This window comes from Miniopterus schreibersii (assembly GCF_964146895.1).
Source record: "Miniopterus schreibersii genome assembly, chromosome: 1".
Taxonomy (NCBI): Eukaryota; Metazoa; Chordata; class Mammalia; order Chiroptera; family Miniopteridae; genus Miniopterus; species Miniopterus schreibersii.
This window is the reverse complement of record NC_138101.1, coordinates 162590869-162705510: the sequence shown is the minus strand read 5'-3', so window position 1 is coordinate 162705510 and position 114642 is coordinate 162590869. Positions and strand designations below refer to the sequence as shown.

General features: G+C 48.7%; 1 protein-coding gene across 3 annotated transcripts; it reads right to left on the bottom strand.

Annotated features, from left to right (window-relative positions):
• Positions 1-37164: 37164 nt before the first annotated feature.
• On the bottom strand, positions 37165-113315 carry SMAD6 (SMAD family member 6). Of its 3 annotated transcripts, XM_081144332.1 has the most exons (4): positions 110612-113312; positions 103125-103181; positions 99361-99438; positions 37165-38139 (listed from the first exon to the last, which is right to left on the bottom strand). In XM_081144332.1, exons 1-4 carry the CDS (start codon positions 111435-111437, stop codon positions 37598-37600), a joined length of 1503 nt encoding a protein of 500 aa, XP_081000458.1. In that variant the 5' UTR covers positions 111438-113312; the 3' UTR covers positions 37165-37597. The 3 variants fall into 3 exon arrangements, with proteins under 3 accessions (XP_081000458.1, XP_081000459.1, XP_081000460.1); XM_081144333.1 differs by lacking the exon at positions 103125-103181 and having other exon boundaries at positions 110612-113313; XM_081144334.1 differs by lacking the exons at positions 99361-99438; positions 103125-103181 and having other exon boundaries at positions 110612-113315.
• Between the last annotated feature and the right edge of the window lie 1327 nt (positions 113316-114642).

Below are 114642 nucleotides of genomic sequence, written 5' to 3'. Positions count from 1 at the left end.
TGGTTAAAACAAACAAGCAAAACAGACACACATCCATGCGGTGATACACAGTGGGGAAACCACTGCGGGGCGCAGAGGAATCTCCAGGACTATGCTTGCCCGGAGGGGCTGGGGGCAGTAGTTAGGGAAGGCTTCCTCGAGGAAGCGGCACCTGCGCTGAGGCCTGAAAACGAATGAGGATTGGCCAGGCCACGTGGAGGGGGAGGTGGGAAGTGCATGGGGTATGGAAGGAGCAGCCTGTGCAAAGGTTTACAGGTAAGAGGACAGGGCATATTATAAGAACTGAAAGTACCATAGAGAAGCAGCATATTAATTTTTAATTCTGAATATGAATCCACTGATTAAAGACATATTTTTGATCCCATGAGGCCCCTATACACAAGCCAGCTACTTTATCTAGTGGTCAGCTGAAGAGATAGCCACCTGTTTCTACATTGGAGAAAAACTATTTTGGACTTACTAAGAGGTCCTAGGTCTGGAGACTGTACCTATGGACAGTTGAAGGGATTTTCAATGGCCATTTGGACTTAGCACATTTCTCACCTTCCACTCTGGCCTTAAGACAATTCCCTGGGAAGGATGGGAAGCTGGAGCAACTCTATGTGGCTGTATTGCTCAAAGTATGAGCTATAAGACTAGGGATGTGGGCAGGATTGGAACATAAAGGATCTTATGGGTCGCGGTAGGGAGTTTAGAACTTTATCTTAAGGGAAATAGGGAGCAATGGTTTAGAGCTCCTACTATGTGCCAGCACAGGGCAAAGGGTTTTATATACATCTCACTAAGCTTGATGACAATCTAGTGAGAATGTTTCACAGTCCTATTTTATAGAAGAGGAAAAGGCCAGGCAGTTTATTTGCCCCAGGTCACCTGTTAATAAGGAACAGAACCAGAACTGAACAACACTAGGCCCTGTTTTGGGAGCTGTAGTGAGAAAGAGGGAGGCTCTGTACCTACTCTCAAGGAGCTTATTGTCTGCTGGGGACATGTGTGTGTGATGTATTGGTCAGAGTTTACTTCACTCCCCTCTGATGACCCAGGGGTAGGTTGCTCAGGACTGGATGGTGATCCCGTTCCACGAGGTTGTCCAGGCACCCAGGCCCCTTCCACCTTGTTGCTCTGCCATCTTTATATGTCCAAGTTGGCTCCCCTCCACATCCACATTCTGTGCAGAGGAAAAGGAAGGGAGGGAGTATGTTCATTCTCCTTTGGGAACATCACTTCTACATCTTTGTTGATATCTGTATCTGCAGCCGTACCTGTACCCGAATCCACATCCACAAGTGAATCTATGCCTATATCGATAGATCCACCAGTTACCCAGTAGTTAAAACATCAGCTATAAGAATAGAAGCTTTAGTGCCAAAAACGTAAAATACAATGAATGATGAAACCAGACCCTAGTGGTGAAGCCTGGAAACAAAAAACATTACATCAGAGATAATCATTTCACTTCCTGTCACCCTATTGGTAGTCTTCTTAACAAAAATATTCTACTTTTAGAATGGTTATGATAAGAAATTAATTTTTTTCAAAAGCATTTCCTTATAAAATTGAGGTGTGTCATTTATATTTGTGGGTTTTATGGGTCAGCAAATATGGGAACTGCTGGGCAAATAGTTGCAAAGATGAACAAGACAGGGCACTGCCCTTCATGGTTCTTTCAACCACGCCCCACTCCCTCAAAGGAGACAGTGCCTACACAGGCACTGGGGACACTGCAAATTGCCCTCAGTCCATGCTTTGGAAACCATCAGGAGAGTGATTTAGGAGACAGATAGTCTAGAGCACTGATTCTCAAATTGTGGTCCTCCCCCAGCTGCATCAGCATCACCTGGAAATTATCAGAAATGCAAATTCTTAGACCCCACCCAGGCCTACAGAATCAGAAACTCCAGAAGGTGGAGCCCAGCTACCTGGGTTTTCACAAGCCCTCCAGATGATTCTGATACAAGCTGCAGTTTAAGAAATCCTGGCCTAGAGCCCTACACACGGCTGAGAGTCAGAAAACCCTGGTTCTAATCCTGGACCTGGCAATCCCAGGCTTTGTGACCTTGGGCAAGTCAGGCACCCTCCCTGGGTTTTTAGGTAGAAACTGGTGGGGCTGGCCCTGGGAGATTGAGGTGAGTCTCCCTGACTCAGACAGTCCGTGATCTCCCAACCTGACACCTAGGAGTGGGGCCTAGGCCTTAAGACAGGAAATGGTGCCTTCTTTGGAGGGAGATGCTCTCACTCCAAAGGACTCTGGTGACAGGAATGTGGAAAGTGGGATCACATCAGAGTCCCTTGAGTGTCCTGACCTAGGATAATGCCCCAGCAGTCCTGCCCATACGTGGCCTCTCAGTAGTCTGAGGATAAGGATTTTCAGTGCACTTCTGAACTAGCCACACATCTGAATCTAGATCTGATGAGTGCTCTGTGAAGTTGTTCATGTTACCCATCTTTCTGCTGGGCCCAAGCCCCAAAAACTGTTAGTCCCAGGTCCTAGCTAGAGGTGGAGACTTCTTAACCTCTGAGCTCAACTGGGCATGGACCTGTGTCCAAACTTACTCCCACGCTTGTTGGCAGGATTCAGTGCCTCGTGGGTGCTGGACCACAGACCTTAGTACCTCACTAGCCTTGCTGGGCTCTCTGGCTGTTGGTCTGAGGCCTCCCTCAGCTCCTTGCCACATGGGCCTCTCCACTGGACAGCTTACAACACGGCAACTTGGCTTCACTCAGAGAGAGCAGAAGGGCACCCAAGATGAAATCCATGTTTTTTTGTAACCTAATTTCAGAAACAACATTCCATCTTTTTTGCTGTATTCTATCTGTTAGAAGCAGTCATTAAGTCTAGCCCATACTGAAGGGGAGGGAATTACACAAAGGCTTTAATAGCGGGAGGGAGGGATAACGGGGTCATCTTAGAAGCTCCCTACCACACCTGCAAAGCCTAGTTCCAAGCAAAGTCCAAGGTGGAAGGAGTTCTAAATGGAGGGAGATCCTGAGAGAGGTCAGAACACTATGTTGTCTTATGGGGGAGCTCCTAGGATAGGGTCCCTAGTGCCTGCCCACCCTGATTTTTATCTTTACTGCAGGGCCTGTCTGATGATGGGGGTTATTTGCAGCCAGCAGGAGCCGCATTCCAGGGCTAAGTACTTAACATTCCAGAGTAGTTCTCAGCTAATTATTGCCTTGCCCAGCCCAGGCATAGACCACCCGGCTCCCCTGAGCTCCATGGCTTTGTTCCTGGGTCATATTGAAAGGCCCAGGTCACACAGCAAAGAGTCAGTGGCAACCTAGGGGCTGGAGCCCAGGTCTGTTTACCCAAACCTGTGGGCAAGGGGCAAATGTAGCAGGAACCTTGGGGCTGAGCCTCCTCGGGGCAAGGTGGACTAAAGCAGACCTCAAGCAAATAACTACTTCTCTGAGTCTCCATTTCCTCACCTGTAAAGAGGGGAACTTTCCCAACATCCCATAACATGTGACAAAGACTCTCTCCTTGACAAACTTCACACGAGCTCCTCTTTGTCCAGTTTTTGATAAGGCCTAGTCCTTAGGCCTTGTCTTGGGCCTATCTGGCCCAATTTTAGCAAGAATCCTGTGTCAGTTTAGTGAGAATCCCCCACACCTGGCCTGTCTTCAGCAAGAATCCTATTAAGTTGGTTTAATTAGAACCCCCCCTACCCTTGATGTCACCTCTTAGTAATTTTTCATCCACTAACCCTCTCATTCTGCTTTTTGGCTATAACTCCCCAATTTGAATCCAGGGCCCAGTCTCTACCCCTATTGTGACAGTCTTGGCATCTATTGGCAATAGTCCTGAATAAAGTCTTCCTTATTTACTGTTAGGATAATTTTAGGATAAGTGTTAGGATAATTTTTTCTTTAACACATGCATCCTATTATAGATGTTCCAGTTCCTTCCCCAAGCAAAGGAGAAGAGTTGAAAGGAAAAGGGGTCCTCTAGGGAGGAGGTAGGGCAGAGGCAGCTCTAGGCTGGATGAAGTAGTGGCTCGTGATTATTGAGGTCTGCCCTATGCTAGGTATTTCATTTTTTTGTTACATTTACTTTATCTCGGAACCATTGGAGAGTTAGTTGCAGACATCATGGTATTTTCCCCTGTGTATTTCAGCAATTCTCTCTTAAGAATGAGGACATTTTCCTACACAATCACTATACAGTGATGACACTCAGCAAATTTAACATGGCCATACTATTATCTCATGTACTGACTATATGCAAATTTGCCTGATTGTCTCAATAATGTCCTTTATAGCTCCCCCATCCTGCCCAGGATCCAGTCAGGGATCACCCTTTGCATCTTCTTTAATCTAGAATAGTTTTCCAAACTTGTTCTTTTTTTATTGCTTTCATGCTATTGGCATTTTAAGAAAGTCCAGGCCAGCCTGTCCAGGCACAGCTCAGCAGTTGAGCACTGACCTAGTGATCTAGGAGATCGAGGGTAGATTCCCGGTTGGGGCACATCCCCAGGTGGCAGGCTTGTCCCCAGTAGGGGGCGTGCAGGAGGCAGCTGATCAATGACTCTCTCCTTCTCCCTTCCTCTCTCTGAAATCAATAAAGACATATTTTTAAATTAAAAATAAATAAATAAATAAATAAATAAATAAATAAATAAATAATCAAGTCCAGGCTAGGTTCTTTGCACGATGTCCTCTGTTTGATTGGTTTCCTCATGACTAGATTCAGGTTCAGTGTTTTCAGCAGGAACCTTCAGGCTTTGTGCTTCTCAGGTGGGTTTTTCCCACTATTAGTGACTATTAAATTGGGGGTGGAGTCCACCAAGTTTTTCCATTGTAATACATTAGGCTTTTAATGTTCACCTCCACTTCATTTTGCAGATGTATAGTAAGGTCTCCTGCTATTTTCCCTGGAACCCCATGGCTTCCCATGGCTCAACCAGTGTTGGGTCTTCTCTCTCCAAGGGACCCTCCAAGGACAATCACTCACCCCTTGGGGATGAAGGCCAAGCTTATCCCAGGTCTTAGCTTTGTCCTTCATAGTTATTCAGAAGGAGAACCCAGCAAGGGCTCCAAAATGAGTTTTAGGGAGAACAGAAGAAATGTCACAGTCACCTGGGCCCTAAAAGTCTCCTGGGAGGGATGGCATAAGCTTAGGGTCTAAGAGAGAACCATTTCTGCCCCACGCTGTCTGGACCCATGACTCACAGGCAGGCCTCAAAGCTGTGGCAGGACATGGGGGCTTGGCCAGGCCCTGGCTAGGCTCCCCAAGGAGCCACCTCCAGCCCAGTACTAAAAACATAAAGCCCAACCAGCTTGGCTCTCTCTCAAGATGTACAAATCTATTTAATAGAACAGAGCCAAATAAGCCCAGAAAATCATGGGCTCTTTACGAGGCCCAACAGAACCCCCAGCTCAGTGACTTCCAATACAGTCCCTACAGCAAGGCGGGGAAGTACACAGGAAGATTGCTACCCGGCCTCCAGAATCAACCAGTTTAGGATCGATTTCCTGTCAGCTGTGTGACTCTAGGCAAGTCGCCTATCCTCTCTGGGCCTCAGTTTTCTCATCTCTCAAATGGAAATAATAACAATACCTACATCACAGAGTCATCATAAGGATTTAATGAAATACTGCAGGTGAAGCTGCTGACTCAGAGAGCAGCAGTCACACAAAACTAGATCTCACTGGGCCTTTCTTTATATCAGGTGACACTGTTTTAGTTACAACAGAAACTCACCTAAACTAGCTATAGCAAATAAAAGAAAATGTTGGAGATAGGGAGCTAGGAAGTTATTGAGAGGAGCCTGGGGCATCTCTTGGAATCCCAGACCAGGACTTGGTCGGCCTCAGGAACGGTGCAGTTGGGGCTGGCAGCTCTCAGCTTGCTGCTCTCTGCACTCTCTTCCTCCCCCTCTCACAGCTCCGGCTCTGTCCACTCCTCTAGTCAGCGGTGGAAAGCGTGGCTGTCATCAGCGCCTGGGCTGGCGTGGCCTATAGATGGGAAGACAGCCAGCCTTAGCTGAAGTCTTTTGGTCCCAAGTTCAAATTCTCTGCAGAAGACACTGATTGGCTCAGCTTGGGTCAGGTGCTCACCACCTGGGGCGAATAAATAAGGTAAATCTTACTGGAAGCCTGTGGCTGTTGGTGGGGAGCAGTTCCCACAAAAGGGGTGATGCTCGGCAAAGAAAACAATAGGTGTCTCTGGCATGCTTTGGGTTCTACCCACCCAATCACTCCTTGGACACCCCACCCCACCCCACCCCACCTTCCATCAAAGAAGCAAAGTAGATGGGCACTTCTTTCTTCCAGGCTGGCTGATTTTGTCTGTTTGTAGAAAAACATTTTCTGCCCCCTCCCAACACACCCAGAGCAGACATTTGTGGTCGGGAAACCAAATCACAAAGCCTCCAAATTGCTGTCCTGTTTCTCAGAATGGGTGCTCTGAGTACAGTATGTAAAAACTCTTCATCTGAATTGGGCTGGCACAGTCACCCACTCTGTCAAATGGAAATAATAACAATACCTACCTCACACTGCCATCCCCTTAGCCACACTCCACACTGGCTGCTTGCATGGTCCCTGTGGGCGTGTGAGCAGTGGGTTCTACCCAGGTGAGTATTTGCTCTAGTACCTGGGCTTTCTAGCCATCCAGGCCACCTCAGCCCAAGTGTCCAGGCTCATAGGGTGCTGGTCTGGTCGCAGGAGCCAGGCTGCTGGCTACAGTCTGCATTGAGAGCTCTGACCAGGGGGCTGGTACTACTGGAGCCAGAGGATATGAAAGGCTGGGAGGTTAGGGAAAGGGTTCACCTGTGGTTAAGAGCAGCTCCTTGAGAAGCCAAGACTATGTGACCCTGGGAAGGTGGCTGCTCTGCCCTTGAGCCTCTAAGGCTCAGGGATACTGACTGGCCTCACAAGGGATTCAAGGGAGTAAGTATGGGACAGCTCTGAGAAGGGAATTGGCTCCGCAATTCATACCCTCAGTACATGGTGACATGGTTTTGGAACCTGGGTAGTCAGGTCCCAAAGGTCATGACCCCCAGCTGCTAAGGCCTGTCCTAGAGGGCCTTTAGAAATGGGTTCCTTGGAATGGCTCTGGTGACACACAAGTGCTAATTATCATTATTCTAGGGGAAAACCATTAAGGTAGGTCTGGGATGCCACAGTGGAGGAAGAGCAGAAGCCCCACCGAGGTCAGAATGAGGGCAGGGAGGTGGGGTGGAGCACAAAGGATGGACCAAACATGCAGGACTTGGCACCTGGTTAGACAGGCAAGATAAAAGAACAAAGTCAGCCCTCCCTGTCTGAGTTGGTCTGAGCTGCTATAACAGGGAGATTTAAAAACAACAGAAATTTATTTCTCACAGATTTGGAGGCTGAAAGTCCGAGATCAGGGCACCAGCATGTCCTGGCTCTGGTGAGGGACTTCTTTGGGCTGCAGACTCTCAACTTCTTGCTGTATCCCCATATGGCAGAAAGAGAGCAAGATAGCTCTCTGGAGCCTCTTTTCTAAGAGCACTAATCCCATTCATAAGGTCTCCACCACCATGACCCAATTACCTCCCAAAGGCTCCACCTCCTACTACTATCACAGTGGGCAGGGAGCAGCGTAGGATTTCAAAATATGAATTTTGAGGGGACATGAATGTTCAATCCATTGCACTCCATCTCAGCTTATCAACCTTCAACGGTTCCCTATTGCCCACTTAGCAGCCCCAAGCTCTTTGGCCTGGCATTCCGGGTTTGCCACCATCAGGCTCTTTTCTCACATTGCCCTCCTTGTACTGGCCATATTGGGTGACAGTCCCCAAACATACCTTGTGGTAGTTCACCTCTGTGTCTGCGCCTGCTTCATCTGCCTGCAACACCTCTTACAGTTCCTTCAAGATCAGCTCTGTATGACTATCCTGTGACTCAGTCCCTGATCTCTCAGCTCAGGATTCACTGTTCCTTTGTGCAGACCTCCTGCGGAGCCCTTATCACCTGCAACCTACAGCCAAATTGGCTACGTGCATGCCTACCATCGATTGCCATAATAACGCCACAGAGCAACCCAACCCCAGTGGCAAACATTGACTCAGCTTACAAATTTGTGGGGTTCAGCTGATTAGGGTTGTGGCCTCTCGCTGGGATGACAGGGGTGACTTGGCTCAGGGCCACATGTCTAGTCATTCAGCAAGTTGGCTCTCCTCATGACAGTGGCAGAAGAGAAAGAGCAAAAAGGGAAATGTGTAAGTGCTTCGTTAAGCCTCTGCTTGCACAAAGTCTGCTAATATCCTATCAGCCAAAGCAAATCGTGGAGCTGAGCCCAGAGCCAAGGACTGGGCAGAACATTCTACGCCAGGTGGGAGGGAATCGCAGAGGTCCTGGGAGAGGATGTGCATACCAGGAGGGTGAAGAATCGTGGGGCATGATGCAGCTGATCTTCCATAGTGATCTTCTCCACTAGATCATGTGTTCATTCCTCAAGGGCTAATTTATCTTCTCTGGGCTAAAAGTTCTGTCCCAGGCTGGTTGGATTTTGGTAGGAGAAGGGCCAGGGAACTCAGCCATTCCTATCTTTGTGACCTTGAGAAAAACATTAACTTCCGTTCAAAGTCCCATTTTCCTAATTTGTGATAAAAGAAAGAGGGAATCCTGCCCTCCTGTGACACAGAATTAGGGGGAATAACTGAGAGCTGAGCTTCACCCAGTTTCCTCATCTGTCAAATGGAGATACAATGGGCCCTCCCTATAGGTCCCACAGGGACTTGGCAAGGATCCAGTGAGTCAAGATCAAGGCCTTAAGGACACTGCCAGACACGTAGCAAGTACTGACCTTCAGGAGGAGTTGGCCCTTGTTCTGCACTCTCGCAATACCTCATTCTTTTCCTTCTTAGCATTTGTTAAATGTTGTAATTTTGTATTGATGTGTGTGGCTATTTGTTTAAGGTCTTTCTCCCCCATGTGAAGAGAAAGCTCCAGGAGGGCAGGCACCATGCCCAGCACCATATCCCCAGAGCTGGACACAAAGGGGGTGCTCATGAAGTATTTGTGAGGTCATTCTGCATGAATGAACTGATGGATGAAAGGAAGGAGGAGGGAGGGCACAGACGGAGACCAGTGGAGTTTGGGCAGGGGTAAAAGAGGCTTCATCATCTTTGGCCAGAGTGGCCGAACTATGTCAAGGTCCACCACTAAGTCCAGTTTCTTTCCATCCACAAATCTTAAATTTACAGGGAACCTGCTCCAGCCACTCCCAGATTCCGTGCCAGGGGACGTACCCTTCTCCTCGGAATTGATCGTGGAGGGCAGCAGCTTGCTCTGCATTTCTATTTCTTTGAGCCCTGAAGCCTAAGGTCTCCCTGAGTGGGAGTTCATCACATAACCAAACCCACTGAACGCTCCCCCTACCCCTCACAGCACCTTCCAGGGAGCTAACATGGCAGCTATTCCCATTTCATAGAGGAGATACGGAGGTTGCTAAGTGACTAAGCAAATCAGTTCACCCCACAGAAATAGGCCAAGTAGCCAGCTTAACACCCCAGGTGAACGGATGTGAGCAGAACCAAAGGGTGGGGATCCATTGCCCTTACTGAGCCTTCATTTCACACTAGAAGGGCCAACAGAAATGGTCTCAGCCCGGGTTTCTGCCCTTAAGAGTCATGTCAGCTACACAAAAATTAACTCAGAATGGATTACAGACTTGAACATAATACCAGAAACCATAAAATACATAGGCAGCAAGCTCTTTGACATTGATCTTAACAATGTTTTTGTGGATTTGACTCCGACGACAGTGGAAACAAAAGCAAAAATAAACAAATGGGACTACATCAAACTAAGAAGATTCTGCATAGCAAAGGAACCCATCAACAAAACGAAAAGGTGCCCTGCCCGGGTGGTTCAGTTGATTGGAGTGTAATCCCATACACCAAAAGGTTTTGGGTTCGATTCCTGGACAGGGCGCATGAGGGAGGCAGCCAATTGATGTTTCTCTCGCACATCAATGTTCTTCTCTCTCTCTCTCCCTTCCTTTCTCTCTAAAATCAATAAACATCCTTGGGTGATGATTAAGTAAGTAAGTAAGTAAATAAATAAATACATACATACATACATACATAAATAAATAAATAAATAAATAAATAAATAAATAAATAAATAGCAACCCACTGAATGAGAAAAGATATTTGCAAATTATATATCTAATAAGAGGTTAATATCCAAAACTTATAAAGAATTCATGCAACTCAACAACAAAAACATATCTACTGGATTAAAAAATGGGCAGAGAATCTAAATAGACATTTTTCTAAAGCAGACATACCTATAGGCAACAGACACATGAAAAGATGCTCAACATCACTAATCATCAGGAAAATGAAAACCACAGTCACAGTGAGTTGTCACCTCACACCTGTTAAAATGGCAATTATAGAACAAACAAACAAACATGAAATAACAAGTGTTGAACAGGATGTGGAGAAAAGGGAAACTTTATTGGTGGGAATTTAAATTGGTATAGTCATTATAGAAAGTAACATGGAGTTTCCTCAAAAAATTAAGAATTGAACTATTATATGATCCAGTAATTTCTGGGTATTTATCTGAAGAAAATGAAAACACTTGAAAAGATATATGCGCCCTTATGTTCACTGCAACATTATTTACAATAGCCAAGATATGGAAACAACCTACGTGTTCATTGATATGGACAAAGAAGATGTGGTATATATATATGCAAGGGAATACTACTGTGACCTTGAGGGTATTGTGCTAAGTGAAATAAGTCAGACAGAGAAAGACAAATACCACTGATCTTACTCATATGTGAAATCTAAAAACAAAAACAAACTCACAGATGTAAACAACAGATTTGGTTGTTACCAGAAAAGGAGGAGAGTGGAGAGAGGGCAAAATGGGTAAAGGGGGTCAATTATATGGTGATGAATGGAAGCTAGACTTTTGGTGGTGAACCCAATGTCGTATATATGGATGTGAAATTATAATGCTGTATACCTGAAACATATAATGTTATAAGCCAATGTTACCTCAATTAAAAAAAAAAATCATGTCAGCAGCATTCAAAGTACCCACTCTAGGCCATCACTCAAGCCCAAATGTGCTATATTCACAAAGCTGGCCAATTAAGCACCCTCAGGGGTATCTCAGGGATTTTTTTGCCAACCACAGTGCTGAGGGCAGTTCTTACTTAGGTCTTGGATAATTCAGAAATGGAAACGAGGGTTTAATCAATTTCATTTGGGAGTAACAGTGACTTGCCTCTGAGCCTTGGCCTGGCTCTTCCATGCATATCTTTAGAAGCCCCACCCACCCACCTCCCAGTTGAGGCTCCTTATTTCCATTAGACGAGTGGAAATCTAAGGCTGGAGATATTAAATTATTGGCCCAAAGTTACCCAACTAGGCAGTGATAGAAGCTGGGGTATCTTAACTGGCAGTAACTTTGGGATCATTTCTCACTCATTTGTGCAAACTTAGTTGTTTGGTCTGCCTGAGGAAGGGGGAAGAGCAGGTGGTTGTTCCCGTTCAATGGAATTTTTCTTCAAGGATTTGTCTGGCAGACATAAAGCTTTCAAAACATGTGGTCACATTAGGAGAAAGGTAGAATGGCTCCTTGGTGGAAGTCTAGCTCTCATAGGGGGCTCAGGTCTCCTCTCTAAAGGCCCTGGCCTTTGCTCCCATCCTCTGGCATTAGAGAGCCCACGGCCTCCGAGGTCACTCCTCTGTCCTGGCAGAGCACACTGGACTTGCCTTCCCTGGGGCTCCCAGGCACTGTCCTAAGCAGGGAGGCAAACGTGTTCTCCACGCAGCAGCGGCCTCCAACTTACCTCTTTTTTTTTCTAAGGCCAGTTGCCTTTCCTCCCAGGGAGATCATATGTGCTCACGTAATAGAGCTGTGGTTTCCACACGGGCTCTGAAGCCAAACTCCATGGAGTTTCAAATATTCCCGAGGCCTCCGAGGAGGAAGGCCACTGAGCATGTCTGGGGAAAGGGCTGCATCTGGTCTGCGTTAACCGGTAGCTGCCACTGCCTGGAACTACGTCGGGAAGCGGGGCTGATCGGGGGACCTCAAGGGAGGACCCTGTAGGAGAGGACTCAGCTCCCTGATAGCCTTTCCCCACTGGTCCCAGCCCTTGCCTTAGGACCACAAGGTTGAGAATGCCCTTCGAAAGATTCAGGCCCCTGTTTCTTAGGGTGGATGCTGAAGTGAGGTGGCACAGGCCATGAGGCATTCGGGGCTTCCGACACTAACCAAGAATCCTTTCCCCTGCCCCGCGGCAGATGCTTCAGACCTGGCAAGTCCAGGGCAGGGCCTTCTCCCAGGAGGGGGATACTGCCCACAGCCTCCTGTCTGTCCCTCATGCTGCCTTAAGACAGCACAGAAGGCGGCTGCTGGCGGCCGGCCCAGGAGGAAGCAGAAACTGGCACTAGGGGTTCACATGACTTGGAGATGAAGCGGGGAAAACACCAACACTGCAAGAAGAAATGATTCACAGAAGGCATGAATCCCTTCATAGAAGGGATTTCTCAAAACACATGCTTTTGACCTGCAAAAGCTTCTTCCTACCTCAGGCCCATCTTCCCACGTTGAGTTCAGCCCACACTGAATGAGCCCCTGGCCCCAACCTGGCCCTCCTCCCACCAGGCCCATGTGTCATCCCAGTGGGCTGTCTTAACAGTGCCACTTCATAGAGGAGGGCACTGGGCCTCCCCTCTTTGAGCATGGACCCTATGCTGGGTCGAGGGGAATCTGGATTCTTTTCTCCTCTTCTGAGCCTGAGCGAGGGCAAATGGGGGGCCCTCCTGGGGTGTGCTGGCCCTGCTTCCTAATGACCCCCCAGATCTCTGTCCTGAGGCTCCACCCGGGGTCCAGCTTGGTGAGGGCCAGAGAGCAGAATGGTTATGATCTGATTTTGTTTCTGTGCTTGTTCTTTGGCCCCATAGAAGCCTTCACAGCAAAGTATTATATAAATAAGAAAAAAGGGGGGTATATTTTAAGAACCAGGTCTACTCCCACTTCCCCAATGCACCTCAAAAAGAAAGAAAGGAGTGAGAAAGAGAGAAAAAGAGAATGAGAAAGGAAGAAAGGAAGAAAGGGAGGAAGGAAGGGAGGGAGGGAAGGAAGGGGAGGGAGGGAGGGAGGGAGGGAGGGAGGGAGGGAGGGAGGGAGGGAGGGAGGGAGGGAGGGAGGAAGGAAGGAAGGAAGGAAGGAAGGAAAGTGAAAATGTCCCCAAAATCATGAAAGCACAGACTAGAGACCAAAGGGATCAGGAAATGTTGCCATTATGAAGTTTGCATATCAGGAGTACAGAATGATGTGGGCTCCCTGCTCCACCGCGAGAAAGTTCTCAGGGCAGGGGACCCAGCCTAACATTAATTCTCTAAACCTTTGGCTATATATTTTTTACTTTTTCCCATTACGCTTCTGAACAAAATTAGAAATTTTGAGAAAATCGGGAAAGTAAATTGCCAATACTCCCACCATCATATTGCAATCAAACATGCACACACATCCATACACACACGCATGCCTACACACACAATCACATATATGTGTGTGTATATATACACACACAATTCAGTGTAATTCTTTTTTTACTTTGCACTAGACCAACAGAGCTACTATATTTCTGTTACTGATTTCTGGTTTCATTGTTTTGTGATCTGAGAGCATACTTTGTATGACCCCTTTTCCTTCCAATTTGTTAAGCAGGTTTCTATGGCCCAGAATGTGGTCTATCTTGGTGAATGTTCCATGTGAACTTGAGAAGAAATGTGCATTCTGCTGTTATTGGATGACGTATTCTATCAATTAAACCCAGTTGATTGATGGTGCTATTTAGTTCAACTATGTTCTTACTGATTTTCTGCCTGATGGTTCTGTCAATTACTGGTAGAAGGGTATTGAAGTCTCCAAATAGTGGTTTTGTCCATTGCTCCTTGCAGTTCTATCAGTGTTTGGCCTCATGTGCTTTGCTGCTCTTGTCAGGTGCATACACGTTAGGATTGTTATAACTTCTTGGAGACTTCGTCCCTTTATCATTATGTAATACTGCACTTCATCCCTGATAATTTTCATTGTTTTGAAGTCTGCTTTTTCTGAAATTAGTGTAGCCACTCCAGCTTTTTGATTAGTGTGAACATAGTTTATCTTTCTCCATCCCTTTAATCTGTCTGTGTCTTCATTTTTAAAGTGGGCTTCTTACAGACAACATAGTTGAGTCTTGTTTTTTTATCTCTCTGATAGTCTGTTTTTTAATTGGTATATGTACACCATTCACATTTAAGGTGATTACTAATATAGTTTGATTAATATCTACCATATTTGCAACTGTTTTTTGTATGTTGCTCTTTTTCTGCCTTATCTGGTTTTATATGACTTCGTTTTCTCCCCTCTTTTAGTATATCAATTAAATTTCTATTAAAAACTTTTAGTTGTTGCCCTGAAGTTTGCAGTATATATTTACAACTAATCTAAGTCCACTTTCAATAACACTATATCATTTGTGGTATTGTATAGAAAGTATTCCCAATTCCTCCTTCCTATCCCTTACAACATTGCTGGTATTCATTTCACTTACCCACATGCTAGAATCACCCAATACTTTTTTGCTATATTTTTGCTATTATTACTTTGAACAGTTGTCTATTAGATCAATTAAGAATATAAAATAAAGTATTTTATTTTATCTTTATTATTCCTTCTCTGATATTCATCCTTCCTTTATGTACATCCAAGTTTCTGACCTACATCATTTTCTTTCACTCCAAAGAACTTTTAACATTTCTTGGAAAGCAGGCCTACTGGTGACAAATTCTCTCAATTTTTGTTTGTCTGAGAAAGTCTTTATTTCTCTTTCACTTTCAAGTATAATTTTGCTGGACACAGAATTCTAGGTTGGCGGGTACTTTAATTTCAATACTTTAAAATTTTCACTCCATTCTCTTCTTTGCATGGTTTCCAGTAAGAAGTCTGATATAATTCTTATCCTTGTTGCTCTGTGGGTAAAATGTATTTTTCCTCTGGCTTCTTTCAAAATTTTCTTTGTCTGCTTTTCTGCAGTTTGAACATGATGTGCTTAAGTGTAGGTATTTTTGTATTTATCCTACTCAGTATTTTATGAGTTTTCTAGATCTATGGTTTGGTGTCCATCATTGATTTTGGAAAACTCCCAGCCATTATTTCTTCTGCTTCTTTCTCTCTTTCTTCTTCCTCTGGTATTCCCATTACACATGTGTTATATTTTTGTAATTGTTCCACACTTCTTGGACATTTTGTTTCTTTTTCTTTTATTCTTTTTTTTCTCTTTGCATTTTAGTTTTGGAAGTTCCTATTGATATATCTTTATGCTCACTGATTCTTTCCTTGGCCATGTCCAGTCTACTGATGAGGCCATCAAAGGTGTTCATTATTATTACAGTGTTTTTGATTTCTCACATTTCCTCTTGATTTTTTCTTAGAGTTTCCATTTCTCTGCTTATATGACCCATGTGTTTTTGCATGTTATCTACTTTATTCCATTGGAATATTGATCATAGTTATTTTAAATTGCTTGTTTAATTCCAAAAAAAAAAAAAAAATCTTTGTGATATCTGAGCCTGATTCTAATGATTGCTTTCTCTCTTCAGACTGCTTTTCTTGCCTTTTAATTTCCTGTTGAAAGGCAGACATAATATATTAGATTATGAGAACAAAGGTAATTAAGCTTTTAGTGTGAGATTTTATATTAATTTGACTAGGAGCTGGGCGGTGTTAAAGGTTTGCTATAGCTATAGGTGCCAGAGGCTTCAGTTTCCTAGAATTTCCCTGTTTGTTTGTTTTCCTCCCCTGTTATCTTTGAGTTTTCCTAAAAATTCCTTCATTAGAAAACTTGCAGCTCTTTTAGTTGTAATCCACTATTATTATACTGAAGATCTGCTATTGGTGGTGAGACGTGGGGGAGGGGAAGCGTTCCACACTTATCGTTACATCTCAGAATTTTAGTTAGCCTGAGTCCCTGGGCTATGACCTTCAGAAGCATATCTAAGCCCTTTTTTCCTTTCCTTAAATGAGACAGGAAGGCTAGAGAGCTCTGGAATTGCCTAACTGCTCTTTCTCAGGTCAGACTAGGCTCAGGTAAAGTAGTTTCTCCTGAAGTGTGTAGGCCTGTGTTATGGAGAAAGCTCTGACATATTTCAAAATGTTTATTTTTTCTTTCTTCCTACCTATAACAGAGGGGGTTTTCCTCTGATCTTTACCACTTGAACCTGCTGGAGTTCCTGGGGATAAAACCCAAGAAAGCATGGGGGGCTTGAGACTGGGCCCCCAGAAGCTTTTAACTTTCAAACTAGTCTACAATCAGCTTCCAGAAGTTCATCAAAATTGCCATTTTGATGAACATGTTTATGGCATAGATTGTAATGATGGTTTCACGGGTGTCTACTTACATGCAACCTCATTAAGTTGTAAACATTAAATATTTACAGCTTTTTGGTATGTCAACGATACATCAATGACGTAGTTTTTAAAATTACCATCTAGGTGTTCCTAACAGTTACTGGTTCTGCAGACTTCTGTTTCAGGTAAGCTGATCTTGGCTATGACTCTCTGTATTCACTCATTTCTCCAGATTTCAGAGTGGAACTTTACCCTGTGACATTAATCCTCTGATGGATCTAAGAAAAGGCATTGACTTTCAGTTTGTTCAGTTTTTTATTGTTGTTAGTGTGGAATAACAACTTCCAAGACCTTTATGCACCAGAGCTGAAACCAGAGTCCCCCCTCACTGGGTTTTAAAGCATCTGCCAAAGGCCTTCCTGCCTTCCAGTCATGGGACAGAGGGATGGGCAAACTTTGTTGGAGGAGCAAGGCCAGGAGTAGCTAAACCCACTATAGGTCCACTCAGCAGACCTGCCCTGCAACCTGTAAGAAGGAAGCATCACCAAAGGAAACTGAAGCCCTAGGGAAAGAGCCGTGAGCCATGTCTTTAGGAGCTTCCCCACTCCTCTGCCAGCTCTGGCCTTCTAGATCCCCCTATTGCCTTGGGGACAGGGTGAGCTGTAGTGGAGGCAAATACATGGAGTCATGTGAAATGGGTGTGGGACTGAGGTGAGGCTGGCCAGGCAGACTCACGAAACACTAGCTCTACCCTTAAATAATTGTGTCCTTGGGCTGGTCACTGTACTTCTGGAACCTCAATCTTCATCTATAAGCTCAGAAAATAACACTACTTTCCTGGTACAGCTGTGGAGAGGAGAAAAATGCCTGGCACTGAGCCTGGCATATCACAGGTATCATACAGGTATCATTTCTTCTTTCCCCTACAGGAGCCCCTGTCACCTTTGGAATCCAATTCAGTAGCCTCACCTTGGCACTAACTCTTCACAGGTCAGGACTACCTTTTCTCTACCCTGCCCCAGCCCAAGGGCCACCCAGAGGAGGGAAGGAAGGAAGGCCGAAAGCAGGTAGCTAATGTTAATGGTGTTTTAAGTACTATATGTGTATTTGCTGATTTAATCAGCACCTCCCAAAATGTATGATCTAGGAAATATTGTTACCCTATTTTACAGAAAAGGAAAATTGAAGCACCAAGAAGTTTACAGCAAGATTCTGTCAATAAATGGCAGAGCATGAATTTGAGCCCAGAGCCCACGTTCTAGGAAAAGGGTCTAAGAAATAAAGATCTTTGACCATGGGGAGAGGGGACCTGGCAAAAGGAGAGTCCCTCCCACTACATTAGTTTGACTGTGGATTTTAAGGGCTAGAGACTCCCTTCAGTGTCCTCTTCTTTTTTCTCTGATTCCACCTGCCTGAATGCCTCTGTACTCCTCACTTTTGGAGTGAGAGTTTCCCTACCACCAGCTCTCAAGGGGCAGGGCAGCCTCCGAAGAGCATTTAAGAAAAGTTACTCAGGGAAAGGTCAGCTACAAAACCAGTTAACCAGCATAGGCCAAATCTGTGAGTTGGATCCAGCATCTCCCATCACCTCCACAGTCCCAGAACTCCAGCTTCTAACCAAAAACAGCACTTATTGTCACCTGTAAAATGGAGAAATGATCACAGAACCTGACTTCAGGGTGGACATGAGGATTAAGTGACTCGGCATTTGTAAAGCAGATAGTCCAGTACCTGGCACACAGAAAGTTCTCCTTAAGCATTACCTCCTAGTTTTTTGAATGTATAACCAGCAGACGTGAGTTTGAAGCTGACTTACAGATCTTTAAGTACAGTGGCCCTCTAACCTGAGTGTGCATCAAAATGGCCTGGAGGCCTTGTTAAAACACAGAATCTCTGGACTCTACCTCAAGAGTTTCTGGTTTAGTAGGTCTGGGGTTGGGACCTGAGAATCTGCATTTCTGACCAGTTCCCAGCTGATGTTGATGCTGCTCGTCCGATGACTGATTCTGAGAACCTTTGATCTAGGGAACTCCTACCTCTGCCTCACAAGGAGGGACCTAGAGGCCAAGCCAGAACTGGCAGTGCTAGGCCCGGTCACACCGAGAGGTTGGAGCCTTCCCAGCAGCCCAGGTTCCAAGGACACCAGAGAGGGGCCTGTCAGGCCCGAGGCCCCTCTGCAGGCCTCTCCTCCAGGCTTGCTCCCTCCTGCCTGGCCCAGCGCCCCAGCCCTCAGAAGGCCCCTCCACCCAGCTTTGTTTGCATTCCTGGAGCCTGCGTCAGCCTGGGCAGCAGGCATGTCTATGCGGGCAGGCCTGGCGCAGTCCTGCTGGCGGGCCCTGGGCTCCAGGCCTCCTGGGCTCGGGGCCACAGTGGCCACGCAGAGCTCACTTAGCAAGCTGGTGACTCACACTTCCTCCCGGATTCCGGGAAATGCTTTCCTGCTGCTGTAGCTGCTGCTTTTTTCTTGTTTAATGAGAAGTTCTCTGCAGACTTCCATGGCAACCTCAGGATGGGGAGGCAGGAGGAGAAGGTGGACAAACCCATTCCCAAGAGGGGCCCCCAAAATTCTCATCTCACGCACACTCTCTCACACACACACTTGCACACATACTTCCAACCTCTTACCAGCCTCAGCCTGAGCCCCCAACCCACCACGGAGCTTTGGTCCAGGAGGGCCAGCCCCAGAAATGCTTGCTTTTATTAAAAAGGAATGGCCTCACAAAGGCACGACTGTAGGAAAGGTTGTAATTTGCCCAAATAAAACTTAATTTGATCCATGAAATAGCTGTGGTTTATTGTGTAATAGATGTGCTATGTGTTTCAATTTAATAGAAGCCAATATAATAGGGGGCCAGCTGGGACCTCCAGAGGCCGGCCTCTTTCCCACCACGCATAGTAGGGCCACACAACCTGCCCTGATGGTGGGACCCTCTACCAGGAAAGGACAGAGAAGGGCTGACCACAGACTCCTGGCCCAGACCACGGAGGCCCTTGGGAGAAACAGCCCAGGGGCAGACAAGTAAGAGTGCTTGAAGAAAAAAAAAGGAAAGAAATGAAAACCACCCTTTTTCCAAAGCATGGCTGTGAGTGTGTGAGTCTGAGGAGGGGGTTGTGGGGGCTGAGTCACTTTCCAGTCCCCTGCTGGAGTGGGAGGGCCCCTACCAGGGGCTATAGGAGAAAGAAAGATGGGTTTGTCACCTGAAATGTGTTGCGGAGGGACCCTCTGGAGAAGCCTTCAGGGACAGTGCCTGGGGCAGTGGGCAGCGACCTTAGCCCCCGGAGCCTTTGTGGGCCGGCTCACGAGGAAGGTGGCGCAGGCTCAAAGAGAGAGAGCTGGGGGCAGGGAGCTCACTTGGGTATGGTGAAGCCCCCAGAGATTGTCCAAGTGGCACCCTCTGCTCCCAGACCATTCAGGCAGTCCAGACTGCCACTCTGGGGGCCCAGAGAGGGTAAGTGAGCTACACAAGGTCACATAGCCAGGGAGCAGCTCAGTTGGCTCTCATTCCATAAACTCTTATGACACACTGGTGCTGGGTGAGGGAGGGACAGGGAGGGCAAGGGTAGAAAGCCAGGCTGGTTCTACAAACGCCCCAGAGTGCTGACTGACTAACAGAGACCAGTAGGAAAGGAAAAGTGGGTAGGGGGAGCAGGACCTTTCTGTTGTCAGGCATCTCCTGTGAGCTTGGTATTGCTCTGAGACTGTCATGCTCACCATCCCAGTCAGTCCTCATGACAACCCTGCACAGTAGGTATTGGTGCCCCCATTTTTCAGATGAGGAAATTGAGGTTGGGTTGGTGGCTTGTCCAAAATCACAGTTACCCCTGACTCTCTGCTGCCCCCTATGGGTGAAGATAGTATTCGCCCAGTTGCCCCACCGTTTCCCTAGTCCTTTCTGGTTCTGGGGATTGATCCTGGGGCCAGGTTACTCCAGATTCATTCTCCCCATTAGTGCTTCCCTAAAAAGGTCTCTATTTGGCTCAGTGTGACCTTGGGCAAATCTCTGAGCCTCCATTTTTCTCATTTGTAAAATGAGAATAATTATACATGCCCCACAAAGGCTGTTCTGAAAATTAAATGAGATACCATATACAGATCACCAAAGCCAGGCCTTGGCATTCAGTAGGTACTCATTAAACCCATCCATTTTAAATACCTCTCACTGAGAATATCATATGCTGGGTAAGTTCTGGATATTAATTTGGGAGGGAGAACCATCTCTCCCACTTGAATTCCAACTCTGCCATTTACTTGCCAAGTATCTGGACAAGTTATTTCAGTTCTCTGAGTCTGTTTCAAAATCTGTAAAATGGACATAACATTAGCTACTTCACAGAGATGATGGGATAATTAAATAAGAGATAACACATAATAGGTGCTCAATAAATGATAGCTGTTATTTTATTATTGTCGCTCTTATTCTCTTTCTAAACTCTCCTATGGCCGGCCTCCAGTGTGTATGACCAGCATGCCCAGTGCAGTGCTGCCCCATAATCTTGCTTATGCTGTCTCTGCGTCCCCCCAAGGATTTCCTAGTCTACCTGTGAGCTCAGAGAACCCTCTATATCCTGAGCACTCCAGAAACAAAGCACAATTAAATCAATGACTGAGAGAACAGAAAGCAGTTAGCCTCGAAGCATCTGCAGGACATGTTTTCTCTTTTGTTCTTCCAAGTAAAGGTCCCCTCTTTGCCAAGTCCACTTTTGGGATGAGAAGGGCCGGTCTGTGGGCATCAGTGGCAGGGGCCTCATTAGTCAGTGTGGGGTCTTGCAGGGACAGCAACCAGGAGGCCTTCTCTGAAAGCCAAATGAGAGATGAGATGCACCCCAGCACCTCTTGAAGACTAAGGGGGTGCTCCTCTCCTCTCCCCCTGCCCTGCCACCTCCCACCTGGGCTTAGCAGACCTTGGAGAGGCCAGGAAGCCCAGTTAGAAAGCTGGGCTGTGTCCTGGTCATCTAAATATGAGATTGAAGCCCTCTAGGATTGTGACTTGGCCAAGGTCATAGCACGTGTGTGCGTTGGACGTGTGTGTGTGTGTGTGTACACATTTTCCATTGTGTCTTGTTGAGTTCCCTTATCGCAGTACCTCGCAGGGGTGCTATAGGGGTCAAGGGAGGCAGCGAAATGTGGAAGTGCACTGTTCAATGATACAATGTGAGGATTCACCTATTGTCATTTACCGCAGTCAAACTTCAATTAACCAGTTACAAATGTTTAATTGAGCTTTAACACGAAATCCCTTTGGTTCAACATTTATTGTGGAAAATCTGGTTTTTTAACTATAATTTATAATAAAGTTAATATAATAAAGATATTACACACTCATTGCAGAAAATTTGAAAAAGGTGGGAAAGTTTTTTTTAAAAGTGAAAATCATCACGGATTCTACAACCCAGATCTATTCACTGGTTATATTTTACACACATATATATGCATTACTATCATAATATAAATATTTACATATATATTCAGCACTTTCTATGTGCCGGGGACTGAACACAGTGCTTACTCATGATCTGTAGCCATGTAAATGAAGTATTAGAGTGAGTATATGGAGGTTTATTACCTGCCTTTCTTCCACCCAGCATTATATCATGGTAACTTTTCCATATGCAGGTATCCTCCTGCTTTTCAAAAGTTCTCTTTACTCCACTTTTATGAAAGACATTACTACCTGTTTTTGCTAACCAAAAGAAATCCGAAGAGGATTTCCACTTTCACCAAAAAAAAAGGAAAACTAGTGATCAGGGTTTGCTTGGCAGTGGGCATCACCGGAGCCGTGGCGTCCAGAGCAGCGAGCGTGGCCCCGCCAGCCTCCCTCCCCGGACCACGCTCAGCTTCTCAGCACCAAGCTGAGCAGCCTGCAACCTGCGCTTTATCTCAATTGACGGGGCGCCTCCGTTAGCAAGATGTGTCCTAAGGTATCAGAAAAGCCTGAAAGAGCTCGGAAGGGTGTCACGCTTAGAGTAAAGCTGGATGCAATGAAGTGTTTTGATCATGGGGAACAAAATAAAGACATTGTGCATGCCTTGACTTTTAGGCCTGGGAACATTCAAAAAATTTTCCATATAAATGAATGGTAATGGCTTCTTTGCTTTACACCGTTTTGGCTTAGGGAAGGTTCCATAGGAACACTCTACTTTCGGAGAGTGGGGGAAGCCTGCAATTTAAAATATTCTAAAACATGATATTTTTCTTTATAAAAATAACACATGCTTATGGTAAGGTAAATTGTCCAGAAAAATAGAAAGTGGAAAGGAAAAAAACACACACACAAACCAGTTGCACCTTGATATCTTCTCCTATTCTCCAAGGCACAATTATCATTAATAATTAAACATGATTTTTAAAGGTTGCATAACATTTTATCACATAGATGTGCCATCATTTCTGTAATTCCCCATTATTGGGTGCTTAGACTGTTTCAGAATTCTACTGTTATAAAAAAATGAATATTTCTCAGGAAAGATCCCCAGAGATGGAATTGCTGGAACAAAGGGCATAAGCATTTTTAAGGCTTTTTGATCCATACTGAGAAACTGACTTCCGGAAAGCCTCCCTCATTTACAGAGCCATCAGCATAGAAGAAGAACATAATCTTGCTCATCTCACTTTATCTCAGCCCCATTGAGCACTACTTTTTTTTTTTTTTTAATAGTTTGGCCAAAGTAATAAGTGAGAAATAACATCTCACTATTTTAACTGAATCTTTTGTTTTCTAATGAGATTAAACGTATTTTCATATACTTACACACTTATATTTTCCTTTTATTAATTTTCTTTTAGTGTCCACTACTTATTTTTTTTCTATTGAGGTTTTAATTTTTTTTTCTTTTTGATTTGCAAGTGCTCTTTACATATTTGTTTTATTTAATTCTATTTATGGTATGTTTTGATGTACAGAAGTTTCCACTTTTAAGTATACACATACATACATCTTTTCCTTTATAATTTCTTTCATTACTGCTGTGCTTAGTAGAGTGGCCCTTCCCAGCCAGAGATCAAAATCGTGAACATTTTATTCTAGTTATTTCATGGCTTCATTGTTTTCACATTTTCAGTCTCATCCATGTGGAAGTTATTCTGCTCTATAGTGTGAGGTGAAGATGTAGCTATTCTCTCCCCACCCCACCATCTCCTCAGTTTCCCTAGCACCACTCATTAGCAAACCTTCCCTTCTAGGGGAATTTGTGACATGTAACAGCCCCAGACACTGCCATCACCACCTGAAGACACACCCGGTCCTCCAGGATTACCTTTAACTTATTTTCACCAACACAACAGTGGCCACCAAGCTAGACAGAAAACAGGCCAGTCAACAGGCGATCACAATAAATGTGCCAAAGGCTTGGACATGGCGAGGCATCTGGGTGCTGCGTGAGACTCGGTGGGCAGGGCTTACCTGGGCCAGGTGGGAGGACAGCCATTAGGGGATGGGTCCCAGAGAAAAGGACAGGTGAGCTAGAGCATTCAGAAGAGAACATATTAAAAGATACAAAGGCACCCAACATGCAGGGAACCCAAGGAGGTCTGGGTGGCTGGGGCCTGGATGGGAGGAGACAATTGTCATTATATGCCATTTTGTGCCGCATGCATGTATCTCCTAATAAATACATGAAATATTCATAAAGACCACTACTTTAAATGAACAAAAAGAAGTTTGACAATTAAGCAATGGCGTGGGTGAAGGGTAGCTAAGAATAGGAAACAGCGTAAGTAAAGGCTTGGTGAAGTCACAATTTAACTGGGCCCATTTAGGGGATATTGCTGGTTCAGCCTACAGAGGGTGAGGGGCTGTAGACTAAGGAGGGCCTTATATGTCCCATCAGGGGCTTGGACTTCAATGGGCGGCCAACCCGTGGCTTATACAGGAGAATGGCGTGGCCAAGGCTGCATTTTAGGAAGCTCCCACCTCACTGCAGTTTAAAGAGAACAAAAGCAGCTCCTGGAGGCAGGTGGAGGGGCCATTATGAAGCAGCCATGGTAATGTCACAGAAAGACTATGGTGTACCCAGAGCCATGGTGGTCTGGGGCCGTCCCTTATTCTAGAAGCCACTGTGGCCACTTTGGGATCCCACCCACAGGGGAAGATTCTGGGCCCCCTCTGCCCAGGCCCCAGCTTCAGCATGCTTGACTTCTCTGGGGTAAAGGCCAAAGGTGTAAAAAATCATGGAGTCCAAAGGCAACCAACCCTGAAACAAGGGTGATCTTAGTTGAAACCCTGGTTCTGTCCCTTGTCTCCCGTGAGAACTTAGGCAAATTACTGAGCTCCTCTGAGCCTCATGTTTCCAATCTGTAAAGTGGGACCAAAAGGGTTAGTGTGAGTGTCCGGTGTGAGTATTCCATTAGATAACGTATGTAAGGTTCCTGGCACGTGAGAGGGGTGCAATATATGTACCGGATGATACCACTGCTCTAAAGAGGATGCGTGTTTTAAAGGGAGAGTCTAGAAAAGGCACCGCTTAACCTAAAGGAATGTGCAGGGTTTCAGGCCCAGGAAGGAAGGCAGCATTGCAGCTGACAGACAACGCATCAGGGAGCCCTGGCCCAGGTTCTGTGTCTGGCTGGCCCTTTCCATTTGCTTTCTTTCCACTCCAGGCCCTCCATCAAGCCCTTCACTCTCTCCTCCTGGACCATGTGTCAGACCACATCACTGTTCACAGCAGTACCTCTAGTTTTCTAAAGCACTTTCCAGCTCCTGAGTTCATGTGTTCCTTGCAGCCACTGTATTGAAGCAGGTCTTAGACCCATTTCACAGATGAAGAAAGGAAGACCCCACATATGGGGAGAAGGTTATAGGGAGCCCACTGGCCACTTCATGCTCCCCCAGCCTTCTAAGCCTCCCAACCATGTGTCCAGAGCCAGGGCACAGCCTGAAAGGTGTGAAATGCTATGGGCCAGAGTCTGTGAGGCTCATGGAAGAACACAGCACCTTACGTGAGGGAAAGCTAGTGAGGTAGAACTTACCACTGGAACAAGAGTCAGGCAAACCTGGTTGCAACTCAGCACCACCACTTGCCTGTGTGACGTCGGGCAAATGCTTGAGTTTTCTGAACTTTTGCCTCCCATCTGTAAAGCAGGCATCATCCCACTAACGCTAAAGCATTGCTGTGAGCATGAAACTGACGGTGTGTTAGTTATCTGCTGGTGTGTAACAAATTACCTTGGTTTTGGAGGGATAACCGCCAAAAACCAATCAGCCCAATCTGTCCTGCTTGTCGACACTGCCATTCAGGGGACATTCTTCAGCCCCGCAGGGTGCGTGAGCAATGGCAGTGGAGTGGGGTAGGCATCCAAAGGTGCTGCTGACAGGTATTTTGCATGGGAAGTGCAGGAGTTGGGGTCATCTCATGCTCTTTCTCATAACTTCTAGGTTTGGGGGGAAGGTTAAGGGAAATGGAGATCAAATCATGGTCAGAGCTGTCTGGCCAGGGACGACAAAGGAGCAGTCAGCTCAATCTGAGGCGCTAGCACCACCGTGAGAGGGCTGCACAGAGCACTGTCCCTTGCAAGGAAGGCCCTGACATCTAAGGTGTTCCCTTCCCAGGTGGATTGCTGCTCTTCCTAACCTGCCACAAAAGCAGGGTGTTCTGTTCCAGTGGCTAATAACTTCACCTTTTTCCCAGTTAACCCTCACTCATACCCAGAACTTTCTCCCAGAAGGGTTGGGTACAAGAGTGATAGGATGTTTTCATAAAAGGTAACCAGAATTCAGTTTGAATCCCCTTTTGGCCAGACTGCCAAGCATAGTTTGCATGAACAAGGCTAACCATTCAGGGAATGGCTAGGAATGGTTAGAGAGGAATTTCAAATTTTCAAAATAGGTCTATATAACCCTCCACCCCTTCATCCTAGTCATTACATCCATATAGGAGGTGGCCCAGACTAGATGATCTCTTTCTGAGGTGGTTTGGCCATAATCAATGACCAAACCACCTTACTCAGGTGTATGGACCAAGAGGAGGTGAGGGAGATGGAGCTGAGAACTTTGACTTGACAAGACCATCCCTGGAGATGGCAGGGAGCAAGGAAGGTCATCAAACACCTTGACTGTCAGCCCACTGTGGAGTGCCTTCTGCGATAAACAGCACATCATGATCAGACTGTAAATGATCCAAAAAGCTGAAAACATGACCCAGGTTAGTTTCAAGGGCCACAATGTTGTGGCTGGAATTGCCTGAATAGACTAGAACAGCAACACCATAACCTGGAAATATGTCAACAGCAGAGAGATATCCACCCATTGCCACAGAGGGGTCAAAGTTTCCAGGCAGGCAATCTACTTTAAGCAGGCAGGGCCCATGCCCACTGTGAGACTGCCTGGTTAACTTTTGGTAGGAGTCCCAAGCAGTGCAGAAACATAGAGTACTTTACTTGTACAGGTCTCGGAAGGTAGGGGTATGGCTCTGTTAGCTAGGATGATGGGTCCAGGCAGCAATGGGGGGCAGTCTAGGCAGGGCAGGCATGCCAGTTGGTCTCATTAGACAATAAACCCCTACCATGGGCATCCACAGGAGTGACTCACACCATTCAATCAGCAGCCTCAACTCATTCCCACAGTTTGTGACCCTATAGAGGGGTGTTTTCAATCCGCCAGCCTGTTTTCCAAGTGGCAGACACAACAGCCAAGTCATTGGCTATATCCAAGAGACAATAAACATATAACAAGCTGCATTAAGGGGAGTGTTGGCTAGAGCTGTGAGAACAGTCTTGATTTCTGTCCACTCAGAAAAGTAACAATGCCCATTTTCAGCTCTGCAGAACTGGCACTGAGTTGGAACACTCACAGAAGCCCAGTGGACACCATAAGGACAAACCCAACCTGAAGCAGTAAGAGCCCTAATACTAATCAATTCCTCACCTATGGTTTCCTCTGGGAGATTGTCTCAGGGAAATTTCCCCAAGAAAGTCATAACCCCTTACAGTCACCAGGACTCATAGTCCTTTTACTATCATCTCCAATGGATCTAAAGTTGTCATGATAGACTGAGAGAGGGCCTGAGTCATCATTCTTCCTTAATGATGTGTCCCACCCTCTTGTCGCCAAGTGAACGAGTCAAAGTCTAATGATCCCTCTGGCTTCTACCCACAGCAGTTGTACATTTTCCTCCTTTCACTCTCAGTGTAGCTGTCCACCTTGGAAACTGCTATCTGAAAAAAAGCAGCATCTCTGCCCACCCAAGGCAAATTCTAGTGCTAGTTTTTTTTCAGTGGTGAGTAACTGAGGCTGGCCACTGCATTGGTGAGGAAGTCCTCCCACCCAGAGGTGAGTTAGCCACAACCAGGGTACCATTTGGGCAGCTGTCTTTGAACCTACTTCCTAGAACTCAGCCTGCAACCACCTCCCCAATTCCTCCTCATGAAAAGACAATAAAATAGAGAGCCATTTATTGTGCACTTGGCCATACAATTTGGTCAACATATTTGCTGCTGAGTTCCATAAACGTCCCTCAAAATCTCATTATTTGGCCTGTGAGGTCCTCATCATTCCTCTTCCAGAAAGCCATGCCTCTGTCAGCATTTCATCTTCATCACCAAACCTGTCAAGAACTGTGAAGGATCTGAGATTTTACCCAATTGCGAGATAACAAGTTAGCTTGCCCTGTTTCCTGGATGCTGGCAAAAAAACACAAGACTCCTGGGTCAGAGCCAACAGACTTCTATTACTCATGGCACAGCCAGAAGCATGAGCATCATGTTTGCATTGGTGTCCTTGCAGTGCAAAGAGAGACAAGTGACACCTGTACACTCAGTGGGGTGCTTTATAGAGGGGAACCTTGAACTTAGAGAACCCAAATATTTTATAACAGGCAGTAAACATGTCTGCCCTTTGTACCAGAGGGAGACACTATCTCTGTCTTCTAAGGCTGTTGACTATCATATATCCTTGAAGAGATAGCCCAGAACAAAGGCAGTCAGTGCCTCTGCTTACAAGACTTGCAGAGAGGCCCATGGAGAGTCTCCCAACATTATAAGCTTTCTCATTTGGTCCTCCATGGTAGAGGATACCATCCCCATTTTACATATGAGAACACCAAGGCCCAGAGGAAATATATAAAATGCACAAGTTCACACAATGTGGAAAATGGTGGAGCCAGGATTCAAACCTATGTCCACAGACTTTCACTTTTTTCCAGAGCTAACACATTCATCATTGTCAGCAGCAGCTCAGGCATAAGGCTTGATGGAAAAGCTGAGGAAATCTCTCTGTTCAAAGATGGTTTTCAGTGGCTCTGTGGACTTTAAGTTCCCTAGTATCTCCTCTCTCCTCAACCATAGCAAATTCAGCTCAAAGGGCTTTGGCTTCTCATGGTCACTTGGGAGCCCATCCCTAAGGCCTAGATATTGTCACAGAAAACTCTGATGATATCACCCACTTGGGCTAGAGCCAGGCCAGCTAGAATCCTCCACCCTTGAGGAACACCCTGGGAATCTCCAGACTCTGACTCAGAACAGGATTCCAAACATGTGGACTGACAATTTCTCACTTAAAAACCCCATGTGGCTCAAGCTGGTTCTTCTTCCATGCAAGCTGTGGCAGGAGCTCCCCTCAGCACGACCAGCTGGAGTGTGGCAGGGATCCTGGCTGTGGGCCCAGATGGAGCCAAGTGGCCTCAGGGGTCAGCTGACCTCAGCTGCCCACCTCACACCCTGCCAGGAGCCCCAGGGTAAGGAGAGCCCTGGAGCAAGCCAAGGCCTGTCACCAAGGCAGATCAGGTGCCACTCAACTTTCCGGAGATCTAATGTGTTTTCGTGTTGTTGTTGTTTTCTGATGTGGTTTTGATATTCACTGATTATTTTTGGGGCAGCACAAAGCAGGGGGTTCTTAAAGAGTCAAAATAGTTGTCATCAGGGCCAATAATAACAACCATCCTAGCTCTATGGGTAAAGCAGGAAAGGAAAGAAGGAGCAGGGTTGAGGGTGGTGTAGCCATTTTCAAAGGGTCTGCTTCTAATACACATACTTAGAAAACATCAAAATGCTGCCCATTTTATACAACTTAAGGGATCTGGCCAACACTGAATGGCCCATAGAAGAGATTTTTTTTCTCTCCTCTACAAAACTCACGAATAGGTACTTTTAAATTAAAATGTTAAGGAAAACATATCTTGGACTTGCCTGCATGTATGTTGTTTGTGTGTGTGTTTTCTAGGCTTTCCTAAAGCATCATTGTGTTCATTGCTCAGTGATAAGAAATTAAAAGCAAAATTTTTTCAAAAAATTTTAATTAATTTGCTGGTTCAAATAAAACTGACCAAAATAAAATAAAGCTGTTCACAACGTAATGTATTTTAAATTCAACAAATGCTAAATGTTATTACTAGCCAGGCCCTGTTCGAACTGCTTCACAAATATAAACTCATTTAATTTCATCTTCCTAACCACCTTATTCTCATTCCCATTCTAACAAATGAGAAAACTGAGGCTCAGACACCTTAAGTAACTTGCTCAGGGTCACTTAGCTGAAAGCAGAGCCGGGCCTAGAACACCTGGAGTTGCCCCCAAAGCCTGTATGCTCAGCAGCCAGGGAAGTCAAGTTCAGAAGGGCTGCCATCAGCAGGCTGGGGAGTAGGAAAACCAGCTCTGGAACCAGAGAGATCTGAGTGGGACTCCTAGTTCTGATTTAGTAGCTGTGTGACCTTGGGCAACTTGCTTAACTTCTCTGAGCCTCATCTCTAAAACAGGGTAAGGATTAAATGAGATGATACAAATCACCTAGTACACTAGTGCCCCCTTATCCACAGGGGAGACATTCCAAGACCCTCAGTGAATGCCTGAAACTGCAGATAGTACAGAACTCTCTATATACTATATTTTTACCTATACATATATACCTATGATAAAGTTTAACTTATAAATTAGGCACAGTGAGAGATTAACAATAACTAATACGAAAATAATTATAACAATATGTTATAATAAGAGTTCTGTGAATGTGGTCTTGCTCTCAAAATAACTCATACTGTGCTCGCCCTTCTTGCGATGTGAGGTGACACAAGGCCACGTGAGATGAAGCGAGGGGAGTGACGCGGCATCGTGACCTGCCCTTAGGCTACTGCTGGCCTTCTGACAATAAGAAACAAGCACTTTACTGCTTCTGTTTGGTGTGTCCAGATTGCCAACATCACTACTTTGCACTTTGGGGCGATTATTAAGTAAAATAAGGGCTACTTGAACCCAAGCCCCGCGATACCGCAAGGGTCAATCTATAACCAGGGTGGCGACCGAGCGTCTACCCGGCACCCGGCGCGCACCGCGGAGACACTGGGCGAGGGGACGGTTCAAGTCCCCTCGAGGTTTCAGCACTCAAACAGCTTGATTTTAAACATATGAACTGTTTCTTCTGGAGTTTTCTATTTAATATTTTCGAACCATGGTTGACCACAGGTAACTGAAGACAAAATGAATAGGAGGGACCACTGTGTACAACAAGTCCCTCAGTAAATGTCATTATTTTTACTAAACAAAGGTAGAGTTGTATTTCTAATGATCATCCCAGCTTCTCTCAGTAGGTCCAATATTAAAGTCCACTCTAGTTGCCATTCTTGGGACACAGATTTTTGGGTGAGGGGCAGGGGCTCTCTAGAGGCCCTAGGCTCCCCAGAAGGCACCATCTAGCCATCTGGCTTAGATCTTTTGGTTTCAAGGGGAAATAGAGGTACAGAAAGGGAGGGGGCTCCCCCAGATCACTCAGGTCTCCCATGGTGCTCCAGGGAGTCCAAGGAAGCCAAATTAAAAACCATCTCTCGCCTGTGCTCAGCCCTGGGCTCCAGCCCAGTCTCATGTTCAGAAATTTGGGCATTTTACCTACACTCCACTAGCCTCCCTGTGATCTGCTTTAAAAATAGTCAGCAAGGCTGCAGGGCTGTTCCAGCCCATATCCCTAGTGATGGTCAGCCTAGGCTGGACACCCCTTCCCCAGCACCCTCTGCCAGCCCCCCCCCCCCCCCCAGCAGGGCCAAGATGACACACAGTCTCCTCTGGGCTATCAGGGCGGTTGGAAGTCAGCAAAGGCCTCGAAATCCCAGGGCGAAGAATTTTAAAACTTTCTCTTCCTTTGCCTGGAACACAACAATGAGAATGTACTTAATGCCACAAAACTGTACACTTAAAAATGGTTAAAATTGCCCGGCCAGGCGATCAGGGTTCGATTCCCGGTCAGGGCACAGGCCCAGGTTGCCCACTCAATCCCCAGCCAGGGGCATGCAGGAGGCAGCCAATCAATGACTCATCGTGGATGTTTCTAGCTCTCTATCCCTCTCCCTTCCTCTCTCTGAAATCAATAAAGATATTTTTTTTAAAAATGGTTAAAGCAGCAAATTTTATGTGATGTATGTTTTATCACAATAACGTAAAGAAGCATAGGGAAGATGAAAAAGTTCTAGAGCTGGATGGTGGTGATGGTTGTACAACAATGTGAATGTATTTGATGTCACTGAACAGTACACTTAAAAATGGTTAAATCCGTCAATTTCATGTTATACTTATTTTACCACAATTTTTAAAAAAAACACAAAAATGACCTACACCCCTACCCTAATTGCCTCTCAGTTGTTTGTTCAGGTCACTGCTGGCTTCGCAGAAGCCTTTGCAGCATTGCTGAGAGGCCAGCTCTGGCAGGAGCCCCAAGTCATGGATTTGGCTCCCATCTGCCACTGCCTTGCTGTGTGACCCTGGTTAGCATCCTGCCCTCTCTGGGCCTTAGTTCTGTGAGTAATGCAACTTTTCCCAGCTTGGATTCTGTGTTCTGTGTTTTAAATTATTGCGGGGATACCACCCCCAAACCAAGAATTCTTGCTACCACACTCGAGAGGATAGACTAAGGCTGCAGAACATGAGCCCCAAAGCCCAGGGCTTGAGGATAGGGGAGAAGGTGAGGGTTCTTAGGGGCCTGTAAGGAGAAGCCAGCTGGGGATTGTCATGGATACACAGTATACTAATAAACACCACCCCCCCCCCATGCCTGCTTAGTTCTTTAGCGTTTATAAAATACACACCCACATCCATTACCTCCATGACCCTTTCATTCCACAAACATGCAGGGGCCCTGGACCACAGGAGCAAATGGGACATGAGACATCTCTGGATTCCAGGAGACTCCCTGGGAGGAGAAACCATAAGCAATGTGGTCAGTACTTGGATAGGGAAGGTTGGGGCATGGTCTGGAGTAGGGAGGGGGAGCTCGGACAAAGATCTGGGAGAGAGAGACACTGAGACAGATTGAGAGACAGAGAGACAGAGAGGTCTGGAGTGTGGTGTTTAAGAGGGTTGGCCAAGTATAGATGGAGCAGGGCCAGATTCCCTTAGGGCCTCTCACAGGCCACTCGAAGAGGTAGTTCCTTATCCTGAGGGCACAGGGAGTCATCAGAGAGGTCATAGTCAAAAGAGGCACACTGTCAGATTTGAGTGCAGACCATAGGTCTGGGTGGAGGAGAGTGAATTGGAGGAGGCAGGAGAGGGGAAGGAGGCCCAGTTAAGAAGCCACAGCAACTGTCAGGGGGAAGCCCTGGTGTTCCAGGCTGGGGACATCCCAGGGGATCATGACTCTACTTCCCCCCAAAGAAATTGAGGTTTACACGTGTCAGGCAATTGCCCCAAGCCATCAGCGAGTTAAGGGATCTGGATTTGAGTCCTCATACTTGCTGAGTTCCCAGCCAAAGCTTTTTTACCTCCCTGAGCTGCCTTTCACACCCCAAAATAGTACTAGTGAGCACCTGCTGAATGCTTAATGCATGTCAGTTCTGAGCGCATAACATGCATTAATTCATTCAATCTTCCCAACAGCCTTAGCAGATAGATACTCTTATTATTATTCAGATGAGGAAACTGAGGCACAGAGAGGTTAAGTACCTTGCTTAAGATCACACAGCTGGTGAGTGGCAGAGTCAGGATTATAATCAGGCAGCTGCAGCCAGAGGTGGCTAGAATTTTTAAGGCCCCTGAGATGTGTGTGGGATGGGAGCTTCCAGGACAGGGAGAAGGTGACTGGGGGAGTCCCCAGAGGTGAATAGAGGTATATGTACACCCTCCACAGCACTGATGGAATCTGTGCCCAGACGCAGAGGAAGCAGCCAGACCAGAAATCCCAAGACCTAAGTTTTAGGTTTAGCTCTGCCCTAAACTTGCTGTGTGACCTTGGGCTACACACATCCCTCTCTGGGCCTAGTTTCCTCACCTGAGGCGTGAACAAGATCTGTGGAGTCCTCTCTCCTTCCCAGCTCTGCTTCTCCCATTCCTAGATTAACCTATCCATCCCTACACCCCCATATACTCCTGGAGACTAAGGTGGGGGGAGGGGCTGGAGATGGGGGGTGGGCTGTGGAATGGAGAGGAGGAAGCAATGGAGGGACTAACCCTTCTCCAAAAACCTAGTCAACTGCAGGAAGTCCTGCCACCCAACCTGTCCCCTCTTTAGGCCTGAGCTTGTGTTTGGAGGCAGTAAGCCCCACCCACCTTGCTTCCCAGAGCCTGCAGGAACCAGCCTCCCACAACACTCTCCAGGGACCAGGCCTTGCTTAGAAAGTATCTCCTTTGGAGCCTGAGTCACCAGGTCCCTGGGTGATCTGGGAAACCAGTTACTAGGGGCACCATGACTAGGAGAGGGGGAAGGAGGGCAGGTCTTGCCACCACCTTTGACAACAACTCAGCCTCTTCTGTCTGGAGCTTGGTTTCCCCAACTGTAAACTGAGGGGCTGGAATTGGATTCTCAAACCCCCATGGAGACAGGCAGCCACAGGGCCTCTCCCTGATACTTTCAGCCACCCAAGGACCTCAGGGAGGCCCTCAGCTTCAAAACAGGGCAGGTCTTGGAGGCAAAACAGTTGTGAGGTTGATGGTCCTGGGTCCCCAGAGTTCAGTCCTACAGCCTCAGACTGTCCCCAAGGGACAGGCCACTCCAGCACAATCACAGCTAGCACACAAGAGGAACCCCCAGCTGGTTTCTGAGACAGAGGGCTCGGGCAAATGACAGTATTCATGCAAACATCAGTTTTTCCATCTGAAAAAAGGGGAATAACAGAACACTGCACAGAGGTTCTTGTGAAGGTTAGATGCGTAAAAGAAACTTACCATGTAGGAAGGGCTCAAAACACTTCGTGTTATTAATTATAGACTTGAAAAGAGGAAAAATTCAGTGACTTCCAGCCCATCCTCATGTAGCACAGCCCAGCTCTGCTCAGACCAAGGCCTGGGGAAGGTGCAGAACAGCAGAGGGAATTGTGCCTCCCAGGAGGATCAGGCCCAAGGGTGGCAGAGTGGAGTAAAGGGAGGAGTCTGGGCTGGCAGGGAAATCAGGAGACAGTTTTCCATGAAAAACAGTGTGGTCCCTGAGGCTTAGCTCTAGAGAATCAAGGTCATCTGCCTAGGTGGGCACCCTCTGAGAACTGGGAGGTGGGAAGGATGTCACCATCTGGTGTGCATGAAGTAGATCCTGTGGTGGGAGGCAGGAAACCTGGTCATATCCCAGAATCCATGGTCACCCAGCTTGAGAGGAGCACTTCCTTGCTCTAGGCCTCAGTTTCCTCCTCTATGAAACAGGAGTGTCAATCTCTGTCTCTTGCTCCCTGATGAAGGGGACTATGATCATCACTTCCATGCCCAGGCACTGAGGTGTGACTGGCTGCATTCTCAGGCAAGGAGTCTCTGTCAGGAGGCTGCTGTTAGTGGGCAGTGCTCTAGGGAGCCTGGATGAGTTCAGGGCTCAGATGAACCATTCATTCCTGCCTGCAGCCTGGCCCTCCTCTGGGAAGCCCCTACAAGGAGCTTCTTCAAGTTTAGCTCTGATCACCTCCCTGGCCCACTCAGAAACCAAACTTCCTCTCTCCTAAATGCCAGCCCAGCCCCTCATCTTAGCATTTGAGGGCTCCCAGCCTCCCTTTCCAGCCCTGGCCCTGCATTAATAACAGGTGATAGGCACTGAAGATGAACCAGGTACTGTGTGATGTGCTTAATCCCTCCAATTCACACCTGCTTCTCAGGTGGGAACAATTTTATTCTCTTAACACTGAGGCACCCTAAGAAATCTCTGAAGTCACTCTGTAAATGGCAGAGCCAGAATTTGAACACAGGCTCCCCTCTCCTGCCTCATCCACACAACGGATGCCTCCTGACTTGTGCCACTCTTATGACATTGCCTCTCTGCTCCTCCCCCCTGCCGCTCCTAGCCTGTCAACTTGCTGCTCATCTCTCCTGTACGGATCAGGGCTGAAGCACTGAGACTTCCTGGGGGCCACCCGCTTCCCCTCAGCACGCCCATGGCACTGCTCTTTACTCCGCCTTGCCTGGGGATCCTGCTCACTGCTTGAGCCTGAGGTGCCTCTACACTGACCCCACACCGAGAATACGCCAGTGAGGCTGGCATCCCAGACGGGCATCTTCAGGGCAGGGCTCAGTGTGAGGTGCCCTGGGATGTCTAGCAACCAGCAGTGACCAACCAGCCCAGAGGTACCAGTGTGCTTTGGTATGGGGGCAGGATTAATGGGAGGGGAGTCTATTGGCAAATAACTTCAGGAAACAAAGTGAAATGATGCATTTCTTGGACATGGTGGCTATGATCCCCACCTCCTGGCGCTCACTCTTATGTGCTCCCTCCCACATTGCAGCAAGAATAGTTTGTGTGATCAACAGAATATCACAGGAGTGATGGTATGTCACTTTGGAGGTAAGGTTAAAAGAAGTGACAGCTTCACTCTTGGTCTCTTTTGGATCATGTGTTCGGGGGGAAGCCATTTCATGAGTGGCCGAATGGAGAGGCCTCCATAGCGAGGAACTGAGGCTTCCAGCCAACAGCCTCAGGAGTGAGCTTGGAAATGGGTCCTGCAGCCCCCATTAAGCTTCAGATGACTGCAGCCCTGGCCAACAGCTTGACTGCAGCCTCAACCAGAAACCCTGAACCAGAACCACCCAGCTAAGCTGCTCCCGCATTCCTGAAGGCAGAAACTGAGATAATAAATGTTAGCTGTTTTAACCTGCTAAGTTTTAGGATAATTTATGATGTAGCAATAGATTATCCACAGGACTTCTCAGAGCATTTAAATCTCTAAGAAAGATATACTGTATAATGTAACATTCCCCTTCATTATTTGACCAAGGAGGCTTTCCTTTTTGAGTGTTCTTTGAGAGAAAATTGATTTAATATGGCTCTCATCCTACAATTAGATGTAACTTTTAACCTAGATCTGCCTCACGAGCTAGCCATTTACCCTTCCAGACCCTCAACTTTCCCCTTTTATAGAGTAAAAAGAAACTACCTGCCTTTGCATAATTCATATATGCAGCCCCAGATGGTCAGATTCTGAGCTATATAGAGGTGGGTGGGAGGGTAGCTTGGTGAGGTTCTAAGAGGAGCTTCACCTTGGGCCTCAGGTGGGTTCTACATGGTGGTAAATTAGCCTACGGCCCACCATCTGTTTTTCTTCCTCAGGCCATTTCCCCAGAGTGGTGATGTATGATGTTTTCTTCTATCTTGTGCACAGCTCAGAGATGGGAGGCATGGACCTGAGTCTCCACCATCACCACTGAGAATTCCTCCAGGCCAGAGCATGAGCCTCCCCCATCAGACTGGGGTGGATGGCCCAAGTACTCTCCACTTTCCCCCCTCCTCCCATCCCATGGACACACCACAGCCATGGGCAAGAAGGAACAAAAGGCCCTCCTGTGGCCATAAGAGTAAACATATGTCCTTCCTTCCTTCTCACTTTATTCCCTCTACTATTTACTTGGTAAAGAACTTTGTCAAGTTTCAGGATGTCTGATGGATGAAGTCCTGCATGTCCCTCTTTGTTAAAAAGAAGACAGATGTGTGTTTTTTAAAAAACAAAACAAACTATAATGCGAATACTTTATTATCAACGAGTGAATGGTATTAGCTTTTTGTCTGGGCATTAATATTTCAAAAACCATACACCAAACCCAGGCTTTTCCACCTAGCTCTGATGTATCATTTTCTTTGAGGAGGGGGAAAAAAAAAAAAGAGGGAGGAGGAAAAGAAAGAAAATATATCTGTATTGAAAGAATTATAAGCCAAAGTGCGTCTTTCTTGTTTCGTCCATATACACACATTGCACCATACATAAATAATTACATTGTAAAAATGACTCCATAATTACAAGTATAATATATATTTCCATATAATATATAAAACTTTATATTAAATCTAGGTAGATGATATTTGGGGGGTCTCGTCCGTGGGGGCTGTGTCTCTGGGCACTGGCCCTCCTGGCGCTGGGGCAGGTGGTGGGCGCGGCCTCGGAGCGGCCGCTATCTGTGGTTGTTGAGCAGGATCTCCAGCCAGCAGGGGCAGGAGGTGATGAACTGCCGGGAGTAGCAGGGCCCCCAGCCCTTGGCGAAGCTGATGCGGACGCTGTTGGGGTCGTAGGGGCCGTCGGCGGCGTCGGGCTCAGGCCCGTGCTGCAGCAGGCCAGAGCGCTCGAAGTCGAACACCTTGATGGAGTAGCCAGGCGGCACCTTGCGCACAACGAGGGCGCGGCCACCGGGCGCATCCAGCGTCGGGGAGTTGACGAAGATGGGGTGCTCGCCTCGGTTGTAGGCCCACACGCCATCAGGCTCCTTGCTGAGCAGGATACCGAAGCCGATCTTGCTGCGCGTCCGCCGCACTGACTCGCTGCGCTGTTCCAGGTTAAGCTGGCCTAGGCAAAAGCCACTGCCCTGAGGTAGGTCATAGAAGATGCTGACGGCCTGGTCGTACACCGCGTAGAGGCGGCCCACACGTGTTCGGTGTTCCCAGTAGGCCACGCTGCACCAGTGGCTCGGCTTGGTGGCATCCGGAGACATGCTGGCGTCTGCGGGGCAAGCACAGGGCACAGGGTGTTATGCAGGGTGGGGAGGCGGGTGGCAGAGGGGAACAGAGGTGGCACTGCTGCCTGGATAGTGGGGGTTGGGTGGTGTTTCTAGCGGTCAACAGACATCCCAGCACCTACTGTGCGCCAGCCTGGCCTCAGGAAATTTAACACAAAGCAGGACCCACCCCCCCAACACACACACAAAAGAAAAAACAGAAGCTATGAATCTACAGAGAAGGCAAAGCACCTACTATGTGCTTGGTGTTGTGGGAACACAAACATGAACCACATCTGGCTCCTGTACATAGAATTTCACAAGCTAGCAGGGGTCGGAAAAACACCCATGCACCCAAAGGAGGAACTGGACCTTAAGCACCTACAGGGTGCCAGGTGCTGTACACTGCACTTTATTTTAATCTTTATTGATTTCAGAGAGAGGAAGGGAGAGGTAGAGAGAGCTGAAACATCAATGATGAGAGAGTCGTCACTGATAGGCTGCCTCCTGCATGTCCCTGACTGGGGATCAAGCCCACAACCCAGGCATGTGCCACGACCCAGAATCGAACCTGGATCTCCTGGATCCTACCTAGGTCAATGCTGAGCTTCTGAGCCACACTCAGCTGGGCGGGCTACACTGCACTTTTTACTCTGCATGTCGCCTCACTGAGTCCTCCAATCACCCTGTGACAAGGCCACTTTCCCCTCCTTTTATAGGAAGATCCAAGACTTGGCAGGTACCAGCAGCCTATCCTGCACAGAGGGAGAATTCTGCTGGAGGTCTGATGAGAACACAGCAAGGCACTCCATGGCTCCTGTTCTCCATGGGAAACTGATCAAAGTCCAACTAACCCTGAGGGGGAAAACCCTGCTAACAACTTCACTGAGGATCCTGAGCGAGGTCAGCTCTGTCTGTCAGCTTAGCCCCACCTAGAAACCCCAGAGTAGCAGGGTGACAGGCCCCCTGACATCCTCCTCCTATGTGCTCAGAGGCCGACCTAGCTACCCTAGCAGGAAACTGTCTGAGGGGCCTCATGTAAGCTGCTAGCTCTGCTGTGGCCTTGGGCTGGGCACAGCCCGAAAGGCCATGCCCTTTACCCTATATCTGGCCTCAGGTCCCAGCCACAGGTCCCCAGGCCAGCTCCTGAGGAGGTATCATTTTGCCGCAGTCTCCATCCAAGGCCCTCATGGTTCTAGGTGATTGTCAGGTGGAGAAAGATGAAGCCCAATCCCTGCCCTCATTGACCTGCCCCTTAGCCAGTGGGCAGAGAGACAACTGTGTCCTGTGGTGGGTGACCAAGCTGCAGGCACACCCAAGCCATTGCCCCTATCCATCCATCCATCCATCCATCCATCCATCCATCTGGCACTGGTTGGGAGTTCCCACGCACCATCCCAGCCTGGACATGAAACTCCAGCACCAACTTCTCACCAAGCAAAGAGCATTCCCATAGTGCTCTTGGCAGAGAGGTGAAGAAGCAAAGAAGCTATGCCCGGGCAACACTGGGCAACAGGATGGGCAGCAGGCGTCCCGAATGCCTTCTGTGTAACTAGGCGCCTTCTTCACAACAGCCTTGGTTCACCTCTGTTATCCCATTTCACAGGTACAGAAATTGAGGCCCAGGGAGGTGCTCTGACTAGTCAAGGGTATGCACTAGTGAGTGCTGTAGCCAGTATCAGTGCCAGGCCATACCCCAGAAGGGAGCGCTTCTCCTTACTCCAGGCAGACTCCCCGCTAAAACCCATGCATTGAGCAAGTCCCTCCCCTTCCCTAAGCCTCAGTTTCCCTATCTATAACCATGACTGCTTTTTTTTTCATGGCCTGAGTCCTAGAGGTGCTTACCCACAACCCTGTGAGTCACTCCCACTCTCCTACCCCCCAAACAAAGGGCCTTCACACTCCAAGTACTCGCTGCACAGTGTCACCAAGTGAGGGATTACTGCTATCCCCGCTTTCAAAGATAAGGCTCAGAAAAGGCCACCTAATTTTAAAGGGTGTAGCCACTCCGCTGTAAAAGGGAAAGAAGCAGTTTCATAGCCAGAGTGTGGGGGAGTAAGGGTGAGGATAATAGGACTGGGGGGGGGGTACTTCCTCTCCCCCAGCTCCCATAAGGCTTTCAATCCAAGGCCAGGTCGGACTTCCTGTCCCCCTCCTCCCACCAGCCAAGCCAAGTGCCCTCTCATCCCCCACCCCAATCAAGACCTGTGTCCCTGGCCTTGCCTCCAGTGCCCCTCAGAGCTGCCCTAGGACGCAGCTTGCCCCTGCCCCAGCCATCTGGCTCAGGGACACTGCCTGGGTCAGGCCTTACCTCCTTCGGCCTCTTTGGTTGAGCAGACTAGGTAACACCTCATCAGGCCTGGGCTCCTGGCCAAGTATTCCAAATTCCAGGAGATGGACTGCGGCCCCAGAAAAGCCCTCTCTGACCCCTCCCTCCTGTGCGATTACAGGCTTAAATGCAGCCTTCCCTTGACCTGAGCAGGTGTCTGTGCTATTGGTCAATGCCCCTGCCTAGGCTAGACTCTTAAGTAGAAAGGGGTAAGTCTCAGTCCTCTCTGTGTCCGTCCCAAGGCTGCACGTAATTCTAGGGTGCTCTTGGAACACACTAAAAGGGAAGGAGGAAGGAAATAAAATACATCTCAAGTGTTGGCACACTGTCCTCACCCCCATCCCCCACAGAAATCCTGTCCAGCAGGTGGGACCAATGGCCTCAGGCCAAAGGGGATGGTGGGCAAGGACTTAGGTCTCAGGTCTGATCCAAGAACAAGCCAGCAGGTGAGCCAACACCATGTTCTGGGGGCTTCCCCATCCCCATGCAGTTCTCAGGGTCTCAGGGCTCCAGAGCTTGAGGTACCCCCTGACAGCATCTCATCCAGGGAGCCCCAACACTTTGGGCTTTCACAAACCAGTACACTGTTTAACAGAGGGGTTGGGAATGTTACAGGGTTAGTGTTTCATTTTGTCTAGATGTTAAAATCCCCAAGACCATATACTATCACTAGCACAAAAGAAAGTATAACTTAATACTAACAAAATTACAAAAAAGTATAATTTGATACTAAAAGAAATCAGAAATTTTAAAGTTAATGTATTTAGATCAGCAATTTTCAACTGGTGTGCCGCAAGAATTTTTAAAACATGCAATACCTATTTAGTCAGGGGCACTGACAACAGCCATCCGGTGTGAATGCCCTGTCTTGAACCATATATATCATATAATAGAGTTGCATCTTACCGGTCATGTCGCATAATAAGGTTACACCTGATTGGTTAATTCTTGGTACCAGAAATCCTTATATATAAGTATAGGCACCAGATTTTTTTAAATAGCACTCTGGAGCAAAAAGGGTAGGTAATTACTGTTGTTATTTTTTCTGTAAATCAATTAAAATTATACTTTTTTTTGGTCAGATTGGCAAAAAATATATTTTTTGGTGTGCTGCAAAATTTTAATAATTTATGTATACCATGAAATGGAAAAGGTTGAAAATTGCTGCATTTAAGAAATTTTCTTATTTCTTTTATCATGGACCCATGAAAACTTAGTCCTGAGACTGGCCTGTGTGAATCACAAATTGAGTCCAATGTCCTTGTGCCCTAAAGATGCCCCCCCCGGGTACAGGGTGACTCACCCAAGGACATACAGCACTGTGTGGCACAACAGGGACCAGAAGTCGAAACCCCAGAATTCTAATCTAATGCTTGTCACATGATGTAAAGTTTTCAAAATTGAGACAGATCTAAGGCTCTCACCACTGACTATATGTGTCCTTTGGACAAGCCGCTGAATGTCCCCAAGCCTCAGTCTCCCCATTTGGAAAACAGGCTTATTCATAACTGAGTGCCTCATTTACACAGTCTATCTTTGGGTTTTCTGGAAACTCCCGGCAGCAGATCAATTGAGTGCAGAAAGCAGCAGCTGTTTTTTGGTTCCAGCATTGGCCTGACCCTTCAGAGGCCAGGTCTCCATAAGGGTGTTGGGGGTCATGACTCAGGGTCACCACCGTGGGAGGTAACAATAGGACAGTGGATGGCAATGCCCTTTGCAAACTGTAAAGCACTTTAGAAAGGTTAAGATTTGACTCCTAGCTGGTACCAGAAGTGAAAGGTATTCAGAATTAAAAGACTGAAGAATGGCGCAACGAGTAACTGAATGTCTAGAACAAAGGTGAGTGCTGCTGTGGCACTATTTCATTCCACACACATGTACATACATGCATATGTGTATCCGAATGTCATGCAGTATCTGCCAGAAGCTGACATGCTGTCTTTGAGTGAGAAGGAAGGCACCCCCAAACCCTGGGTCCCCTCTGCACTTCCCACCACTCCTCTCATCTGCAGCCTGAGCTGGCACTCAGCGTGCGGAGGGAGTCTCTTGCAGAAGATCTTTTTCTCTTCGTGGCTCCAAGGCTGTGGTCCCGCCATCAGCCTAATTAGGAGCCAGCTCCTTAATTGCAAATAAATGCCGGGGAGTCAGACCGGAGTGAACAACATCAAAGATGACCGCGCTCTGACCGAAACTCCTGCTCACTACCCCCTGCTCGGGGCCTGGCCTAGTTCCCAGCCAGACTCTGGGTCCTGGCTGGGACGATTCCGGGGGGAGGAGGAGAGGAGAGGCGCAGTCTGGCGCTGATCTGCCAGGAGTCCTGCAGTCAGGTGTCCTGCCTCCTGGCTCTGATCAAGCAGGTGATCTCCCTTCTTCTGGCCTAGTCTTCCCATCCAAACAATGAGATCTAAATTTCTGTGATTTAGTGAATGTTCACAGCAGCTCTACTCATAATCACCCAATCTTGGAAAACTGCCCAGATGTCCAACAGGAGAATGGATGCTACAACAGACTGAATATTTGTGTCCCCTTCAAATTCATATGTTGAAATCCCAGCCCTTAATGTGTGGCATTTGGAGAGGCGGGGCCATTGGGAGGTCATGAAGGTAGAACCCTCATGAATGGGATTACTGCCCTTATAAAAGAGATGCCAGAGAGCTCTCTAATCCTTCCAGCATGTGAGGAACAGCAAGGAGACACCATCTACGCCCTAGAAATGGGCTCTCACTAGACAACAAATCAGCTGGCACCTTGACCTTGGACTTCCCAGCCTCCAGAACTGTGAGAAATAAATGTGTTGCTTAAGCCACCCAGTCTATGGTATTTTGCTATAGCAGCCCAAATGGACTAAGATAATGAATACACAAAAATAAGGTATATCCCTGGCATAAAAACAGACACACAGATCAATGCAACAGAATAGAGAACCCAGAAATAAACCCACGCCTATATAAAGGGGTGAGCAAAAGTAGTTTTACAGTTGTGAGTATGCAAAACAGAGAGTTTATTCTTGTATTATTAATTGTATTTTTCCATATGAACAACTGTAAACCTACTTTTGCTCACCCCTGTATATGGCCAATTAATATGTGACAAAGGGGGCAAGAACATACAGTGGGGTAAAGACAGTCTATCCAATAAATGGTATTGGGAAAATTGGACAGATACATGCAAAAAAAAATGAAACTACACTACCTTCTTATACCATACACAAGAATGAACTCAAAATGGATTAAAGACTTAAATGTTAGACTCGAAACCATAAAATTCCTAGAAGAAAACGCAGGCAGTAAAATATCTGACATTTCTTTTAGCAGTATTTTTTCTGATATTATTTCCTCAGACAAGGGAAACAAAAGAAAAAATAAGCAAATGGACTACATCAAACTAAAAAGTTTTTGCACAGCAAAGGAAACCATCAATATATGGTGGGAATGCAGACTGGTGGAGCCACTGTGGAAAACAGTATGGAGTTTCCTCAAAAAATTAAAAATGGAACTGCCTATGACCCAGAAATTCCACCTCTGGGTATTTATCTGAAGAAATCCGAAACACTAATTCAAAAGAATATATGCACCCCTATGTTCACTGCAACATTACTTACAATAGCCAAGATATCAAAGCAACCCAAGTGCCCATCAGTAGACAAGTGGATAAAAAAGTTGTGGCACATATATACAATGCAATATTGGTCATAAAAAAGAATGAAATCTGCCCAGCTGGTGTGGCTCAGTTGGTTGAGTCATCCTGTGCACTGAAAGGTTGCTGGTTTAATTCCCAGTCGGGGCACATATGGAAGGCAACCAATTGATGTTTCCCTCTCTCCCTTCTCCTTTCTTTAAGCATGTCTTTGAGTGAGGATGAAAAAAAAAGAATGAAATCTTACTATTTGTGATAGCATGAATGGACCTAGAGGGTATTATGCTAAGTGAAATGAGTCAGACAAAGACAATTACCATATGATTTCACTTATATGTGGAATCTAAAGAACAAAATAAACAAAATAGAAACAGCCTCATAATGATGAGTTGTCAGACAGGAGAGGGATTAGGGGGCTGGGTGAAAAAGGTGAAGGGATTAAGAAGTACAGATTGGCAGTTACAAAACAGTCATGGGTATGTACAATACAGCATAGGGAATACAGTCAATAATACTCTAATAACTATGCTTGGCGTCAGGTGAGTACTTGAAATACTCAAGGGGACCATTCCGTAAAGTATATGACTGTCTAACCACTATGCTGTACACCTGAAACTAATACAAAATAATACTGAATGTAAACTGTAATTGAAAAATAAATATTAAAAAGAAAAAAAACAGTGAAATTAAAAAATAATAACAAGGTACATCCACACAATGGAACATGACTCACCAATAAAGGAACAAACTACTGAAACATAACATGCAGCAGAAGCGTGGGCTGCCAACAGGCCCACAGAAGTGCTATTTGTTTCCATTTATATGAAATTCTCGAATAGACAAAACTAACTTATGATGACAGAAATCAGAACAGAGATTACTACCTCTGTGGAGTGGGGAGGACTGGGAAGGAGCACGAGGGAACTTTGTGGGGTGATGGAAATGTCTGATATCCTCATTGGTACAATGGGAACTCAGGTGTACACACTGTCAAAAATCATGACCTATATACACTTAGGAGCTGTGGATTTCATTGTAGGTATGAGGCCTTCCTTGAAAGAATTAGAATGAAAAAAGTAAAAGTAAAAATGTGCTGCCCAGGCCAGCTCCAGTCCTAAAGTGGCCTCAGCAGGGCTCTGTGGTAGCCCAGGGGACAGCCCGGTGTTTCCAGGCCTGGCAGGGGTGGCCCAGCCTCCTGGTGGTGCCCACATTCCTGCCACCAGAGGGAGGTGGATGCCTGCGGTGGGCTGGAGGAGACAGGCTCACAATAGGTCCTCTCCCCTAAACTGGAGCCAGCCCCTCCAATGGTTGGCATTCCTTCCTCTTGCCTCCCAGCCCAGGGAGGGTGCTGTGAGCCCAACATGTAATTTTGTGGGGGTGCTGGGGCACCAAGGGGGCCAACTGCAGTCTGGGGATGGCGGGGAGAGCTGAAATCCCAAGAACAGCCCTTAGCTTCTTTGAATCAGCAGTTTTCTGTCAAAACAAAGGGCAGGAACGTTCCTGTGTGCTCCCCCGTGGGCTGCACGCTCCAAAAGCCTGAGCACACGCGATGCAGCTTGTTTTCCTCGTGATTTCCCCCTTTCCATTTGGCCAGACTGCCTTGGACTCGGCCATCCTATGAAGGGAACCTAAGATGTGCCCAGATTAAGTCTCTGATCCCTTGGACTCTAAAGGAGTTAGACATAAAGGCTCAGAGCCGTTGCAGGAGGCCAGCCAGAGTCCTCCTAGTCTCCTGGGTCCTGGCTGTCCCCCCAGCCTCATGCTCTTCTGTGTTCAAAGCCTTTGCCGCTGCTTCACACCGGACTTGGACCACAGAAGCCTCCCTGGCTCTCCCAGGGCTGGATAGAGAGGGTCGGCCCAGCCACATCTCAATGAGCAGGAAGCAAGGGCAGACAGACCCAGACCCCACTGAGAGCTGGGAAGGGAGACTCAGAGACAGCGGCCCTGAGATGTTAAGTTACTTGCCCTGGGTCACTCAGCAAGTTGGTGGCAGAGCCGGAGAGGAACCCAGGGGCTGGCTTTTCCAATCCCCTTTTCACAAGCTACGCTGGGGCCTCTAGCCCTCCTGGAAAACTTTTTTCTGTCCCATGCCATGCCTGTGGCTTCAAGTTCCAGTCCAACCGGCAGCTTTTTCATCTGCGGCTCCCAGGCCTGGGAGTAATTACGTGGCCCTGCATCTGGTTAACCTAACACCCCTTTAAAAGCCTTGTTTGCCCATTAGATAAGTAGTTTTTGTTATCAAACTAAGGGGAAAAAAGGAGTTTCCACTTAACCTTCCTTTGTCATTTTAAGCTGCAGAAATGGCTTCAGGTTTTGCAGCAAGTCCAGAGATGCAGCATTAATTAAAGGCTTTTTTTTTTTCTTTGTTAAGGGAGGGGGCGATGAACCCTTTATCCACTGGGCTCTGGTGGTAAAAGCAGAGAAGGAATGTGCACGGGCCCTGTTAATGGTCAACAGCTTAGACCAAGCCGCTCTGCTGAACTCTTTCCAAAAGCAGGGCCCAGCTGACAGGAGTTTCCTCTTATTTGCTCCCACCCACCCCTACCCACCCCCCACCTCAGAGCCAGCACCTTTGGCTCCTAGAGGAAGCCAGGCTTCCAAGAGGAAGTTCCTAATCGGTCATTACATCACGGGCGGTCTGGCCACCGCTGCCGCCTGCACAGGGTCCACCTTGGGGGCTTTCAGCCACTGGTCACCTAGGGCCAAGGACTGTGCTTACCAGACGCCCAGACGCAGATTTGCTTGTGGTGGGGTTCACCCCCAAGGCAGAGAGTAAATAGAAATGCAAAAGGAGAATGTCAGGGAGCAGAGGAGGGAAGCCAGGAATGGTGCAGTCCATGTGGCCAAAAGAGCAAAAGTGACTTCCCAAGGTCACAGCAGAAATTAGCCATATGGATAGGACCAGTCGGCTGTCTCCTGCACAGGGCTGGAATAAGAGCATGGGACCAGGAGCCAAACTGCCTGCATATGAATCTCAACTCTGCCACTCACCAGCTGTGAAATCTTGGACAAGTGACTTCACCCCCTTGGACCTCAGTCTCCTAATCTGTAAAATGGGGATGCAATCAGTGCTTACTTCACAGGGCTGTTGGGATTAATTTTAAGTGTGATTAGTAATGCCCGGTTCAAAATAAGCACTCCATAAGTAATAGCTACTATTATTTTTACTAATATTATTACCACCGTTCAGTCTTAACTCTATATATTATTTGTATAAATTATTTACTAGTTTGATTCAGCCTGTATAGTTTCATAAGGGTATTCATATTAGGTAACAATATCTGCAAAGATAAGATGTGGCAATAGAGTTGAGAACCAAGGGGAAACCATAATTGTAGCAGCAGGTAGTGATAATAAAACCAACCAGCCAATAGTAACAATAATAATAATAATAATAACAATAAACCAGCTGACATTTAATAAACCTTAACCAAATAACAGGCAGAGTATGAAACACTTTGCAACATCTCGACATACTATTATTCCTCTCAGTCATTCCCATTTTAAGGTGAAGGAACTGAGGCCTGAAAGTCACATGGCATGTCCACAGTCCTCAGCTAGGAAGTTGCAAAACTGGGATTCGAACTCATGTCCATCTAGGCTTAGAGACAGAGGACTTTGCATTACTCCCATGGGTGTAACCTGTGGGCTACAAAACCCCAGAGGACTGCAGGGTAAGAGCACTGATTGTGCTATAATCACCCAGCTATGTACGCTCCATACCAGCAAATGGAGACTCTATAAAGATTGCACACTACAAGGGGTCCTTGGATGTGGCAATGTGAGGGCCACTGCCCTACCACACACTGCCCACCTTCCCGCAGGGCAGTGGGGTTTTCAAACAGCATGCCTTATCACAGCTCTCTACGACGGCCCCCTATGCAGCCCTGCAAACACACGTACTTTTTGGTTTTTCAGTTTCTCTCATACACTCCACACTTCCACCATCCCTCCAAAACACAAGCATTTTCTAGATGTGCTGCAGTTAACGATCGGTGATCTTGGGACGGGGCTGCCAATCCTGGCTGAGTTGCTGCAGGGGGGAGGTGTTGGGTGCTCTTTGCTTGTCATCTGTTCTCCCTTTCAAATTTCCCAAGCCCAGGAAGTGGAATCATCCCCATTCTGGGGACAGACCCTAAGTCAGAGGCAGCAGCAGTGCAGCGTGGGAATCCCAACTGGCTGGCCTGACTCTGAGCCCACCCTCTCCCTACCAGTTCCTTCGTGCTGCCTCATCGGCTCCCTCTGCTATTTTGGGGAGTCCTCAGAGCCCCTGGCCCAGAGGAGTTTAGGAGGGATACAAGTATAAAAATAGGCAGTGGCTACCCAGATGGGCCGTAACTGGCCTTCTCTAGGGAGAGGCCTGCTGAGCCCTGCAGGAAGCCTTTCGTTCAGCCCTGGCACCCTGACCACCACCCTCCCCCCGCTCGGCCCCATGTCTCCAGTGGAACAAAGTAGCAGCCTGGGCAGAGGTGGGTAAGGTTTCCATTATTTTATCTTGTGCAGTATTCAAACAAATCCTGAAAAGATGAACTCACCTTGCAATCTGACATAAAACAAGCTTTAGTCCAGGCTCTAAAACGCAGATCTGATGAGCCTCTCCTCAACAGAAAGTTTCCTCAGGACCTACTGCTCTGGTAGGCAAGGAGACCCGCCAGAGGAAGCAACCTGGGGCCCCGCTTCCATCAGCATCCATCTCGCCCTGGTGCCCTGGCAAGATTGTCCCAGGTTCCCTGGCCAGGGAGTGGTGGCTTTTCTCCCTAGGCTTTGGTGCTTCCTTCTTAATACTCTGCAGGCAGGTATGGCTTCTGAGAGCCAACACTGAGGCTGCCATCAGACTCCACACCAGAAGCACTGAGGGCAGGGAGCCCCCTGAGATCTCTGGTAGACAGTGGAGTCAGGTGGGAGAATTCTGGTTCCTGTGCCCTGGGAGGGAAGGATGGTGACAAGTGTCTCTAGGGAAGAGACAGTGATAAACAGCTTATAAAATCAGCCCACATTTTGGAGAAAGAATCAGTTTCAGCAACAAAAGGCTGTGAACTTTGCTCCCATTCCAAGTCCTCTTTTGTTTTATCACAGTCAGACTCGATATGTTTGTTTTCTTACCCAGAGACCCCCTGGCCCCAGGGGTGGGAAAGCCTGGCTTTTCATATTGGCCTTAGAAAGATTTAAAATAACACCATTTGTGCAAGATAATAAAGCTGGGTACCTTGCTCCCCAGGAAAGAGGCAGCAATTGTGAGAAGGGAAGGGGCCCCAGATCCTCCTGGCCTACATCTTCCCTGCCTGTGGGTCTGCACTGCTGATGGCCAAAATCCTGAATTCACACACAAACCAGGCCCTTAACTGGTCTTCTGGGTTCTTAGCTGAGTCTGGGTTTTATCTTAGGTTTTAAGTGCCAAACTTCACTGATTCAGCCCAACTTTGACCTCCCTGTTGACTCCAAGACCACAGAAAATAAAATCGGCCATTTGGAGGTTCAGATGGGGACAATCAGGGCAGGGATGCAGGTCTGTGGCAGATGGCAGTGTTGTGCTTCAAGGAACATCCCTGCTCTACAGGATCCCAGAGTTAGGAGAATTCGGGGCACCTCCATATTTTTATTTATTTCCCAAATACAATTTGAGTTTTATTAGCAAACCTCCTGCCTCAGCCTTCTCCTTGGACCCAATATAAACCCATAAAAGCAAAGTACCTCAAAATTGCCCTCAATCGGCCTGTCTCAATTCTAAGGGACAGGAACCCACCACACTAATGCAACAAACATCCTAGGGGATCACCAGGCGAGGTCCCCACAGTCCAGCCCCCTCAAATCCTTGGTCTCATTTCCTGCTATCGAGGTCCCTTAGCTCTCTGTGCCTTTAACACCCCACTCTGTGTATACTTTGTCCATCCCACTCTCTCTTGATCTGCAAGGCTCCCTGAGACCATAGGTAGCAGAGAGGTGAACTGGTGCAGATCCTAACAGCTCTGTTATTATGGGCAGGTGGCTGCATCTCTGAGTGCCAGGACCATCTGCTAATTTGGGGGGCCCAGTGCAACAGGGCTCCTTGTTAAAAAATTATCCAGAATTTCAATGTGGTGAAAGCAGAGCATTAAATGGAGCGGAGGCCCCTCTGAGCATGGGCCTGAGTGAGGCACATGTTGCATACCTGTGAAGCCAGCCCTGCTCAGCGCTGGTTTCTTCTCACTTTATACCTCACTCAGAGGGGTGGAGGGTAATAGTAAAGGGCCTAAAACAGTAACTGCCACTCAAGGAATCTGAGTTTCCTCCCGTTCCCCAATGTTTTCAGTCTTGCTCAACCTCTGAAAAAATCTCGATATCTGTTCCTTTGAAAAGCCTTTCCATTCAACAGATGATACCTCTGATGCTCAGAGGTAGGACACTGAGGCAGGGAGGGAGAAGCAACTCGCTGGTCCTCATGATGCAGCCTGGCCTATGGAATACTAGATAAGGTCATTATATGCAAGGTTTGTTTCAATGGCTCAAAATAAAATCACCTGAAGCCTACAGTCATCTCATCTGGCAGTGGGGGTGGGTTTAATTTCTCTGGCTTGCTAAGACTATGAGGGTGAAGGGAACAGGGAGCATGGCTCTGATTGGAAAAGCCAAAGAAGAGTGTGGGGGGCTGGCTTTCTTGTTTGCAAAGCTCTCAAAAATAAGCCTCATCTAACACCAGCCTGGTGTTATTTACCAATGAGACAGTATCATGTGACCTTTGCAAGTCAAATACACCTGCCTTATTTACATTAAAGATGCACTTTGGGATAAACACCCCCAATTAAAGTCCCAGAGGTAAGGAAATTCAATTTAAAAATAATCCTTGCATTAAATCATTTCCTTTAAAATATCCTTTTATAACACAAAGGTACATAATCCATGCCTCTTTAGTGAATGCAGAGTCCTCCACACTGGATTTTCTTAAAGTGAGGGTTGCCTAGATCATTCTTGTGTATTTATGGAACACACAGGAGCGCTTTATAACAACCAAAAAGCTAATATTGACTGGAGAGATCATTAAGCCACAATTAAATACTAATATTTGCTGTAAAGAATGCAGTAACATAAGATTTAAATGTTCCATGCAAAACTGTTGCAAAATGACCCACAGGCTTGGCAGAAGCTCACCCCTGTGACCTGGTCTCCTGTTTGTGGCTGTGCTACTGTGCGCAGTTGAAGCAGGCAAGGCTGCTTGGGCCATCCTTGCCCAAGTTCCAAGATGCCTGAAAAGGGATAGCTTGTTTGATCTGGGGAGGGAGGTGCAGAGGAGAAAGGGGGCCAGTCCATCAATTCCATCAGGCTAACAGATGGACACAGCCCCACAGACCTGGGCCCCATGCCTCAACCCCAAGTCCAAGACTGGTTTCCAAAGCAGAAGAAGGCCAAGCTTGGTTTCCACAGCCTCTACAGCCCAAGCCAAGACAGTGGCCCAATCCTCATCAATGGTGATGGGAGGATGCCGTTTTAGACTGCAGAGGATTTCCCAATTCCTCAAGTCCATTTGTAAATGACCCCGCTTTAGGTTATAGTATATAAAGCTCAGAGAGGTTGGTCGACTCCCCTGAGGTCCACAGGGTTAAGGAGAAAGCAAGACGGGGGCTCATCCAAGTCTTCTGAGGTAGAGGGTACCACTTCCACTGTCACTATCTCCTGCTAAGCATCCTGGGAAGGTGAGCCATCACTTCAGTAATAGTTTCATACTCATCAAAGTAATTCTTTAGCCTGTATCTGGATATACTTGGGCACACCCTGCATGACTCAAGTCAATGCAGCAAGAACTCGAGAGTGACGGTCACAACTATCAACTGTGCTTCTATTTGGTCTTCTATTCCAAGGCCAACTTTTCAGTAACGAGGGGCAGATGGCTTGTTTTTCATGATCCAGTTCATAATCCTTTATTTCTTCCAGAAAAGACATGGGGCCAGGGAGACATCTGGACTGAACCCAACTAATGGCAATGCCCAAGTGCCTTCTAGAACTGCCTCCCCCTCTGTAGGGCTGTTTGTAGCCACAGGGCTCTGTGTGATGGGGGGGAAAGGAGTGCCTTTCCTAACTCACAGGGAAGTCTAAAGGGGCTCTTGGGGACATGGTTGAATAACTGCAGGTTAATAATCGACTCTACCTAGAAAGCAGCACACATCTGGTATGCACAGGCCTAGCAAACATTAGCAGAGATTCCCTAAGTAATGACCCTGTTTATACTGCTGCAGGTGCCCTTTCCAGTCATCCTATGGAAATCCAGCTGCTTTTGAGCACCAACTATCCATACACCCCATCTCATTTAGCTCCAAGGACAGTCCTAGGAGGCAGGCATAATCTTACAGAAGAGGAAATGAAGGCTCAGGGAAATTAAGCTCCTTGCCCAAGGTCACACAGCCAATTTAGCAGAATTTGAACCCAGGGCAAGCCAGACTCCACAGCCACTCTTCCTTCCATTCCTCCTTGCAGAGTGTGTTGAGCAGGCACTCAACTTCTAGCCTGTACCTAGTTCCAACAGGCAGTCGGTGCAGCCTCTCTCCCACGGGTGCAACTTGCACCTCCTCCACAGAGACTGGCGCCTGCCATGCTGCCCCCCACCCCTTCCTCCTCCCTTCTCTGCGGGCACAAATGGTGCTATAGGCCGCCCAGTCTGCATTCCTGGAACACATGCCCAAGTTGGGCCCACTAAGGAGGATCCCGAGTAATTCAGCCCATAAATCATGGCCATTGTGAATTTCCCTTTTAGCTACAGGCAAAGTCAAACTTTTCCTTCCCCCACTGTAGTTAACCACTCTTTGTTCACAGTATCTCTCGGCAGCTCCGCCTGGCTGGGGGCCAGCTCTCAATTATTAATTAATCTGGGAGGCACAGGTTGCATTCCTGGCCACCTAACCACTTCCTCCTCAGTGGGGAACTCACAGGCCAGGCCCTTTCAGTTACATCAAGCATCTCACAACATCCTAGCCCTATCTTGTGGCCATAGCTGCAATAAAGGACACTTAAAACCAGTTTAAAATAACAGCAGAAAATCCAAATACCCAGAAGCCTCCTTTCCCAAATCCACCCCACAGGACCAATCCAACCTGCATGCCATTATCATGATAAAACCACAACATACCTCAGTTTCTGGAAGTCAGTGAAATGGAGGTACATTCCCCTGACCTGCAGGCTGCTTGGGGTGGGTGGGTGGCTGTGTGTGTGTGTGTGTGTGTGTGTGTGTGGCTGTGTGTGTGTGTGTGTGTGGCTGTGTGTGTGTGTGTGGCTGTGTGTGTGTGTGTGTGTGTGTGTGTGTGTAGTAAGGGGGTACCTCGTACGCCCTCCCCTCTGGTCATTCTCACCAGCCAGAAAGGGAGACACAAAGACTTAAAAGAAGCTAAAAGGCAAATCCAGAGGCCAGGCTGGGGAAGCTGCTGCCTCTAACTTCATGGCTCGCTTACTCCTCACTGGATGAAGAAAATGACAAGCAGCTGGGTGAGCAGAGGGCAGGAGAGGCTACGACTGAGTCCAGGTTTATTAAAGTCATCCCGGTGTCTTCAGGGGTAGTAAGGAAAAGGATGGAAGTGGGAGCCCCTCTTTGTCTAGGTCAAGTCTTTGGGAGGTCTTTGCAAGAACAAACACCCCCAAGAAATTTTGGGGTCAACAAAACTAGGTGGCCTACCTTGGTGTGAAATGTAGCCCCCATCTCACTATCGTGGGTCTACATTTTGTGAAATCAAGAGCAGTTTTCCTAACATCAGTGCTGAACTCTTGGCCTAATAAGTAGGCTCTTTAATTCCTAATTAGAAGAAATGCTAAAAGGTTGATGCCAGTACTCGCTGGATGAATGTCAAAGGTAAGACACAACCCCATGTAGGACAAAAATGATACTAGGAACATATCAGATCATAAAAAAGATAAGCATTTGTTGCTGGAAATTGCCATCAAGTATCCTCCCCCTCTCCTCCTTCCACTGACTCCATACACACCCTACCATATGTAAACCTCACCTGGAGTGTCCACAGAGCCAGTCTAGCCCAGGGGACTCAAATTTTTAGGGTTATAGTCCAGGAAAGATCTTGGAAATCTCATGCTTTATCTACACCACCACATGTCTGCTTTTGATCTGGTAAGACAAATGACTTGTCCCCCAAGTCTTCACATAACATTGACACTCTAGGGATGAAGGGACACTTCTGGCTTTGCTCACCCTAAGCACTGAGGCTTTTGGGTAAAACATGCATACTGTCAAGATAAAGTACTGTACACATACAATAAAGTACCATTAATTAGGACTCATAAATCAAGAGTTTGTAATAATTCCGAAAGCAGCTGGGTTGAAGTTAAAAAAAAAGTTTTGATAAACAAATGCAAAATATAAATAAGGTTCAGGAGAACTGTTTATCCAACTAGCACTGTATAAACAACTGGCAAACCAATTACAAATTGCTCTTATCTGTTCACTAAAGCAGATCTCTGAATGACCTCTAACAGGAAGCATTATCCAGCTCGCATCACAGTTTATGGTATTTGAAAATTACAAAACTTGGTTTATTAGACAGTATTCTTCCCAGTAACCCACCCAATTCGCCTGAATTGGTGAGGAGTCATTGAGTTGTCAGGTTTCCCTTTCAGTATATCTGGAAAGGAAGCCCCATGGATGGTTGAACCTCCCCTGTCCCCAGGGCCTCCAGGCCCTTCAGGGGATGCCCAGGAAAGAGTGGTAGCCCTTGGCTCCAGCATACCAACATGCCACCCAGTTTTCTCCACACCCATCTTAAAGAAGCAGCATTTCCTAGGGCGTTTGTCCAGGGTACCCAGCTAACTGGGGCGTATCCAGGTGAGAGGCCCCTCGGGCGTCAACTACAGTAGAAGAACCAAGGATGTTTATGGCCTCCTTGGTGATTTACAAATTAGCCAGGTTCCATGTTTTCTCCCTGGGAGAAAGTGACACACCTCCAGGGGGTCAATAATGCTTTTGGAGGAGCAGGCAAGGTGAGAGGCCTACAGATACCCTTGGGGAATGTGGGGTGGCTGGAAGAGGCCCCGGGCGAGTTGGGAAGCCAACCATCACGCTGAGAGGGCGTGTTGGTCTAGGCCTGCAAGGGACAGACTGCAAGGCCCCAGAGAGGCGGGCAGGAGGCCAAGCTGGAAATACCGAGGGCTGCTCCAGCTTGAGGAGAAGGCCCTGCCAAGTCGGGGAGGCGGCACAGATGGGGGAATGGCAGGTTCCGGCTGGGCAGGTCCCCAAGGCCACCGAGTCAGGAGCAACTGCCTGAGTCTTTGGGCACGTGGGGGCTGGAGCCATGCCAGGGAGACCCAGAGCCGCCAGTCTCCCCGGGGTGCCTCTGACCTGGTGCTACCCCAAAGCCTGCCAGCCTAAGGACCCTTGAGGAGGCAGAGCCCCTCCAAGTGGCACTGACCTTGGGCGGGTAGTCAGGCCCAGCCTCCCTCCACCTTCCACCTTGTGGGCATTTCAAACATCTTCTGGATTACTAATATCCACTGGGTGATAGAAGCAGCCTCAGAAGTGCTCCCAAGGCTAGCAGAGGCTTCCCTGCTGTATCCCTGCGGGAAAACTCATCTTGTGAGGCAGGGAAGCCAGGTGTCCTAGCAGATACTTTTTTCTCCTCCCCTACCAACTCCTTTGGGCTTCAAAAATGGCTATTGGTAAGACCAACAAAAGAACTGAGGCTGGATTGGCCAGCGTGGCTCAGCAGTTGAGCATCGACCTATGGTCCAGGAAATCAAGGTTCTATTCCTGGTCAGGGCACATGCCAATGCTGTGGGCTCGATCCCCAGTAAGGGGCACGCAAGAGGCTGCTGATCAATGACTCTTTCATTATTGATGTTTCTATCTCTCTCTCCCCCTCTTTCTCCCTCTCTGAAATCAATATAGATATATTTAAAAAAAAAAAAAAAAAAAGCACAGAGGCTGGGGCTTGCCACATACATGCCTGCCACCAGATGGACATTCTGCCACAGACACCATGGATCTTGTCGTTGACCCACAGTTTGATCAAAAGGATCTTCTTCATACATATGAAATCTGAGCATCCACTTCGTTCAACCCTCTCTCTCCTCATGGCTGTTACTGTGAAAGAGGCACACCGACTCACATACTTACAAAGAACCACCAAGAGCCACATCCTAGTAGGTCATTCACGTCAGAGTCTGACCATCTCTACCTTCCCGAAGCGCCCCCTCCTGACCACTCCGACTCAGCCACAAGAGCTGCCCTGCCCAGGCCTTGAACACATGGAGCTCCACCCTGAAACCCTGGGAGCAAATTCCCTGAGGGGAAAGAGTGGGTAGGATGTTTTCAAGAACCACTCATTGTGGGTTTGGGGTCCAGCCAACAGAAGTGCCACTGAGCTGCGAGAAGAACATTTGCTTAGGAGGAACCTCTCTCACGCTCATTAAATGCCTACTGTGCGCTGAGCACCTCTATAACTAGGAGACGGGAGGCGGAGGGAGAATAACCTCGCCTGGGGGTTGGGCCTGACTCCCTGCCCAAGGTTAGTGCCACTTGGAGGGGCTCTGCCTTCCTCAGGGGTCCTTAGGCTGGCAGGCTTCAGGGTAGCGCCAGGTCAGAGGCACCCCGGGGAGACTGGCGGCTCTGGGTCTCCCTGGCATGGCTCCAGCCCCCACGTGCCCGCAGGCTTCCTGGAGGAATTTAATCCTGTGGCGAGGGAAGTGCTGGAGGCTGAAGTCAAGAGAAATTTCGGAGATGTCAAAGGAAATCAGAGAGACTCTTGTTTTTGTAAACATCATTCCTTCTGGTCAGTTCCAAATTATTTAGTGGGCTATACACACATATTTTCTTCCTCAAACCAAAATCGCCCTCCCTGAGATTTCCAGTCTGAGGGGAATAAAAGAAACAGCATGAATATTCTTTGTAGCTTGCCTATAGAAAGTGAGCACTAGCCGGAGCCTGTAGCTAACTGCAAGCCTGTGGAAAGCCCCATTCCCTGTGCATTCTGAGGGTCATCTCCCTACTCCCAATTCAAAACAGACTCTGTCACCTGAGGAATCCACCCCCCACCCCAGCAGGTCATGTGAATGTGAATGTCTTGGAGTTGAGGGTGAGAGGGGCATGCCGCTCTTAGAGTGGTGGAAACTCTGAAAATTATAGGGTATTGCGGAACATACTAACAGCAACATCATGTTTATTTCCAAGAGAAACTTAGGGAAATCTAAAGGATTCTTGGGGAGTTGCTAAATGTCAGGGCTGGAGATCATTCAGCCCAACCTTCTTCCTTTACAGAAAGGGACACTAAGGCTCAGAGAGCAGAAATCACTTGCCAGAGCACAGGCAGCAGGGCCAGGCCTCACGGCTAGGGCTCCTATCCCTGAGGAATGACTTGGTCCTTAATACCGCTGGGCTCAAGGAACAAATAATCCTGATATGTCTGACCAACATGAATTATTTTTGCTAAAGGGTCTGTTTGTTGGTTCTTATGGGTAGCAGGGAGAGAGTCCTTCCTCCATCGCTGTAGGAACAACTCCCCGCCTCTGCCTGCGAAGTGACCCGCCCCAGCTGGCCGGCACCACCACAGACTCTCAGGCAAAGGATGTGCGTTGCAAAAATGGGGCAAAGTTTCCTATTCTGAAGATAACATTGTAAGACACAGGAAGTCTGCAAGCAGAGCCTGCATTTCCAGAAGGTCTCTGCACACCCATTCGCAACCACTTCCATTGTAAAGGGTTTCTAGAGATTCGAGGCTGGGGGATGGGGAGGGAGAGGCGGGGACAATGCTGGGAAGGGGCAACAACCATAGCCCAGGTTGAAAGTCCAGAGAGGGCTTTTCAGTCCCCAGGCTCACTGGGCCTCCCGGAGTCTGGGCTTCTTCAACAGAAATATAAAAGGGTTAAAAGAGTCAGCGATTCCCCTACTTTAGGCCCTTGAGTCCAGATTCCCAGGCCCCACCCCTGGAGATTCTGATTCATGGGTCCTGGGTGGAGCCCAGGAATCTCTGTTTTTAACAAGATTTAAGAGGCCTCTTTTCTGGCTCTGATATGTCACCATCCCACAAGTGGAGGGCTCAACAGCCTGGCACGTTAGCTAAAGGAGTTGGCTTCCTCGAGGGAGGAATGACAGGGGCAGGAAGGAGACCAAACGAAATCGACTTCCTAGAATGAGACGGACGTGGTCGTCCCAGGGCCAGACAGGGAGACTGGCAGGGAAGGCGACACTCTGGAGCCACCTCGGATGGCCCTGACTCAGTGCATCTGGGTATGTTTGAGGACAGGCCCCTGGGAAAGTGTGCAGCTCTGTGTGGGATTTGGGATCAAGGACCTTAGTTCAAATCCCAACTTTGCTTTCTAGCTGTGTGTCTGGTTAGCCACTCTGGGCCTCAGGTTCTCCATTGTGCAATGGGATCAAAAGCACCCATGACAAAGAATCATTGGATGGGGACTACCATGCTAATAGCTGACATGTCCTGCAAGCTCAGCATTTACCAGGCACATCTAGTTCCCACAACCCCAGAAGGTAGATGTTATTAATTGTCCCATTTTACAGATGAGGAAGAAAACGGAAGCCTCCTGACCAATCCAAGGTCATCCACTGGTGAAGGGGGTGGTGCTGGGGTTCTCAAACATTCAGGCCAACCTTTCTGCAGCAGGCAGAGAGACTCCCCACAGATGCTGCCTTCCTTCCACAGGCACTGCCTAGGGCCTATGCTGCATACAACACTGTTCTCCTGAAGTGCCAGGAAACCAAACACACCTCAGTCCAGGGGAAGAAAGAACACAACTGCAAAAGAGCATGATCAATAAAGGGCAGCAAGACAAACCCATCTGGGGAGGACAGCTGAGCGCCATTACAGAGGGGATGGAAAGGATGGGGGAGGGAAAGCGGTGCTCCAAGAACAGCCTTGGCAAAGGCACAGGGGCAAGAGAAGACAAGGAAAAAACAGTATGCTGTGGCCAGATTACAGAGCACAGAAATGCTCATGCAGAAAGGAGATTCTACAGAGGTTGGCTAGGGCCAGGCTATGCAAGACCTTGGCTATCCAACTGGCGCTGAACGCTTGTGCTGTATTGTAGGCACAGGGAGCCATGGAAAGGTGGTGGACAAGGAGGGTCAGGGCCCAACCAGTTCTCCATTGTTTCATGGGTACGCATCCCAACTGACCATTAGCTCATTAAGGGTAATGACCCTGTCTACAACTGGGTGTGATTAATACTAAAAGACAAGTGGATCTTAGAAGTGGGAACTCCAGAAGACAGTGTAAAGCACCCAACACTAGAGATAGAGAATTTTGTTTTGTTTTGCCTTCATCTTTATTTGTCAAGCCCATTTAGAGACAGACGGACTACTCCAGTTAAAAAAAAAACCTCAAGGGGCCTGGCTGTGGCTCAGCAGTTGAGCATTGATTGACCTATGATCCAGGAGATTGCAGTTCCATTCCCGGTCAAGGCACATGCCCACGTTGCGGGCTGGATCCCCAGTAGGGGGCGTGCAGGAGGCAGCCGATCAATGATGAGAGTGTCACTGATGTTTCTATTTATCTCCCTCTCCCTTCCGCTCTCTGAAATCAATAGACATATTTTAACAAAACACAAAAAACTCAAGGGGTAACCAAAGAACTTACACAGTACAGTGGGAGAAGCATTTGTAAATATACCCTATCAACAAGTTTACAGTGTTGTTCCTAATTCTGTCTTTCTGTCTACTGATCTGTCAACTTTTGAAAACACTTTATAAAGTCCCATTCTTCTAGAGGTTTCTCAAATTCTCTTTTTATTTCTATTCATCTTTGATTTAGATATTTCAAAGCTATGTTGTTAGGTATATAAAAATCCTTGATAATTACATCTTGCTGATAATTTTAGCTTTGATATATGTCAGGAATCAGCAAAAGCCAAATTTGAACCACCACTTGTTCTTGTAAATAAAGTTTTATTGGAACATGGTCATGTTCATTGTTTATATGTTGTCTGTAGATGCCATAATGGCAGCACTGAGCAGTTTGGACAGAGAATGTACAGCCTGCAAGGTTGAAAATGTTTACTACCTGGCCCTTTATAGAAAAGCCTGACAACCTTGATCTATATAAAATGTGCCTCTTTGTTCCTTTTAATGCTGTTTTTGCCTGGAATTGTTTTACCTCCTATTAATATTACTGTACTTGCTTTCTTTTGTTTACAATCGACTAGTATACCTTTTTTCCCATTCTCTTTAGCTTCAACCTTCCTATATAATTTTGTTAGGTGTCTCTCCTTCTGGAAATCCAGCATGTAGCTGGATTTATAGAAACATAGTCTGAGAGCTTTTGTCACATTTATACTTGCCATATATACATATATTTTGAAATCTACCATGTTGTGTTGTTTTTTCATCCTGTCAAGTTTTAGAGTAGTTAACTCTCTACTGATGGGTAAGAAAAAGAGACTTCTGCTTTATCAGTATATCTTGAATTTTACAGAAAGAGAATATAACTGTATTATTTGTGTAAAGACATATTACTTTATATTTAATAATAAAAAGGAGAGTTTTAAAGAACCAAGAGCCATGAATATACAAGGATCTGTATGATGAATTCTTCAGTCGAAAAAGTTCTAGTCACACTTTCCTTCCCACCACCTCCACCCGCAGACACACACAAAGACAACAACTTTATATAAATAGAGTTTATATAACGTGGAGTTTGCTTCAAGGAGTGTCCCCGACCTTCTCAGTCAGACTAACCAGAAACCAGCCCCTCTGGCCACGGGAAACTGCTCCCTGAGGTCACCAAGCGCACCCAGACGGCCGTCCTCCACCACCCCCACGCCCTCCCAGCCAGGGCCAGGCCAGCTCCACGTTTACAGAGGGCCTAATCCCCAGTGCCCAGGCCCATCCAGTTCGACCCGCAGCTCTGTAGTCCTGCCAGCACTTCCTTTGCAGCTCGGAGGACATTCCGGCATCCAGGGCGTGTGTGCGGAATGCAGCGCTCAGGGCCGGCCCAGCCAGGGCGCACTGGGGAGCCCTCCAGCACCGAGCTGCTGCCCCGCTCTCCCTGCTGGCCTCACATCCAGAATTTCCTTTAGACCTTTCCAGTTATGTCAGAGCCAGGCAAGACCTCCAAGAGACTGGGGGAGAGGCCCTGAAAGGGGCCAGAATTAAGATGGACCAGTCCCCAGCCTGGGGAGTTAAGGACAGACTCAGCCTGAGGGGGTTGGATTCCCCTCAGGAACCATGAGGAGTGCCACCCTGGGTTCAGGCTCTGCCCCTGGCGAGTCCCCTGCCATCTCTGGGCCTCTGCCCTGCTAAGCTAAACAACTTGTCCACTCTTTCCTGACTCCAGTCCCTGTCATTCTGGACGACTCCTCCTTAAGAAAAGGGTGGCTGGAAGAGGTGGGTCCCTACCCAAAAGGGAAGGGACATTTCCTGCTATGTCTGACATGGCGGGGGTACCCAAAGACACCAGATTCTCTCTCCTCTCATGTGCCACCCTGGGTGTCAGAGTTGGCAGTCCGTGAGGTTTTTACAAAAGCATTCCCTGGACACCTGCTGTGCTTCATACTAGCCCTTCTCACACCACCCTCCTCCATTAGATCCTTACAACAGACAAGGACTACACTATCACCTATGCTGTGCAGGTGGGGAAACTGAGGGGTGGGGTAAATTTAAATTTACCCAGGTCACAGGAGCTAATGAGCAGCAGAAGCCCTTCCCTACAGCCCCAAGTCTCAGGACTCTCCGTGGGGGGTTTTCCACTATGTCACAGATGCCTCAGGTAGACATGAAGTGGAACTTCCCTCCCAACATGAGGGTCAAGCTGAAAGCTCCCTGGGAGGAGAAAGGTCTCTCCCTAGGGAGAAGAAACAGCCAAAATAGCCACTAGGCAAGAACTCCCCCACCCCCAACTCTCACCTGGGTCCAGAGGGCTCAGCTTATATACCTCAAGCCACTTTCTCTATTCCTATTTATTGTGTGGCTTTAGGCGAGTCACTTTCCTACTCTGACCCTCCATTTCCAAAACAATGGGGGTTAGACTATAAGAAACTCTGTGTCCCTTCTAGCTCCATCAGCTCAGTTCCACCCATTACTAAACCTGATTAAGTATCCACTGGAAGATTCTGCAGTGCATGGAACCCCCTCCCCCTTGTGGGTACATGGGATGGAGGGGAGGGCAGACAGAGCAATGGAAAACAAATATTTTCAAGGGATGGGAGTAAACACCGCTGTTGGCATGGCAGAGCCAGTGGAGTTGCTGAACTAGAATCCTGAAACCGTTAAAAATAGGAAAAGAAACGGTACAGTTCACATATTTTGCAAAGCTAAGTTAAATCAACATCTGCAAAAAATATCCCCGTTAAACGGAATAGCAGGATTTCATTAAGTAAATTGCAAGTTGGCAAAAATTCTGAAAGAAAGGGGAAAAGCCACGGGCTGGCCTGTAATTTAAACCTTATTTTAACTGTGACAGCATGACTGCAAAGAGCTCCGTTTCCAAATGAAAGGAAAAAAATAAAACCTAAAAAAAATTTTTTTAAAAAGAGCCTCCTGCACTTCTGGGTATGCCCCTCCCCCTAGGTTCCACGGACCCACAATATTTTCAGTAATTATAACGTTACCTAGTTTTCCCATGGATATAACAAATGAGGGACAGAAAGAAGGGGGAGGTGTGGGGAAGAGGGAGGAAAAAGTGAGCACACAGACAAAGTCACCATTGTCACCTCTAATTAGGTTTTTTTTACCAAAATGGCTTGAAGCACAGAACTCTGGGAATCTTTTCCTTCCTCCAGGAGGCCTTTCTGTTTAACCCCACTATGGGTTCCCTTGGCTTTAAAGCCCCATTCTGAGGTGGGAGCCAAGCCCAGTCCTGCCCAGTGATGTGGGAGATTACTCCCAACCCCCCTAACCTCTCCACCCCCACTGCATGGCCACTCCCCTGGTCCCTCACCTCCAGGGCAGGGCTCCTCCTTCCCTGAACCTCAGTTCTTCATCCCTAAAATGGGGTGATAACAGAGGCTTCCCTGCCCAGGCAGTGCTGGGAAATCAGTCATGAGCATCTTGCAAAATGCAGAGCACCCACAAAACCCAGGGATGCGCTGTGGGCTCTTCCACCTGGAGTTCAGGTAGGGCCATGACTGCAGGTAAGCAGATGGCTGCAGTGGAGACTTCATGAACTGGTAAGCAATTGTGGGCACGGCCTTTAATACTTAAAATCCTGCCCTACATCCTCTACCCAGCACCCCATCCTCCCCTCTGCGGTTCCCTGGGGGTCATCCAAGGATGACCTTAGCACAATAATGCCCTCATTACAAAAGAGATTTGAGTGGATGGGATCATCTACTTGGTTCTTGAAATTAGTTCTCTTAGTTAACAGGTGGAACACCCACTCCCCTTTCTAACCCTGTTAGTCCCAGGATCTAAAATAGGGAAAAGTACAGCTACCCCATCCCTCATGCTTTGTAGCAGCCTGAAAGAGTTTGAAAACCACAGATCCGAGTTGTCTCCTATCCTCTCCTCTCCTGCTACAAAAGGAGAAACTCAGGCCCAAGAACAGGAAGCAATCATGGTTTGTTTGTTTCAGGGCAAGTGGGGTCTGGGAAGTGTGGCCCTGCACTCATGCTGATGGAGGTCTACCTAGTACCTTGGAGTGAGCAAACAAGAATTTCTGTCAGATCCCCAGCTTGGTGCTGACTGTTCAACAGGAGGGTACCCTTAGAGCTGGGCCATGACCCCAATACCCCTAAGAAACTTTTGAAGAGTAAGGACAGCACTGAAACTAAGAGAGCTCCTTTCTGCACACAACGGATCTGCTGCCAGAGTTTCCAGAAAATCCAAAGATGAACTGAATGAGTGTGCAGTCCTTATAGGCCCAGAGAGGGAAAGGGGCTTGCCTAAGGTCACACAGCAAGCAAGCGGCAGAGGGGGGACTTCCCTAGCCCCAAATGAAGTCATACCTCCTTCACTGTGCCCCCAAACCAAAGAGCCTCCCCCTGCCCCCAGTTCCCCATGCTGCCTCTGCAGGGAGCCATAAGGCCTCATCTTGTCCCTTGCACTACTGTATTAAATGGATTTTTAAGCCCTGCACTGTTACCTTACATTGATATGTGCCTTTTCTCTGAGCCTCAGTGAACCAACCCACCTGTAAAATGGGGATTATAATGAATTATACTCCCCTGGCACCCACTATGGTTATAAGGATTATGAAAGGTCCTCTTTGTAAAATGCCCAAATTCTGTGCTGAACAGCTAGTAGGCACTTACTCTGCACTACCCTCCAATGCCCAGCACAGAGGGCACCCACATGGTAACATCACTGCAGAGGGTCAGAAAATAAAATGGGCACATGCATTATTGAGCTCCTAATAGGTACCACCAGTTGTACTGCACAAGAGGCATGTGGGTGAACTGTGTGTGTTCGTGTACAAGTGGAAGGTGATGAGGGAGGAGGGGGTGTGACCCCTGCAAACTGCAAACCACAGCCAGGTCTTTCTGCAGCCCTAGGAGAGCCCGCCTGCCCACTCCCAGACAGCATCACCTGCAGCCTGGCAAACTCTGACCTTTCTGTGAGTAAGAGTTTGAGCTTCACCCCTGCCTTTAACTTAAGGAGAACAGAAGCCAGCGGCCAGCCCACTTAGTAAGAGTGGTGGCGGCTGAGGGCATCCGGAGAACAGAGTCAGAGGGAGAGAAGGGAGGGATGAGAAGTGCCCCCTTTTCTTTGAGGGCCAGACAACAACATCACCCATTTATGAAACATTTGTATGTGCGTTATTAACTCATTCCCCTTAGACAGGCCTACTATTACCCTCACTTTTACAGGAGGATAAATGAGACCGTGACCACGGGTGGTAAGTGTGGCAGGGATGACATATGACCCCAGAGCTTGAGCTCCCAGCCCCGCAACATGCTGTCTCTTTCAGGGCCTCTGATGGTGAAGGCAGGCAGTGCCAGGAAGCACAAACAGGAAATGAAGGCTCAGTGTCACCCAGCTGGGGGTCCTTCCCTGTCCCCCCAAATCTCCAAGAGTGATAAAGCCCTTGCAGGAAGAGGAAAAATGTTTTTATAAATTCCTCAAGTTTATGAGGTTCTTTGGGGCGGGAGGGCCCGAGTTGTGCAAGGAGGGGAGTAAGTACTGGATCCTGTTTTAACAATCCTACCATGGCAGAGGGCTGGCGGTCCACCACTGTCACTCCTAGACAGGGATCACCAGGAGTTCTGTCCCAGTCCTTAATATACTGTGACTGAGCAAGTCACTTCCCTTCTCAGAGCCTCAGATACCCCATTTGTAGAATGAAATCTTGAGCCGAATAACCCCTGATATATCAGGTCCATGAAGCAGGACCCCTAGAAAAGGCAGCCCAGAGATTTGGGAGAGGGGCAGGCATGCCGAGGCCACCTTGGCCACACTTGCTTGCCCTTGGTGTATGCCAAAGGCCTCCCAAGGAAGCCAAGGCAGGAGGAGGGGAGAGGGGGAGAGATGGTGCCGGAGGGGCAGTGTGAGGTTCTGAGATCAAGGAGCCTCTGGGAATCCTTAAAGACATCCAACTCACAGAAGGCCCAACTCTACCCAGATCCTGCAGCTGGGATGACACAAGGACAGGCTGGGGGACAAGGCTGTTGAAACTGAGGTAGGCATTGGGACCGCCCACTCCCACCCCAGGCATACCCTCTTATAGGACTGCTTGGCCTCATCACCTTTTGCAGATCTCAGGTCCTAAAAGTGCTGGGAAGATCTGCTCAGGCCTTGGGGACTTCGTGGCAGTGAGAGACTGCAGAGAGGTGGAAGGAAGACAAGGGGCTTTAAAACCCAATCCAAACAAGCTATCTCCCTTCTCTAGGGCCCAATGACCTCATCTGCAAAATGACAATAATTAAACAACTTTCCCAGGGCTGCCTGCTGTAAGAACTCAATAAGACGACATACATAGAGCACAACACACATGGTTATGTGTTTGGCAAATGCTACTGTCATCCCCCTGCATCTTTTCTCTGGAGTGTCCATATTCAGGGGTAAACGTCACCTCCTCCATGAAGCCTTCCCACACTTACCTATACAACCCCCACTGCAATCCCACAGGAATCTGTTCAGATCTTTATTATAGATTTCTGCATGTAACTTTTCATTAAGTATCTGCTTCCATTAAACTGCAAGCATTCTGAAAGAGGCTTGAGTTGGTGGGGTGATGTGAGACCAACTATCCTAGTGAAAGGACTCAAAACACAGAGGTAATGCGACTTCCAATAGTGACCAGCAAGCCAGAGGTGGCGTTAAATGACCCACTACAGTCCCTTGTATGGCAGAAAAATCACTGTTCTGGGAGTCCCAAGGCCCAGGCAAGCTTCCTGAGCCTCAGTTACTCCAGCTTATGGATCTCAGTAGCTTATAAATGGGCAATACCCCTGTTCCTCTCGTGGTTTTCCTAGGAGCAAGTGAAAAGCTGGGCTGTAAACTGCTTTTTAAAAAAGGAACCATTAAACATAAGGGATTTTTATTATGTTTATAAGCAACTATATAAAATGTACTCTACATAGCAGCCTCCTATGGAAGGAGTAGGAAGAAAAGCAAGCTGGCCATCAGGGGCCTGGCTGCAGTTCTGGTTGTCAATAAGTCACTATGTGACTTGGGGAAGTCACTGGTTTCTCTGGGACCGTTTCCTCTTCTCAACAAAACAAAGGTTTGGGATGGCTGACTGCCAGAGCCCCACTAGCACTGATAGCCTGCTCCATGCCCAGCCCAGCACTGTCTAGGCGCCCAGAATATGTAACAACCTGCTCAAGGGGGGGGTAAGTGCCACAGCCAGAGAACACAGTTGGTCCCTAGGGGTTCCCCTCCTCCCACCCCAGGCAGGCTCTGCAATTTGTTTTGACTTTTGACTCACACCTGTCATGTCAGGAAAGCAATGTCACCCAGGGACTCAGGAGACCCGGGTTTTGGTCTTAGTTCCTTGGGCCTCAGTTTCCTATTGTGAAACAGGCAGTGATAGACCATGTCCTACCTGCCTCCACATAGTGTGTCGGGAGGTGTATGGAAGCACATGGCACGTACGACCAGCTTATAAGGGAGTGGGAATGGTCATTTCTTGAGCATGTATGTGCCAGATAGCAGGCTAAGCCCTGTACTTGAACTATTTAATTTCAGGGTCACAATAAGCCAGCAAAGTAGGTTCGGTGGCTTCCTCAAGGCCACAGACTACCCACTGGCCCTGACTTCTGTTTCTAGAGTAAAGTGGTAAAAGGCCCAGGTCTGAGCCCTTTGTACAGAGCCGTGGTCACCACCATCATCCTCCGACCACCCACAGAACAGAACTCAACAACTGAAAAGTGCTTTCCCCCAGAGAACCTCAAACACAGTTCTGTTTCACACTTGTTCTATAAAGGACAGGGGCTTGTCAGGCTTTCTTTGCTTAAAAGAAACTACTGCTCTGGGAGGCCAGTGGCAGGATTTCTGGGCCACTCAGGGCCAGGTATATGAAGGGTGTTCAGCCCTCACCAACTCAGTGCATGACCCAGTTTCCAAATACCTAGACCTGCTTCTGTCCAAGGACATGCCTGAAGGGCCAGGAATAAATGACCCAGGCAAGGTGGATTAACACCCCAGCTCCCTCACCCCTCAGGAGGGACCACTCTGAGGTAAGCTCTATGCTTCCCAACGTTCCCAGGAGGCTTCAGCTCCAAGTGCCCCCAGAGGTAACTGGCTCAATAATGCTCCGGGCACTGGCCTCCCACCCCTTCCCTTCCCTACTCTCACCCTGCTGTTTCCTGGGTCAATCCCCCTCCTAATAAACTGTGCACCCAATTTTTTGTCTCAGGGTCTGCTTCTGGGAACACCCAAAACAAGAATGCCTTGCCTTGGCACCAAACAAATCATAGCTTACAGTAGCTGGTCCCAAGCCCAAGCTCCTCGACAGACAGGAGGCGCCACAAGAGCAGAGATGGGGTCTTCTCTCCTGCACCCCTGCACCAGGCACAGGCTGGCTCCCAGGAAGCACCCATAAATGAACTTAAGATGCCTCATTCACTGAGCACTCACTGGCCACATGGAATACTTGTCCTGTGTGAGGAGTCCCCAGTCTAGCTGGGAGATAAAACATAAAACAGTTCATGAATATACTCACACCAAAAAGAGGTATTTGGGACCAGGGGTTTTTCCTAGGTATCTAGATAAAAAGGTCGTGAGTCTTACTGAAAGAAGACTAACTACCCAAGGTCATATAGCTCTCTGTCTTATGTGCGAAAACAGATTATGAGCCCCTCAAGGGCAGGGGTGAGAGGCCCCTCTGTGTACCCCACAGCAGCTCACAGCAGGCAATCAATAAAGGGTCACTGGTTAATCTTTAAGGAAAGCCCTGGAGCCCTGGCTGTGGTGAACCTTCAAGGGAGTGCCTGTGTGTGCTTCCCATGTGTACACATTAACCTCGAAGAACAGCACCTGGCCAAAATTCGGAAAATGCGCTGCAGACCCATGATCTTCCCTTTCTCACAGATGCCAAACCCAATCTGTCAGCAGGCCCTCTCCAGCACCGATGTCCCGGCAACTTGGAACCACTGTCCACACACACAGACCCAACTCCAGGACATGGTGTGGGGCCAGGCCCCCTTCAGCAGGTATCAGCCCAGTCCACCTCCCAGGCTTACAATTACAAAGTCTTTAGACCCTAGAGGATTCAATGCAGGGGCAACCTGCAGCAAGCCCCCTGAGCACATGACCCAGCCCCAGGAGGTGTCCAATGGTCACTGTGTTCCTACCCTCTGGATTCCTAGATCCGGAAGAGCACCTACTCCAGTAATCTTTAACCAGGAAGGCACAACATTGGCACCAGGGAATCTGCTGAATCAGACTGGCCAGCAGGCACGTGTATTGTGACAAAGTTCTCCCGAGACTCTCATCCAAGCCCCTGTTTACCAGGGGAGAAACTGAGTCTCAGGGAGGAGCGGTGACTAACCCAGGTTCCAAAGGTAACATCATATCCTGGCAAATACAGCATTTGGAAAAGCACATCGCATACAGGCCTCTCCTGATAGCTTTACATGGAAACTCCAGTCCAGTTGCCTTTTCCTGACAACTCTGGTAAAGTGAGTTAGGGCACAGCAGGGAAGGGGAAAAACCTGGGGAGGGGCAGGAGCGTGACCCCTCCCCCAAGGAGCCCTGCCATCTAATGAAGCGAAGAGAACGCTTCAGGTGGCAGTTCAAACGCTCACGTTTTAAAGATGAAAGTATGCGATTCAATTAAATGTTTAAGTAGTGTTTTCTCATACTAAATCACTGAAACATTTGTGCATTCCTTGAATTTCTCAGGGCACTGTTCATTTTTATTTATTGTTGTAACCCAATGCCCTTAGCAGCGTGAATGGTGCTATTCGAAGGAAACTTGTTTTGCAACGGGGAAAGTTGTCCCAGGTCTCTTAAAAGGTTCATTATGTACGTGGTAACTCTGTTCTATTAATAATCCCGGACTATATAGGCAGGGCTTACTTTCCATTTAGCATTATATTTTCCACAATTCTGTAAACAGCTCCTCCACACAAACCCTTTTGATATTTAATTCCTCCCTGTTTTTTTCCTAACCACTCTTCTCTCTGGGCCTACTCCTTATAAAAAAAAAAAAAAAAAGGAAAGAAAGAAAGAAATCACCAAGCACACATATTTTTTCAATTAAGCCATGTTTGGTGCCAAAATATATGGATCCCACTAATAGCCATAAGTAATCTTAAGGTCTTTTCCCCAAATATTTTGATTATTTTACAAATCCCCCAAGGAATGTGCTCTTAGGGTGATTTATGGAGTCTAGGCAGGATTCATCATTCAGGGAGGGGTCTGGCTGCAGTGGAGCACGTTAGGATATGGGGGTGGCTGTGTGCCCCCCAAATAATGCTAGGGCAAAGAGGAGGGGGGGGACCCAAATGACTTTCAAGAGAAAACTTAGGGCCATCTCTGCAGGGGGGAGAAGGGTGAGTGAGTGGTTCTGGTTCCTACACAGGATAGATGGCTGCAGTCAGAGGAAATGGTGGCTGGAGCAGAAGTGACCACTCCAGATAACTCCAGATGTCCAATGACCCCCCCCCAAATTACCTGCTTTTGCCTCGCATTCTAAGGTGAAGTGTTTTGTTCAACGTCTATCAAATTTACACTGCTCACTTTTCTTCAGCTTTTAATAAGTATATGTGACTAAGGAAAAGCCACAGTGGCAGAGGAAAGCTAACCTGGAATTAAGAACTACCTGTGAACATCCTTCAGATGAAGCGGCAATGCTGGTGGGCAGACAGGGAGGTACCGACGACCAGGAGGGCTCTGTAAACAGCATCTCCATGAAGTCCCTCAACCCCCCAGGGACTGGGCTACAGACCTTCAAAGACCAACTGGGGCTGTTTGGCTGGGTTCCCCCTGGGGGAGCTGAGGAGCTGAACCATGGGCCCAAGTCAAGGACAGGCTTATTAGCAGGGGCAGATGAGGCTCTCAAGTGAAGGGCAGGTGTGACAACAAGGGCCAGGCCTCTGTAGCCAGAGTCCCAAGGCCAATCCATGCAACCTCAGCCAAACCTCAGTCTCCCCATTTGCCAAGTGGAGCTAAGAATTTCTGTCTTCCTGACTGGATCCTCTTACGGTAGATCAATTAGATTGTTCTTTGTAAACTGAAAATCAGGCCAGAAGGAATTTTGTGTATTAGTATTATATATATTACACCAATAACTGACATACTAAATGTCCAAATGCATAGCATCTTTCGTAAGGTAGTTTAAATATGCCCTTCCCTTATCTATGCTTTAGAACAAGATTAACCTTTAGAGCCAGTGTCTTTAGATTCCAGGATCACTGCCCCCACCAACTCAGTTCTTCACACTTAACTCAGATTTGAAAGTCCTGTGAATCCACATTGGGGGTGGGGGTGGGAGTGGGGGGGTGGTTTCCTGGATTCACTAGGGGGTCATCATAACCATTCACATCTGAGGCCAGTCCTCTCTGCATTACCTCTATCAGCTTCTGTCAAATTGAACCTCACCCTTGACTGGTCACCTGAGCAGTTTAATAATTATCATGCCCACCAAGGGCATGAAATCAGCAATAGCCAGAAGTGGCGGTCACTGTCACAGCCTCCCACATAGCAAGAGGGTATCCCAAAATGACATTTTCCCTGAATGAGCCAATGACTTTTCATAAGCAGGTATGCACAGATCCCAAACCCCAGCTCCCTACTGCCAACACCAGGAGCCCCCCCACCCCAGTGCAAATCCAGAGGATCTGGGAGCCTCAGTGTCAGCAGCAGGAACAGTAAGCTGAAGTGAGGGTCCCTGAGGATATGCAACAAAGAGCTGGCTCGCCGGAAAGGGAGACCTTTAACTTCCAGAAACGACACGCATCGCATCCCATCCCACACATTGTCCCACATGCAAGGAGAGAGCCCCAGGGTCACGTGGCCTTTTTGAAGGTCCCAGGTTTGTTGAGGCCAAAAAAACCCTAGGCTTACACACATGTAACAGTGCACGAGTCACCAAAGCTGTACAGCTACTACATCCCTTTCTCTCTATAAGCCCAGCATTTGTCAGGAAACCTTCTCTCACCTGTATGAGAGAGCTTGGGGAGGCACCCAAGGGGGTGGGCCCAGGCTGGTGAGACTGGTGCCAGCCAGCCCTATCTGCCCCCTGTCCCCAGCACCTCCAGCTGATTCATGGCCTCTTATCAGAGCCAGCCAGCCAGGCACCAGCACACATCCCTGCTGGCCGCACCTTCCTCCCAGAGCAGGCCTTTGTCTCTGGCTCCAAACTGGCTGCGGGAAGTGGGGCGCAAGGGAGGGGTGGGGGTGCCACAGGGCCCTGGAGGCACTGCAAGGGGCCTCCCCACCTGATGCCATGTGATCCTCATCTAGAGAGAGACAAGCAGAGGTGGAAAGGAACTTGAGAGATCGTCTACCACCCACCCACCCTGTGGATGAGCAAGCTGAGGCCCAGAGAGGGAATGGGACTTGTCCAAGGTCACACAGACACTTGGAGGCAAAGGCTGGGCTGGAGCTCCAGAGTTCCTATGTTAGACCACTGCTGCACCATGCACCCTGAGCAAGTAGCTGCATTTTTCTGGTGCTCAGTGTCCTCACCAACAAAATAGATTCAGTACTCAGATCTTGAGGATCCAAGTCCAAGATGGGAACGTGTTTTGACAAAGTCATGGTGCCCTCCTGGGGTAGGAAGCCCTTCTCCTCTTACCCTGAGCAGAGGGGAAATTTAGGAAAGTGAGTGGAGGGGAACAGGACAAAAGGGAGAAGGAAGCTAAGAAGAACTGTCTTACTGTCAGGCCCAGGAAGTGGGTGGGGGTGGGGAAGTCAAGCTGAGGGGCAGGGATGCCAGCCCAAGGGCTGCAAAAAAGGGGCCTCCTGGATTAGGAGTGGGGGTGGGGAATGGGGGTGGGGAGTAGGGGTGAGGTGAGGGGTGGAGGGACTGAGGCCGGAGCTCAGATTTTAAAAGCAGGATGTTTGGCGGGGGCCTCCCATCTCGAATAAACAATCCACAACCTTATTCAAAACAGAGGGTCACTGCAGGGAAAGAGCTGGATCACCTTATTTCCATATCCCCTCCCCAGGGAAGTGCCACCAGCCGCCTCTGATGGCCCTGCTGAGGGCGGGGTGAGAGGCAGTGGCAGGGATCAGGGGTTGGCAGCAGCTAGCTGTCCTTGGTCCAGAGGTCGCCTGGGGGAGCCCCCATCCTGCTAGATGTGTGGAGCCAGTCTTGCCAACTGACACCCTCCCTGGCCCCATTCTAACCAGAGGCACCCAGATTATTGGCCTGAGAGCCAGAAGGGGGCCCTGAGAACAAAATCTAGTCCCTTAAGAAAAATGGGGCTCAGATAGTGAGGCAACTGCCCTGGTCACACAGGAGCAGGGGCATGAAATTGACACCCAGACTCCCTGCCCAGTGCACTCTAGCACTGACAAGTGGGGTGGGCATGTACAAGCCACAAGAAGGCTCATCCCATTTTCTTGGGTGATCTGGACCACTCCATCACTTCTTGGATTCATTTGTCCCATAGAGCATTCATACTCCCAGCCAGTATTTACGGAGAAGGGACACTGTTCTAGGCTCGGGGTGCAGCCAGCTGTGAACAAGACTCGGCCCCTACTTCAAAGAGCTCACGTAGACTTTCGTTGGTAACAAGCTGCTTTTTGTTATTCAACAAATATTCACCACACTTTTAGTCCCTTGAGCACTGAACCAGATGCCAGGGACAGAGGTGGCTGAGGTGGCTGAAGCACCGAGGCCCTGCCCAACACCCTGAACTCCCAGGTCTTGTTCCCTTTCAGGTGTCCAGCATCTTCCTGGTCCAGGGGGATGGGAAGCCAGTGAGGTCTCAGCTCTCCTGCATGTTCCCACATGGCCTGGCCCGAGGCAGGCCCAAGAGCATCCACTCAGAAACTAGGAGTGGACTATTTACCAAATGCCTCCCTTCCTCTGGCAGGAAGTCGCTCCCAGCACGGTGGTTTTTTTAATTTTTTATTTTTTTCAACTCTTTCTGGGCTCGTGGTTTGGAAATAGCCAAGGGTTGTGAGTTACAAGATCCGGGCCCTCTCCTGTACGGCTGCTGGGAGAGAAAGCGGATACAGCCTTTCCGGAGGGTACTCTGATCTTAGTGTGCATGGCCTTTGACCTAGCAGTCCCTCTTCTAGGAATTTATCCCGAGGAAGTAACCAGTGATGCAAGGAGACGAATGCATGAGGATACTCGCCAAGAGAGTTCAAGTGTTTGCGATAGTTAAAAGCGACCTGTCCAGGCCTGGGGGACTGGTAAGTAAATATGGCACATCAATGAGATGGCGCAGCTAAGCAGCCATTAAAAAAAAAAAAAAAAATCACACAGAATATTTGTTGAATTGAGGAAATGTTCTCAATATTGCTGAGAGAAAGAAAGGGCGCTACAAACAGTTATACATACTTTCTAGAGCGCCCTCCCTTTCATTGGAAATATATATTTATATAGCAGATTCCTACTGCCCACTTTTTTTGTTAAGAGGATAACAAGAAAATTAATATTCTAAGCTAACAAAAAAAATAAAAATCATTTCCTTTGAGGGTGGTAGAGTTAAGGGGGTTTTTTCTTTTGTGCTTTTCTTGTTTTCTAAATGTTCTGCATTAATCACATATTACTTTAAAAAAAAAGAAAGAAGAAATGCTATTGGGGTGGGTCTTTGCTCCTTCACTAACTGGCTGTACCAACAAGCCATTTAATGTCTTTGGGAGCCCCCTTTACTTATCTGTACAATGAGGACATCGGTGATATTGACAGCCAGGCAGACAGTACCTGCAGCACAAGTGTTAGTGTACATCATCTCCTTTCAGTCACAAAAGCCCCTTCAGATAGACACCCACTTTACAGATGCAGAAACTGACTCGACGCCAGCCCAGAGGTCTCTGTTCAGCATCCAAGCCCCACTGCCAGCCACCCCCCACCCATGGGAATGTAGCCTAGGTCAACCTTGTGGAATTGGTTGCAAGCTAGGAATTGAGTGGGACCCTGGGAGAAAACCACAAGAGTCACCAATCGTAAAAAGCGAACTCTCAGCTGCTACATTCTCATTGCAAACTGAAGGAGACTCTCAAAATCCTACAGGAATAAGGCACTGCAGGGTCTCTGGCTAGTAGGTGTATCCATCTATTCACTCAGCCTTCCCTAGGCAGCCATGACATCCATAGCAGGGGTGACTCATGGAAGTACAGGGCAAGAACCAGCCATAACCTGGTGTGGAAACTGAGGCCCAAAGAGGGAAATGTCATATAGTCAGGGTGTGGCCTACCACATGTTGACCGTGGAGGGCAGCCACTCTGAAATGCCAGACCTCCAGGTGGGGGAATCCAAGGAAAAGGCTTCCAGGACCAAGGATCCAGGCAAGAACTCAGTAAAAGCACCCAAGCCCAGAAGCAAAGCCAGGTCTCAGGCCAGGGAGCGCAGTGGGCAGTCCAAAGCAAAGGCCATGTCCTCTGACCCACAGGACTTCATAAATAAGGGATACTGACTGTGGCCAGGATCAGAAATATCAGTGGTGACCCTGAGAGCCAAGAGCTGCATCACGAGGGGGCAGAGAGCCAACCAGCCACCCCTTTCCTGGGGGAAAGGTCAACCAGCAAGAGCACTATGGCTGGGTGCCATTCCTGTGGCTACCAATTACTGTACAGGGGGCACTGGCTATACAATCCAAGGGGCCCCAAGGGGGAGTGGCCTGCCCAAGACTACCAGACACACTCTCCTCCAGGGCAGAGCCTCCAGTATCGTCTGTAGGGAGCTGAGGAAACCCCTGGAAAGAACTTGTTCCTTTATTGACAACGTGGGATTTACAGTAACTTGTCCCCCAACTTTATAACCCTTACAAAGGCCTTTCTTCTAGGGGTCAAGTTTCCAGGTGCCTCAAGTGGCTAGGAAGGGAAATCTTGAAGGATGTGACATCGGTGGGATGAAAAGGACTTCACCTCTAGTGCCTGGAGTAGGGGCACTTGATCAGGGCAGCAGAACTATGACACCCTCCAGGGGTAGGCTGAGAAAGTGGAGAAGGGTGTCCCTGGGGTGTGAGGAGCCCCAGGGCCATCACTGTGCATGTGTCCTGGCTGTGAGCCCGAAGCTGTTCAAGCTGCCCCCAGAAACCCAGGCTGGGGGCTAAAGGGTAACCGGATCTGAGTGACTGCTAACCAGATGGCAGGGTGCGGGGTACACTGCACAAGGATGGGAGAGAGCCTCTGCTCCCCTGGAAAGTTGCGAGGAAACAGAACTCCCTCTCCTAGAATCAGCCCCCTCCTCTCCCAGAGACCCCCTCACCTCAATTCCCGAAGATCCCAGAGCACCTGATTCTCCCAGCAGGGAGCTAGAGTGAGGAGCAGCCATACAGCCTGGTACCCTGGGGCCATCCCAATCATCGCCTCAGAACACTCTCTTACAGAGGTCCCCAGAAGAACAGGCAGCATTCGAATCTCTTGGGTGCACTTGTTCAAAATGTATATATATGCCTTCTGGAATTCCACAGTGGTGATGGGTGCATACCACTGAGAATACACCAAAAACCACTGAACCGTCCACTTTAAAATGGTGAATTCTATGTTATGTGATTTTTCTTTTTTTCGGTCAGTCCTCACCAGAGGATATTTTTTCCGTTGCCTTTTTCTTTTTCTTTTTTAGAGAGAGTGAAAAGTGGGGGGGAGAGAAACATCATATGAAAGAGACACATTGACTGGTTGCCTCCCACACTCACCTGGATTGGTGGTGGGGATCAAACCTGCAACCCAGGTACGCGCCCCTGACTGGAAATCGAACCCAAGACCCTTTGGGTGCACAGGCAGACACTCTAACCACTGAGGCACACTGGCCAGGGCATTATGTTATGTGAATTTAAGCTCAATTTTAAAAATTGCCCCCAAAATGTACACTGCTATGCCCTGCCCTGGAGATTCTGTTTCAGTAGGCCTGAGCATCTGCATTTAACACATGGCTCCTGGCCAGGACTGGAAACCCTCAACCCTGGATCCTGGTTTCCACACAATGCTGGGTCTGAAAGTTATACATCCTCCCATCAATCTCCTCCGTCCTTTTGCAGATGAGAAGACAGGTCTAGAGCAGGAAAGGGACCCAAAGGTCTTACAGGATCCTACTGAAATTCCAATAATCCTTCCCTAAGAGTCCCTGTGAGGTGAAGCCCCTTGGCCATCATGAGGTGCTGTAGACTCACCTTCTGGCAGATGGGGGGGGGGGGGGGCGCTTTCTGACTGCCCTGAACAGGGTTTAAAGGGCAAAGACATCCATCTCCCCACCTGGGCCCGAAGGAACCAGAAGGCCAAAGGAGATGGAGACTTTTTTTTTTATTATTGTTATTTTTTAAATACGAATTATTTCCAGCCGGAAGGCAGAGGGATGAGGGCCACTGGAGGCCTCCGGCCACCGGCACCCAGCCAGCCTCGTAAATGTCTGGCAGCTGGAGGGAGACTCAGCTCATTGCTATCGAAATGAGCTCGTTACTGCTAATTTCCTTGGCTCACCAACTGATGTATCCAGTGTGTTCCTGAATCTCCAAAGACAAGTTTCCTACGCCACCCTCAAGGGATCTGCCAAGAGTCATGGAGTGTAGGCGGAACCTTCAGGGTGGCCTCAGTTTCCCCATCCAAAGTGTGGGCAGAAGAAAGAGGAGCAAAGATAGTTCATTCAACTGTAGCTGAGTCAACTGTACTTAGTTCAGGTCAACATTTCCCCACTGGGCTGTTCATTTCTATGGGTGAAAGGGGAGATGACAGGATAGTACAATCTCACTGTTGCCACTCAGAATAACCCCCACCACTTATCAAGCACCCACCATGTCCCTGGACAGTACCAAGCATTTTGCATATATTATCTTTTTTTCATTTACACAACAAATTGGCAAACAGGACATTTTTATCATTCTCATTTTACAGAAACCAAGATTCAGAGAGTTCAAGGAACTTGCCCAAAGTCACACAGCTAGTGAGTGGCAAGACCTTCCTCTAAAGCCAGTACTCTCTGAAGCAAGAAAAAGAGGCCAAATGTAGCAGGGACGATGCCCACCCTGTAAGCTCACACAATCTAGGTAGCATGTGTGAGGGCTTCTCCTTAGTGCGAGTTCAGAGAAGAGGACTGTCTGCATCACCCTGAATGTGCCCGATCTCGTCAGAGATCTTGCCACTCCAACCCAGAGTGACCAGAGAAGGCTTCCCATTCATGCCCAGGGCTGCCAAAGCTCAAAGGAAGGAGTGGGTTAACGCCACCCAAGATGGGTGTCCACCTCCTTGGGCCAGGCTTGGGAAGGAAGCAACAGAGCCCAGAGGAGAAGTCAGGGAGCCACAGTCATTGCCTGCCCCTAGGCAGAGCCCTCCTTATGGCCAGGGTTCATTTTCCCACCTGGGAGGCCAGGTGTCCAACTTACGAGCTAGTATGTCAGCCCTGGTTGATCTATAGGCCGGAATAGAGCGAAGCCATCAGAAACAATGTTTATGAAGAGTGTTAATGACATGGGACAATATTTATGTAATGCTGAGGGGGGAAAGGTGGGATACAAAAATCACATTTTTTAAAAGAAAAGAAATTTAAACAGAATAAGACAAAATGTTAACAGTGGCTCTTTCTGGATGGTAGGATTATGGGAGTATCCTCTTTGCATCTCTCTGCACTTTTCGATGCTTTCCAAATTTTCCATAATAAGCCATGCTTCTTTGAGATCAAAAGCAAACAGGTATGTTTTATGCTAGCCAAAATGATGCCACTGTGGGTGCCCAATCTCTCTCCAAGGTTCCTCAGCACTGCACACCTGCATCCCTGAGCAGCTCCCCGATGACCTGCCCCACCATCTGTGCAGAGGACCAGGGAGCTGCACTGGGAAAGACAGCCTGGGTAACACTCGCTCTCTCCAGGAGGCCCTGGGAGTGGCAATCTGAGGCCCCAAGAAGATAGACACATATACCAGATGTTCACCGGCCACCTCTAGTGCCTGGAAGGCTGCCAGGTTGAGCAATCCACACCCGAGTTCTACTTGCAGACAGGTGAGAGGCTTAGCTCCCCAAAGGTGATACAGGACCAAGAGAGGGATGTCTGTGAATGCAATGCATGGACGAAAATATGCCACATAAATATTCCTAGCACCCACCGTCCATGACCTCAAAAATAGAGGTGCCCCATAAGCTGCCAAAGTGTCTGGCCTTCTCCTTCTACATTTCAACCCATTTGAACCTGTTCTCTGGTCCCGAGTGTAGCCAGTGCTCCCATACCCACCCCACCCCTTGGAGGGGATTGATGGTAGGAATGCTCCCTAGACAAAGCAAAGTTGTTTGTGAACATTGGGAAGTCTGGGAGTGGAACATGGAAAAGTGGTTCTCATAAGATGTTAGGTGGGGAGGGCAGAAAGGACAAGGTTATCTTCCATGCCACTGCATTACAACAACGTGAATGCAGACAAGATACTGAATGAGACAAGATACTGAAGGACAGAGAGAAAACTGAGCATGGCAGTCAGTGCGGAATGATCAATTTTTTTTCTATTTTCTGAACTTCCTAAATCATTGTGACTCTTGTTTCACGCACTATTTTCATGGGAGTGACATGAAGATAGATTTATAAAAGTGGCCCCTATGTACCATCACCCCATATTCCATTCGGAGCCTGAGTCCGGTGACACCCCCCTCCTGCACACATCCAGCTGTGCCTTCCCCACTCACTTGTGTCCAATTTTCCTTGGCTCCTTGGTCCTATCTGTCCCACAAAATGATTGCTTACTAAGGGTGTCCCCCAGCCAATGTAAAATAGCGACTCATTGTATATTTTCAACAGAACTGAATGTGAGGCTTTAAAAAGCCATTCTCCTTTTGCAAGATGAAGGCAGTTCTATGAATGGACAGTGGTGATAGCTGCACAACAATGTGAATGTACGTGATGCCAATGAGCCGTACACTTAGAGAGGGCTAAAGTGGCCAATTTTATGTTATGCGTATTTTACAATTGAAAACACACACAATTATTTTAATACCCAAAGAGCAAGTACCCGGTCTCCGCCTCTCTCCTCCCAAGCCCCTTGGCCTCCTTCTGGGCCACGGCCCCTTCCAAAGGCGGGAGGCTTCACTCCTCACTTCCCTGTTTATCCAGCGGAGTTCTGGGAAGCAGAGAATCGGCCCAGGCCGGCTGGGGCCTGGCTCCAAGGCTCCGGGTTTGCCACAGGGGCCTTTTTCCACCTACCCAGGCCCAGAGCTGGCACTGCGTGACTTCCTGGCTCACTTGCTTTTTTCTTCCCTCAAGTCATTATAAACCTGTTTACCTTTGGGCTCTCAGGGCCTAGGCTCCAGGCAAACAAACTTAGATGCCAGCTCACAAGAGGAGCAGCAGGAAGGGGGGACTCTACTGGAGACAAGAGGGTAAGGAGCAAAGATGGGACCGAACTTTCTCAGACACGCAAAAAAAAAAAATCCTTCCTTTTCCCTCCAATTCCCATTTTCCAAGTGCCTCCCCACGCCAGGCACCATATTCAGACATGGAGATGTACCAAGGTAAAAATACAGGGGGCCAGCAGACCCCTCACTCATTCCTGCTAAGAACTGAACTGCTATCGCTGAGTCTATGCCATGAGTCAGTGGAGGACAGGGAGGTCAGCTCTGCTGTGAGGGTCCAAGCAAGCTCAGAGAGGAGGTTACATGAGTTGGACGGACCTTCAGAAGGAATAGGAGTTGGCCAGGTGGACAAAACAGCTTGGTAGGCATTCCAAGTAGAGGGGATAGCAAAGGCTTAGGGGCTGTGAGAGAGCCTAGCATGCTGGCAGTCTGGGACAGGGCCTAGTGCGAGGCTGAACTTTCTCCTGCCATGGGACGATGCTGAATTGGAGAGGGTGACAAAAGGGCTCCCTGCTTCTCCCTAGCACATTCCTGGGCTCAGGGCAGGGGCTCTGGGTACTTTCCAGGTGACAGAGGGCTCCCTTTTGGTCTCTGGTGGACTCCTTCCCACATTCATGAACAATGAGAGTGGGGAGTCCGGGCCAGTGATCCTTGGTCCTGGTTGCATGTTAGATTCACCTGTGGAGCTTTAAAAAACTACTGAGGGGAGGAGGAATCCCCAACAGGGACTCTGATTTCATTAGTCTGGGGTAGGGCCCAGGAATCAGTAATTTTCAAATTACTGATTTGAAAATTCAGTGATTTTCAAATGCCCAGGTGATTCTAATGGACTCTGCTTTCAGGCAGCAGCCTAATGAGGCCCTGGCAAGATACTACCTCCAAAAACCTTGTCAGTGCTGTACCTACTGGAGTTGAAAACCATAAGCTTTGGCGTCAGCCCCAAACTGAGTATGAATCTTAGCTCTCCACCACTTACAATTAAATGCCCTAGGAAGGGTTGTCAGGTAAAATACAAGATTCCCAGTTAAAGGCTGAATTTCAGTTAAACAATGAAAAACGTTTTAGTATAAGTATTTCCCAAATGCTGTGTGGGGCATGCTGAGACTTACATTTGTTGTTGTTTATCTGAAATTCAAACATAACTGGAACCTTTTGTTTTTATTTGCTATATTTGGCAACCCTAGACCTAGGGCTAGTTAATTAACTTCTCTGAGTCTCAACTTCCCCATTTGTCTCAGGGAAATAACCCAGGTCAAAGGCAGTGAGATACTTGGCATAAAGCCAATGCTCAGTGGGTGGAAGTTACCTTTCCCTTCCTTCTCACAACCTCGTTTCACTAGCAATTTTATTTTTCATTATGAAAAATGTCAAGCATACACCAAAAGTAAAAAGAATAGTAACAATAGCCCGGCCAGCGTGGCTCAGTAGTTGAGCATCGACCTATGATCCAGGAGATCTCAGTTCGATTCCTGGTGAGGGCACATGCCCAGGTTTCAGGCTCAATCCCCAGCAGGGGGCGTGCAGGAGGCCTATCAATGACTCATCACTGATGTTTATCTCTCTCTCTCCATCTCCCTTCCTCTTTCTGAAATCAATAAAAGACATATTAAAAACACACACACACACAGAATAGTAACAGCCCTTATATAGGTCCACGTGGTGGATGCTGTTACATGCCCCCCAGGTCCCCTGTATTCCCAGCTACTAGGAGATTTGGCTGCCACTGGTTCACAGATGCCCTTTATTGGGAGAACTGTCGTGGGTCAGGTGATTATAACCCCCCCACACACGTGGGGTGTGTGTGTATGTGTGCGCGCGAGTGCGTATGCCAACAGTCAATGACTAACTGACATGGGAACAAAAGGCTGACCCTTGCCTCAAGGTGTGACCAACTCTGTGGTGCCGTTCCTGCCCCAGAGCTCCCTGTGGATCAGGCTGAGGCTGGACTCCAGCTGAGACCACATGCTTGCTGCCCATCCTGCTTCCCTCACTCACTTCTCCTGAGAAAACCCCTTCCCCAAAAAACCACATGCATCCAAATCTGCATCTCAGGCTCTGCTTTCAAGAACTCAGCCTAGCTAAGGCTCACCCATTCAACATTTATCAGGATTGCTTCACTTAGCCCCCTGTATTTAGTTATTTGCTTATTTGTTTTGGCTAAAGTACCTCATATCATTTCCCCCTACATCTTCATTATGCATCTCTAAAAAAATATGGGCAGTTAGGTTTTGACTTCCTTCCCTGATTTCCCTCCCAAAGGGGAAGGCTCTTGTGGGGGAAAGAGTCATAACTCCCAGCGATGCCAAGGGACAGAGACCAGAGGCCAACCAGGCAGGCAACAGGCCATCCACTCTGGCTCCAGTCCAGCCCTGGACTATGGCGTGGTTTTGGTGGCAGCAGGCCCTGGTCACCCCAGGTCCCACCTCTTTTGTGTGGATCAAGAGCTCTGGGACAGTGTCCCAGCATCCTTTTGGGGATGCTGCCAGGGTCTAAGTTTCACTCTATCCTTAAAGAGGGGGACTTCGTGGAAAGGCCAGCTGAGCCATGGCTATCCACTGGCCAAAGGCCCTGCCCGCCCTTCTGCCTGGACCCTGGGCAGTCCCACCAACCAGGAGGCACAGCTGCAACGGCCCACATTCTCCATGCCAAGGAGCCTTCTATGGCAGGAGGTACCACAGATGAGACAAAGGGCACACCAACTTTTTAGTTATAGTGAGATACACATAATATAAAATAACCATTTTTAAGCGTACAGTTCAGCTGCATTAAGTACACTCACAGTGTTGTGCCACCATCATCACTACCTAGTTCCAGGACTTTTCACCCCCAGCAGAAACCCTGTGCTCATCAGCACCTCTTCCTTATCACACCAGCTCTTGAGTTAGGAGGAAAGTTGAGTTTGAATCACAGTCCTTCACTTGCTACCTGTGTGACTCTGGTAGATAAATGAAACCTCTGTGAGTCTCAGTTTCTTCATCTGTAAAATGGGCTGATAACTCACAGAGGGGCTATGAAAATTAAAGCTAATGAGCACTGAATGCTAATGAGCACTGAATGCTCTATTAAGTAAAGGCCACAGGGGCTCTGATGGCCAAAGAGGCTCTTCCCCTTCCTTTTTCTCTCCTCCCTGCTCACACTCTTCAGGCTCCTGAATCATCTGCAGTGACTGGGGGAGAGGAGGTTGCTTCTCACTTCCAGAGGCAGAGTATCAGGAATGAGCACTAATGGCTTCTAGTGTTTTCCCCTAGCCATGGCCAGACCCCAAAGAGTTACAAAGGCCTTTAAACTCCACACTCGGGGTGAGGTCAGCCAAAACCCAAGCACAGTGCTTTTATACTTTGAAAGCAGCCAAACGTGAACTGGCCACTCCTGAGGGTCACAGCTCCTGGCCACCTTCTGGCAGCAGGCACTGATGGCCGCCTCTCCAGCCTTTCTCCCTCCTCCCCTCCCTCCTGGCTGTGGCAATGGTGTCGCCTCCCAGTCACCATGCTGTGCTGTCTTCCCCCAGGCCAAATCCAGGGTCTTGTCCTCTCATCATCTGCTGTGCGAGTCAGGGCAAGTGTCTTGCACTCCCAGTTCTGTGAAATGAGAGGGTTTCCTAAGATAAAGACTCAGCTCTCTTCTAACTCTACCATCCTGTAGATGATGTGAACCAAGCTCAGAGCTGGAAGAGATCTCACCAGGTCATCTGATCCACTTCTCTCCATTGCTTTCCACTGTGCAGACAGGAAACTGTCACCCAAAGCCTTAGGCAACTCAAGATGTCACATCTGTCTCGGTAGGATAAAATCACACTTGACTATCTTAGGGAATGGCATAAGGCAGAAGTGATGTTTCTGAGAGTCCAGGAGGAAAAAAATCTCCACTTTGCAACTCTTCCTTTGAAACACGGTACCCAATGCAAAGCACAAGAGACATTAAAATCCTATGTAACCAAGGTCAATATATAAAAATTGTATTTTTATATTCTAATAATAAATAACTGCAGTATGTTTTACAGTTTATAATAGTACCAAGAAATGTGAACCACACTGGTATAAATTTAACAATAATGTGAAGGATCTGTACTCTCTGATTAGAGAAATCAAAGACCTAAATGTATAGGGCTATACCATATTCATTGATTGGAAAACTCAATATTGTCAAGATGTCAGTTCTGCCCAAACTGATCTATGGATTCAATGCAAACCTAATCAAAATCTTAGCAGACCTTTTTGTAGAAATCAACAGCTGATTCTAAAATTAATATGGAAATGAAAATGCCTTGAATAACTGAAACAACTTTGAAAAAGAGTAAAGCTGCAGTAAAATCAAGATAGTGCAGTACTAGTAAAAGGATGGATACATAGACAATAAAACGGAACATAATCCAGAAAGAGAACACATATGACCAATTAATTTTTGACAAAGAGGTCAACATAACTCAAAAGGGTAGTCTTTTCAACAAATGGTACTAGAACAATCAGACCTCCATAAAAAAAGAAAAGAACCCAGACCCTTATCTCATATACAAAAATTAATTCAACATAATTATAACCCTTAATGTAAAACCTAAAACTATAAAATTTCTTGGAGAAAATCTTTGTGACCCTAGGTTTGGCAACGCTCTTCATACAACACAAACGAAAAGAAACAACTAATATATTGGACTTCGAAAACATTAAAAACTTCCGTTCTTCAAAAGTCTCCATTATGAAAACAAAAAGACAAACCACAGACTGGGAGAAAATAGTTACAAAACACATCTTTTAAAGGACTGAAAGCCAGAATATATAAAGAACTTTCAAAATTCAGTAGGAAAGCAACTCACCCAATATAAAAAATATGGAAAGATCTGAACAAACATTTCATCAAAGATGTACAGTACAGCTGGCAAATAAGTATATGAAAAGATGTTTGACCTCATTAGTCACTAGGAGAATGTGAATTAAAACCACAATGAAACGCCACTACACATCTATTAGAATAAGCCAAATAAAAATAAACTGGCCATACCAAATGCTGGTGAGGATGTGGAGTAACTGGAACTCTCACACACCACTGGTGAGATTGCAAAATGGTACAACCACCTTGGAAAACCATTTGGCAGTTTTTTATGAAGTTAAGCATACCTTTAACCATACACCCAGCAATCCTACTCCTAGGTATTTACCCAAGTGATTCAAAACTTATGTTCACACAAAAACCTGAACACAAATGTTTATAACCAAAAACACTGGAAATAACCCAAACATCCATCTATGCAACAACGCAGATAAATCTCAAATTATTATTGAGTTAAAGAAAAAAGTATAAAAGGTTATTGCTGTATGATTACATGTGTAGGATACTCTAGAAAATGCAAAACCATAAAGATGGAAATCAGATGTGTGGTTACCAGCAGCTGAGGTTGGGGTAAGAGCTGACCACAAAGGGGCACCAAGGAACTTTTTGGGGCAATGGAAATGTTTTGTATTTTGATAACAGTAACACAACTGTCAAAATTCAAAGAATGATACACTTCAAAAAGTGTTACTATATGTAGATTGTATCTTAATAAACCAAAACAAACAACACACCTTATGCAGCCTCATGAGGACTTGTCTTGTTCCTCCAATCAGTCTGTGAACTCACTGATAGAATGTGAGGGTGACTCCGGCCTAGACAGGTAAAGTAACTTGTCCAAGGACACAAGCTCTGGAATCAGGCTGATCTGGGTTCAAACCCACCTTTACCACTTATTAGCGGGTTGCCCCTGGGCAAATTACTTCTCCTGAGACTCAGTTTTCTCACCTGAAAAATGGGGGTATATAATTAACAGAACCTACCCTATTGGAACTGAATGAGCTTAAGGAATACGAAACACAGTGTCTGCTACATGTTTTGCTCTCAAATTTTAACCATTATTTTTATTACTTCTTCTACTGCTATTGTGGTTATTACTGTGAAAGAGCCTGAACTGAGTTGCAGGCTCCAATCCATGTCTTCATGCACAAGGTGGGCAAATAGCAGACACCAGGGACACCAGTGTCCCTGAGGGGCAGAGGTGGACGCAGGCCCTGGACAGAAGGCACTCATTCAGTCTGGTTGGGGACAGCAGATAAATTCAATGCAATCAATTCACTGCAAGGGAGTGGTACAGAGATGAAAAGTACTGAAAGTTCAGAAGAGAGAAGCCACAGTGGGCTGTGCAATCCCTGGCAGCTTCCTGTAAAAGGAAGACTTTTAAAAGTGAGCTCCAAAGGACAAATCAGGTGTAATTAAATCAAAGGAAAGGAGCTATCAGGAAGGCAGACCATCAGAAATTCCCTCTACCCCTAACTTCTTCCCCACCTATCCCTGGCAAAAGGCAGCAGGCAGCCCGCAGCCTTAGCATTTCCTTCCAAGGAACAGGCCTGGGCCAAGGGCAGGGCTGGGCATGACAGCACAGTCAGGCACCACGCGTCAGCCAGGCACCCACATGTGTCCCCACATCTGGGCAGGAGGCTCCAGAGGAGGGCTGGCAGGGCATGCTGGGCTTTCATTCCCCCCCCCCTTATTCCCATGGACCTGAATTTGGGCTTGTCTGGGGAGTGTTTTCTTAAGCCCAAGTGTTTTTCCTGCAGCTCAGGCCGCCCCCTCCCTGCCCCTCCTGGCCTCGCCTGGAGTGCCAGGCCAGTGAACCGCTGCCTGGCTGGGCCGCAGGCCGCCTTTGATGCGCACCCCTCCCCAGACTTCAATGTCGCTGTGTGCACGGCCCCTTTAATAAGTTATTTCCGTGGAAAACCCTGGTAACTCCGTTGTGAATCAAGCCTATAAACACCTCAAACCCATCAAAGCACCCAAGAAAGGAAGGGGGTGGGCAAGGGAAGAAAATCTCTTACGGTAACTCACACACTGCTCCCTCATACAGGCCTAGGTGGCTTGTTGTCAGAGGCCCCGCTGGGGCTGAGCCAGCCTGCTGAAAAAATGACATGCCACCCCAAAGTCCAGGGAGCCAAAGCACCAAAGGACACTGCCTGTTTGTGTGTTCTGGGGACGATGCGAGAGGAGAGTCCTGACCCAACACCCAGCAAGATTTACAGCCCGGAGAGGCAAACCCAACCGGCTGCTCCAGGGCTCCAGGAATTTAATGTTTTGGCTACCGGTGCAAGACCCAGTTTATTGGAAACATACTTCTTTTCTAATGTTTGGTTTCCTTTCACTCTTTTCTCCTTTTTGTTTTTCCCAGAGTGCACTGCCCAGGGCCTTCAGAAAGGATATGGGGCTAAAATCCTGCCTCAGGGGTGAAGGATGGAGGAGTACAGGACCTGAATTCCTTGGAGTGGCGGGCTAGGCACCACCTCCACATGGGCAGGGGCTCTGGACGCTGAGCAGGAAGACCCAGGTCTAGACTGAGCTCTGCCACTTGGGAGCTGTGGGGCCAAGGACAGGCACTGCCCCTCTCAAGGTCTCAGGTAAAATGGGGGGAATCAATCAAAACCCCCCTAGAAGAGTTTCTGACTGAACACTCTGGCCTTGGACAACAGTCCAGCAGAGCATGGAATAAAGCTGACCACACGATTAATGTGGAGCCCAGTGATTCCACTCCCAGGTGTACACCCAACAGAAGTGTGTCCTTATGTTCACAGAAAGGCCTGCCCAAGAATATTTATTGTAACATCATGGGTAGGAGCCAGAACATGGGAACTACCCACGTGCTCGTTAGTAGTGAAATGCATACATTAGAGTAGGAGAACCGTGGTCTGTGCCCAGAGAAAATTATCCAGCAATGAATGAGCGATCACAGGTGTCCCAACAATATGGATGGGCTTTGCAAACAGTCTGTTGAGTTACAGAAGAACCCACAGGATTGGTGTCGCCAGAGATGGGGTGGAGGGTGGTGTGTGTGAGGTGGTCAAAAGGTACAAACTCCCAGTTGTAAGATAAGTAAGTTCTGGGGATGTAACGTACAACACAGTGACTCTAGTTAACACTGATGTATGTATATAGGAGAGTGGTTAAGAGTAGATCTTAAGAGTTCTCATCACAAGAAAAAAAAAATTGTAACTCTCTGTGGTGACGGCAGTTAACTAGACTTATTGTGGTGATCATTTTGCAATATATAAAATATCAAATCATGATGTTGTACACCTGAAAACTAATACGATGTTACGTCAATTGTATCTCAAGTAAAAGAAACATTTTTTTAAAAAGATTCACAGGGTGTACTCCATTTGTACCAGGTTCCAAAGCAGGAAAACTAGTCTATGGTGTTTAAGTCAGAATAGAGCTCAGCTGCCCATGAGGGTCAGGGAGTGGCTGGAGGGGAGCCTGAGAGGGGGTGTCTGACACTGTGTTCTGTTTCTTGATGTGGGCAGTAGTTACACAAATACCTGTGATTTGAAAACATTGTTCACTTGTGGTGTTTGTGATTTTCTGCATATTGTGCATCAATAAAAAGTTAACATTAAACAAACAAAACTCTACACTCGTGGGCCATACAAACTTATTCTCTAAGGCTGCAGTCAATCCATCTATCAATCAAAAGAACTTCTGGGACATGCAGCTGCAGCCCACCCCAAAGGAAAAGTCCGGCCCTCCCTGAGGCGGCATTCGAGACCTCCCTATGGGCCTCACTTCTTATTGCCCTGCCAGGATCACTCCCTTCCTAGAACCACTGCCTTCGCATCGCCTTGCCTTCACCCAGCTGTTCCAGGCGCTGGGGCTGCCCTTTCCCCTCAGCCTGGCGAAACCTTCCTCCTTCAATTCCAGCTCCACTCCCAGCTCACACTGTTCACTCAGGAAACAGCATTCACCCTGCCTCTCTCTAGGGTTACATTAGATTCCAAGGTTATCTTCTTCTTCATGCCTTTATATTCTTCATGCTAACACTTGGTTACCAATTCACTTAATCATTTGCTGAAAACTGAGTGTGTTCCAGGCACTGTGCTACCTACGGTGCATATGGGATCTCCAAGGCGTCCACAAGGTGTTGCCCAGCCCCCTTGTCAGAAATGGAGTGAAATGAGGCTGCAAAAGGGAAGCTACGTGATCTAGACCACAGGTCTGTCTGGCCCCAAAGCCTGGGCTTTTCACCCTGACCCCTTGAGTCCCCAGCACCCTCCTGTCACCTGTACCCCTCACAACACACCCTACTACTCCAATGTCTAGAAACAGGTCTGGGAAGAGCTGAGTGGCTCATTTAATTTTTAGTAAAGCTGTTCAGACCCAAGGGAAGTGTCAGGGCAACAAGGAGGGTGTGAGGGCCCAGGTGGGGCTGGCCCAGCTTTCTAGAGCAATCACAGAGAGCCCACCTTCCTGGGAAGACGGAAACTACAGCATCTCCCGAGAGCAGGTCAGACACTCGCCTTCCACTGAGTGTGTCTGAGAAAATCACTCTTACCACCTCACAGACTCAGCTTTCTCACCCGAAACCTGGAAGTTACAAGACCTACTTCACCAGGTCGTGGCAAGAAACAAACGTGTAGGCACTTGGTGACCCTCAGAGGGACAGTCCGATGTGACCTCACTGGTGGTGCTCTCCTACTGCTAACTCCCAGAACACACATCACAGCTGAAGGGACCGGAGCCCGGGCAGCTCACAAACAAAGCGGCCACTTTAAGATGCCATGTGTGCCCATCCCGAGAAGTGACCAAGTACAGGCTGGGGGCCCAGATACAGAAAGGGCTCCTACCTTGAGGGGAAGATGGCTGGATGCTCTAGGTCTCTTCCAGGTTCATCCAAACCTAGATTTTCAGCCCTGGCTGCCAATCAGAATCACCTGCGGAATTTTTTTAAATCCTGAAGGCCCATCCTCCCCAACCACTTCTGGAATGGGGTCTAAGCTATTTAAAAAGTCTTCACAGGACTCTGTGCAAAGAGGGCTGAGAACAAATGAGTTAGACTGACTGGCCTATTTATGGATGGAGAAGCAGAGTGGAAACAATTTGAGGTCACCAAGAGGTGTAAGACAGAACCAGGACTGGGGCCTGGGTCTCCTGGCCCCAGGTGTGGAACTCCTGTATACTCAGAGGAAGCCCCTGGGGCTCTCTCCAGCCTTTCCCTGTGAGGTGGGGGACTGGCACCTAAGACACAGCTGAACAGCAGGTAGGAGGAGACGGAGTCTGTGTCCCCAAGCGTCTGGGCCCTCTCAGTCCTCCCCAGCTCCTCTCTCAGGTCAAACAGCAGCAGAGGCTCCAGAGGCAGGGCTCCTCCACCCCAAATCAGGGTCTCCTTGAGCCTGAGACAGACAACATGAGCTGAAAGTCCAGAGGTGTGGAGAAGCTGCAGCCAATCTATGAGTCACAAACACAATCCCAACATCCACTGCACACCAAGCCCTGAGCTGGGTGCTTCGTGGGGAAGACCCTGGCCTTGCCCTCAGAGTCAAGCATCTCAAGCCCCATTCTCATCATCTGCCCTCTGAGAGCTGCCTGGAGTCCTTGCTTTGGAAACAATGTCCCCTTTTCTCCTGTGACCTTGCGGGCATGCCTGGGAAGGACCTAAAACCTAAGGCCCAGAGCAGACATGTGGTTAGCGGAAGACCTCACAGCCACTGAGTGGAAGGTTGGGTCCCAACATGAGGGCTGAGGTGGGTAGGCTCTCAGGGCCAGACATAAAGCAGTGGACAGGAGGGCTGAGGAGGTGAGTTGAGAAAAGCAGAAGGGTGGGAAGACAGTTCGGGACTTCCTGGGGCACATACACCCTGACTGGCTGACTCAGACAGACAGACTGCTTACAAAGGTGCCTGCTGGATGCCCCATTTCACCCTGTTCATCCCAAGAGGCTGGAACGAGAGCATGAGCCAGAACAGCTGTACTCTGCCCCTGTCCGTCTCCCAACATACCCCACTGACCACACCTGCCCAGCAAAGCCCCTCCCCTTAGCTGTTTCCCAGGACGGATGAGCAGCCCCACCCGACCCCTCCTGATCTCAGGCCATGTGACTGTGTGACTGAGCCCACCTCTCCACCCTCTCCCAGCTCTGTCCAGTGCTGGCACTACCCTGGACACTCAGAGAGATCAATACGGCTTCCAGGCTCCTATCTCTGAGCTATCACCTCTCCTTTAAAACATCAATTAAAGTCTCAGCAATGATTTACCTTGCAGTCTGGGATCCTGACTTGGATGTCTGCTCCAGACCTGAAGCCTCTGCTTTTCCAAACCCAGAAACGTCCGCCCTAGGGGAAGGGCAGCATCACTCCCTCAGACCAGGTGGGCCCCCGCTTGGTAGAAGTGCCAGTCCCCAAGGCCTGACTCACTCCAGCTGGGGGTTCCAGGCCCTGACTTGGGGGGGGGCGGGGAAAGGCCTGTGAACACCAGGAATTCTTTCCACAAGGGCAACTGGAAAAGCCATGCATCTCCGCTTCCCTTGGCAGCCAAGGGCCACGGAGGGAGAATGTTTAATATAAAAACATCTGACAAAGTACCTTCGGGATATATTTTTTGCATCAAAGAAGAAGCTCTTGGCAACAGCTGCTCTACCCTGACAAGGAAACTTTCGAGTGCAGCTCCCGATTGTTACAGACGCCCGTGGAAAGCATGCCAGCAGGGACAGGAGGAAGGCGAGCCAGGGGCCTGGCAGACAGATGGTTGTGATTAGGCTGGATGCAACCAAGTGCATTTTCTGGAATTTCAAGTCTCCTGAGAAAATCTGCTGGTTCCCCCGTGATGCAGGCTGCCCGAAGTATAGGGGCCGTCTGCCTCCAGCGCAGAGTCAAGCAGCCCTGGACAAGCAGAGGACTCTCCCTCAGCCCAACAGCCTCCTCTCAGAAGCCTATCCACCCACCATCTCACTGGTCATTCATTTATTCATCCAGCAACCATCCTACGAACAGAGGATGACAATTGTACATACTGAATCTGGGGTAACCAGGGACACAGAAGCCCCCAAGAAGCCAGACTATGTGAGTCCTATATCTTTCAGGGGACAGAGAGGACACCACGCCAGATACTGGGGAACCAACATGGGCCAGACTGACTGAGTTCTGATCCCGCTCTACTGCTTTCTAGCTGGGTAACCTTGGGCAAGTTATTTAACTTCTTTAGGCCTCAGTTACTCTCCTTTAACAGGGCTAACAAAAGTGGCTACTTCGTGGGAACTGTGTGGAGGATTCCATGAGTGATTATGTGTATGACCCCCACTTAGAGAGTACCTGGCACAGAGCTGTGTTAGCCATGATTCTTTAATATGTGTTATGATCTTTCTGTCTTTATATGTTCTCTCTCTCTGGATCTCTTTATCCCAGGCAAAAAGTCATTTAATTATTCCACAGTGACCTCTGTCTATGGGCTAGGCCCTGTGCTTGATGCCAGACAAGTTCCAGAGCCCCTTCAGGACCAACCATATCCCAAAGTTCCCCTGGCCCCAGTGACCACAGTCCCTCTATTCCAATCCATTCCTCCAGATTCAAGATACCCTCTCTGGATTCATCTTTCCCTATTCCCTCATTCCTCACAGATTAACCTTCTAGGTACAAAGAGCACATGGTGCTATTGCACACCTCCCTGTTTCTGCATAAGCTGTTCCTTCTATCTGACAGGCTGTCTATACCCTGGTGTATTCTTGGTGAACTCTTAGTCATCCTACAAAACCCAACTCAGATTCGCTTTCTTCTTGAAGCTTTCCCTGAACACGTCATTTCCACCCCAACAGAGTCCTCTGCTCCTGTTTCTGTGCTGGTACTAAATTGTGCCCACAGCTCACAGCACTTAACACAATCACTCATCATTCCTTGTTTGCTATTTCCCCTTCTAGACCATCAGCTCCTCAGGGAAGGGTCTTCACTCTGACACTGGCATACAGTAGGTTCTTAATAAATGTTCGATACATTGACCTGTCACCCCAAAGCCTACAGCCAGGAAACATATCAGCCCTGGGGTCCTTTTGTTAGAGACCCCAGAGGATGTAAAAGCTGGTGATCTCTGGTAAGTCCGTTGCCCTCTCTGGGCCTTGGATTCTTCATTGGTCAAGGGTATTCCCATTCCATTCCCCAAGCTTTAGTGCTTTAGAAAAGGGGGTGGGGGGAGATCTAGAACACCAATCCTCTCCCTCCACATGGTCTTGTCCCAGGCCTTAGTTTTGCTTTGGGACAATGATGAGAAGCTAAGATGCTATAGGCCAGAAGCTCCATCTCTCCACATAACCCCTCAAGGCTCAGGAGCTGGAACCCACTGCCTAGACTACATGAGCACCAAGGGGCCCCTGAGATCAGTGACCCACTGTACAGCTGAGCAAACTGAGACTAGAAAGTGAGGAGCTTACCTGAGGTCACAGCAGGATAAAGGGAAAGGCCAAGCCTGGAACCCACTCTGGCTTTGTGGTAAACCCCATATCGCTTCATGGCCAACAAGGCTGCCCAGAACCCCTCCAGCACTGCCTGTTCTTCCCAGGACTGCTGAAGTCACCTTTATCACTCCTGCCCTTCACCCCTCACCACCTCTATTCCAACTTCAAACAACCAGTCCAGGGAAAATGGGTCCCTTTGTGAAATACCCAGGAGGCTTTAAGGAGGTAAGAAGGCTCTTTTTTTCTTTGGCTGGTCAAAGCTAAGAAATGGAAGGCATAAGTTCCAAATGCTGCCGATTTTGGAACCAGAGGTGAGTGCTCTTTCTCCCCCACTCCCGCCCCAAGAGAAGGCAAGGAGTCTGAAGCTATTTCTCAACTGGAAGTGACAAGCTGGTCCTGGCCCAGGAGTTCACGGTCAGTCCTGAAACCTACCCCCAGGCTGGAGCCTGACTTGGGAGGTAGGCAGAGCGGGTGTGGGCCATACTCAAGGGCCAGCTCTTAACCCATGGGGACCAATCTAGGTTCACATCTAATTGTGTCAGGACACCAGAGGGCCCAAACTACAGGTAAAACGTCCTTCTTACTCTTTAAAACCAAACAAACCCTCTTTTTAGCTAAAACTTTACCCACCTGCCTACTCATCATGCAGTGGACCTGGACCCATAGGCAATGAGCACTACCATACATCAGGACTGAGCACCACCATGTACAGCAATGGTACCCAGGGTGTGATCAGTTTGTAAAAATTCACTGAGCTGCCCTGGCTGCTGTTGCTCAATGGTTACAGCACCAGCCCACGGACCAAAAGGTCATGTGTTCAATTTCCAGTCAAGGGCACGTACCTGGGTTGCAGGTTCGACCCCACGCCAGTTGAGGCGGGTGCAGGACGCAACCAATTGATGTGTCTCTCTCACATTGATGTTTCTCTCTCTCTCTTTCCCCCTCCTACCTTTCAACTCTCTCTAAAAATCAATGGAAAAATATCCTTATGTGAGGATTAACAAAACAAAAATTCACTGAGCTGGACACTTACCTGTGCACTCTGTGTATTAATAGTAAAAAGTTTGTAATAAATATTACCAAGGCCCTGGCCTCCCCTTGCCTTATCTCCCACCAACACCTGGTGCTTTGCTTCCCAACCCCTCTGACCTCCTTTGGCTTTTTAACATCAGGCTGTTTTCACACCTCCAGGCCTTTGCGCCTGCTATTTCTTGGACCTGGAACGTCTCCCACCCCCAAATCGTACCTCTTTGGAAGACTCCTATTCATCCTATAAAACCCAACTTGGATATCATCTCTTCCAGGGAGTCTTCCTGGACCACCTCCCCAACACACCAAGAGTCAATCACTAATCCCTTTTTCCTCTGGACTGTCTCTTACACTACTTCTCATTACTACTATTTGTGTCTTTACCTGTCTGTTTCTTGAAGGCTGAGATGATATAATTTTTATCTCTGTGCCCCCAGACCTAAGCACAGGGCCTGGCTGCCCCAAAGTCCTACAACTAAGAAAAGGCACAGCTGGGACTTAAACCCAGGGTCCTCTGGTGCACAGTCCATGCTATTCAGTCCACCTTGTTATAGAGGCTCAGCACACACTGACCTGGACTGAGCACTTTGGAGAGCGAGGACCTCAAAGATCTGTTAGATGAGGGCATCTGAGAGCATGCTTGGGCCCTAGAATCAGGAAGCAGCAGGAGACAATACGGTATCAACACACTCCTCTCCCAGCTTCGGTAGGCACTGAAGATGAACATTAAATGGCATCAACCCCAAAAGGTATCTATTCAGGGACCACTGGGGGGAAAGCTGGCAGGTGGGTGGGCAGCATGGAGTCACTTAGGTAATAAACTGGCTCTACTTGCTTATGCTTGCTGTGTGGCCCTCTGCCACTCTCCTACCCTCTCTGAGCCTCTGTTCCCAAACTCTGTCAATCTACAAAATGCAAGAGCACTAGAGAAGCATCTGTGCCCTCAAGGAACTTACAGTCTGACTGGTGGAGAAAATCCAGCTGAGACCCCAACTTTCCACGTGGTCCTGCATACCTCCCTTCCTTCCCTAGGCCTTCTCCTCTTTAAAATGAGGGACTCACCCTTGCTGATGCAGCTCTAAAGAAACCAGCATGCTCCAAGGACTGAAAAATTGGTACAGACATCCTAGGTTAGCAAAAGGGACAGCCCGGTCCCCATGACAGGCAGCTTACAACATGGTTTGCACACAGCGGGTGCTTCATAAGGCGCTTGAACTGTTTGTTATCCAATAGGCACTAGAATAGGATACCAGAAAGAAGCCCCTGGTTCCTAAAGAAGTCTGCTCAGTGCTGCACCCCCCCCCCCCACAGCCCCCCTACGTGTAGAGTCAGGCAGGCGTGGCTTCTACAGCAGCCCTACCACTTCAGGCTCCCATTAAAGGACCCAGAACCCACTTAGCACCCAGCACCAAGCCTGGCCTGGCTGTTCCTTGTATCACGGAGCACAAAGCTCCTTGTGTTCTGCCATTCTGTTCCTCCAGCCTAGAGTACTGAAGAGCTGAGAGAACCCTGTCTTCCTCAGAATGGCCATTCCCATGCGGCCCTTCATCCTGCAATTCTTTGAATTATGGCATATTCTGCCTTTAAATGGACAAGGGTTGTCTACCAGTTACTTACACCTCAGTATGAATTTAACTAGCTAATCTTGCTCTCCTCCCAGAACTAAACTTAAATCAAGGAAATAGGACAGGGGTGGAGATTTTGCAGAGAGAAAGAGGATGGCCTGAGGGGGCTTTAGACAGTTAGCGGGGAAAGGCCCCAGCCCCTGTGTTAGGCAAGGAACCCAGAGTGTCAAGCTTGGCTCTAGGATCTAAATTTGGAGGTGATGTAGATATCAGATGAGAATGTTATGTCAACCACTCAGCAGAGACTGAAACAAGACAGTCTCCTGTCTGCCAGCCCCTATCCTGCCCACCCCCCACTGATGCGTTCACGCCTGCCTGGCTGTGACTGAGCCTCAAAATTCCCACCATTCCTTCTAAAGTGGCCTCAACAACAGGACGGGAAAGTGAAGCAGAGACCTTGGACTGGATAAAAATAGACAGCCCCAGACCGGGTGCTGGGATTGTCATTGTGCAAGACAAACAAGGGCAGCTCCGTCGTGGGGCTGCAGACACCCTGCTCCGGCAGGACATACATCCCAAGGCACTGAGAAGGGGCAGACTCTCAGCAGAAGGGAGACAGAGGGGGCTAGGGCAGCTGAGGGGGCTGAGGCAGCTCGTTGGTATGCTCTCTGGGTGGTCTGCAAGGTTTGCCTGGTGGTGACATGGAAGAGGCACAGAGCCCAGTGCCTCTAGCCAGCCCCTCACCCCTATCCTTGGTGCTTAAATTGGGACTGGCTGCCCACAGGCTCCTCTGGATCATTCTATATTGCCCGCCAGGGTGTGTCTCCCAGTAGGGGATGGGAACCCTTGCATGAGGAATGCTAGGCAGGGCCCTCTGGATGGGATAGCAGTCACACTGCTCAGGCCTCCCACCCCAAGCCTACCGCTTACAATTTGTGAAGTTGGGCAGCTGGTCCAGCAATGAGCCTCAGTTTCCTCACCTATAAAATAGGGAGAATCACATCTGTGTCCCTGGGTTGTGATAAACAGTCAGTGAGATGGAGAATGACCAGCAGTTAGCAAAGTGCAAAGTAGTGAATGTCAATAAATGTCAACTCTCATCAGCAACAGCAGCATTATTATCTGTCCTTGAACATCAGGCGCCCTGGCCTGGCCCAACACATTCTGTCCCTCACCCTTCTGACCTCGCCTCCCACCCTGCCCTTGGGTCCAACCCTGCATTCCTTGCAGGATGACTCCTGCCCTCATCACCCAGAGACTGTCACCCTCTGGGCCTTTTCCCCACCCTACAGGGCCTCCCTCCCTGAGCCTGTCCTCTAGTGTGAAAGCCACCACAGCCCCAAGTCTGTGAGCTCCCAGGAGGCAGTGCAGTGCCAACTCATTAGTCCTCAGACTCTCACAGCACAAGTAAACTGGAAAAACTGAACAGTAAAGTGAACCCCTGGAGCAGGAGGAGACGCATGTTGTCCCTGGAAGGGGACTGAATGACCACAATGGGGAACGCCACTGGCTTACTGGGACCACTGGAACTCAAACAAAAGCCCACCAGACCCCATTCAATCTCCCCCGCCACCCCATAGGAAATCCCACACTTCCTCCCCAGTTCCATTACCCCTTAGAATTCCAAAGGCACTGGATGGCAAATTTTCTCATGAGAACCGTACAGTCCTGGTCCACAGTAGAGAGCAGCAGGGGCCTTCTCAGTGGCCAGGACCAAAGACTGCTCTGGGATAACTGGGTGGGAATCCCAAAGGGGCCCATTGGACCCCAAAGACAGCCAAACACAATGGCCCCAGAGTCTCCAAAGACCTCCCAGCCTCCAGAGGGCACTCTCTCCTGGGAATCAGATGGGAGAGGGGCCTCCAGCAGGTGCTCTGGAGTCTGCTCCTTCCTGCCTGAGCCACATACCAGGCAGGGCCACTTTGGGATGACAGAGATTAAGAGACTATGCCTGCAAACACACTGAGAAACTGTAAGGCACCTCCATACATTGGAGTTTCCACCATTAATGATGGTGGGTGAGGGGATGTCAAAAAATTACCCATCCATCCAACTCATGCCAATGTGATCCATCAAAATTAAACACACTCAGGGTTGGCAGGGACACAGAATCATGTATTCAGATATACTTTTAATCTTCTTCAAAATTATATATGGCTTCCATCTCCAGTCACAGAGGAAAAAGAATGGATTTCTCTTTCCCTTCCTCCACTCCCTAACATCCAAAATGTTAACTCCTTGTGTTCATCTGGTTTAGGTCTTTCAGGAAAAGGCACTACAACCAAGTAGGGCCAGAAGGCAGAGAAGAAAACAAAGTGGCCCAATTAGAGGGGCCACCTGAAACCAGAAGGCAAGTAGGATTCAGAAACCTAGACCCCAGTACCAGCTGTGCCACGAGCCCCACGAATGTGACCCTACACAAGTCACTTCCTGCTCCAGCTTCTAGTTTCTCTGTCTTTGAAACAGATGTAGTCTTGTGATCTCCCATGGTTATGATGGAACAGAGAATGGATGAGGAAGGGCTCTGCAAATGGGAAATGGCCAGGCAGCCATGAAAAGCAGCTTCGTGTAGTCATGGGGAGAATACAGCAGCAATGATAGAATTTTGTGCAAAATAAGTTAGTTTATCAGAGGTACACTCAGCCCTTGCAGAAAAGTAGGAGGCAGAACAGTGGTACAGTGATAAGTGGCTCTGCTACTATGTGCCCCTGGCGAAGTTCCTTTACTGCTGTTCTGAGACGATACATGTAAAGGGGCTCAAGTACAGGCCTTGGCCCAAAGTAAACACTTAATAACCCTGATCACTGTTGTTGCTATTATGACATGGGTGTGGGGTAGAGGAAAGAAAGCTCAGATGCAGACAGAGGCCTTCAGGCTAAGATCCAACCATGCTCACTTTGGAAATAGCTCCAACACAAGGGGCTGTCACCCCATGCAGCATAGAGCCAGGCCACAAGCCCCAGCTGTCCTCATAGAACACCACCAGCCATTTTCCCAAAGGGCTCCACAAACCTTGGCACCCGAGTCCCTCTTGGCTCTCTATGCCCCCAGGTCACCACTAACCTCTTATTTCTTAAGGAAAGCTTGATTTAGGTATTTCTGGAATGTCCCTACAGCCAGCTCTTAATTGCAAGGGATGGGAGCTCCAAGCCAGCATTCTCTCTGCAAGCAAGCCCAGCATCCACTGCTCAAGGAAAGACAGGGGAAACCACTGGCCTCTGGCAAACTCCCTGCTTACCAGACCCTCCTGAAAGCTTGTTCCACCCACTCCATTTCCCCCTCTCTGACCCTTCACACAGGTCCTTCCCCAGAGCGGGGACATAAGGAAAAACCCATGAAGAGAAATGTATACAAACACATCCAGTTGCTGCCTCTCAGCAGCTGGGAGAGCAAGATCCCTGGCTAAAAAGAGAGCTGAAGAGTTATGCTGGGTTTTACTCACTTCCACAAGACAAGGTAGAGACAACTGGTTAAAGTGTGGATCAACATACATTTTAAGTTATCATCTTTAGGTCTCATTCTTAACCCCAAGAACACCAGTGATGAAGAGATGGGCAGTCTTCCCATCTAAGGGGTGGGCAGAAAAGGGGAAAGAAAAGGAGTGGGAATATCAAAAAGGCCTCCATCAAGCACCACTCCCACCTATCCCCCTGTGTAAAGTTCAACACAAAAGCAACGTGCAAAGAGAAACATGCCAACCTGAGAATTCACCCGGAGCAGTGATGAGGGAGTTGGTGGCCTCCGTTTCAGTGTAAGACAATGTGGAATCAGATAGATCTACGGGAGGAAAGAGAAAGAAAACTTAGTTGGCTGTGGGGTGTGCCTCCCGTTTCTGCTTTCTCATGCATCTGTGTGCACGTGTGTGCACGCAAGTGCTTGCAAAGGGCAGCATGTCCCTCCCAACTTTCTGATGCCACTCTGTAACCCTGTCCCATGATCGTACGAGACCAGGCCAGCCAGCCCTGGAACTCTTCTGGAAAATGCTGACTGCGGCAGCCCTGGCACCTGAAAAAGTTGCAATTGCTCTGACCACAGAAATAACCCAAGTTCAGGGGACTGAGCAAGTAGCAACTTGGAGCCTCCTTGGGTAAGGTTAAATTAAGCCCCTAAACAATTCATAGCTGCTATACTTAATTACAACCATTAAAATTCTTGAAGTTGTTCCTTCTTGCTTCCTTCCTTCCTTCCTTCCTTCCTCCCGCTGGAGCTGGGGAAACTCTGTTTTAACAAGTTACCAGCCATCCTCCCTCTGTCCCATTTACACCCCTCTAATTAAGGGCTCAAGCATTTGCTCCCAGATTAACTTTTTTTTCTCTCCCTTCCTCCGTTCCCTAACATCCAAAACTGTACACAGAGTGACTTTCAATGCCTGGACTGTTTTTTTTTAAGGCGTTCATTTTTTTGTGAGGAGTTTTAAGTACTTCATATGGCGTGCATTATTTGTTTTCCCCTGTCTGCAGTGGTTAGATGGGGAAAGGAAAATCTTTTGCACGTTTTTTTTCTTGAATGTTGAGCTGCTAGCTTGACAAGCCGATGCCTTTTGGGGCAGGCAGACTCGGAAAATTTTTCCTGTGCCTGTGCCTCCTGCTACCAGCGACGGGGTGTTGTCCCTGTTAAGGGACAGGCTTGTCCAGGAGTCGGAAGGCATGTTCTGTGAGGCCTGCAGCACTTTCATCATCTTCTCACCCAGCAAAACCTAGGTCTGGCTCAGCTGGTCCCACCTGACTCAGGAGAGGCACCCCAAACTGGGGATTCCTAGGGCAAAAACCGTTAGCCTGGGCCCTCGCTAGCTAGGATTCCACTCAATCTTGCAGGATTATTTTTTTCCTTTTACCACATGGCTTGGGCAGCGGGAAGATGAAACATTAACCAATTTGGTCTCTTTTTTTTTTCGTTTCCCACTTGCCAGATGCTGACTGGGTGTTCTGGGTTTTATTTTGTTTTTTGGTCTCATGTGATCACAGAGGCTTAGAAGTGAACTGACTTTTTGTTTACAAAAAAGCAACAATGCAAGGAAAAGAAAATAATACAAAAAAATAACTCGGGCTATTTTTTGTATTAGGGCACGAAAAAGTTATCTGCTGGTAAAACGTGTTCAGAGGAAAATAAGGACAGATGGAAAATCTCTTTAAAAAAAAACAACACAAAAACCCTCAATGCCTCAGTGGGATCTTTGTAAAACATTGTTGCTTTTACTACCTCATGTTCCCAAAGTGTTCAGCACCCCGAGTCTCATTATCACAGGCTGAACCCTATTTTTTAGTGAAGCACTGTGGAGCCAACACAGACAGCTTTGTGAGGTTCCCAGGAGTGAGAACAGGCAGTTTCTACCTTTCGCAGCTAGTAAGTCCTCATAATGCACTCTGCAAACCCTCACATCTGGTGCTTCTAGTGAGGCCCTCAAAGTCTGAAGTGTCATTGGGCTGTTGTAGAAAAAGAACACTCCCCACCTCAATCACAGCTCAAGCCCCAAGGACGGACCCTGGCTGGAAGTCAGAGCCCCAGATTCGAGTCCCACCTCCACTCTCAGTCAGCAAAATCATGGGTCACCAACTTTTTCAACAAAGGGCCCAGGAGTAAATATTTTCAGCCCTGCAAGCCATGCAATTTCTGTTGCAACTATTCAACTCTGCCGCTGTAGTATGGGAGCAGCCACAGATGATATGGAAATGGGTGAGCGTGGCTATGTTCCAGTAGAACTTAACTACAAATGCTGAAATTGGAATTTCATATCATTTTCACATGTCATGAAATGCTATTTTTTTATTTTTTTTAACCATCTAAGAAAGTAAAAACCATTCTTAGCTCGTGAGCCATACAAAAACAGATGGTGAGCTGTAGTTTGCAGACCCCTGAGCTATATGACTACCAGCAAGTGTCACTTCCTCTCTCTAGGCCTCAGTTGTCCCATTCGTAAAAGAACCAGGCCACCTGTTGATTTCCAAATGGTCACTCTGCAGGGCTAAGTGGTGTCTGGATTTTTGCTGCTTTATCACAGGCTGACCCACAATTCCTCAGGGCGATAATCCTTGACATTCAAGGTGCAACTTTACTAAGAGCATTTGAGGGCTGGGGTTTTTTCCTCTAATGGAACTAGGGATCTAAGTGACTAGTGCAATTATGTTGACTTGGGAAATGCTGAGACAAGCCTGTGAGGGAAGGATGGGGAACAGGCATGCTGAATAGGGGGCTGCTCTGGGTTTCCGCCTCAGCCCTGCTGCTCATTACCTGGGGAGCCCTCCCTCCCGATCCTTCAGTCTGATTCCCCATCTATGAAGTGACAGGGTCCAACCAGATGACCTCTCCAGTTCCCCACGGAACTAAATAAAGCTCCTCCATCCATGGGCTGACCATTAAGTCGGGAAAAACACTGAGGAAGTTGCTATCGTTAAGCCTCTGACTCACACACCATCCTAGGACAGCCTCTGTCCTCCTAGACCAAGGAAGTCAAACTCCTGGAGGGACCTGGTGGGCACTTGTGAGTCCACAGGAGGGCCTGGAAGGAAAACGGGACTGGATGCCTGAGAGTCGACGACACTTAGAAGGGACCTCCCATATGATGCTGACACACACTACTGAGAAGAGGCCTTTACCAAAAACAAAACAAAACACACTTTTTGTGGTCAGTTGGTGGAATGTGCTAGCATCACTGCCACGCCATCTGACTTTTAAAGCTTAAGTCCCACGGGAACTGCCTGGGTCACAAAGCTGCTCTCCTGGAACTATTAAGGCCAAACTAACTCACCCCACCACTAGGATTCTCCACTGGAGGAAACAGGATGGCCAGGAAACAAGCCATCTCTACTTTTAAAACCACACACATTTACTACAGAATACTGGCTGCTCATCTAGTCCCAAGGTTTACATAGAACACATTTTACCTCTGAATGGGACCTGTCTAAAACGACACAACCACCTCCACTAAGTGCACCTAGGAGACTGCCATGCCAGGGGCTTTATGTACCAATACGCATGCTTTCTAAATGTTCCAACTGTTGTTCTTGCCCAAGTAAACTTCTCGGCTTAAAAGGGGGAAAAACCTAGAGCTCCTCTCAACAGTAACTTCTTGCTCAACCTATTTGTCATAGTAACAATTAATACACACTACAGGAGAACATCTAAGACTGGGGGAGGGAGAGAAAGGAAAAGAGACAAATACCAACCCACCTCCAAAGAGATGCTTAAGTCGAAACCCATTCATCTCCCACAGGCCCATGTTTAAAGGTCACAGAGAGGTTAATGATGAGCTGAGGAATTTCAAGATGTAAATAGCCCACTGGAGAGGCTGAGTCTGCTTTGGCCCAACTGAGGGTGTGTTTGTAAAACTTCACCCCATTTCAAAGGCAACCAGGCCAGCTTTCCCCCCTCCCCTCCAGCCCTTCAGCACTGAAGCTGGGTGCTGGAATGAAGGGGAGCACAGGATGGACACACCTCCCCAAGGGTTGGAAGGAGGACACACTTACCCAGTGGCTTGTACTCGTCACGAGGAGACAGCCGAGAGTAGGGGGGTGGTGGTGATTCTGGAAGACAGGAGACAGCATGTCACTGCCAGGGTGGGAAAGTTCACACCTGGGGGCTCTTCTACAAGCTTTTGATTATTGATTTCCTCCAATAAAAAAGCCCCGCTCACAGGAAACCCTCCTTTTCTCCCATCACCTTTGCTGCCCAAATCCACTGGTAAGGCCACAGGCTTGGGGTCCAGACCTGGGATCAACCCCTACTCTACCACCTTTGGCTGTGAGGCCTCCAGCAAGTTACTTCACTTTTCTGAGCCTGCTTCCTCAGCCATAAAACGGATGACAATATTCCCAGGTTTGCCAGGAGGGTGAAAGAAGATAATGTATATAAAACGCTTAGTACACCTCTTGGTACTGTGGAAAAGTACCTCCACAAACACTTAACTACTATTATTATAACAAGAGAAATGCAGGTGCAGGGAAAAGCCAGAGCCAGGGTTGCGTGATAAAATACCAGATGTGCAGGTAAATTTGAATTTTGGATTTCCGTGGCGTAAGCATTTGGTATAAGTATGTCCCTCACAATATTTGGGACATACTTAAACTAAAAAGATATGTGTTGTTTACCTGAAATTCAAACTTAACTGGGCATTCTGTCTTTTTATTTGCTAAATTTGGCAACTCTAATCAGAACTGAGTGTGAGTACAGAGACTCAGACACAGAAGCTCATTTCCAAACAAGCTGCACTAGAAGTAGCATTCTCTGGAGCAAGGAGGAGAGCAACACTGGTTGGGACCCAAGAAGCCAAACCCAGCTACCTAGATGGGAGACCTTAAACCAGTCACAGCCAGCCCTCGGCCTCAGTCACCCCTTTGTAAAGAGAAGGGGTGGGACACAAGCTCCCTACGGCCTTCCAGCTCAGACCCTGTGTGATTCCTTATTGTCTATGGTATTTTTCTTTTGGTTTCCTTTCATTTGCCTAAAATACTCCTCTTTAAAAACATATACTTTGTCTTCAGAAGAATTCCTTAGCCTCTTGCTTTAGGGGAAGTAACAATTTGCTAAACTAAGTAACAATTTGCATGAATGAAATGACCCTTCATTTTCCCTAAATGAAACTAAACACCATCAAATCGCAAACTAAAACAAACTCTCAGTGGTAGTAAAGTGGTAATAACTATTATTAGGCAGGTATCAGTAATGACACAAGGGGTAATAAGTGTTTTTCATAATTATAATAAGGCACAATTAGCTGTAGGAGCATTTGTTTTGCTCCATACACCCTATGCAGCTTCAGCTTTTCCCCACCCTTGCTTTTCCAGCCAGAAATTATTTCAACAAAGCGAAGGCTCCGAGGTCTAAAAACGGAATCTTTTGTGGAGAGTATTTAGGGAGAAGGAAAAGTGAATCATGGAATAGCTACTGGGAGAGAAGCAAACATTTGCTGAAAGCCTATCTATCCTGTGTCTATCTCCATGCCAGCATTTTCAATTCCATTCACTGTATTTTATTCTCTTAGACCTTAGGCACACAATGTTAACATTAAGTATGCTGACTGGGCACTTATTTTTACTTCATCCTTTCTTAGACATATTATTCCCATTTTACAGATGAGAAAACTGACTTGCCCAGTGTCCCCCAGCCAATCGTGGTAGAACTAGGATCTGAGCCCAGGCGTGACTCTGCTCTACACCCCAGTGAGACAGGCAATCTAAAGGCACCCCATCTTCCACCCCTTCATCCCAGCTAAGTCACATCATATGCACAGAAAGTGCTCAGTAAGTGTCTGTGGACAAAGACAACAGTGATGAGGATAATGGTAAAGTTGGGGGCATCAGTGGACTAAGGTGTGCATAAAGAGGACCTAAGGGTCCAAAGGGGTGATCCATGGGAGACCTAACAGGAATCAAGGAGGCCAGCTATTTGTCAAAACACAGGTAGTGCTAGAGTTCCACAGGGAAGGAGAACTGAGGCCAGCACTCATACTGTACAGAGAAGACTGAGGCCTGGAGTGGAAGTGACTCCCTCAGGGCCAGAGAGGGAGCTGGTTATAGAGCCAGAACTAGACGCCAGGTCTCCTGACCCCTTGCCTTGTGCCCTTTCCACTACCTAACTTATCAGAAGGATCGTAATTACTGTTTTAGGCTTCCTTCGGCAAAAATCTGATTGGCTGAGGCCCAGGCCACACAAGGTGGGAGGCTTCAGACAGATCTTGCCCCCCAGATCTGTCCCCAAAAGTGAAACTTCACAGCAATGGGCAGTGGTGTCATCAATCCCAGCGTCTCTTGCAGGGGCCACCTGGGCCTTGAATTGTGATATCCACCACCCATGGCCACACCTGAACTGGCAGGATTCTAATGACAAGAGTAAGACAGCAAATCTACAAACTTGAAATGTCAGACAAACCAGCTAAAAGGGAACTGCAAAGCTCTCAGGAGAGACTTTCCCAGGCCCCCATTTGCACCAGCAAAACGGTTTGCACAAAACTGCTTAACAACTGTGAGAACTGGAAGCTAATCACCAACTTCCACACTAGGCAAGTAAAAGTATAAAGGCCTATAGACTTCACTCCCAGCAGGAGGATTCAAAATGTCAGAGGTTTGCCTAACTCAACTTCTTGGAATTCACCAACTCAACTTCTTTTAACTGATGGGACAACTGAGGTCCAGCGAAGTAAAGGACCAGTCCAAGGTTACAAAGGAAACTAGGAGAAGTTACTCTGTTTCAACTAAACAAAAGGGAGGCCAGTTGGGGATCAATATTAAGTTACCTTTTCTTGAAAAATTGAGTTATCATTCACACATTCTTAAGATTCACTCTTTAAAGTATACACGTTAGTGGTATTTAATATATTCAGAGTTGTGAGACCAACACCATTTATTTATAGAACATTTTCATCACCCCCAAAGAAGTCCTGTCCCCCATTTCCCCAAACCCCAAATGCTACGCAATCAATCTACTTTCTCTCTTTATGAATTTGCCTGTTCTGGAGATTTCACACAAATGGATTCATGTAACACATGACCTTTGTGTCTGGCTTCTTTCACTTAGCATAATGTTTTCAAGGTCCATCCATGTTGTAGCATGTATGAGCATGTCATTCTTTTCCATGGCTGAATGATATTCCATAGTATGGATAGATCACATTTTGTTTATTCAGCAGCTAATGGACATTTGGGTTGTTTCCACTTTTGGGTTATTAGGAATAATGCTGCAATGAACAATACTGGATAACCTTTAACTGGCACCTCCACACTCCCACACATCCCAGCCCCCTTGATCCGGGAGAATGGAGCTCCAGGACATTATATCAGGTGAGCAATGTGGGCACTCAGGTGGGACACTTGGTGTGTAAGACAAAAGGTAAGAAAGTGTGAGCTGCCTCCAGGTCCTCAGTTCACTCCCTTCTTAGAAGCTATCTTAGTGCTTGCAAAAGCTGTGTTGATTTAAAAATAGTAACTTCTAGAGTCCTGCAGACCCCTATGGAAGAAATGAACATGGGGGAGGGAGGAAGAGAATAGAAGAGAGAAAAGGAGAAAGGAAGAGGGGGAGGAGGGGAGAGGGAGAGAGATTAGAAACTCCAGTCCCCTCAGACATCCAGCCTCAGGCATCAACTTCAGGAATCTCCTCCAACTTCCTCCAGAAGTGAGAGAGCAGTCAGCCAGGGGCTGAGTGTACCAGAAGACTAATGCTCAGTTCAGCTCAGCTCAGCTCAGCCCAGACTAACTCTGGTTAGCCCCTGGAGAGTACCTGGCCTTTTAGTATCTAATTCTAAAGCCAAGAGAGTTCACAGTCTCTCTCAGTGGCTGGTTAAGTTTTAGTTTGGAACACTACCTTCCACCCCTATCCTTGCAGCCCAGCATCTTGCTTAGAAAAGGCTCCATTGGCCTTCCTGGGCCTCCTAGTTTCCACCCTGCCAAGGAGTAGCTGTGGGTGGGGAGGTGGCCTCCCGGGCGCCCGTCCTCTCCTCCCCCAGAAGCTTTAGGCTCAACCCCAAGCCCCAGGGTGGGAGACACAAAAAAGGAGCTCCTGGCACTTTAAGGCCGGCTGAGCCTAATTGCCCAGATTCCCCCGGCAGCCAGATAAACAGCGCGGCCGGCTGGCGCCAGCAAGAGGCAAACTGCACATTATCACCCCTTCCTCACCTCCAAGGAGGAGCTCGGAGGAGCAGGGCCGGCAGGCTAGAGGGGCGGGGTGGGGGCTTGGAAGCCCAACTTGAAATTGATCTCATTTCAAAGGGATAATGCCAGGCCAAATAAAAGGAAAACTTTCTAGCCCATTCTAATTCCTATAGTCCTGGCCTGGGAACCCTGTGTTTTCCTAGGCGGCCTCCTACAGTCGTTTAGAAGTTCTCTCTCTCACTCTGTCTCTCTTTCCCTGGCGCAATTTGGATAATAGTAATTTACTGAATATAATTACAGAAAAAAAAAAAGTGGTGAAGCAAAGAGCAGGAGATTTATTCCAAAGTTAATGGATACTTTCAGGAGAAAGGAGCTCTATAAACACAGGTTAGAACTGTGATTAAAGTATTTCTCCACATTTCCGTCCACATAGGCAGAGCTCAGTGAACTGGCTTTTCCCTGGACGGAAAGGCACACGAAAGACACACAAGAGGGAGGGAGTGCTAGGGCCTGACTCCCACGGGAGGGAGTGGGGGTGAGGGTGGGCAGAGCTGGGCAGAGGGGAAAACCCACTTTCTGAGTCAAGCCATGGGGGGAGAGGGCAGGACAGGGGAGGTAGGCCAGTATCACCTGAAATCTGCCAGTCAGACGTCAGGGATTCTGTCCACCCTTACCACTTTACAGATGGGACGACGCCCAAAGAAGGGAACTGGCTCCAATGCCCCAAATCAAGTTATGGATGGAACAGGGTTTGCTCTGAGCAGCAAGAGTCTGCACTGCCCAGAAAGGGGCTTCCAGTCACTGAGGATCCCTGTGGGGGTCAGGGGGCACTGAGGAGACTGGTGCCAGGTAGGTGTCCCTCAGTTGGCCTGCTGGGTGTTCCAGTGTACTCTCTAGCTGTCTGTCTGCCCCAGTGCCCCAGCCCTCTCCCCCAGAGCCCTGGAAGGAGCAGTCTCCTTATCAGGACGCGCACGACTGAGCTCCAGCTATGCACCCGCCCAGCTCTGGGAGCCAGGCTGGCGGCCAGCCGGTGGGGGTGGGGTGGGCAGCAAAGGGCTCCCCAGTTCTCAGTCCCAGTCTCCTCAGCCCATGCCATTAGGCAGGAGAATGAGGCAAGAGGGTCCATATCTAGCAAGTATTAGAAACCCTTCCCAGACCATCAGTACTCCCAAAAGTCCCCAGGATGGCTTGAAAGGGGGTGCCCCTAGGTTGGAGAAGACGAACAGACACAGCCCCTGCAATAGTGCCTCCTTCTGGGAGCAGGAAAGGAGTCAAATGCCAGTGCTTAGTCTAGAATTAGATGTGGAGAATGTTCCTGAAGCCACCTCCACTGACTGGTAGGTACTAAGAGGGCAGGTTACTCGTCCAAGGTCTAGTTGTGTTACTGGCCAAGCAGAGCCTAGGACCAAGTATGTGGTTAAGCACCATCCCACTGCAGTTCGTCCCTCAACCTGTTGCCCAAGTCCACCAAACTCAAATCAACACTCAGGATGACTCCTCGTCCAAGGTCAGGAACAACCCACCCATCCTTGGCAAGGGTGGGTCCTGTGTGTTGTCTCCAACTTTTTCACCACCACCCCTTCCCACCCACACACCTGAGCTTTCCTGGCACCTTACTCTCAGCTGGCCCTCTCCTCCTCCTCAACACCCACCTCCCCTTACCCACCCTCCAAGACCTGCTCCAGGTTAGAGCTATGGAGCTCCTGGAGGTGACCTTGATGCATACACACCCCATAGTGCTCTGATAGTTCACACCCTCTGACCTGGCCCTTCTTCCCCCAGCTCTACCCCAAGATTATATTTCTTGAGAGCAGGGATCCTACTCATATTTCCTCTCTCTCTGCTACTGCATCCAGCATGGTGCCTGGCACAGAATAAGTGCTCAACAAATATTTGCTAGTTGACTGACATGGTGAGAGAGAAAATACCTGCCAGGACTTTCTAAAATAGCAGAGTGGGCCCCACCAATTATCTCCCACTAAACAATAATGACCAAAGACAGGGCAACCATAGATAGGGCCCCCTTCCCAGAGGCAGAGAGGAGACAGGGTAGCAGAAGGGAGGAAGCCACTTCTTGGGGATGCTGTCAGAAAGAGGAACAAGGGGCACAGCAAGCCATGGGCCACAGGTCAGGGACTGCCAAAAGCTCCTGAATCAGGCCTGGAATGACCAACCATACAGGGAGTAGGGCAGTCAGATCAATGGCTGCCTTTCTCCACCAACCCCCATAAGTGAACCACCTTTGATGCACCTTCCTTTTGCCTCCAGCCACTACCCCCATGCTCACTCATAGGCCCATCCCTCCCTTTCACACTGGGAGTCAGAAGACCTGTGATCTGACACTCTATGGACCCTCAAGCTAGGTGCTCACTCTCTCCAAAGGGACCAGACTGAAGAAACTCTGAGCCCTCTAATACCCAACAGCCTGTAACTCTTGACAGTCACACCCCTGCAGAACCTCCAGTGCCACCTAAGATGCGTATACCTTGAAGATGCTACAGGCTAAAATGTGTGTTCCTGCAAGCTTCTGACCTGCCAGGAACCTCCACCTGTCCTCACCTCTGCTCCAGAACCCGGGGCATCCTCAGGTAAACTGGGCTGGGGGTGGTGTGTGTGCAGGAAGTCCCAGTAAGAGAACAAAGACAGGAGCGTTTCTCAGATGTAATAAAACACCTGGCTTCCTCACCTACTCATAGATGCCCCCACGACCCTCACCTGGGCACAAAAGCTGGACACAGGACTGAGAATGATGATGAAGAATCCTGGCATTTGATGCCCAACGGATGCTGGAAGAATTCAGATCAAGAGGGTGGTATCCACTCTGAGAGCAGTTACCATGCAAAAGCTTTGCTCCAAAGTATACAAAGGAACAAGTGGGACAATTTACACTTTGCCTCTAGCCACGAACTGTCTACACCCAATTTCACAATTTATATCTACACTTGGATATAGAAAAGTACAGCTTAGGTATATATAGGCGTATGAACACAAATGCTACAGGCCTGAGGACAGACTGGGGGTAAACTGGTGGGAGGGGTGCGGGGGCAGACACGTAATCTTTGGCTTTTCCTAGGCCTAACCTCTCCCTGTGAAGTTGGAGCCTGAAGTTCCATAGAGAAAACTCCACCATGTACCCTTTTAAGTTTGCCAGTGCCTTGATGAAGTTGCCATTTGATGTGTGTGCCCAGATCCCCACTCCCCCGCAGGAACAGGATGAGGCGCCTCCACTGGAGCTCCCACACTCCAGGGGCACCCGCGGGAGCACCGCAGCTCTGTCTGCCCGAGGAGTCTGGGATAAAAAAGCCAAGGAAGGGGACTAGAGGGGGGACCCCGAGCCCGCAACACCCCCTCACCAGGCGCGGCACACTCACCTGGCCCGCAGAGCCGGCTGAAGTGGTAGGGGTTGCAGCACACAGTGGGGCCGTCGGCGGCGGCAGCGAAACTGTGGCAGCCGCACAGGGGCTTCAGCTCCACAGCGTGCTGGAGGTCAGGCCAGCGGAAGAGGCGGCCGAGCAGCAGCTGCGGTGGCGCAGGCTGGCCGCCCAGGCGGAGGTCGGCGCGCGGCACCAGCACGCAGCCGCCCGGCACGCCGCCGCGGGACTCCACCGCCTCCAGCAGCGTGTCCAGGGAGCGCTCCTTGAGCCGCTTCAGGAGCGAGTACGTGACTGTCTTGAGTTCCTGCTCCAGCAGAAGCAGTCGCGAGCGGGCTTCGCGACTCCGCCCGCCGAGCTCAGGCTCCAGGGCCGCCCCGGCCAGGGGGTCGCTGGCGTCCCGGGGAGCGCCCGCAGCGTCCCGCTCCGAAAAGAGACAGCAAGTCACCGTCTCGCAGTCACTTTCGGGCAGCCAGCCCGGGCCTCCTGGCTCCGCCAGGTCCAGCGGGGAACCCCCAGAGCCGGCCCCAGGTTCGGACATGGGCCTCGGGGGGCCCCCTGCGCGCCGGCGCCTCACCGCGCCCTGGGCGCCTCGCTCTCCTACCGCGTCCCGGGGCCGCCTCGGGGCTACCGGGCGGACTTCCGAGCGGCCGCAGCCTCCGCCTTCTCGTGCCCGCGGGGCCGGCTCAGCTTGGCTGCCCCAACTCCCATCCTCGTCGCCGCCGCCGCCGCCTCCGCTGCCGCCGCCGCCGCCTTCCTCCCGGTCGGGGACCACACGACTTCGCCAAAGTCGCCGCACCAGCCCCGAGCGTTTGGACCTGAACATACGATATCCTTTGGCGTCGGGGGTGGGGGGGAGGCGGTCTCCGGTTACCGGGGGTCCGTTCCCTCAGCGAGGCGCCGGCTGCGCGGGCCGCAGCCCCACATGAAGCACCGCTGCCGGGCGCCGTGCAGACCGCGCACAGCCTGGCGTCGAAGGGGCGCCGCAGGGCTGCAACATGAGGGAGCTCGCCGGGGTGGGCCGGCGAGGAACGCGCGCACGCCGAGCCGAAGTCTGCGCCCGGCCAGCGGCTACATGGACCCCGGTGGCCGGGCTGCTCAGCAACTCCAGCCCCGGCGCTTGAGGGGGACTGCAGGCGGCGCGCCGCCAAGAAGTCCCCGCATGGGCCGGCGAGCCTTCAAAAGTTGCGCGGCTGGTCCATGAGCACAAAGCGCTCGCGCCGAACCCCGCAAATATGCCTGGGAAACCCTGCCTGTAAAACCCAAGCTCTTAACTACATGGGCTTTTCCCTGCAGGATCCCAAAAGCAGGCTTGTTGATACTGTTTTCTTCTTACTCCCTGCAAAAAGAAAAAAAAAAGAAAGAAAGAAAAACCCCTAACAAAACCAAAATCCCTGGAATTGCATGCACGAAAGGCCAACTCTGTCTCAGGTCCCAGGCGCTAGATGCACTTAGAGCGAGTTTCTCCCAAACGCGGGTGTCAACACATGAGTGAAAACTGTAAAAATCCCAAAGAGCTGCTGGGAATCCTTAATTAAAAATGCAATCCACAGAGGCAGAAGTCGCAGCCCTCCCCACGCAGCGCTCGGACGCCCCGGGCGCCGCCGCTGCAGAGGTCGCTCCCCCTCCCCCCTCCACAAAAAGTGCCTCCCGGTGGCCCCGCGGTCCCGGCGAAGTCTGGCGAGGCAGCGCCCGGCGGCTCTTTCTCTCGGCTTGGCTCCCTCGCTTGCTCCCCCGCTCGGCTCGCTCTCTCTCTCTCGCTCTCTCTCTTTTTTGTTCTCCTCAAACGCACACTGAGGGCCCCCGGAGGAGCGCCGCAGAGTCATTGGCTGCCTCCCATCATATGCCAGTCTAGACACTTTGGCGGCTCCGCGGCGCTGATTGTTGCGCAAACAAGGTTTCAAGTTTCTTAACTCTTAAAGGAGAACACGTCCCATTGCTGGGCCCGTGGCTCCAAGGGGCCGGCTCCCGGGGCGGGCCGAGCCCTGGCCCCCGCCCCGTGCTCGCCCCGGCACCCCCGCCCCGGGTCTGACTGCACCCAAAGCCCGCTCTCGGGCTCGCGTTGCGCCGCGGGCACGGATGCGAGCGAGAACACGCGCGCGCGCACACACACACACAACGCACGGTTACACAAACCACGGGCTGGTGGCGCGAGGGTTCCACGAACTCACTGAGTCTCGGACGCAAACGGGGTGCCTTGCCTCTCTCAGGCTGAGGCACAAACTTACAAACACACATTGCACTTTAGAGTTGATGCAAACCCCATCCCAGGGAAGGCTAATAAAAATGGGTGTGCGTGTGAGCCTTACTGGCTTGCGTCTCTTGGGAACAGGGGGTGCTGGTTTGTTGGTGGTAGCGGGATCTTCTGTGACGGCCCGAGGTCTCCATATCCCCTGAGAAAAGCCTGCCCTGCGTTCTTCCCTGGGCCAAACGGGGGGCCGTGGAACACCGTACACAGGGGCTCCACGTTTGCCCAAGATCGGGAGTTGCTGAGGGTGGGGTAGAGGCGGGAGTGTCTCCTGCTGTAGAGCTTCTCTCGGTCGTCACAGCCCTCCCTCGGAGCCAGGCGGGCCGCCAGCGGTCCTGGGCCCCCTCAAGGCTGATGCTTCCTTTTCCCCATTCCCCAATTTACTCTCTGCACCCCGGAGAGGGATGTGGGTAGAGGTCGTGCTTTCTCAAGCGACATTTCACCACTGAAATTGGAATGGCCTTGGGGACGGGGTTCCGCAGGGTCAGGGACTGGCTGGGGGGCGCGGCGGCAGCAGCGGGCCGCCCGGCGCGGGAAGGGTTAAGGTCGCTCCAGGCCCTGGAGCCGGCGCGGCGGGGTACCTCCTCGGGCGCGCTAGCTCGTCCGTGGGTGGCAAAAGTTCAAGCTTGTAAAGTCCGGATTGGCCCCGCGCGGAGGGAAAAAAGGCCTGGTCCCCCCTCCCCCCCCGGGCGCGGCGCCGATTGGCCGGGCCGCGGGGCGGGCACCGCCCTCTCTTCGGAGCACGGCGGCCCCGCCCCCGGCACGGCGCCCCGCCCCTTTCCGGGCAAGAGCCAGAGTCCGGCCCCTCATTGAATGAAAGAAATTCCGCTACTCCCATTGGCCCGGGGCTGGGCGCCATTCCCCCGCGGGGGGCTCCCGCTCGGGGGTTTCCCTTCCGGGTGCCCACGCGTACACCTGGCCTTGTGAGTGTGCGGCCGTGCGGTCCCCGGCCCGGCATCTGCGTGTACACTGGGGGAAGGGCGGCACTTGCAGGAAGGGCTCAGAACCATTTGGTGAGCTTTACCTGGAGCCAGGTACTGTTCGGGCCGCGCTCCCTGGTACAGGCAGTTGCTCTCCGAATAGGGCACCGGGCTGGGGCGCTCGGGCGCTCCCCCACCCTCATCGCCTCCTGCTTTGGCCAAATCAAAATAGTTGTCTTGGCCTCAGTTTCTTGTTTGAAAAACTGGGGCTAAAGCCTGCCCTGCGTTCTTCACAGGCCCATATAGATCCTAGGATATAGTGCATTTTAAGTGCACAAATCGCAAGGGATCAGCAGGATGAATTTTCGCAAGTGAACACAATCCTGTGTAACCAGACCCAGAAGACACCGTGATCCTCACGCCAGAAGCCCCTTTCAGTCACTTCCCGCCCTCAGGGAGATTAATGCGTCCTAAAATACAAGGAGAGCCCGGCCGGGCATGGCTCAGCGGTTGAGCATCAACCTAGGATCCAAAAGATCGCGGTTCGATTCCCGGTTGGGGCACATGCCCAGGTTGCCAGCTCCATCCCCAGTGGGGGGCGTTTGGGAGGCAGCTGATCAATGACTTTCTCATCATTGATGTTTCTATCTCTCCCCCTCTCCCTTCCTCTCTCTGAAATCAATAAAGATATTTTTTAAAAAAAAATACAAGGTGAAACTCAATATAATGTATTTTCTTTTATCAGGATATTTGCTGGTTTGGCTGTTGATTATAATAATAATAGTTCATGGTATAGAGTCATTACTATGGGCAAGGCAGTGTTGGAAGCATTACAAACATTTTAGCCATTTAATTCTCACAAC

Coding starts and splice junctions, on each gene's coding strand:
- SMAD6 (XM_081144332.1), bottom strand. CDS start 111,437: ATGTTCAGGTCCAAACGCTCGGGGCTGGTGCGGCGACTTTGGCGAAGT. Junction 103,182..110,611: donor CAGCCGGCTCTGCGGGCCAG/GTGAGTGTGCCG, acceptor CCTGTCTTCCAG/AATCACCACCACCCCCCTAC. Junction 38,140..99,360: donor TGCTCCGGGTGAATTCTCAG/GTTGGCATGTTT, acceptor CTTGCCCCGCAG/ACGCCAGCATGTCTCCGGAT.